Here is a 142,957-nt window from a genome sequence, read left to right as displayed (position 1 = left end):
CCCGCCGGAATAATGCAGTCATCTTTTATACCAGTGACAATTGTCTTGAAAGCAATGCGTCGACTGGATCGGATTGAGAAAATTAAGAGTCGAACGATATAGCACAGTTGTTCTATCTTTAGGCGGCGCCGAACTAACATAGTTGTCCGTGTCTCGGGTCTACCGGGCCGGTTCGCTGCGCAGGTTTGGAACGCGCGCCATTTTGTGAAAATTGACATAAAATCTTGTCCAAACTAAGGCTTTTATCTGACGGTAGTGTCATCATTTCTAATGTTTTTTGGATAGTGTGCGTCGCCGATTACACTTAATGACAAGTAGGAGTATTGTCTGGATTTAATTTTCTGTAAAACGAACAACCCGAATGTGTTTTACGAACGGTATAATAGACAGCTGGCTAGCTTGCTAGCTAGCAAGCTAGTTAGCCACGTTTGTTAGCTAAAGTCACCGAGCAAACTAGCAGGCTAGCTGAACTGGCTGGCTAGCTTGCATTCGGGTGATGGTAGCTACAGTTTAGAAGTTGGACCACTAACTAAGGATGACTGTCGCAGGGGCGATTTCGATATTTGCAGATTTAGCCTGGCAGGCCATTTTTTAGTTGATATTAGTGTAAGGAGAAAGTATTATCTCTTAATACCTAGCTAGCTAGCAGGTTCGAAATTTTGGGTGTCTCATTGGAAGTAACGATAGAGAAGCTGGATAAGTTCCTTCACCATATTGGTTCTGGCACTTTAAATGAAGATCGTACCATCAAAGGTGAGTGGTTGAAAAAAATGCTAATATTTTTTCACAAATTCGTTGGGTGGTTTACTGGTACATGTTTATGATCTGGGTCTTTAGTAACGTTTATGGTACGGGTTTGTCATCAGTGAATTCGCCAGCTAGCTGACAACTGAGCAGGCTATGATGGCTAGCAAGCTGCTGGCCAGATGATGTCGACAGATTTGTCACCAGCTTTGTGGCTGCCCAGGTAGCTCAGCGCAGGTCTAATATACAAATTTGGTTGTTTTTTCTCCAAATACCACTAATATAGTCTTGAAATAAGATGTTGTTAGTCAAGTCATGCCTGAATTAAACGCTGACCGTAATATTGGCAAGCGATGTTAAGCAAGCTCGCTAAAGATAGCAACCTTGCTAGCTTGCTAGCTAACGTTAGTTAACTTGCATCAGCTCGCGGACTCTAACGTTTGCCCACTAGCTAGCTCGCTTGCTAACTAGTTATTAGGCGATAGTGGCTATTATAATGGTTATGACCACTATTGTCATATCGCTGTTTTAAGAAGTCAGTGTAATAACGTTACTGTCTAATTAGGTCGAATTAATCCCAGCTAGTATAACTAACGGCAAGCGTTGGTTAGCAAAGAGTGATGTCATGACATCACCACGAATTAATCGCGGGTAAGGTTAGCCATCGCTAACTTAGCTGATGGTATCGTTGCCAATTGAAAGCAAAAAATAATAATGATTAGCTAAATATTGTGCGTTTAACCTTTCTGCAACGTTACAGTTGCACCTTCATAAATGTTTGCATATTGTTATTAATTGTGGAGATATTTTTTCTATGTAAACACTAAGTGAATTCAACACCTAGGTCATGGAATCGTATGATATGAATACCTAATTTTAAGTATACTATATAAGTTAGCTTGCCATTATTGCCCAGCATCATTAATGTAATTTAGCTTATCTGTGTGTTACATATGAACGAATACTTAACAAGACCGCAATCCATGCATTGAATGTCCGTTCAGTCACCCTAGCTGTCAGCTGGAACAGTATTTAAGGCAGTAACTCAGGCGTTTCTAAATGTATTGTAACGTCATAAGATTGGTAGGATGCAAGCATTCCGAATTTCTGTTGACTGACAACCTAGTTTATTCAATGTACTTGATATGGTTAGCTATTATCCCACAGTTGCCATTGTAGTTGTGTCGCATGGCTAGCATGACGGCTAGTTGGCGTTCTTTTATAAATGTCATATGTGATATGAAGCTAGTTAGGTAGCTAGCTAGTAAAACAGTTGGAAACAAAAGGTTAGTTGTCATTGGATCTATTTAAAATACCTCTACATGTGTTGTCACTCTTGTCAACAGTAACCTAACGTTACCTATTGTACCAGATACAGTGTCATGCTATGAGGCACCTCTGTTCTAAAAATATCATTGTCTTCTCATATCAGGTGAGTAGATATTAATTGATGTTGGCCAACTGGTGACTGAACTCGGGCAGTGGAGAATTGAATTGCACTATTTCAGATTTATTTGCTCCTTGGCTGTTGTGAGCTGTGAATATCCTAATGTTGTCAGGCAAGCAGCCCTATACAGTTGTCAGTGCTTGAATAACATGTTGTCCACATACATTGTTTACCATGTCAGCCACCTTATATTATTGTTTTGGTCATGACAACTACACAGAATACTGAGTGAGAGAAGGATGGCTTGTTCTCCCACTGAAATGCTTCAGAACCAACTTCCATGTATCTTCCATACATATGAAGTATGTCTGTTATTGGTTCTGTTTATTGATGAGATATCTTGTTAATGAAGTGTTAGGTTGAATTTATTGCTTATAACTCCTCTGAGACAATGTATACGCCACAGTGTTTTACAAACATAGTGGAAAGGTCTGAAGTGAACATGGACCTTTTACTAAAGCTTTTTATATAAGCTTATATCAGGAGGTAGCGGGTGAAATATGTGAAACCGTCATATGTGAAACATTTAACGATTTCTATGACTCAACTGACTCCATTTTGTTCATTGATGCCCTCTCTTGTGTCGAGAATGTCATTTCTTCTGCTGTGCTGTTTATTTTTGGTGTATTGAGCATTGTTTTTTTTTTTTCCCTGGAAACAGGGCTTATTGAATGTTCATGGGTGACCTTCATGGTTGAATGTTGGACCACAGGCTCGTGGTAGGAGGCTGTATCACTGCCATTAAGTCTGGCTCCAGCCTTTCCTGCGTGTCTCTAGTTTGCCCCACACATGACACACAGCATAGTGTACCGTCATGATTCAGCAGGCCTGTGGTCTTTAGACAGATGCTTTGCCCTGGCACCTGTGTGTGTGTGAAAAGAAGAGCACAGGCCCTGAACTCTGTCCTGCCCATACTCACTCATTCATTCACTCACTACTTTATTTCAGGTGCTGACACCCTCCCAGATGCTGTACAGTGACTGACTGTCTACATTCAGGGACTTGCGTTCAGTCTCGAACTTCAGGCCCAAATCACTCATGTGGGCATGAAGTGTCCACCATGGGAGATGGGTTGTTAGGAGCAGGGCCTCCACAAACTTTGTCCTAACTGTAGAGGGTAAGGTGAGCACTGAGCGTCCGGTCTTGGCTGTGTTAAGACCAGTTAAGTCTGATCTGACTGTGCTTGTCCTGGTGAACTGACATTAGGGTTCATATATGAAGAGTATGTTTCAATATGCTGAGCCTGTCTAGTTCTGTGAGGTGACTTTCACAATTAGGGCCAGTGCTGCTGCCCGCTCTCCACAGAAGTTTAGACCGACCACTAGGTCCAGCTCTCCGGTGTCTGTGAAAAGCCCAGTGGCACTGTGCTTCTTTGCTGTTGGTGTTTTGGTTAGCAGCTGGGCTCCTTCCAGAGTGACGAGGGGTCGGCCAGATAAAGGCCCCACCTCTGGCTGTGGCGAGGTAGGCTGGAACAGAGAGGTTTTCCTGTTCTGTCGGCTGCTGGAGACCAGAGAAGGATACAAGTGTCGTTTAAGCTTCTACCTGCTCGCTAGGTGTAACTGGCTAGCCCTGCCTGACTTAAACACTGCTTGTGTATGTCTGTGTTGGAGTTACCTGAAACATAAATACAGCTGATGTTAGCCTCTAGTTCAGGCCCACTTATTATATGACCTGGAATCGAAAGTCCTCCTTGCTGCATAGAGGATGACGGCACACTTTTTTTTTTTTTTGAAATCAAAGACCTTTCGTTACAGCACGAGCGTGTTTAATATTGAACAGTAGTTGTCCATCATAGTGTGGGTGGTCGGACTGTGCACTTTTTTTTCCCCTTCTTTTCTCTACCTTGTTATGCAACCAGCCCAACAGCTTGAACAGACTTGACTGGAGCAAAGTGTAAAAAGGAGGATTTTTCAATACCTCTGAGGCGCTCAAACATAAGCCATCTGTACGTCCAACTTTCTCTCTCTCTCTCCCGCTCTGAATGTAAAGTGAAGTGAAGTGACTGGTATTTAGCTGACACTTTTTGTTGTTTTTTTTATCCGAAGCGGCACAGACATGTAAGCGGCCGACCGATTATCAGTGTCTCTCTGTAGCTGGATGGATCGAAGTCAGTGATGCTCATGGCTGTAGCCCCTTTGCTCTAACTGGTGGTGGTCCTGTGGAGAGCTGCTGGTCCTTTACTGGTCCCCCTCCCTTTAGGCCTCGCAGGTAGCTAAGGCTGGGGGAGAAGATGCTCCCCGGCTGGAGGAGTAGCATGCAGGCCAGGCAGCTGGCAGTGCTCTGTGTGTGACGTGTGGAGGAGGTGAAGATGGGCTCCCACCTCACTGCTTCTGCTCCACCATGGAGGAATGTGGCAAGGCTAGCCATGCTCCTGATGTGTTGGAAAAGCCCTGGGTGCTGGAGTCTGTGTGTCTGTGTTGGCCCTGTCTATCTGTCTGTGTGACTATTGTATTGTGTCTGCATATTGTACATGTACTGTGTATGTGTGTTTGATGCATGTAGTTTGTGTACGTGTCTTTTGTTTGTGTGTGTGTGTGTGTGTGTGTGTGCGCTAGAAGGCTGATCTTAGCCCCGGCTCCACTGTAACTGGGGTACTGTAGCTTCCAGTCTGCCTGCACGAGGCGCACAACACCCTGCACACAGCAGGCTCCAGCAGAGCTGTGCCGCTGTAAGGGGCTAAACGCACCAGGCAACAGCCCTGCTTGGCTCTGCAGATCCAAGCACAAATAGCCTCACTGTTGCATTTTTACCCACATTTATTTCAGCTATCCATTTGGTTTGTTTTATGAAAACCACGACACACAACACAAAAAGGTTTTTTACTGTGCCTTTAAGGATAGCAAGGACACAGCCTCCTTTGTTGTATTATACTGTAAATATATATTTTCCCCCTATTTATTAATGTATTACATATTTTTTAAGCCAATGTCATAGCTTTTTTTTCCCTGCCCGTGCCCGGTATGGTGATGTTTTGAGAAGTGTTTTATTGTGGGTGATATGAATAGTTTGCCCCGCCTTGGCCAGGTCAGCTGAATCAGTCTCTAGCCGCTTCAGCAAGCCCAGCTTTTCAGCCAGCATTCTGCTGCTGGGCTCCTGTGTGCCGTAGCAGCCTCAAAGTGTGCCAAAGTTCAATTTTATTTCTTGTTTATTTCTTGTTTTCTTATTGGAAAATGGAAGCAGCTCTGCCCTGGCAACAAAAGTAGGTTATTTGCATACTCTTCTGTGATTGGCTTATACATTGATGGGCTTGCCAAATCACACTGTATCTTCTTGGTGATAGGCTATGCTAATTAGGTGCTGTTGCTGGGATTGTGAATAGTGCTGGGGCTTCTGTGTGGCTGCGCTGCATTGTGTTGCCTGGCGAGATGCTGAGAAATGAGGAGGCTCCTTAATAATTTTCAGAATTTGCACTTGCTCAGAGAGACATGCACTGAATAGAAATATTATATATCAATAATATTTTTTATTATGTGACTGTTTATTTTATTCAACATTTATAATATATTTTATGCAGTGTATGTTGTATTTTTTTGCTATGACATGTATTTTTTTTTTAAATACTGTTATGGTAAAATCACATTATTTTGTGCTCCTATTGACCAATTGGCCATGTTTCCTTCAGCTAACAATGAGGTTATTTAGTCAAACAGCAAGGATAACCCTAGGTTTAAAAAATGAACTTAAAAATAAGGATAACCTGCCATTTCAGTTTAAAATCCAACATATTTAAACACAGCCATGACAAACCATATTATTGTCAGCGTAGCAAGGCTGTGAGCAGAATTCTTGCAGGCTTGTGAGAGAGGTAATATGGCTGAATTTGAAGACATCTTGCAGGCTTGTGAGAGAGGTAATATGGCTGAATTTGAAGACTAATTTAGCATCTCTTGAGCTATTTAATATTAGTGAGTGCTAACCCTCAGTGAATCAAATGGCTGTGATTTTTCAGACAGCGATCTAAACAGTGCTGGAATTAAACCTTGAGTGTCAGTCGCCCCCTTCTGGCCGCTGAGTGGCACTGCATCCCGCGTCACCAGACTACATGTGAACATCAGTGGAGTTTTTAGACCTGTTGTGGTGCAGGGGCTGCACAGAAAACCATACAACTCTTCCGGCAATGAAAAAAAAACTGTGTAGCTCGATTAGCCTTTTCCCATTTAGGAGCCCCAGAGCCAACCTAAGGCTGAAGAACAGGTGAACAGCTTCAGTCTTCTGTTTTGTTAAGGAGCTGTAATATTTGGGACATTCGATAAGTCGTCATCTCCATTGCAACACAAACTGAGGCTGTCTGTCTGTTTTGATGACTCTTCCCTGACACAAAGATCCGACCCAATTGTGGAAATGTAGTGTATTAACCTATAATCGTGATTGAGCGTGCGTGGCGTCCATGTGTTTGTTTGTGTGTTGACGGTGTTCTTTTCCTCTTTTGGCTGGTGTTTTAGGAGGAGAGACCTCAGCATGCAAAACTTCATCTGTCCGGCTGGCACCCTCTTTTTCTTTCCATGCTGCTGGTCTTCAGATGGCTGCTCCCATGCCTCATTCCCACCAGCAGTACAGTGACCGCCTCCCGCAGAGCACAGAGCCGCCTGTCACTGTACTGCCTTACAGTGACCAGACACAGCCACATACTGCCAGCCAGGTATGTACTCTCACACACATGCACATGCACGCACGCACACACACTGTACTGTCCTAAAGTGACCAGACACAGCCACACACTGCCAGCCAGGTATGTACTCTCACACACACACTGTACTGCCTTACAGTGACCAGACACACACTGCCAGCCAGGTATGTACTCTCACACACACACACACACACACACACACACACACACACACACACACACACACACACACACACACATGCGCGCACGCACGCACACACACACTGTACTGCCCTACAGTGACCAGACACACACTTCCAACCATATATACACACACACACACACACACACACACACACACACACACAGTCCTGTAGTACCCTACCAGACAAAGCCACACACTGCCAACCAGATGAACACACACACACACACACACACACTGCCAGCCAGGTACCTACACATACACACACACTGCCAACCAGGTACACAGACATATACGTTCACACACACTGCCAACCAGGTACACACACACACACACACACATATGTACACACACACAGCCGTGGGCAGCCGTGGCCCACTGGTTAGCACAACCGGAGGGTTGCTGGTTCGAGCCCCGACCAGTGGGCCGCGACTGAAGTGCCCTTGAGCAAGGCACCTAACCCCTCACTGCTCCCCGAGAGCCGCCGTTGAAGCAGGCAGCTCACTGCGCCGGGATTAGTGTGTGCTTCACCTCACTGTGTGTTCACTGTGTGCTGTTTGTGTTTCACTAATTCACCGATTGGGTTAAATGCAGAGACCAAATTTCCCTCACGGGATCAAAAAAGTATATATACTTATACTTATACTTATACTTATACTTATACACACTGTACTGCCCTACAGTGACCAGACACAGCTGCACGGTGCCAACCAGGTTTGCACACACACACACAGAGAGGTCCCTGAATTGTCCTGCATTATCAAACATGGCTGACTGTAAACCGAGTACACATTGTCCCACATTTTTCAAACACCGCTATGCCTACTGCTAAGCAACTGCCTACTAGACTGCTTGAATTTTATACTGAAAATGACCCTCACTCTGGTTGGCAGTGGACTCAATCCTACACTTTACAGGGTTCTCACGGATCATGGAATTTCTGGAATATCATAGAAATTGTATAAAGTCTATTCCAGACATATAGAAAGTCAGGGAATGTTATCATTTTTAGGGCAAAGTCAGAATTTAAGTCTGATACTGCTCCATTGGGACGTTATTATGGGGCATGTTTCAACCAATACAGTGGGGGAAATGCCTCTGCACTCAATTGGATAGACCTAAACAATGGGAGCTACAAAATAGCTTGCCGTGAGGTGTAGGAAGAACTCCTGAACCATACATCTCCACAAATGCCTTAACATTGTTTACTGGTCGTTTTTTTTATTGCACTGTCAATATCTTGTACAACACCTGGTAGTGAAATCTAAGACCACAAAATACGTAGCAGGGTAGGCTATTCAGAAAAACGGATATTTGCCCTCCTTCGTTTTTGAACATTATTCCGCTCACACCGATGCTAGAAACAGCTGGGGAAGGCTATTGCAAACCCCTCGAGCAAACAGGTGGCCAATCAGAGATTTCAGACAAATGAGGAACAACACGTCGATGCAAAAACACTGTTTTCCCTTGATTACATGCAAAAGTGAAACCGGAGTTTTCCCACATATCCACTTTGGCTGGAGTTTTCAGAAATAATTATTTTCAGTGATAAAACCTTGTGTAAATGAAAGGCTAAACCGCGTGGAGAGAAAAAAAACAAAAACAAAAAAACAATATATATGCATGTATGCATGCATTTTCCCTATGTGTAAACAGGGTCTTAGAATCCATCTGTCTAGCTACAGCATTTTGTTGCAAACAAAATCAACCAAAGCCTGCTCGTACAAAGCCCAGTTTGATTGGTCTGAACAGCTCTGGCTCGGGCATAGTTGCTCCACAACAGAACAATTTCAGATCGAATTTCCGGACCTCAAATGTTGTGGGCGGGGCTAAGTTCGGCTGGTTTCCAGGCTAGCAAAGTCATGGATTATCAGGGAATTTTGTAGTAGCAGTTTAAAATGTACTTTAATATTAATACAAACAACACCAAAATTATTATTTAGAATTAAAGCCTAATAGCATAGGCCACATCCTGCCTGGGAGCTAAACTATTACACGTATCTGATGTCAATACATTGTAGGTGTATAGTCTAATTCAGTTCGGTATAATTGAGTGCCTGTCACTAAGACATTTGTGAGGGAGGAAGGCTTGCAGTTTTAACACGGTTAAAAGGCTACTGATATGTGTGGATGCAATTCATAATGTTTTATATGTAGTTAGATTAAAGGTTCGTACTTCTCCTTGGGACAAGCCCTTTTGAGTCTTGGAAAACATTTTTCCATTTACATTGGGATTTTGCAAACATTCAGTGTCGGAGTCAATAAAATTAATAGATAACTGCAAGGAGCTGTAACTGATAAGGCTAAACTCGACATCCAAACAGTATTATAATGTTACCTTAGATATACGGCTTGATTGCATAACTTAACTTACAACAATTTACTATGTTGTGATAAGACCTTAGCACAGCAGTTTTGAGCAAATTTGTGCAGCATGGTCACAATGCTAAGCGGATTTAATAGCAATTTAGCCAGTCGTCTTCTATGCAATGCATCTATGTGCCAACAACAATCCTGTTATATGTACATGCAGTTGAGGAGCGGTGGGTCCATTACTAGAGAGAGCAGGGCGGGGCAAGGAAAGGCTGTGTGTGTGAAAAGCGCAGCTCAATGAAAGGATTTTATCTAATTTATAGTAGGTCTACAACAAAGAACATTAATGTGTGGCAGCCAGTGTTGATTTTATAGCGGCCCGCCAAAGATTAGTCAGTGTATGGGAAACACTGCCGTGTATGTCAAAGTGATTCGTTTAACTCACTCACTCACTTACTCACTCATTTATCCTGGAGCCTCAAATTAGTGTTTAGGTGTTGCGATGGTGTAGTGGCTAAGGAGCTGGGCTAGCATGCGGTAGCTAGAAAAGTTGTGGGTTCAATTCCTACCTGCCACCGCTGTGCCCTTGAGCAAGGTACTTAACCCCAAGTGTCTCAGGGGAGACTAGCCCTTGTAATAATGGACATATGCAAGTAGCTTTGGATAAAAGTGTCAGCTAAATGAATAAATGAAATCTAAAGGAAGAAATAATTTGTGTGTGTACGTGCTTGTGCGCTATGGTCTCACCTATGTCCTTCTCTCTCCCATTGCAGAGGCACATGCCCCAGTGTTTCCGTGACCCAACTTTGGCCCCTCTGAGGAAGCTCTCTATTGACCTGATCAAAACCTACAAACACATCAATGAAGTAAGACTCCACTCTGCCGCCTCTGCTCTCCTGCCGAGGGCTGATTAAACTCCTCTCGTTTGTTGGCGTCCTCACCTACTCCTGTGGTTCTGGTCCTAGTGGGCTAATGTGCTCTCTGTGTCTGTCTCAGGTCTATTATGCAAAAAAGAAGCGCCGGCACCAACAGGGTCAGGGGGAGGACTCCAGCCACAAGAAGGAGAGGAAGGTCTTTAACGATGGCTACGACGACGACAACTATGACTACATCGTCAAGAATGGGGAGAAATGGATGGACCGCTATGAAATCGACTCCTTGATTGGGAAAGGGTCCTTTGGTCAGGTACGACTCTGTTCTGCTCTGTGTGGGAGAGGACCTTAGGGGTATCTGCTTGTTGGGATGAGTGTAGATCTAGTCCACTCCATACAGATAATATAGCACAGTGTAGCATTTCCTAGCATACTATAGCATGTATATAGGGTTCACTGTTTACTGTGCATGGGTATTGGACCGTGAGTTGAAATAAGCATCTTGTGACGTGAGTCCGCTCTGGCTGCCTGTGCTGCGGGGAGACAACTGGGCTGGTTCTCTCCTGATGTGTCGTGACTTAAAACTCTGTGCCAGTGTTGACTCCTGCGGGGGAGCGGTGTGTGTGGACTGGAGGCTGGCGCATAACTCGCTGTGATGTGACTCGTCTCCCCGCAGGTCGTAAAAGCTTATGACCGCCACGAACAGGAATGGGTAGCGATTAAGATCATCAAGAACAAAAAGGCCTTTCTAAATCAAGCCCAGATCGAGGTGCGGCTTCTGGAGCTGATGAACAAGCACGACACAGAGATGAAGTACTACATAGGTAACGCACCTGCCCTTTATATGCATGCATTTAAACAACTCTGTTCATCCTAAATAAGATGTTTCCTAATAATATGGCCGACAAGCATAGATTCTGTTCCTTTACGCTGTCGGCAGTGATTTTCCTTTGGGAGGGGCAAATACTGCTTCTTTATTTACAGCGTGTATCTTTGGTTAAAGGAGGCCCTAACCCCCCTATTCCCACCTCTTCTGCAGTCCACCTTAAGCGTCATTTCATGTTCCGGAATCACCTTTGCCTGGTGTTTGAGATGCTGTCGTACAACCTGTACGACCTGCTGCGCAACACCAACTTCCGTGGCGTGTCGCTGAACCTGACGCGGAAGTTCGCTCAGCAGCTGTGCACGGCGCTGCTCTTCCTGGCCACGCCTGAGCTCAGCATCATCCACTGTGACCTCAAGCCCGAGAACATCCTGCTGTGCAACCCCAAGCGCAGCGCCATCAAGATCGTCGACTTCGGCAGTTCCTGTCAGCTCGGGCAAAGGGTAATGCTCCCTCCTTAGCACCACTGCAGTAGTTAAACACACACCACACACCAACACAGGACGAGTTGCGAAGTCCATGCAATCACAAGTATCACACACACACACATCCACTAGGGGTGGGCGATATATATTTTCTGCGATAATATCGTGATTGCTGTTTTAACAATGTGCAAATTGACATTATCGAGTATTTAAATTACTTGGGGGGAAAACACTCGAAATCACGCATTGAACCCCCATACATTCACTAAGCCAGGAGGTAAATGCGAGAGAAGCCCCTGGCTGCAGCAGAGCAAGTCGCGTGATTGCTAGTGGTCCACGTTGTCACACGCAGCTTAATGTTTATTTTGTGCAGCTACTTCGTTCAAGTGGCATTGATGAGTTAAAGTCACGGTATTATATGTAAACATTAGGCTAGCCTTTGAGTATTTTTATAGTCAGTTGTAAACAAAGAAATCTTCTTATGTTACCTTTTTGTAAATGGACTACCCTGGGTTTTCCCATGTTGCCTTACGCGCGATTTTATTCACGCTGCTAGGCAGCCTGGATTCTATGGACTTCGTTTTCACCTCAACGAAGGAACCAATCACAGAACGGAGGGAGTTCAGCATGACGATGACGACACACCAAAGCCGTTATGAGCTATGTACAGACGCATTTGATAGACATTCGTAGCGTCCAATCAACGGCTCTGGGCATTCGTAAACCACGTTGCAAATACGAGAAAATGAATGTCTAGTTCCCAGACCCCATCTCAATGAGATGAGGTCTGACGTTAGCCAGGCTATAAATGGACCGAAGTTCGCTCTAAATATAAACTTTTATCGATTATGCTAACCGTTAGCATCTCTATGGGATTTCTCATATACATTAGCCATAAGCTAATGTATTAGTTTCATTGTTGTAAGGTCTGCTTAGTTTTACAGTGAAACCAGAGAATGTCTAATAAGTACATAGACGGGCTCTGGTGAAACCTAAGTAAAGGTTTGAAAGGAGCTTCAGACTTTCTCTTGGGAAACTGTCAGGCCTATCTATCCTCTGTAATGTAGCTGGCTAGACCACGTCATTGCCACACATACAAGTGGGGGCAGAATTGGAAATGTCATAGAGTGACAATGCATTGGTTTGGTTAAAAATTCATAGGTTAGGTTATTGGTAATTATTGTAATAATGCTATTCATAAATAATGAGCTGTAAAGTAACTCTGACTTTTAAAAACAGTTTTTTAAAGGATATTGACCAATTATCGTTATCGTCAAAATCACAAAAAATATTGAGATATTTTTTGTCCATATCGCCCACCCCTAACATCCACACATACAGCCATATCATGTATCATATCTACATAGAAAAAAAACTTTTGAAAAAATAAGAAAAAAACTAAAATACAGTGGTCTTATAACCAACCTTGTGTGATTACTGGTCTCTCAGAGTGCAAGTCCTCCTTGCCAATGTCATATCTACATAGCCCACATTTCACATCACATCACACACAGAGGCTGGGCTATGGGGTCCATGCAGTTACTAAACAAGGACCAGCACAGGAACTCTGGACTAGACTTACTACCGCCGTTGGCGTTGAAGTCAAATGCCATTTGGGTTAAGGCACCACTGACTTTGACTGGTTACAGTAACCGTTGACCAACTGAAAAGCCTGGCTCTTATTTCAACTTCCTGTGTGTGTGTGTGTGTGTGTGTGCGTGTGCGTGTGCGTGTGCGCGTGCGTGTGCGCGTGCGTGCGCTCGCTCTTTGTAGATCTACCAGTACATCCAGAGCCGCTTCTACCGCTCCCCTGAGGTGCTGCTGGGCATGCCGTACGACCTGGCCATCGACATGTGGTCCCTGGGCTGCATCCTGGTGGAGATGCACACCGGCGAGCCTCTCTTCAGCGGAGCCAATGAGGTAAGAGAGACTGACTACAATAGCCAGTGAGGTAAGAAATTCTGGCTAGTGTAGCCAATGAGGCAAGAGCCTCTATTCAGCGGAGCCAATGAGGTAAGGCATGCTGGCTAGTATATGGTAAGAGCTGATGGTTAGAGTAGCCAAGGACCTCTGAGATAAGGACCACTCTTTAGCATAATTAGTGAGGCAAGAGACTATTTTTAACTTGGCTAAAGGGGGGAGATGCACTTTCTAGCATAGCCATTGGGTAAGACTACCTCTGTAACATAGCTACTGGGATTACAGCATATCTTTTGTTGGTGAGGTAAGCCAGTGAGGTATTGTAAGATCCCTCTGTGATGAAATTTTGTTGGTATCTAACTCTGTTGTGTTCTATCTGGGAACTGACAGGTGGACCAAATGAATAAAATAGTGGAAGTTCTTGGTATTCCACCCAATCACATTATGGACCTAGCACCAAAAGCCCGGAAGTTCTTTGAGAAGTTATCGGATGGGACATGGAGCGTAAAGAAGACCAAAGATGGCAAACGGGTGAGTAATACACCTCAATTCTTGCTTTGTTGTGCATGTTGGACTGTGTAGCTGTGTTGGTACGTTTACAATGTAAGGCTGTATGGTGTATCTGTCAGTGTGTAAGGGCCCGAATGTAGTCCTGTGTCTGTGTCCCGCGTGATTAGAATTGTCATCAACGAGGCATGTGGGAGGTGTTGTGCCTTCCAAAATATGTGACCGCACATGTATATTGTAATTTTGTCATCAGTGTAATGCCACTTAATGCAACTCTACCCTCCACATCTCCCCAGTATAAGCCCCCAGCGTCGCGGAAGCTGCACACCATCCTGGGGGTGGAGGCGGGGGGCCCAGGAGGGCGTAGGGCGGGGGAGTCGGGCCACGCCGTAGCGGACTACTTGAAGTTCAAGGACCTCATCCTCAGAATGCTGGACTACGACCCCAAGACCCGCATCCAGCCCTACTACGCCCTGCAGCACAGCTTCTTCAAGAAGACCGCGGACGAGGGCACCAACACGAGCAGCAGCGTGTCCACCAGCCCCGCGCTCGAGCAGTCCCAGTCCTCAGGCACCACCTCCAGCACCTCCTCCAGTTCAGGTGGGCACGCCGGCATGGGTGGCACAAGTGGAGGGAAAGGGGGACCTTCACTTAAAGTGTGGTGCAGTTAAGGCCCATTCACACCAAGAACGATAACTATAAATAAATATCGTTCTCGTTAATATGAATGACTTAAGTTCACACATAAACTATAACGATAACGACATGAAGAACGATATCGTTGGGGATCACTTTCAGAGCGATTTTCACAACGATAAAATGCTAATAGCCAATCAGAACCCATCGAATTTTAGCCGTCACATTCATTAACACAAGGAGAGACTTTGTTTATCGTTGTTCAGTGTGAACGCTTTTATCGTTATGGATATAGTTATCGTTATCGTTCTTGGTGTGAATGGGCCTTTAGAGAGAGAAGGGGAACGCCACACAGATCAGTCCAGTCGAGTAAAGGCCAGGGTAAAGAATTGTTGTTTGGTCAGTGGAGGATGTCATTTACCGGATTCCAGGAAGATTAGTGTAAAAGGAAAATGTTCAAATATTATTTTCTGATTAATATTTTACTGTTTATATAGTATGTGCTTATTATGGTGATGTCAAGGCTACCAACTATTGTAAGAGCTCCAAAGAGTGGCTTGTACATCTATATCCTCTACAGAGACCATCGCTAGGAGGGGTGGGATGTATAGTATGGCTGGGTGTTAACGTGTATTGCAGGAGTGTGGGATGGTGTTCATTTGTATCGTGTGTGTGTGTCTCTGCTGCAGGAGGATCGTCTGGAACGAGCACGAGTGGCAGAGCGCGCTCTGACCCCACCCACCACCACAGACACAGCGGGGGGCACTTTGGCACCACCATGCCAGCCATAGACTGTGACAACCTGTGCCCACAGGTGAGCTCCTGCGCCCGGAAGCTAACGTTGAAGGGGCGCCAACCTCAGTCAGCTGGTGGCTTTCTGCCTTAGGAAGTTGGGGGGAGGTTCTCTGTAGGAAGTTGAGGTTCTCCTCTGTAGGAAGTTGAGGTTCTCCTCTGTAGGAAGTTGGGGTTCTCCTCTGTTGAAAGTTAAGGGTTCTCCTCTGTAAGAAGTTAGGGTTGTCCTCTGTTGAAAGTTAAGGTTCTCCTCTGTAGGAAGTTGGGGTTGTCCTCTGTTGAAAGTTAAGGTTCTCCTCTGTAGGAAGTTGGGGTTCTCCTCTGTTGGCTGTTGGGGGTTCTCCTTTGTAGGGAGCTGGGGCTTCCACTGTTGGAAGCAGTTGCAGACAAGCAGGTTGTCTTACTTGGGCAGCTGGGGTTTTCCTTATTAGGAAGGGTTGGTTCCTCTGTTGGAAGCTGAGTGGGTGCCTCTGTAGGAGGATGAGGAGACTGTTGGAGCTCCTCTGTAGCTGGAGAAGCAGGGGTGCTCAACTCCAGACAGAAACCCCCTGTGATCTATCTCTTCAGCTTCTAATGGTTTTACTTTAAATATTCCTGCACATGTTAAGCTAATTTATCTGTTGGGTTTCATCTCAAGCTTGTGTATGTTGACTATGTTAGTGTTCACTGTGGACGTCCAGGGACTCCATTGGCATATGTTGGACTTGTGTAAGATTCATAACTTTGACATAAATCTTTGGGAGTCCTCCAGATGCTTGTATGTAGATCCCAGTTTGCGTTCTCATGTTTGGCAATAGATATTTCATCCAAAAGTGTGTTTCTGATGAGAGAGGACAGTTTGGACTGGTTCTGGTTAATAAACCAGTCAGCTGCTCAGAGCAGTAAAATATTATTGTATTTACCACTCTAGCAGAGTGATGTCTGTCCACATCTGACTTTTGTGCTCTGTGTGTGTGTGTGTGCGTGCATTTTACCAGGCGAGACCGCCGTACCACGCCCCTGTAGTGTGGCCAGGCAGCGTTGGACCAGAACCAGTCACTGTAGAAACCCACCCAGTCCAGGAGACCACCTTTCACGTGCCTCCCCAGCACCCGAAGGCGCTGCATCCGCACCACCATCCGCACCACCACCACCACCACCACCACCACGGACAGGTGCTGGCCACGAGGCCTCGCCCGCGCCTCTACAACTCCCCTACCAACAGCGCCTCCACGCAGGATTCCATGGAGGTGGTGCACGGCCACCTGTCCATGACCTCGCTGTCTTCCTCCGCCTCCTCGTCCTCCACTTCCTCCTCTTCCACTGGGAACCACGGCAACCACGCCTACCAGCTGCGCCAGGTGCCCGCCGGCGCCTTGGACTTTGGCCAGAATGGAAGCATGGGCATGGGGCTGGGCGCCTTCTCCAACCCCCGCCAAGAGACTGGCATGGCGGGGCACCCCACGTACCCGCTGGGGGCGAGCGCGGCCGCCGGCCCTGCCCACTACATGAGCGAGGGCCTGGCCATGCGGCAGGGCCTGGATCGGGAGGAGTCGCCCATGACTGGAGTTTGTGTTCAGCAGAGCTCCATGGCCAGTTCGTGACTAAACTCAAACTAATGGGGTTTGTTTTTTCTCTGTGTGATTTTTAAAAGGTGGTGTTTTTTTTTTTCCTCCTCTTCTTTTTATTTTTTTTTTCCTTTTTTTAAAAAAAAAAGGTGCATAGAGATCAAAAGCTGCTCATATCAGGAGGGAGATATCACTGAACCGCTACAACAGAAGAGTCTATTTAAGAGAAAAAAGAAAATACAAAAAAAGTATATATGTAATTCCATGATTTTCCTTTTTAAATAGGCACATTAGTAATACTGCAAAATAACCATAGTGAAATTGAAACCATCTACCCGTTCATATGCTGCACATAGTACTTATTTGCCATCTGTTCTGTGGAAAATAGGGTCTGTATTAACGCTGAGCATTTGAGAGTGGAGAGCTGTTTTTTACAGGTAGCTATATGTAAAGAAATGCAAAAACATTCAAGTTTTTTCTTTCTGAACAGTGAAAACATTTGACCTTTTTTCCGTTCCACTGGTTGTTTAATTTATTTACCCTTTAAGTGAAACTTCACAAACGAACTATGTGTCACCTGTAGCGTGTGCAGGAGCAGTCCTTGCAGTGATATTTCGTGTTGTTGGTCTTGTGTAACTCTTTTGACAAGGGGGGGGCGGGGGGGGGGCGGGGGCACAGAAGCAGGTGGATGTTCCCTGGCGGCGCGGTGCGGGCCCGGGGAGCGAGCGGGGAGGGGAGGGGACTGAGTGTGTGGGCACTGAGCTCATGGGGGAGGGAGCTTAGGGAAGGGGGGGGTTGCGCGGGCCAGATGGCCTCCCCCAGGCCGGCTTCGCTAAGACCCTCTGCTGGACTCTGGGGGTTGGGGTGGGGGGGGTGCTGGACATGCACTGAGGAGCAGCAGGAGAGATTGCGGGAGATGAACCTGGGGCTGTTGACGACAGAAACCCTTTGGCCTTATGATCTATGGACTTTGAATGAAACGGAGCTGGACATTTATCATTTGAATAAAGATGGCTTTCCTCTATTTTTAACATTTAAACAGCCCTTAATTGATGAGGGAAAAGTTGAATAGAAAAAGGTAATGGAGAGGTAATCAAGAGGCCTTTCTTTCACCCAGATTTCTCACTCAAGGGGACTCTTAATCGCAGGGTCTTGTTCAAGTGTCCCAAACATGACTTCCTAAAAAAAAAAAAAAAAAATCTTGTTCACAGAAGTGGGATTTTTGCAATGAAGTTTTTATTTCTCTCCTTGTTTTTGTTGGGAGTCCCTTGCTTTTGATTTCTTGGGTCTAGTTTTGATTTCCTCGGTAGTGCTTCTCTCTGAGGCAAAGGGCCGGTGACTGCTGCCCGGCACGCAGTCAGCCTGTTCATCTGTCGCCTAGGAAACGAGAGAGAGCCCACCGTCACGGGACTGCCTTTCCTCCTCACAAATTATGCTGTGAATTTTACAAGGATTTCTTTTTCCCTTTTTCATTTATTTTCTACCAAAGCAGTTGTTTTATAGCACATAGGGTGTCTGTAACCAATAATGTAGCAGTTCACCACTTCAACGCAAAATTGATTTAGATTATTTATGTCAAGTACAAAAGGCTTTATCTGTTGCTTTTTTCAAACCTGAACTGTTGCCTAACAGAATTGGCTGTTGTGTAACCCAACATTTTTTTCTTATCCAAGCATTTTTGTTCTTTTTATTTCCTTTAAAAGTTAACAAACTATGACAGCATCGAAACACTGAATTACTCTGCAGGCTCCAGAGTAATCGAATGAATGCAAATATTTCTGAGGAGAGAACCGCATCGTTTTTTTTTTTTCTTTTTGATTTCCTCGTCTGTGAGCAGGCTATGCTGCCTTTCATCTTTTAATTTTTATTAACGTGCTAGTTGCTACCATACCACCTAACACAACGCGTGGCTACTCAGACCTAACTATCTGGACAGTGTACTGTAGCTACAGTCGAGTTTAACGCAAAGTCTTTCTATTAACTGTAATTTTTCTCCAAGTCATTTGGTTTAATCTGGCCATACTGCCCTTATTGATGGTGGACTACTTAAAGGGAAAGAATAGTTGGCACACCCATGGCCACACAGGGATGATTGGGCACACTTCTCGTGTGTGTGTGTGTGTGTGTGTGTGTGTGCGCGCGCGCGAGTATGTATGTATGTATGTATGTTTGTGTGCGTGTGTGTGTTCCAGCTGTATGTTCGGAGTCACCGCGGCGGCGTCATGCAGGACATCTGCGTCTTCATTTGATATCAGGGATTGTGAAGTGCTTTCTTTTCCAGTCTCACTACTCAAAGCAGACAGCTGCACCCACCCACCCACCCAGGCCCTGCCTCCACGGGGACCACTGGAGGGCGCTGTTCCCACCCACTGCACGCCTTCACTCAGCCATCCTCTCGCCTAGCTATCTCTCCTTCAAAGGCTCGATTATGTTTAAGAAACCAACAATTCCCATTCAAAGGCTAAGGGTAACAAGACTATGGGTTATCTGAATGTTAGGTTGATTGCAATTGTTTTATATATCTATATATCTTTAACCATTTGAAAGGAAAATTCTAGTAGTTTTGCTGGTGTTCACATAAAACATTCCAAAATAAAAAAATTAAAAAATACAGAGAGACTTTTAAGTGTGCACCTGTTTCAGCTGTTCCTGAATCTGATTTAGTGCAGTTTTCATGAAATGCAGCCCCTTTTTAATAGTGGAAATAGAATTTATGTATATATTTATATTTTTTTAATAAAGGAAGTATAGAACTCACTACATTTGCTCCTGCTGGTATGTTAATTACATTTGAGGATTTGGTTACCATTCAGTAGAGGAAATTCTGTGATTTTAGTCAATGGCTTAACTTTGCATCTGGGCAGAGGTACTTGACTTCACCAGGACAACACTAAAAGGTAGGGTTTGTACTGACGAGGAAAGGCCAGATCTACCTTACCATTATGCTCACAGGGTATATAGTTAATGCATGTATATCCACAAACCTTACTTTTTGGTTGTACGAGAAATTTATTGTTGAAGAGGTCTGTTTTCCATAAAGGCTGTTATTTGAATGCACATAAATAAGGTAAATTGTTGGTCATCAAATCATCTCTACAAATACTGAAGTTCTCTGAATTCCATCTTTTTTCCCTTTCTTTTCGTCTTTTTGATTCACTTGACTTTGTTTTTTTCCTGGCTTTTTTGACATGCAACATGCACTATATAATTGAACAGCATGAGGAAAAGGAAACGTACATGTGTCCACAGATTGTAAGATCTAGTCAAGACTTTGCTGTGTATATGATAATGCCCTTTGTATTATATTCAAACAGTCTTATGTATGATATATAAAAAGAACTTAATTCACTCGCTCTGAGCCTTTTTCTTCCTGTTTTGAATGTGTTGCGTTAACATTACGTCTGGGTGTGTTTGTTTATTTATACAGTTACACTGACCATGGTGTACCTACTTAAACAGATTAGTCGGTGCGGTATGAATAGATGTCTTAGGTTTCATGGCTTCTACTGGACAAACATGTTCACTTCCAAACAGCAAATTATAGTCTCAAACTACATCTTCGTAGTAGCGGTGGACGCGTTAATTTGGACAAAGGGAAAATAATAAAAAATGTAAGTATATATGGAGTAAGTCACTTGACATGATTCAACATTTAAAGCAGAATGTGGACTCATAGGAAGTTAATCGTGGCTCGTTGGTCTAGGGGTATGATTCTCGCTTCGGGTGCGAGAGGTCCCGGGTTCAAATCCCGGACGAGCCCATTCTTTTTCTAAAGCCTTTGTTCCATTTTTATGTACATAATCGGATATGTTCTTCAGTCGTTAACGTTATTAAAGTAGTACCTGACCATTTTTGTACAACCTTGATGACATTACCTACATTTGAGCAATTACTTTTCATTATTTATGCACTGGTCTTGCTGTATCGATCTCAAAAGACCCCTACCATTCCATTGTTGGATATTGTTGCAAAGGGCGCTTTTCTTTCACTTTATCCTACAAAAACAGGGCTCGTCCGGGATTTGAACCCGGGACCTCTCGCACCCTAAGCGAGAATCATACCCCTAGACCAACGAGCCCGACTCGAAACCGTTTGACAAAACATTCCAAATTAAATATCTCTTTTAAAAGACTTCAACTATCATATAACGTGCCCTAGTCTTTTATATTCCAATCTATTCGATATTGATTCATAACTAATGTTACATTGTGGCAAGCTAACATTACATTCTAGGCTAATGTTACTGTTCGTTATGTTATGTGACGTTTCGCTCTAGCTAGCAGCAATAACGATAACATGACGTTTCTGTACTAGCGTGGACCAGTTAATTTACCATTTTAAAATGATCATGAATTTAACGTTGTGCGTAAAATCTGAAGGTTGCACGTGATAATATTAACTGCTGTGATGAAAATAACGTGAAGTGACATCTGAAATACAAACACCTTCCTTGCTAACTTTGGCTAGCTAGTTCTAAAGCTGGCTACATCCATATAGGCTAAATCATAGATAACGTGCTTTGCGCCTTGACATTTTACCACTCACAAGTGAGTAATACCGGTTTTCCGGTAGTTAGTTAGTCGACTTTCGCTTTTTCAAAGTGCAGTATTTAGAAAAACTAACACTCAACACGTAGGAGGTTAAATATTCGCCATTCGTGCATCTTCCTCTGTTGATTCAACTGAATGTAGGACCGAGAATTTGAGAAATGCATTATGGGAAAAGAGACCAACGCTTGTCTGTTGTTGCTGGGTTAAACTCTCCTTTATTCATGCACTTTTTCGGTGGGATTAGTGATATGCTCACATAGGAATTGGCAAAATACTGTTTGAATTACAAACCTCATAGTTTGCCTGTTAGGTGCCCGACCCAAAACGGCAATTGTCACAAAAGTGGTTAATAAATCATAGCAACCTAGCTAGGTTCAACTAGCTGCTCGGCTAAATAAGCTATTCACAATGCCGAATTTTTGCGCGGCCCCGAACTGCACAAGAAAGAGCACCCAATCCAACTTGGCATTCTTCAGGTTTCCAAGAGATCCTGAGAGGTAGCTATTCCTGTGCTACATTTTCGTTGGTTTGACATAATTGTTGTGTAACTAGGCGTAATGGATACATGGTAGACACATTATAGTTTAGCCGAAACATGACATCAACTTAGCTAGGATATCCTTAAAGTGAAGTCATTGACGTTAGTTAATTTTACATTTTAGCTTGCCACAGTGCGCGGTGTCTTGACATCTTTGGAGCTGAAGTACTGAAGCTACTGTTTGCAAAATGTCAACTTCAGCTAAATTTGTTTACAGTATGACAGGCGCACACCTTACACTGTATCATATTAGCTAGCCATTCACAGTTTGGATATCCCTGGTCAAAATATGTTGTTCTGCATAATTAAATGAGTAGAAAATGAACTGATCTCCAAACGGCAGAAAGTTAAAGCGAGATTATTTGTTCACAGGAATTTTTACTAGGGGTGCCCAATATTCACATTCCTTGACAGGTCCTCTGGAACTTGTCATTTGATGACACTTCATGGCGGCATGTAATGTCAGTGCATTGCTGTGCAATGCATGATGTGCAGATATGTTGCTGTTCAGTGTCCGCCCTTAATCATTATTAGATCTATACAAACACTGATGAGAACGTCCTTCCCAAATCAGTACCATCTTAACATTTGCCATGTGAGTCAATATGTTGGGTTGGACTTGGGTCAGGGTTGATCACCCTCCACTTTCTCACAAGTAATGATTTTTAACGCTTATGTGTACAGTGTATCTGAAAACTCCCTGTCTTGTCCACTGCTTTCTGGTGCAGATGCCGACTGTGGGTGGAGAATTGTCGCCGTGCTGACCTGGAGACCAAAACATCCGACCAGTTGAACAAACATTATCGGCTGTGTGCAAAGCACTTTGAACCAGCGATGATATGCAAAACAGTAAGAGTTTAAATGCCTTATTGACTACTTTACACTCCACAGCGTTATTACCACTAAGAGATGTACTGACGACACTGAGTGCCTTAACCTCCAGTCTGGCTGTCTGTTTTAGAGCCCTTACAGGACGGTGTTGAGAGAGACTGCCATTCCAACCATATTCGACTTAACCAGCCACCTGAACAATCCACACAGCAGACATCGCAAACGCATCAAAGAGCTGGTACTTGAATTTCCAAACGCCACCCCACCACTGACTTATCCTTTCACATGTGAGCTCTGTAGAAATAACTATGACCTCTGTGCTTTGGTTCCAGACAGAAGAGGATATTCGAAAAATCAAAGAGAGAAGACGTGAGTGCGATGTCTGTCTGTATTACTGGTTGTACTATTTTACTACAGATGCATTTAAAATCCTCACTTTCTTCCCAGGAATCTAATACTAGGTCATGGCTGATCTACTTGGATATACTGAGTATCAAAATATGCATTCATAATGTCTTGTCCTTGGGTCATTACTCTGTCTTGTTCATATGAAATAATTTTGATGGTTTATAATTATAATACATGTCAATGTGTGCGCTGAAATCCGTGTGTTCTTCTCTCCCAGTGGAGTCCTCCATTGAACAACTGCACTCTAAGAAGGATAAAGCGGGTGTGGTGGAGGAGGTGGATGCCGGGGTGGAGGCCCCCCAGTTGACGCCAGAGCAGAGGGAGCAGCAGGAGTACATCAAGTCCCTGCTGGAGACAGTTCTGCTGATGGGGAGGCAGAATATCCCCCTGCGGACCTCCATCCGCCGCCAGGAGGAGGAAGGGGAGGAGGAGCGAAAGGAGGAGGAAGGGGAGGAGGAGGATGCGGCATTCGTCCCGAGTAACTTCCAGGCGCTGCTGGAGGCGCGGCTGAGTGCGGGTGACGAGGTGCTGCGGGGGCGTTTGGAGGGCGTGGCCGTGAACGAGGATTACTGTTCCACAGAGGAGCAGCAGCGGCTGCTGGAGTTCTGCGCACGCAGCGTGCAACAGAACCTCCTGCAGGAGGTGCGGGACGCCTCCTTCTTCTCCCTGGTGACGGACGACCTGGTGGAGTTCCCCGGCGGCGCGCGGCTGCCCGTCTTCTTGCGCTTCGTGGACCAGGCCAGCGCGCTGCGGGAGGAGCTGGTGGAACTGGTGCTGCTGGAGGCCGACGCAGAGCCGACCGCCATGGCCGAGCGCCTGGAGGCGCTGGTGACGGAACACTGGGGGCTCAGCATGGAACACTGCCGTGGTCAGGCACACGCCAGCTCCGGCACCTTCGCCGGACACATCAAAACCGTGGCCAGCAGACTCTCCGATAAGTACCCCATGGCCGTGCACACGCCACAGTCCTCCTGTGCCCTCAACGTTCACCTGGCCAACTGCGTTCCACTCGCTGCTGTCCAGACGGTCATGGCCACGCTTGGGAAGGTGCACGCCTTCCTGCGCTCCACGCCGACGCTGCAGGACGAGATGGACCGGGTCATTGGCATCCTGTTCCAGGGGAGCCCAGAGAAGGCAGAGAGCCTGCGGCAGGCGTGCCGGTGCTGCTGGAGCGATATGCACAACCTGTTTGAGGTGGCCGTGGAGCTGATGGAGCCACTGATGCTCTGCATGGACAGCCTCTATGACAACGAAGAGAGGATGTGCAGCGACAGGGTCACCAGCGACGCCTTCTTCATCTCCGAGGTGCTCTCCGACTTTGAGTTTGTGGTGGCGCTGGTGATCCTGAAGAACACCCTCTCGTTCACGAGAGCTTTCGGTAAAAACCTGCAAGGCGAGACACTGGACGTGTTCTTTGCTGCCAACAGCCTGACAGCGGTGTTGCACTCTCTCAACGAGGTGATGGACAACATTGAGGTGTACCATGAGTTCTGGTTTGAGGAGGCTGTGAATCTGGCCGCTACGATGGGCATCACGGTGTGTGTTCCCCGTGTCGTCCTGCTGAGGAAGCCGTCTGCTGACGTTGGTGAGATGCAGCCGGAGGCGTACTTCAAGGAGTACCTCACCCTTCCCATCATGCAGTTCATCACACAGGAAGTGAAGGATATCTTCTCAGAGAACCACCTCAAAGCGCTGAAGTGTCTGTCACTGGTGCCGGCCGTCATGGGCCAGATGAAGTTCAACACGTCAGAGGAGAGCCACGCGCACGGTTACCGTGGCGATTTGCCCAACCCGGACACGTTGCCCGCCGAGCTGCACTGCTGGAGAATCAAGTGGAAGCACCGCGGCAAAGAGGTCCGCCTCCCCGCCACCATCCACGAGACGCTGCAGCTGTCCGACGTCAAGTTCTTCCCCAACGTCAACGCCTTCCTCAAGGTTCTGTCCACTCTGCCTGTGCTGAGGCTGGAGCATGGCTCGCGCCAGACAGCCCAGCAGCGGCTGCAGGCACACCTGGAGCACACACCTGTGGACTGCAGGTGCCCAAGCATGGCCCTGCTTCACATAAACTACCACCTCGTCACCGATCTGGACCAGATGGTGGAACAGTACACAAAGCAGCTCTCGGAGGATGACCACAGTGAAAGTGACACACTCGCTGAATAACACAGCTTTTAACAACACACTGTGATCAGGACACGACAGAACCAAAGTATTTAAAGAGAATGTACAATGACAGATGCTTTTGTTTTGATTAAAAAAAACTTTGCTTATATAAAAACTTGTTTGTGTCAGTTGAAGTAATTGTAATTTAAGTTTTTTGGTAACAATGAATGACCCCTGTGACAATAAACTACTTGGAAATGTGCCACAATTGTAAACATGAGAGGTGCAGATTGTTTATTTGTTCAATGCATCTGTGGTAACAGGGGTATTCCAAGTATGTGATTGACCCTTATGTGATTATGTTATGTGACCCTTAGTCCCTAAACCTTCTGTAGTCTACTGTAATCTGCTGAGGTTTATTGACTGCTTTTAAAACAAAGGTTGGCATATGGATTGGCTGCCTTTAGCTTTCAATGAGGAAGCGACTGCTATTTTGATTGGCTGGCTTGAAAATGGGATGTTTTCACAGGTCAAGAAGCAAAGGTTGCATTTTGCTTTCAGAGAAAAAACAGACAGGCTGTCTTCTGTGTATTCTGATGTTTCACTATAAATTATATTCTAATTGCCATAAAATTACTGGTTTTCCTCTTGAAAGATTTGACATGGGATTAATTTCCATATGATTTAAATTAATTTAATCAGCACAATGAGATATTAAACAAAAGCAGAGCAGTCTGAGAGATACTTTATTTACAAAAGAAACATTTAAGCACTTCAGAAAAATTTAACCATGACACCAATAAACAATGTTTCTATATTACAATGATATGAACAGATGGAATGTCATTGTCCTGTTGAACAGGCTACAGTTAGCAGAACAATGGTGCAGAAGGGATAAAGGTTTAGTAACTATTGTGCTGTCCTCCCTTGTCGTACAGATGAAGGCTACTTAGAGGTAAATGGTCCCACTGGACACCAGTCTGGGGTCAAAGGTCGGTCTGAGCGGTGACGCTGGTCGGCAGATTGTTAATGTATGTGCAACGTGTCTCTCTTTTTCAGGCCGAAGCGGGTCTTCTCCTTCTCAAACAGGTGTTGCACAGCGGCCATGTAGAGCGCATGGTACCGGTCCACCTCCTCGGCACTGGGCTCGCTGACCTGCGGGACACTGATGGGCTCTCCCACTGGGTAAAAGGACACATCAGTGACATTATCAGTGACACTACGTAGCTCACAGTAATCAGCCATTCAGCCACTCTTTAACCCATCTGCTATACTCATGCTCTATATAGTCATATACAGCTCACAGTGATTATCCATTCCTCCTAAAAGTACATTATTGTTTTTTTTACATTAAAATAACAGCTTCAAACTAATTTTGATGACACTCTGAGGAGAGTCCCTGACATTGCCAATGCATGCCCGGAACATCTGATAACATCGCGGGTAGAAGCATGACCTTTTTTAATCAGTCTAAGATTAATTGAGTACCCCTTTACCGCTAAATGGGTATCCAGTAAAAAGGGGAATTCCTACATCATGTGACCTTAACCCATTCCCATACTATACTCATAACCTTTAGTAACTCATACTATAATCATACTCTATACTACTATACTACTGTGAGTTCAATCCCAGGAGCCACCACCACTGTGTCCTCTGACCAAAGCATTAAACCCTCGGTTGCTTCAGGTCCTGTCCCTCTACTTAGTTCACTGGAAGTGGCTCTAGATAAGAGTGTCTGCTAAATGGCTCTACTGTGTACTCATACCTAGATAGATAGATAAGGAGGGAGTCTTGTCTCACCCACGGAGGTGATGGCTTTGGGGAAGGGCATGAGTCCCCAGGGGTCTGCGGAGAGCAGCCTGCAGCCTCGGATCAGACAGAGCGCGAAGCCCAGGGCCTTCTGCAGACGCTTCTGGACACGCCGGCACACGGAGCCGTCCGCAAACATCACCTGCTGGTACGTCTCATTCTCGCCGAAGGAGAAGACTGGCACCAAGGCCGCCCTGCGCAGAAAGGCAACAAAGTTACACTCGAGTCGACACACTCTCAAGGTCACTGTCAGGGACACCTGCTTCAGCCGGTGGCCCGTGGGGACTCGGATGAGAGAGCCTCAGCAGCGTACCCGTGCTTCAGGGCCTTCCGCACAAAACCCTTACGGTTCCTCAGGGTGATGTGGTTCTCCCCTGGACTGCTGTTGAGGGACTCCGCGGCACCTCCCACAGCGATGATGACCGCGTTTCCTGTGCCGTTCCGAGAGAGGAGGAAGTCAATGGTGTCGTGGGTGACGGGACAAACACCTGCGATAGAGTGGGAATGACAGAGCAGTCATGTCCTCCGTTAAAGAGTGACATAAGAAATGAGCAGTCACATAAAAAACAGGTATATCCCCAAAACAACTAGAGATTACCTATTTTAAAATGTCACTTTGCAACCAAAACAAGTTGTGTCATCTAGGTTAGATTATTTACTTCTAACAAATAAAGCAGCTCACTGTGGTGGGAACAACTTGTAACGTTAAATGCGAGGTAATCTCACCAGCAGACATTAAGTACTCGCGGGCTACAGGCAGGAGGAAATTTCCAGACAGAGTGGCCACGTACGGGGTTATCCCGGGATACTTTTCGGAAAACATGTTGGCCTCAGTGGCAAAGTTGCAGAATGCTCCAAAACAAAAAATTCCATGTGGGTGGTAGCCAAAAATGTAATTCTTGTTTGGAGGTAAATCATGTGTTTTGATGAGCTGAAAAAGCAATGTTGAATATTATATTAATATATTAAATATATATATTAAAATAACTCACTTGATAACAGATATTGTAATTGAAATAATGTACATTAATAATTAACATACGAAAAACAGTTAAATGTGTTAATGTCTGTGTAGTGCGTGGATGGATATGGAGCCAGTCAGTGTGTGTGTGTGTGTGTGAGAGAGAGAGAGAGAGAGAGAGAGAGTTTCCCAATGCTCACTCGAATGGGGAAGTAGTCCTTGAAGTACGTCCACACGGGCCAGTTTCTTACCCACTCAGATCTCCTACCAGCTGACATGGCAATTCATAAGTAGATAGATAGATCGATAGATAGATAGATAGATAGATAGAGTGAGAGAGAGAGAGAGAGAGTTTAATAGCCACAAGACCAAGGCCGGCTAGTGGAATTTGTTTTCAGTACAATGTGTTAAACTGGAGAACAATGCATGCACACCAGTAGATATTATACATGGACATAGAATGGCTGACATATTCCATAAAACCATAACAGTTCCATAGGTGAGTGGTATGTATGACGGAAGTTAATGAGGAGAGGCCTAGAGTGAGGAGTCCTGATAACTATGGGGAAAAGCTGTTTAGGAAGCGTTCAGTTCTAGGTTTTTAGTGCCAGTCTGAGACATAACAGCATTTTTAGGCAGCAAGAGGAACTCATGTGAAGCCTTGACTACTAAGTGGTCAGCCAGTCCAGGGGCCTCATTTATAAAGCGTTCTTACACACAGATTTGATCTTAGGCCGTGCGTACGCTCAAATCCATGCCAACGCTGACATTTATAAAAAAATTCTTTGATGTGGAAAAGTGCTTATCTCCACGTCAGGTTCAAACGCGATGCATTTTCGCGATGCATCAGGTCCAAGTGCGATGCATTTTCAAAATTCCAAGACCAACGCATGTCTTTCTTCTGATCAGTATCAGCAGAAGACTTTTGAAGTCGTTTTTCAAGACTGGACACAGTTTAATGTTTCATGGTTTGACATAAAACTGCTAATGAGAACTAGCCCACTTAAAGCTGCAGATTTTTTGATCATATTCACTGAAACCGACACTGCTCCGACAGAACAACATAAGTTAGCCAGTTTTAGAAAACAACCCGCACTTCTACCTCCAGCTAGTGCCTGTTATTTGTTAATTCAAAAATCCACCGCTCCCAGTTCTTCTGGTCCAATCAGAGAAGGGCTGTGTGAGATCTGACTGTCAATCACAGTCTGGTGCAGTCAGTGCACACTGACAAGCACAAACTCGATGAGAGGGTGCTCGGTGGTAGTGGGGGAGGGGCATGAGAGTTGTAAACATTCAATATTTTGGCTAAGTCCCCTCAATCTGTCAGACTTGCCAACTGCAGCTTTAAGAAAGTGAAAAAAACGTATAGCTTACTTATTTCAGAATATCTAAAAAAACACAAAGACCTACGATAGAGTGATTGAAACGTATTCTTACAGGTGATCTAGTATATTTAGTGTCCTCATCAATCTAATATTGACTATAAAATGTCCAATTGCCCTCGTTTAGGAGAGGAAAAGTAAATTTTTCCGCTCATAGTAGGCCTATTCCCAGCTCCGTAACAGAAAGGTAATATTTGAATGTAAGCTATACAATTCCCGGGACCAACGGTTAGAATCATATACAGCGGGGAAAATAAGTATTGAACACGTCAACATTTTTTTCAGTAAGTATACTTCCAGTGAGGCTATTCACATGAAATTTTCACCGGACATTAGTATTAACTTAGGTAATCCACACATATATAAAAATCCAAACATTAATGTCTAAAAGTAGTGTTATGAGTAAAAAAGTGGAATGGCACAGGAAATAAGTATTGAACACGCTAAGATAAAGCAGTACACAAACGCAAGGAATGGCAAGGAACAAACTGGAATCTATAAGTAGTTAGAGAAATTATCCCTCCTATCTGTGCAAATTGATATAAGCTGGGTTAGTACATACTGGTGGGCTATAAAAAGGTTTTTTGTTAACAAGGTGTCACACAAGAAACATTTCATGATGGGTAAAAGCAAAGAGCTCTCCCAAGATCTTTGCAACCTTATTGTTGCCAAACATATTAATGGAACTGGTTACAGATGCACTTCAAAACTTCAGAATCATCCAGCAAGCAGTATTGGAGCCATTATCTGCAAGTGGAAGGAACATCACTACATCATCAACTGGCCATGCACAGGATCTCCTTGCATGATTTCTGACCAGGAAGTCAGAAGGATAGTCAGAAGAGTAGCCCAAGAGCCAAGGACCACTCTGAGAAAGCTCCAGAAAGATTTGGAGGCAGCAGGTACAATTGTTACAGAGAAAATCATAGGTGATGCACTCCACCGCCATGGCCTCTATGCGTGCTCACCCCGCATGATTCTATTGCTGAAAAAAAACATGTCGAAGCTCGTTGAAAGTTTGCTACACAACATTTGAACAATCCTATGAAAAACTGAGAGAATGTATTCTGGTTAAAAATGTAACTTTTCGGATGTCATACTACACACCATATTTGGAGGAGAAATGGCACTGTGCATCACCCTAAAAATACCCTACCAACAGTGAGGTTTGGAGGTGGTGGCATCATGGTGTGGGCTGTTTTTCATCTCATGGTACTAGCAGACTTCATACAGTTGAAGGAATGATGAATGGAGTCATTTTTTTCTGGGAGAATCTTTACATCCACCAGGATGATGAGGATGAGACATGGCTATACCTTCCAGCAGGACAATGATCCTAACCATTCAGCAAAGGAAACTCTCAATTGGTTTCAGAGAAAGGAAATCAAGGCCCTGACTTCAATTCAATTGAACAGTTTTGGAAGTTAACTAAAGATCAGGATTTACAAGAGGGACCCCTGAAATCTTCAATATTAAAGGACTATCTGTTTAAAAGAATGGGCCAAACTCACACCGGAATACTCTGACTGATTAGTTTCATCATACAGGAAATACCTTGAAGCTGTCATTACGAATAAAGGCTTTTCCACAAAGTATTTAAGAAATTTCAGCAGGCGTGTTCAATACTTTTTTCCTGTGTCATTCCACTTTATTGCACATAACTCTACCTATGGACTTTAATGTTTGGATTTTTTTATATGGGTGGATTATCTGAGTTAATACTAATGTCTGGTGAAAATTTCATGCAAATAGCCTCATTGGAAGTATACTTACAGAAAAAAATGTTGACGTGTTCAATACTTATTTTCCCCGCTGTATGCCTTTCACCTTTTGTTTTTAGCCAGTAGCCAGACCAGCAAATACCCTGACTTTGCTGAATTACTGAAGCTAAGCAGGCAGTTAGTACTTGGATAAGATACCTCCTTGGAAGAGTAGGTTCCTGCTGGAAGTGGTGTTGGTGGCTGGCCAGTAGGTAGCACTCTTCCCTGTGGCCAAAAGCCATCAAACAAATATCAATTCCAATGTCCTATTGCAGTGACAGGGACACTGTACTGCAGATGTTTTCCTTTGCATGAATGTTAAATTGAGGTCCTGACACACCATGGTTGTTAAAGATCCTATGCCACTTATCGCAAAGAGTAGGTGGTTCCCTGATTTGCTTTTATTTATGTACACATACATAAAGACACACACACATGCACACACACACACACACACACACACACACACACACATAAAAACACACACACACAAAGACACATAAACACACACACACTACACATGCACACACACATACATACAAACACGCACACAAACACATAAACACACATACACACACACATGCACCCACACACACACCTACATACACAAACACACGCACAAACACACACACACACACAAACACACACACAAAAAAACACATATACACAAAAACAACCACACACTCTGCAGACACTCAATTCAAACACACAAAAAAGGAACAAAGTAGGAAATGAACACAATTTGACAAGCGTGACTTATTTTTGTGGGAAAAAATGTACTGGACTGGGCGGCGGTCATATTTTGTACCGCTCTGCAGTACATCTAGTTTAGTCCTCTGTTTTGTAGGCTAAATCAGCATATTACCCTGGGTCATATTGGAAACGTATAGCCTACTGTACCATAACGTACAGGCAGGGATGGGCAGTATTTATAATACATGTATTTAAAATACGTATTCCAAATACAAAATACTAATCTGTAATTTGTATTTTATTGAGATGATGAAAATGCCTTCCTATTTTGTATCAAAATACTTCAGTGTTGTGTATTTTTGTATTTTGAAAATACTGTAAAATACTTTCTGTGAAACACTGTGATGACATCTATCTAACTATCTAAAGCACAACATCTCTGTCTCTGTCTGTCTGTGGCACCCTCATGGTCAAGCCCCTCTGCTCCAGCAGAGCGTTTATTTTCCTTTGCAGGACTGATTAACAGGCCCCATAGGTGTTGTCTGGATGCAATACTGTTTGAGAAGTTAGTTGTGCTTAAAGGCACCAACTGAGGAGACACTACTAGCTAAGGTTACACACACTCCTTTGCTCATACAAGGACAGTACAAGGACTTGAGTTCACAAGCTTAGATCGCAACACTCGAGTTTCCATTTTCCTTTCTTTTTTCTGTTTTATAGTTATGTTCTCTGACCTGTGAAATATTTCAGTGCTATGGTGACTTGACAAGATATGTTCATACCTCAAACAAGGACATTTCCAACCTCTTGCACATTTTAAATAAGAAATTATTGATAATGTCATAATTATTGGCTTCTAATTGGCTTAACTGATTGGATGGAATTAATGTGACAATCTGATTTTTTTTTTTTTTGTATTTAAATGGATAGAGGTTGTGCACATACAACAGAGGTTGGTTCGTCCTTCATAACCCTCGAACCCGCCAACTCAACATACACCAGCATGGAAGTCAAACGCTCTAACCACTGAGCTAAAAGCGTAAGTCCAACTCAACGGTCAGAAGCGTAGGGGTGTGAGGATTTACATGCGCAGCTAGCATGCTAGCTAAGTTCGGTTCGCCTCTGTTACACACACACACCAGTTTCAGGTGTATACAAAATTATCCAACTGTGATGAAACTCACCATAAGTGTGGTAGTGATGGTGTTAAATAACTTAAAAAAAATAAATAACTTAAGGTTAAAATGTTTTTCTACCGCTCTGCTATGAGGGGGAACACGAACTTTATCTTGATAAAATACATTTCATTCAGCATGGTAACTCATGGTATTCAGATGTGCTGGTTATCAATGGGTTTGTGATTAACGCTTTTCAGGTGAAAAATGGAGCAAATGAATGTGATTATTGTCTTTAAACCTGATATATATTAGCTTGCTAGATGGCGAGTTTTATGGCGTTATTGAACTGAACCGTGGGCTGAAGTAGGCTAGTGTCCACGACTCGTGAACGAGGGGATTTCAGTTATGAATATCAGGGGAAGCAGTAGGAGCAAAACCTAGACTATTATAAGTTATTGTTGTTGTTACTGGTGCGTGGCTCTTCCCTTGCCAGACAGTCCTGTGCCACTATCACTGTAACAAACGGGACAGTGCAGTGGCACAAGCGGTAGGTGAGTGTGGCACGAGCGTGGACAGTGGGGTCTGTAATAGTAGCCTACAGTAGGAGTTTTTGCTCCAACTGATAATCGATTTCAGGTTTCAGTTCATTTAGTTTTCAGTAATTTTACATTTCGTGTTGTTGGTGTAATAATTTTGATTGCTTTGTCTGCCAAGTAATTTGTTAAATACATAGCGAAGTTTGCATGGAAGAGACTGACGTGACAAAGAGGGCATTGCCTTTCATTAGTGATCTTTGTAAGTAGGACAAATGTCTTTCTTTGGATAACTGAAAAGTGTAGTCAGGTTAATAGGGCATAGGTCACTCTGAAAGTAATCCCCAACAAAATTATTCTTCATGTTGTTATTGTTGTTATAGTTTTTGTGTGGACTTGTGGCACCCCCAGGCCTTGCAAATGGTTGGCTGTGTATGGGTAGCCTATGTAAAACTCTTGCTGGAGATGGCCTCTTGCTTAGGTTTCTGCTAATTACTTAATGTGTTGTCCCAAGTATACACTGAGTGTTACCTGCTCTGTTCTCTCCCATTCTCCACTGGGCCTGTTCTGCTTATCCAGGACCAAGGAGGGTGTGCGATATATGAGTGGAATGGTCAGATAAGATAATTTCTTATGTTTGAGGTCCACACAATGGGGCCCTTACCCAAAGGGAGTTGTGTTGATCCACCATCTTCCACACCTCCCAAATGTGTTGCATCCTCTTTACCATGTCCCTCTTATAGGTGTACAGAGTATATGGAGAGCTATCCATTCCTTCCACATTGTGTCTTTTGTGTAGTTCACACACAATTGTTGTTCAAACTTTGGAAACGGAAATCTTTTTATTTTGTGGAAACCTAAATGAGTGTCAGACCTCCTTTTTATGTTGCAGTGTCACCATACCTTCCTTCCAGTCTTTTTTGCATTTGTTCCTGTTCTTGTTTTAAACACACATTGAAAACTTAATAAAAAATCAATTGAAAACCTAACATCAGTCATCCTTTTCATGCTGTAGTCTCACCAACCGGCTGAAATATAAGTTATACGTATTTTATTGAAACAGTTGATTGCTTATTGAGTTACAAGTGTGAAATTGAAACAGGGTGTCTTATCTTGCAGTATTGATCAAACCTTTCACATTTAAGTTGTTGTTGATTCTTATTTAGCCTGTGTGTTTTTGACATGTTTATGGCTAGTCTTAAATTGTTAGCAAGGCTGTGTGATGGCCACCTTTATGCTATTTCTCTAAAAGATCTGAACAGATTTAATGCATTGATCAAACTTTTAACATTTAAGCTGTTAGGCTACTGAATTCTATTCATATGCTATTCATATATTTATATATTTGATAGACGTTTATTGCTAGTCTTACAATGATCAAAGTTGTGTGGTAGATTTGGGGGGGGGCACCTCATCTTCATCTCACCAAACGAACTGAAAAGGACACTGGATATACTGTAATGTCCACACACAAAAAGCATACAAAATGCATAGCCTACGTTTTGACAAGTAAAGTATATGTAGCGTGATACAGGCAAATGTAGGAATCCAATAACAGCTTATGTCCAGCAAGGAAACAAACGTTCAATGTTAGAACTACCAAAGAACATGTTTTAGATCGATGTTGCAGACCAATTCGCAATATGGAACTGTTGAAGCGTACGTGAACCACGTGACCGTGTGTCGGCGACTTCAAAGAGTGTCGCAACCAGAGAATAGGGGAGTTCGACTTGCGACTTGATGTGATGCATGCTGGGTTGAACCAGAGCCCTTCTAAGGAGAGCCTCCCCACTCTCTATTAATCCCATACAAACCGAATTTGGCTGCAGTTCACCTAGATGGCGATCGCGGGCGAGTCCAAAATACATGGGGTCCTATGGAGCTACATGGCTACATTTGTTGTTTTCACCTATTTAACAACTGAAACCCTCAGATTTTATTTTATTTTTCGCAAAATGGATATGGATTTTCAATCAAAAGTGAAATAATCCGGGAGTCATGTCCTTTCGTTTTCTTACAGGTTGGGTCGTTGTTGCCCATAACACGCTAGCATTGATGCTATGCTATGCTATGATCATGCTAATGAATGATGTCATTGGCACGTTTGAAAGGCTTTTTAGAACAATTAAGTGACTTTAAAAAATATAATACTCAACCAAGTGTATTGTCTTTGCCTCCCCTTTCGAATACAATATTCAAATTACTTGAAAAAAAATTATATCCCGAGAAAAGTGGATTTTGAGGGGTACAGCTCCATAGACCTCCATTCATTCTGGACTCGCCCGTGAGCGCCCCTAGATGCAGTACCACACCGGAAGAGTTCCGAGAGTGAAGGTTCTCTCCTTATTAGACATTCTCTGGTTGAACACAATGCATACTGGGATGGACGCAATGCATACTGGTTAGAAATTCTGTCCGACTTCTGTCAGCCGGGGAGGGACTTACCACCGTGACACCATGTCACATGGCCTTAAAATATCGCGGGAGTCTTACCTAGCGTTCATGAGCTTCGGAAAAACCTTTCTCCGAGTGAAAACATCATCATTCCGCGTCATTCACGTCACGTAATGTGTGAGTCAGAGGTCGGAAACTGGGGCTAGATTTTGCTAACAGAGTTGCCCAGTTAGGGGCTCGTCATCACTTTTGTCGTCACGTAGTCCATGTGGCCTTTCATGTCCAACAGTTTTAATGTGAACTTGGTAATTTGCCGTTTTTGTCACTTGAAAGCTGCATATCTTTCTTTCACGAGCGTCTTACACTATATTTTAAGCAAATACAGTTGTTTGTTTAGGATTAGTGAGTGTATGTTTTAACCTTTGTTGTGGCATCCGTGTTTGTCACACACTTAGCCTGCAGACAGATCTTGCAGTTGCCTTCCACGAGCTGCACGAGCTGAAACACGCCCTCATGACGTCAGTTCAAAGACGTGATAGGGCCATTTGGGAGGAATGTCCTCATGACGATTATGACTAGAGGCTCATGGTGCATTCAGAGCACCTCGGAATGACAAGGACCGCCCCCATGGCTACTTTGTTTTTCCGACAGCAAGTGTTCAAGTGCTTTGCCATCGAATGTGTGACAAACACGGATGCCACAACAAAGGTTAAAACATATACTCACTAATCCTAAACAAACAACTGTATTTGCTTAAAATGTAGTGTAAGATGCTCGTGAAAGAAAGATATGCAGCTTTTCAAGTGATAAAAAGGGCAAATTCCCAAGTTTACATTAAAACTGTTGGACATGAAAGGCCACATGGACTACAAACGAACTACAACGTGACGACAAAAGTGATGACGAGCCCCTAACTGGGCAACTCTGTTAGCAAAATCTAGCCCCAGTTTCCGACCTCTGACTCACACATTAAGTGACGTAAATGACGCGGAATGATGATGTTTTCACTCGGAGAAAGGTTTTTACGAAGCCCATGAACGCTAGGTCATGCTGCTTCCTTATGTTGGAATATGCGAAAATAAACAGAAATCGAAGGGATACCTTCTTATACGTGATTTCTGCAACAATGGTAGGCTAGCCTACTGAAAACGTTTGGATATTCTGTTATTTTCTGCTGTTGGCTAAATAGATAGACACACATATAGGGGAAACACTTGATATTGAATGTATGTGCTACAATGCAGGCCTGTTAATTGTATGACAACAGTGGTTTATTTAAACTACATCATAAGAATTTATTTCGTCAGTCATCATGCTCATTTTAATGAGTAAGAATGAAAGTTCTGCTGTGTTTATTGCAAACAACATTCCGCGATATCTCCCGCGAGTCACGTCAGGCAGACTGTAGCCTTTCTGTCCGGGATGAGCTGCCCTCTGTTGTAGCTCCTCCCGGCTAGCCTTTTGAAGATCACGTTTACGTAGAAAGCCAGACGAAAGTCAGACTCAGACAAGACGAACAAGCCTAATGTCTAATAGAGTGTGCAAGTGACGCCACTTCCACTTGCCTCCATGGGACCTATCTTTCAAAAAATTTTGAACGCCAGTCTATGGCGAAAAAGAAATTATTTTCTGGTCCCGGTTGACTTGTGCCTTGAATTACCCATATGATGTTTGTCAATTTTAAAGACAATTTTTCATGTAAAGACATTTGCAGTTTGTTTCATAACTATTGAATTACAACATTGTGAAAGATTCCGTAATTCCAACGACTACAAACCCATCAGTCGCGCTAGTGACGTTAGCTCATTCATAGCCACACTAGATTGTACATGCATACCAGCAACAGGTCTTAATTGGGCTTTCCTTGCCGATGAAAATACCATGAGTCAGAGGATTAAACACATCAGGTAAGTTGTATTCGTCCATAGACTGTACATTAGATACTGTTAAGTGACATAGCAGGCAGCAAGATGCAACCGTTAACTAGCATAACAGCTATCAGCTAGCTTCTAATCTTATCGTTTCGTTGGTGACGTACATCGTTCGAGACGAGAGATGTAGTCCACTGAGCGGATTCGTACAAAACCAACATAACTTTTGAAGTCTATCGAACAACAGTACTTTCTTGACGTGAAAAATTCTCTTTTAAATTCACACACATCATATGTGAAATTCGTGGCACAATTCAAACTGGACCAAAAAATAATTGTTATCTCTCCATTAACTCCCGTTCATATTTTTTTGAAAGACAGGTCCCTTGTAGCGGAAGTAAAACGGAAGTCACTGGCACACTCTATAAGGGGAGAACTGCCACTCTCGGAAAACTTCCGGTTTCTGAACTGGTTGCAGTTCCTTCTGTGGTTCCACATGAGGGCGCTCGTCCACGAGTGCAGAATGCATGGAGGTCAATGGAGCTGTACCCCTCAAAATCCACTTTTCTTGGGATATAATTTTTTTTCAAGTAATTTGAGTATTGCATTCAAAAGGGGAGGTAAAGAAAATACACTTGGTTGAGTATTATATTTTTTAAAGTCACTTAATTGTTCTAAAAAGCCTTTCAGATGTGTCAATGACGTCATTCATTAGCACAATGCTAGCGTGTTATGTGCAACAACGACCCAACCTGTAAGAAATCAAAAGGACATAAGTACTCGTTCATTGAACTTTTGACCTATAACCCATGTTGAAGTTATACAAACTACAATCAAATCTGAGATTTGTCAACAACAATCAGGTGAAAGAGACCAACTTAGCTGTCTAGCTCCATTGACTCCCATTCATTCTGCACTCATGGCGATCGCCCCCAGTGGAACTCTGGTGGAACTGCATCCAAAATTCGGTACAATGGGACTTTACGGAGTGGCAAGGCTCTCCGTAGACGGGCTCTGGTCGCAACTCTCTTTTTCTATAGAGTGTGCAAGTGACGCCACTTCCACTTGCCTCCATGGGACCTATCTTTCAAAAAAATTTGAACGCCAGTCTATGGCGAAAAAGAAATTATTTTCTGGTCCCGGTTGACTTGTGCCTTGAATTACCCATATGATGTTTGTCAATTTTAAAGACAATTTTTCATGTAAAGACATTTGCAGTTTGTTTCGTAACTATTGAATTACAACATTGTGAAAGATCGTAATTCCAACGACTACAAACCCATCAGTCGCGCTAGTGACGTTAGCTCATTCACAGCCACACTATATTGTACAAGCATACCAGCAACAGGTCTTAATTGGGCTTTCCTTGCCGATGAAAATACCATGAGTCAGAGGATTAAACACATCAGGTAAGTTGTATTCGTCCATAGACTGTACATTAGATACTGTTAAGTGACATAGCAGCAAGATGCAACCGTTAACTAGCATAACAGCTATCAGCTAGCTTCTAATCTTATCGTTTCGTTGGTGACGTACATCGTTCGAGACGAGAGATGTAGTCCACTAAGCGGATTCGTACAAATCCAACATAACTTTTGAAGTCTATCGAACAACAGTACTTTCTTGACGTGAAAAATTATCTTTTAAATTCACACACATCATATGTGAAATTCGTGGCACAATTCAAACTGGACCAAAAAATAATTGTTATCTCTCCATTAACTCCTGTTCATATTTTTTTGAAAGACAGGTCCCTTGTAGCGGAAGTAAAACGGAAGTCACTGGCACACTCTATGGCTCTGGGTTAGGGGTGTGAGGATTTACATGCGCAGCTAGCATGCTAGCTAAGTTTGGTTTGTTACACACACACCAGTTTCAGGTGTATACAAAATTATTCAACTGTGATGAAACTCACCATAAGTGTGGTAGTGATGGTGTTAAATAACTTAAAAAAATAAATAACTTAAGGTTAAAATGCTACCTAGTTTAAATTTCTAAATAAATCATCCATTTGGATTGTTTGTCTTTGAATTATTGTCACATCTGAAATGTGAGTGGTGTACGTGTAACGGATGCCAGCTAGCTTAGCTGTGCTTAAAGGCACCAACTGAGGAGACACTACTAGCTAAGGTTACACACACTCCTTTGCTCATACAAGGACAGTACAAGGACTTGAGTTCACAAGCTTAGATCGCAACACTTGAGTTTCCATTTTCCTTTCTTTTTTCTGTTTTATAGTTGGGTGATTCTCCAACTATGGTACTTTTTGGACCTGAACATTTTCAGAAAATGAAACATTTTTAATTAAAATATTACTGGCATAATTTGTTTCCCCAGTATGCCTAGATACCTGCCCTGAAGTTGGCTGTGCTGATTTTTATGGAATAATATGTATTTTTTGACATTTTTCCAGACAATGGCAAAAGCAATGGTCATTTCCACAACCGAACAAAAACAAGCCAACCTGTCTACCTATCACTACCATGGAGACAGATGTGGAAAAGACGGTCGTGGAAATGAAATTTTCCCACTTTTCCTCTAATATCTCATGTTTGACTAGCCTGTTAGTGTTAGTTTTAGAGTTAGCATTAAATAATCTCAAATTACACCTAATGAAATGGTAAAAATCCAGATTTTTTCCCATCGGAATGAATTATGAGCGGTTCAGAAATGACGTACAATAAACATACTCGCGGTATTTCTCATATTTACCTTAATATATCTCCTATGTATTAACCTCTGCTGGGATCATTCTTTCATTCAGCCATGTGGATCCCTCTGGAGTGTCAGTTGCTATGGTTAATGAGTATACAAATCTAGAATACTGAGCCTGGGATTGCATTTTATGCAGAGGTGTGGAAATGACGGTGAACCCAAGGGACAAGTGTTTAACATGTTTAAAATATGCCAAATCGAAAAGAAATATAAAAACAAATAGTAGATTTGAATGAATTGGGTTATAATGCATCCTTTCTGTTTGAATTTAAAATTATATCAGTATTAGATTTTAAGTGAGATAAGGTCGAAGACCCAAAGTCTGGCCTAGGGACAGAGGCAAAATAGTAAAAAACGCATATAAAATGTCTTATATTTTATAAAAAACAACATAATTGAACAATGATTTTTTATATATAGGTTCCCCTAAATATGTAGTAAGTGTGAAAAAAAAAAAAAAGTAGAAATGTTTTTTATTTTTTTAAATATATGTCAAGGACAGAAAAAGTACCATAGTTGGAGAATCACCCAGTTATGTTCTCTGACCTGTGAAATATTTCAGTGCTATGGTGACTTGACAAGATATGTTCATACCTCAAACAAGGACATTTCCAACCTCTTGCACATTTTAAATAAGAAATTATTGATAATGTCATAATTATTGGCTTCTAATTGGCTTAACTGATTGGATGGAATTAATGTGACAATCTGATTTTTTTTTTTTTTGTATTTAAATGGATAGAGGTTGTGCACATACAACAGAGGTTGGTTCGTCCTTCATAACCCTCGAACCCGCCAACTCAACATACACCAGCATGGAAGTCAAACGCTCTAACCACTGAGCTAAAAGCGTAAGTCCAACTCAACGGTCAGAAGCGTAGGGGTGTGAGGATTTACATGCGCAGCTAGCATGCTAGCTAAGTTTGGTTTGTTACACACACACCAGTTTCAGGTGTATACAAAATTATTCAACTGTGATGAAACTCACCATAAGTGTGGTAGTGATGGTGTTAAATAACTTAAAAAAATAAATAACTTAAGGTTAAAATGCTACCTAGTTTAAATTTCTAAATAAATCATCCATTTGGATTGTTTGTCTTTGAATTATTGTCACATCTGAAATGTGAGTGGTGTACGTGTAACGGATGCCAGCTAGCTTAGCTGTGCTTGTGGAACGTTGGTAAACCTCACTCCCTGACGCCTCAAGAGTGCTGCTGGCATGCGAGCCAGTAGCCTGGGCTATTGGCTCAATTGTTTTTTTTGTTGTTTTTTTTTTCCTTTTTTTGGCCTTTTTATGCCTTTAATGATAGTGAAAGTGGAGAGTGACAGGAAGCGAATAGGAGAGAGAGCAGGGATGGGATCCGGAAAGGACCACGGGGCTGGAATCGAACCCGGGTCGCAAGCGTACGGTGCAGGTGCCCCAGCCAGTTGTGCCACAGCTGGGGCCTATTGGCTCAATTGTTAGCGCGCTCGCCTCCCAATCCGAGGTGCTGCTGTTCGCGGGTTCGAGTCCGGGCGGGTGCAGGGCTGAATCGCGCAGGTTCAACACAACGCAGGTTACATTGGTGCCGTGACCCGGATCGGGAGTGAGGTTTAGGGGGGTGAGTGTAACGGATGCCAGCTAGCTTAGCTGTGCTTGTGGAACGTTGGTAAACCTTACTCCCCGACGCCTCAAGAGTGCTGCTGGCATGCGAGCCAGTAGCCTCCGATCTGAGGTAGTGCTGTTCGCGGGTTCGAGTCCGGGCGTGTGCAGGGCTAAATCGCGCAGGTTCAACACAACGCAGGTTACATACGCACGTTTTTTTTGTTTGTGCGGACGTTCGTTTTCTCTGAATCACGCGTACGATCATTTCAGAAATGATCTAAGATCAAATGAAGGATGGTTTCTACGCAACACTTTTATAAATGAGGCCCCTGAACTAGTATGAGCTATGAGCTTGTGTGTGTGTTGTGTGTGTGTGTGTGTGTGTGCGCGTGTGTGTGTGTGTGTGTGTGTGTGTGTGTGTGTTTCTATGAGCTTGCCTTGTTTATGTGTGTTCCAGTCGTGTGCCAACCACAGACAGTACAGAGCTGTGACCCACCAACAGGATGTGTAGAGCAGGTACATCAGCAGAATTATACACGCAGGACCTACATTCACACACACAAACACACACACACACACACACACACACAGAGAGAGAGAGAGATACTGGGATTCTGTTTATAACAGCATACATCATTAAAAAAGTGTATGTCTGGATTATAGCTATGACCATATGCTCCAAGTACAAAAGCCTTTAAGTTTAGATGATCATTTAATTTAAACCACAAAGAACGAGAATAAAAAACTAAGAATGTGTTCCCTGGATTAGTCTCGTGAACAGACCGTATAGATGACTTTTAGCTTTGATCCTTGACTCACCCATGAAGAGGAAAGATAGGATGTACTGTACAACTGCCAGCCTCTGGAGGAGCTTGGCTTCCATGGCGCTGGACAGCCATCGGACGGAGGGCAGGTGTCTGACGGCAGCGAGGACACTGGACCCAACACTGGTCCCCACACCTGCAGCAGCACAGAAAGAGAGAGAGAGGTGAGCCCGAACAGCAGACTTCACATGCTTCAATTCTGCAAACTCATCTCACTGAGCGAATTAAAACAGCAGACAGGAAATATCCAGTCAGGTGACACACAGACAGTGGAGACACACAGAGACAAGACAGACACACACACACACACAGATAGACAGACACAAAGGCAGGCAGAGAGAGAGAGACAGACAGACAGACACACAGACAGACACACAGACAGCCAGACTCCACCAGGACTGGACTGGTCAGACTTACGACCCCATCTCTGAGTGTGCATCCTTGCATCCCCAGCACCAATCAGGCCCTCGGGACGTCTGTCTGTACCACAGCACAGTGTGCATTCCCTGCGTTCACCATGATTTAGTTCATAGTCTGGTTTTATAAGCAGTGTGCATCTAAGCCCTGCTGGGTTTGGGATTTCCTCGAGTTACGCCCAAGTGACCTTCAAAATGATCCAATGAAAACTGCATCTACTGAATAAATGTTATAAATCCATTCTAAGTTTCTTAGCAGAAATCGGATATTAAGCTCCTAAACAGTTCAAAGTACACTGTACTCCCATCTCGACATATTTACAAGCTAGGTTCTTATTGTTTCACACCAATGAAGAATTAAATGACTAGAAGAATAAAGAAGAGGACTAGAGGAATAAGATTCCTTAGCACATGCTGATTGACCAAAACCTCACTGAGTAAGTATGTTCTGTCCAATCAAGCAACAGCTAAACAAATATAAATAAACATATTACCAGTACACCATATAAAAATATGTGTTCCAATACAACATACACACAATTCACTTAAATTGAACCCCTGAAAAGTCAAATATGATAAAGTTCTCATTAGCACTTTTAGGATTCCTGAGAGAGGTTTATGAGAAGATTCTACCTTGCAGCGTGCTGAAGTACTCAGAGCTTTTGGCCTCCATCCCTCCGATATGAGCTGCATATGTGCACCATCAAAGCAGACGCAACTCACAGGGACAGGAGGTTTGTCTAGCCCCGATGGCCCGAGGTCCAGGCACATGCCACAAGCACACGTTCCCCTCCCACACCTCACCTCCAGAACGTATAGATCCACCAGTGCAGGGGGTTGCTCTGAACTTTGCTCGCGTGTCGTTATCTCTGTAGTTACATTACGCCATACCTCTGATCATGGTCTCCTCACTATCCCAAACCAGACTCCGTTCCATGGGTGACAGAGCCTTCTCCCCCTCGATCTGCTGCTAGTGTCGACCACTTCAAGTATGTCCTCAAAACCCACTTGTTTAGGAAAGCTTTTAATCTTTAACCCTATTCTGACCCTTTTTTTATTTTCTATTTAATTGCTTTTTACTTACTTTTGAATTAAATTGGCATATGTCTGTTATTTCCACACTTGCAATTGCCTGTATTCTTTTATGTTTCCCTAATTTTTATTTAATTTTACTTTTTCTTACCTTTTACCTTTAATCTTGTCTTGCCTCCCTATTTTACTCTACAATGTTCAGTGCTTTAAGTATATGATAAAGCGCTCTACAAACAAAATGTATTATTTATTATTATTATTATTATTATTATTATTATTATTATTATTATTGTTATTACTATTACCTTTCTGGGACTGCCTGTACACATATGATTGTGTACAGTAGAGCAGGCAGTCATACAGTCAACAGGGCAGAAGCATTTGTTAGCAAAGCCTATATATACTACCGCAACAACTTGCTGCCTTAGCCTGAAAATGTATTATTATTATTATTAATATACAGAGAGGGTCTGTTCATGATGCTTGTCCAACACTCACCTACATAGGCACAGTACACACACTTCTGTGACATTAAGGTGCTCGGAATCTCTGAATTAAAGTGTGATAGTATTAGTGTGATGCTCAGAATCTCTATAAACTGTGTTAAATAAAGTATTAGTATTATTGTGGTGCTAAAAGAATGAATCTACCTCTCCAGTCCAGAACCTTTGACCAGGAGGAATCCATAGCAGGGACCGAATCCTAGATAGCGGAATCCTGTTAGTGAGCGAGTTGGAGGTCTGATTCATAGTGTAGGAAGGACAAACCGCACTACATATTTCACTACACAGATGCTGACCTTGGTTTCTCACTGCCAGAAACATGAGTTTCTAGTATCAATCTTATCTATGGTCAAATGACTGTTTGAAGGTTCCTCGTATCCACACTGAGTTGGGAAAGTCGGCCTTTTGTTATGGTGCCCTACTTCCTGGAATAATCTCCAATGTAACATAAAAATGAACTCTCTACTTTCCTAAAATCAATTCAAATCTGTAATCACAAACCTTCATATGTCAAATTGTACCTGTTTTATGTAAATGTTATTTTATTATTGATATTATTTTATTAATAATATTTTCTGTATTTTTATTTCCCTTCCTCCTTTATAATGGCATGTAGGTTATCTTATTATTTGTTTTATTTTGTTTTATTTTCCACAATTATTATACTATATCTCTTGTTATTCCATTATTACTGTGTAATCTCGGCTTCACTGAAAATGAGGACTACCCTCAATGAACCTCCGAGAATAAATAAAGATTGAATGAATGAATGAATGTATCTTATGACGGAAGGTCAACAAACTTTATAAGCTGGCATAATATAAAAACACTACAAAGTGGTTAAGATAATTTTATTTTATTTCATGGTCAGCGTGTGAATAGATAAGCCACATTACAGTACGGAAGGCCTACAAGCTAGGCCTGACTACACACTCTTGATTATATTAAACAACTTAAACAACTATTATTCAAATGTAGGGCCTGTTTACATTGGTCATTAATTTTTTTCATTTTAAAAACAAATACGAGAAAGCAAAGTATGTTACTTTTTTCCGAGTTTACTGGAATGGTGAGGCCATGTGTCAATATTGCCTGTAAGGGAGGGAGTCTGAGGGAACTGCCTGTCTTAATTGAAGATGTACAGATGGTCAGTGGTTTGGATCGCATTGTGCAGACTTGTACTCTATTGTTTGGTCTCATATTCTGTTTGAGCCTTTGAACTAGAGCCCAAATCTCCAAACAAGGTTAAAAGATCTTCATCACATATCGCACAATGATGAATATCTTCATTACATATAAAGGCTAACATCAGAGACGGTTAAAGAGGAACATCAAGGATCTTTGCTAACATGGCTGATTAAGCACTCAAAGTTGTCGGGTCAAAGGTCAAGGTCACATGTAATATAGTGTTTGTGCTATATCACCCAAGTGGCTTCATCAAACTATCCACAGTTAATCACCTTGTAGGCTACAAGGACTGGTTGGGTATCCAAGTTCACAAGGTCAAAGGTCAATTTCAGAATGGGTTCTAAGATCAAAGACATCGCCAAACATATCAAAACACTGAAAAAACTCGGTTGCAGCGCCAAAGACTACTTACACACTTAATAATCTGTGGTCAGGGCAGGGTCCAGGCCTACTTTGCTCAAGGGTGTACAAGGTTATAATGGATGGATGAATATTAAAGACTTTGCGTTGAGTTCATTGTCATTTGATTGCTATTTGATTGTGACATTTTATCATTTGTGTATTCAGTTTTCATAATTACAAACAAAAAAGGATTTTTTTAAATGATCCTATTTGTTTTGAAAACAAACAAAAAACGAATGGCCTAATGTACATAGACTGTGTAGCCTACCTCACTTATTGATATCTTATTAAAGGTGCCATGTGTAAGAATTGAGGTAAAAATATCCAAAAAATGAGCTACACGCATCAAAAGAATGAGAAGAAATAAGGGCGATGATGTAATTAAAAAACGACAATGCTGCAGAGATATCAACCTGAATTAGCATGCTAAATTACTAGCCACAGCCCGACAGGTGTCATAATACCAGTTTCGGCCATGGAAGGCGGTATGCGGGCAACATAACCACCAGCCAAACTGCAAGACACGTTTCCCGGTTGTTACTCTAGGGTAGACCATCTCACTTTCTGGAGGTATACTGCCCCCATCTTATGGAATGTGGAGTATGAATTGATTTTTTGGTAGACATTACACATGGCACCTTTAAGGCACCAGAAACAAAACTGACACTGCACTTTTTAGTTTTCATTGATTTCTTTCATGAGTGACTCACTGATCTTGGAATATTAAGTATAAGTATATATACTATTTTTTCTCCATCCTGAGAGACGTTGCTGTGTTCCTGTTCAATAATAAGCAGAGATCCACATATCATACATTGTGTCTGTTAGCACAACCTTCACTGCATAGTGAACATGCTGAGAGATTCACCCCACCCATTGATTACACCTTCACACAGTACATCTCCTCTTTCACCATGTTTATGTTTTTTAGCTTACTTATTGTAGCTACAAGATAACAGCCTTGAGTGGATTCATCATAGTTGATCTTACCTGGTCTCTTGCAGTGAAGTGACTAGACTATTTCAGCAAGGGCCGCTAGGTGGAACTCAAGACTGCTGGTCAATTAGTGGCGTTGAGCAGACCTATACCTATTACTTCTTAACAGCCTGAAAAACATACTGTACGTGTTGTCCATACATCTCCTGCAGCATCGAATACAACGTTCGCCTTTTGTCAGACGTAAAGCGTCAATAAGGGCGCAGCTTTGAGAAGAGATTTGACGCACCGCTGATAAGTAGCCTATCCACCACCACAAAGGGTTAAGTGAGGGGCGTCGCCTCCGCTGCTCTGCTCTGGCGGATGCTGGCCGGATGCAGGTGATGCCCGATGTGCCAAGCAGTCTCAGCATCATCCGAGTCCGACCAAACGGGGTGCGGTCACGCCACACCAGTCTCCAAATCGGAGAAATTGCAAAATCGGTGAGTCAATTCAGAGCTACGATACAACCAGGAGCCCGGTAATTTATTCAGACTCAACGCACACAACGCGGGCATTGTTATATCTTGTAGAAATGAGATCGAGTCTTTGAGGCAAAGAACACAATACCAGAGACGAACCAGAAGAGTGCTGGGCAAGCAATATTCATTTATAACGTGAGATCTACCAGAGGGATTGCGCTATTCAATAGCCTAGTGCGGTCGTAGCAAAGTCTGCTAAGTGATTCTCCCATTGCTCTAAGCAATCATGGCATGGCCCTGTATCACAAGGGCTTGCTGCATTAACCGCTTCTGGAGTGAGTTAGATAAAGCAGACATTGCGGTGCCTTTGGTCTTTACGAAATACTCCGATGTGGCCGAAGTGCAGCATGTGCACCCGCAGCGGCAGCCTCGAGACCGGTCAGTCGCCATAGAGACGCAGGCTCCCGTTGGCGAACAGGAGTCAGCACCGAAGAGTGCCGCATTGGGTGATGAAGGCTCGAGCTCGTCTGTGATGCGTCAGGACTTTAAGGCTTGGAAGGTGGTGCGCCCGGAGCGAAGCTGCAAGCCCCGCAACCAGTACCACCCTTCAGAGGCCCCTTTCAACAACGAATCTCAGTACCAAAAGGATTACAAGCCATGGCCCATCCCCAAGAAGGGCGACCACCCCTGGATCCCCAAAGCTAGCCCTACGAAGTCCGCCTCAGACAGCGCAGTGCCCTCTGCTAAAGAGAAGGCTGTCGTGGAGGTGGACACAGGCGTGGAGAAATGCGAGATTGAGGAGAAACAGCAGGAGAAGGAGAAGCCCAAGGAGAAGGAGAAGAAAGTGGTGAAGAAGGAGACAGAGGCAGAGAAGAGTAGTAAGCAGGAGCCAGAGGAAAAGGCTCCAGAGGGGAAAGCACCTGAGGGGAAAGGCAGGGCTGCTGCAGATGCACTCAACAGACAGATCAAACAGGACGGAAGCTCCTACAGGTGATTGAGTATGTGTGTGTGTGTGTGTATGTGTTTGTGTTTGTGCACACACATGTGTGTGTGTGTGTGTGTGTGTGTGTGTGTGTGTGTGTGTGTATGTGTACGTTTGTGTGTGTGTGTGTGTGTGCTCGCAATTATGTGTGTGTGTGTGTGTGTGTGTGTATTTGTATGTTTCTTCATAAAGAACCTCACTCAAACATTGGCGTGTATCTGTGAATATGGCTCATTCATCTAATATCACCTTATCCCAGTCTGGTCTCACTAACCCAGATGCACATGCATCTCAGCTGCAGGCCTGGTTAGCGTCTGGACACGGCTGATCCTCCTCTCCTCCCTCCACACTGATATGACCAGAGATACACAGCTGCAGCAGGATCGATTCCCCACCCACCCACAAAAACACACACACACACACACATATACAGTATATACACACACACACACACACACACACACACACACACTCCCACCCCCGCTTTGTCCTCCCTTATCATGTTACAGAATCAAATACCCATCAGGCAGGCGGTGGGATGGGGGCTGAGGAGGGGGTCGGGAGAGAAACAAGTGTATGCATCCAGCGTCGGAGACATCCCTCCTCTCCTCTCTTCTCTTCTCTTCTCTTCTCTTCTCTTCTCTTCTCTTCTCTCCTGTCCTCTCCTCTCCTCTCTTCTGCTCTGCTCTGCATTGCTCTCTTCTTCTCTTCTCTTCTCTTCTCTTCTCTTCTCCTCCATTCTCCTCTCCTCTGTCATCACAAGGGCCTCTGGGGTCAGGACAAGGTCAGGGGGGTTAGTGGAGCTCTGCTGAGCTGCCAGGTGTGTGTGTGTGTGTGACCACCTCAGCCTCAGGCCTCATACACACACTCACTCACACGCACACACGCACGCACGCACACTAAATCTTTGCTAGTCAGCTGGGTGCTTGCCTAACATGTACAGGGATATAGATAGATAGATAGATAGATAGATAGATACTTTATTGATCCCCAAGGGGAAATTCAAGGATATGTGTCTGTGTGTGTGATCATACGATAGTGAGATGTGCATGCTTGCGTGTGTGTGCGTGTGTGTATGTGTGCTGAGACTGGGCTCTGAATAGGCACAGTGTTTGTTAGCTCTCAGGGCTCCTGTGCAAAATCTGATGAGTCACGTCTGAGCTGTGGTCCTCCTCTATCCCAGAGTTCCCCTCAGCAGAGGACAGATGGACTGAAGCACATAGACATATAAATGTCTATGGTGGTGAAGCCCACACTGATTTGGACACACTAGAGCACACACCCCTATTTCAGCTCAGCATTAAGACCACAGCACAATTTTTCTGGACTGCTTTTTCCAAAAGCGCTATCGAGCAACTGCCATGGTAACCAACGAGATAGAGAGAGAGAGAGAGAGAGAGAGAGAGAGAGGGAATGTGTTCAAAACGTTCACTATGTCTCTTATTATTTAACAGTGGGGGTTGTGCAGCAATGCACCCTAGAACAGCAGGGTGGGGTGTGTGTGACCCAACCCAGTAGTGTAATACATGAGTGTGTGATTATGAGGCCAGATGGACACACACACAGAAACTCTGCTCCTGGTGGTACCACGCCTCCTGGCTTTAGTTTCTCTCGGTGCAAGTCATCCAGGAATGGCGTGACCACCTGAGTGAGATGGACGTGATTAGAGCTCTAATCGCTTATCAGGAAGCGCAGCTGATGTCAGGCAGGAGTGAGAGGAGGAGGAGCAGCAGTTAGAGGAGGAGGAGGAGCAGGAGTGAGAGGAGGAGGAGGAGGAGGAAGAAATGAGGAGGGAAGAGGAGGCGGAGGAGGAGGACGATCAGGAGGAAGAACAGGCCTCAGCAGGAGCAGTGCTGTGTAGGCTTCAGTGATGGTGTGTGATCTCTGTAATGTTTAAGGCTACACTGTGGTCAATGATGTATGTCTGTGTAACCTCTGTGGTATTTCAGGATTGAGTTTAAGGCTATACTGTGGCCAGTGGGGGTGTGTTTGGGTTGGTGTGTGATCTCTTTGGTGTCTTGAGATTACACTGTGTGTGTGTGCGTGTGTGTGTGTGTGTGTGTGTGTGTGATCTTTGTGACCTGTGTGGTGTTTCAGGACGGAGTTCAAGGCCTACACTGACGTGAAGCCGGTGAGGCCCATCCGAGCCAAGTCCCAGTACAAGATGGCCACCACGGAGAAGGCCAGCCTGGAGACCAGCTACAGCGCCACCTTCAGGGGGGAGCAGGGAGTGCCGCAGGACAACAAGCAGCTGGACCGCCGCCGGATACGCAGCCTCTACAATGAGCCCAGGAAGGACTCCGCCAAGGTAAAGCACCCCTGCAGCCAACACTGACTCCTGCTGCATGGAGGCCAAACTGCATCCCTCAGCAGACACAGGGACCACATAGATTATTAATCTGAGATTTTAAGATAGATCTGGTTTCTCCCCTCTAATGGTTTTGAATTGTATTATTATTAATCTGAGATATTAAACTTAAACTTTAAATAAGTTTCAGTCTTCTACTAGTTTAAACAGGCACAGGTATTTTGCAGACTTGCTATTTGCTCTGTGTAATGTATTGACCCTAACAGTAATGTATGGCATCCAGCTGCAAGTTGAAAGATGCACCATGAAGCAAAGTAGTTAAGAGGCAGCCGTGTAATATCAGCACATCCGTATGCCTGTAGAGTAGATGTCCAGTTCATAAGGACATAATGCAGAGTGCTTAACTGCCCCAAGTCCAGTTCATAAAGGACGTAATGCAGAGTGGTTAACTGCCCCAAGCCCCCAAAGGCATGGAACCATTGAGGTGTAGAAACTCTCATTCTGCCCTTTTCATAAAGCTTTTTTAACAAGAGCAAAAGAGCAGTAGAGAATCTAATGAGTCATATTGGGCATGTAGCACTAGCTCTATGGTGCTATACTGCTAATGGACCAGTAGATGGCTCTTGACTCTTCCTCCAGAGGAAGAGAGCTGGATGCTTGTGTGTGTTCTGTGTTGATGGAGCCCCTCCCTCTCTCACTCTTATAGGACGGTTCTGACAGTGACAGCAGCTCTGTTCTAGACCTGCTCTAGTCAGGTGTGTGTTGTGTGTGTGTGTGTGTGTGTGCGTGTGTGTGGAGCATGGAGAAGGGCTGGGCCTTGTTCACGCTAACCGCACACTCAGTCAGCAGGATGGGACCTCACCACCAGGAGCACACACACACACTCACACAAGACCGCAGTCAATCCTTCCGCAAGACTCTGAGGTCCACATACACCCCGCATAGCACCCTCTCCAAAGCCACATGCTTGACACCCCACCCATGCACATCTTTGGATGATTATTTTGGGTGTTTTAGAATGTGCATTTACATTTTAGTATATTAGATCATGCTTTCATCACTTGATTACTTTGGACTCTTGCTCTGGTGAGATGGCCACCACCACCGGTCACTCTGGCATCCTTACATCCTTATTTCGACCTGAAGTTGAGTACAGGTGTGCCGTTTTTTGTTTGTCCATCTTGAACATGACATCACATGAGCCGAGATGCACGCTGCCCCTGTCCACCCCACACATACACCCTGCTGGTCTCATGAAGAGGCACACACACACACACACACACACACACACACACGCTGGGAAGGAAGGATTGAAGTCTGAGCGAAAGGTCTTGTTGTATAGTCACTCCCTGGAGGTCTATATACTCCATTGTCTCACACAGACGAATGCGATGCATTGTTCTGCATGCAGCCTTATAACCTAAAGGGCCCTGTGGTCACTCTGCAGCAAAACAGCACAAATGACAGATAAAAAGTGTCCTCTAGAGCTCAAGGACAAAAGACTGTTAGAACTATGTGCCACGGTCGCATATAAAAATAAAAACAACATGTATATTAAGTGTGCGATAGTAATGACAAAGAAGAGCTTTTAGAGTTAAACTAGGTCACTTGTGCTTGTGAATATAGGACTTCTGACCTTTTAACGTTGGAAGTGTGATGTTTATCATCTCACAACTTAGCATGTGTCCTGTCAGGCACGATGGATTTCAGTTGTTTAACTGAAGTAATCTGCTGCTGTTGGTGATGTGGTCCAAGTTTGTGTGGTGTCATTTGTGTTGCGTTTGCTGAAATAGAGCCTGGGATTGGCACTATGTATAGGACTCCAAAGCTCACCCTTTCTCTGTTAACCTTTCCAGACTACTAACAGAAAATCCACTTTTGTATTGAAAGAAATTTCATATACAAGGAGGGATACTGCATCTCTATATTTATCTTCCCCATCCCATGTAGCAAGTGTAATGAAGGGTGTCTTACCGCCTCTAGAGGCCTGGCTACCTGGACTTCAGACAAGCAGTTTGACCACCAATCATTTGCCCCGCTGATGGTGGGACAGCTTGCCTGAAGCCCAGCGGGGACCTGAGCTTGAGTGCGGGCCTCTTCTGACTGACCCACACTGGGCTTTACCTCCCGGCCAGGTGGAGAAGTCCGGCACCCAGCAGTCCAAACCCAAAAAGAGCACCACATCCACCAGCCACAGCAAACAGGTGAGAAAGGCCAAAGACAAGCAGAAGGACAAGGATAAAGACAAGGAGAAGGAGAAGGAGAAGGGCAAGGATGGGATCCAGACAACCAAGAAGAAGAGCTCTGTGACCAGCATCCAGTCCGACCCCGTCGCTGCCCCCACCACCACCACCCCCACCACCACCACCACCCCCACCGCTGCCACGGTCAGCAAACAGAGCAAAGAGATGATCAACAGACTGGCCAACGAGGGCAAGGAGTGATGCCACCGCACTTTTCACACACTGACTGTGTGGGGGGTCAGGTGATGCTGTGGTGGGACAGAGGGAGTTCTTCTGCCCCCCACCTCTGAGCTCTCCTGCCCTCGTCTGCCAGTTAACCCCCTCCCCCCCTCTCCTCTTCTCTCCTCTCCTCTCTACTCTCCTTTCCCCTCCTCTTAGCTCTTCTCCTCTCCTCTCATTTCCTCTCCTCTCTCTTCCCCTCTCCTCTCTTTTCTCCTCTCCTCTCCTTACCTCTCTCTCCTCTCTTCCCCTCTCCTCTCTCTTCTCCTCTCCTCTCCTTACCTCTCTCTCCTCTCATTTCTTCTCCTCTCTCTTCCCCTCTCCTCTCTCTTCTCCTCTCCTCTCTCTTCTCCTCTCCTCTCATTTCCTCTCCTCTCTCTTCCCCTCTCCTCTCTCTTCTCCTCTCCTCTCTCTTCTCCTCTCCTCTCTCTTCCCCTCTCCTCTCTCCTCTCCTCTCTCTTCCCCTCTCCCCTCTCCTCTCCTCTCTCTTCTCCTCTCCTCTCTCTTCTCCTCTCCTCTCTCTTCTCCTCTCCTCTCTCCTCTCCTCTCCTTATCTCTCTCTCCTCTCCTTATCTCTCTCTCCTCTCCTCTCCTCTCTCCTCTCCTCTCCTTACCTCTCTCTCTCTCCTCTAGCATCTGGGCAGAGCCAGTCCTGCCGTCTGTCACTCTGATTGTTCTCTTCAGGCCCCCATACCAGTGCATTAGCCATACCAAGTGTGTGCGTATGTCTCTGTGCATCTCTGCCACTGCTCTGCTCATTCTCTTCCTGTCTGTCCATATCTCTCTGCGTCCCTGGATCACTGTCTGCCTCTGAGCTCGTGCTCGGAGAGCTCCTTCCCTATTGGAGACGTTCTGTAGAGATTTAAAAAGACCCAGGGCGCGTCAGGACTGGAGAGTTAGTCCGGTCTCGCAGGAGACCGAGTCCACACTCGTCCCCCACATTAGAGAGGATAGGGTAGCTCTGCGTCTGGATTTCTCACACTACAAATTCACTTCGGTCACTCTAACAGAATTGGCTACTGTTTGGTACCACCTTAGCATATCACTGAAACAGTCACCAGATAAGTCACATTGACATGAGTCACACACCACAGAAACAGTCAGACCACTAAGGCCTCTTTAAGGTCCACTCTTTACTAGACTTACCACCAAAACAACAGTTAGGGCTCCTTAGGTATGCCAGTTCTCACCATTCCGCCAGTAGACCCTGCTGTAAGTATTTATATAATAATCTAGTTAATCTTTTTAACTGCATGCTTACTTGATATATTATATTATGATAGGAAAAGCAGCCTCACTTCAGCAAACTCGATTTCGCCTTGTCCATCCCAGGCTGGTCCTGACTCTGAATCATAGCTGGCCCTGGATCATAAGAACCACACCGGCCCCTTCCTGAACCTGGGCCAGCAGCATTTCAAAGTCGGCTGCCATCTTGGATGTTTGAGCTTTCAAAGTGGTTAGTGCTCAATAGAAAACACTCCAAATTTATGCCACTGTCACATAGATGAGCATTTCAGTGCTAAAGCGATCCAAATCCATTTAAAATCATGTTAGTCTTGAGTGAGAGCCAAACCGAGGCATTGACTCTCTTTAAAATGTGTTGTATCTTGAGCTGTATGGATATCTATGTTTCTATACTTTGGATAAATCTGCTTCCAGACATCCCATAATACCTCGAGATCACTTAGCTCATCTCTGCATGGGTGTAGCCATCTGGTGAAATCTGATTTGAGGAGGAAATTAGGAAATGAATCACAATACCTCCCAACTTCACCCCCCTCCCCCAACCCTACCCATATGAATGTCAGAGTGTGTCTGTTTGAGGTGAGAGAGTGGATGTGGATGCTCTATCTCCATGGCAACATGTGTTCTTTCTCTGTCAGCTTGCTTAGCTCCGCCCCCTAGTCCTTGGTGCTGTTTCCTGGTGGGTCACACACAGGACCACTTCACGATAGCAGCTGGATCGGAACCGCCCCAGTCCAGTTCTGGTCAGAACCTGCTGCTATTAGAGATGACCCACCACCGACTGCCTTCTCTGACCCCCGCCCACCCCCTCTGTCTCCACCTTCCCACCATGCTTTGCAGGGTCAGAGTCTTGTGCTGTCGTCATACAGCTTAAGGCCATCATGCCAGAGAGCAGCTGACCCGGCTGTGTTCCGGCCCTAACCTGGGCCACACCTGGTGTCCCAGCTGCTCCGTGCCTCTCTGCTTTCCTCATGATGTGCTGACCAACCCCCCTCCCCTCCACTGGTGCTACCACACATGTGCTGTTTGAGTGGTGAGGCGTAAGAAACAGGAAGTACGTGGAGAGTTAAAGGCCTGGGAAGCTTCAATACTCACTGGTTTGCTGTACCTTGCTTGTGTTTTCAGCTTGCTATGGATGAAACGATTAAAACATTGTGAAAGCTGTGCATATGGTATCCTTTGCATTCATTCCTTTGTCGCTCACTTTTATTGAACGTAAAAGGTCTTGTGGTAGGCTACTTTACAAATAATATACATATTAAAGTCGTTAACAAATGTTATTTCTTAGCGTCACCCTGAATCTGAAATATGTTTGGTGTTGGGCACGTAAAGCAGCAGAACTGTACTGTGTTGAATTTTTAACTCTTTATCAAATATGTAGACATATTACATATGCTCTGATGGATTGTCTGATTTTTAATCCTAGTCTGGCCTCTGTCTCCACCAATAAGACTCCCCTCTTTGTTCATCTAAAAGCCCTGGGTGTCTCATTGGATGTCTAGACAGTGTTATGCTCACTCATTTTCATAGGGGAATGATGTGAGCTGTGAACATTTGATTTGCTGATCTTGTTAGAATGTTGGCTCCTTGTGTGTATATTGTTTAAAATCTGGGCCAAATAATGTAATTCGAGGTTCAAATAACGTATTCAAGGTTTTTAAAATGAAATACATTGATTCTTTGCATAATCTTTTTGCGGGTTTTAAGTCCAGGCAAAATCAAATTATTAAAAAATAGAATTATGCCTTTGTCAAAACCAGGAGTTTGCATTAGAACTCTGAGAACCCTGAGTGTGGAGTGGGGCCCGTACCTTAAGAGATGGTATCGGGAGCTCATTCATCCTTGCCAAATGGAGTGAATTATTCATGCCTCTCTGGTCCTTGTGTTTAGTGTGCTGCATGAAATATTAAATGGCCCATAAAGAGGTGGGCCTGCTGGATGTTACGCTGACAGAGGATTGAGCTAGATACTGGGGCTCAGAACCAGGGATGGAACCCAAGTCCACAGGTTCATGTAAGGTATGAGGGAAACTTGCACTGCATGGGATGGGAAATATTGTTTCTTTTAGTGTTTCAAAACCATAAAATAAAAACAACAAAACACTTAAACATGACAGTTGTGATGGAGATACTGATGATATGGCTCGTAAAACTGGATGGCCTGTCACCCTCTGGATCTTCCGTTCAGTCCGACTGGACCCACTGGGGATTGGAGAGGATGGGGAGGATGGAACACCACCACTAACAACATGGAGGTTACAGTGTCGAGGATGTTTAGGTGTTAAAGGTGGTGAGTATTTCCAGATAGACGAAGTGGAGTCTAAGCTGCCTGTAGGCTTTGGCATCTGGGGCGGGGGCCAGCGTCACATGCTGGTCCTCTATCAGTCTGGTGAGATAAGAAAAGGAAGGATAAGCCATCCTGTGGGAACTGTGATTGAAGGTGCAGTTTTACTGTCAAAAGATGGAATCAGATTTACAGTATTGATGTAAGTAAATGTATTATAAAAAGTAAAATGATGCCATTGGACTTCAGTTTTCAGTTTTTTCAGTTTTGGACCTAGTAGCCTACATAGCCTTGTATTCGTCTGGCTTTCAGGCGAATAAATCTGCTTAATAATAACACTGGACATGTGAAACTTAAAATAAATGAATGGAAACACTTGATGTAAAGAGGCAAAAATGTGTCATTGTCCAGTGTCCAAATACTTATGGACCTACATCATAGTGGTGGAACATAGCCTGAAAATTGTGATGATCCTTGCACTACAGTCTGTCAGCTCACATGGGGGCAGTAGAGACAGTTTTTCAAGTCCCGCCAAATGACGTCTGCTGAAGAAGAAGAACTCAACTGTTATGGTACGAGAGAGTAAGTGCTCCTTAAAATTAGTAAATAGATTAAAACATATGCATTTTTATGTAGTATACATAACATACCAGTGAGGATATTGAATTATTCTGTAGAAATGTGTCGTTGAATAAATTGTTGAGATGAATAGTGTAAAACAACAATGAATCTATGATGTAAGACTGGACTTGACGGTACCATTTGTCAACAGCTCAGGTTGCTAATGTTTGCTAACAAGCTATTGCAAGCTAACATATCTATAAGATTACACCACCAGTCATAGCTCAACTATTTGTCTGAGAGATGAGTCAGAGAGCTATTCGACAGTTTAGGTTCGTTATGAAGGCATGTAGGATACTCCATCACAGTTGTTACTGGTATAGTCAGTTTTCTGACGACTGTTTTTATTTGCAGTACTTAAGTTGTGTCACATCGTTTGCGTGGTTTTGTGTGGTTTAGGTCACCATGGGCAAGCGTAAAGATCAGCTCAGGCGAAAAGATCTGTCTAAGATGGTGGTGGCGTGTGAGTGGGGGTCCTGCTCCTTTAAAGGCACCAGGATGGAGGACCTGAGCGAACACATGTCTCAGCACCTGAAGGACCATGTAAGCGAGGGAGACACCCTAGACGAACTCGGTAAGAAGACGCCACACTCTACAGCTGGTGGTCTAGTTGTATGTGATCTCATGTGAGACCCGTGGTCAGCATGTCCACTTTGGCTGGCTGGCTACTGTGATGGGAAGGACAATCCTGAGCAATCCTGAACAATGTGATACAAAGTAGCAAAAACGCCCTGCTGGCTGCTGTACCAAACCAGTCAAGACTTGCTGCTTTCAGATATACCTGCTTTGTGGACTCACCTACCAGGGTGTTTTAAGTAAGTGTGTGTGTGTGTGTGTGTGTGTGTGTGTGTGTGCGCCCATGTGCAGATGACTACCCGTGCCTGTGGCGTGGCTGTGAGTTTGTGGCTATGGGCAATGCCAAGGAGTTGGCGGTGCACGCGCACTTCCACGTGTTTCACGCCAAGCTGATGTTCGTGGGCCGGCAGCAGCTGCAGGCACATCCAGAGCTGCCCACCTGCACCCAGGAGCTCAACAGCAGCAACCTCATCACCGAGCTGGGAGACGCCTTTGTGTGCGAGTGGGAGCACTGTGATGTAAGTATCTCACACACAGAGACAAACAGACACACACACACACACACACAGACCAATCATTGTAATGTACAACCGTGCACAGGCACTGCCATGTTTGTGGTGGTGCCTTTAAACGTTTTCTTTTTGTGCTGTTATGCTTAGATATGTTTTTCATCTGTTTTGTTGTTGTTGTTGTTGACAGAGCACGTTCAACAACGCTGAGTGGTTCTATCGACATGTGGATATGCATGCCCACTGCACTGAGCTGCGTGCCTTACCTGATCGCCAGCAGGTGCTCTTCTGCAGTTGGAAAGGTGTGCTTTCCTCTCCTCCTTTCCTTTCCTGTCTTCTCTCATCTCCTCTGCTCACCTCTCCTATCTCTTCTCATCTTCTTTCTCCTCTCATCTCTTCCCCTCTACTCCTCTAGTCTTGTCTCCACTCCTTTCACCTTTTAACTTCTCCACTCCTCTTCTCTCACATCTCTCCTCTGTGCTCCTCTCCCCCCACCTCCTCCTCCCCATTACTGTCCCTCCTTTACGACCGGGGTTGGCCTCAAAGGGCACTTCTGCTTCTTCCATGTTGCTAGGCTGGCCGCACTCTCAGAGATGAATTTGCACAGATGTGTGTTACCCTACAGTCACATTAGCTACAAGAACCATTGGCAAGTCCAGCAAATTGCCGCTGAATGGGTGTTACTAATTTGCTTTATACAGAAATACTGCCATCTATAAATTAGTACCGCCATATTGGATTAGTTTCAAGCAATATACTGTAAGTCACGCTGCCTTCACTTGGATTGGCACTCACTGTGTCACATGACTTTGCCTAAAATTGAATCCTTGTCTATTTTGGGTTTTGCTGGTGGCATAACAACCACTTGTCTCTTGTCACTTGTACAACGTCCACTGTTGTTAAAAAAAAAAAAAAGGCAGCCGGTCGCTTTGCCGCTGTCTCTTGTAGCTAATGTGATTGTTGGGTTAGTGGTCAGACGAGCCCAAACATTGACGGTGTGATGGCTGCTGTTTGAGTTGAGCTCTGCTCTCCTTCCCATTGGCTGTTGCCAGGCTGCGAGGCCTTCTTTAAGATCAAATATCGGCTGCGGGAACACCTGCGCAGCCACACACAGGAACGGATCGTCGCCTGCCCCACCTGTGGAGGAATGTTCTCCAGCAACACCAAGTTCTTCGACCACATCCAGCGCCAGGCCCAGCCCGACGGTAAGTCCCTCACACACGCACACACACACGCACACACACACGCACACACACACACACACACGCACACGCACACACACACACGCACGCACACACACGGCAGACACACACATGCGCACACACACGCACATGCACGCGCAAACGCACACACACACACACACACGTCAGGCCCAATTTAATTACCAAACACACACACAGCCTCCCACACACTCTCGTATCTACCATGAGGTTCAATCCAATGGTAAAACACTATATACACGCACACTCGCACACACACCCTCCCACATCCAGCTGTGGTGTATTGTAAAGGCTTGTGATCATGGTATGTAATGGTGTGTGGGTGTGGGTGTTTCCTCTCAGAGACGCTGATATGTGGTCACTGTGATAAACGCTTCGCTAATGAGAGGCTACTGAGAGACCACGTACGCCAGCATGGTAAGTGTGTAAGTGTGTGTGTGTGTGTGTGTTTATGTTTATGTGCATGTGTGCGTTTATGTGCATGTGTGTGCACCTGTGAAATGGGCCTCAACACCTACTTGTGTTTTTCATGCAACAAACTTCATAAAACGTGTGTGTCTCTCTCTCTCTCACAGTGAACCATATAAAGTGCCCTCTGTGTGATATGACCTGTACATCTCTGGCAACGCTGAAGATCCACATCAAGTTTCGTCACTGTGATGAGCGGCCATTCCCGTGTGACTTCTGCGAGAGCTGGTACCTGTCTCGCAACACACACACACACACACACACACACACACACACACACACACACACACACACACACACACACACACACTTCTATTTACCTAAAAAAAAAATACACCACCAGAACTACTACATTTACTACCTGACTAACCAGACAATCCTGTCCATCTGATTGAATTGCCTGTCCCATCTGATTGTACTTCCTGTTTATGTGATTGTGCTTACTGTCCTCTGTGCATGCAGCTTTAAGAACCAGCACGACCTCAGGAAACACATGGAGACGCATAACGAGGGCGAGTACCAGTGCCAAGTGGATGGATGCTCCTACACCTCACGGATGTCCCACACTATGCGTCAGCACTACAGGAGATTCCACGAGGTCTGTCTCACACACACACACATACTCACACACACACACACACACACACACACACACATACTCACACACACACACACACACACACACACATACTCACACACACACACACACACACACACACACACACACATATTCACACACTCACATTACACACATATATACACACTTGCATGAACCAACACTTGCCTAGATGCTTAGAACCTAGATGCTTCCTTCTGTCAATCATGACATCCTGATTTCTGTAGTATTTATGTTTATGAATTGTTGGATGCGTGTGTGTGATGCTGTTTGTGTGTGTGTGACAGGGTGCGACAGTGTCGCGGTATAAGTGCCACCTGTGTGATAAGACCTTTTCCTGGTGCTACACCTTGACGCTCCACCTGCGGAACAAACACCAGCTCAAGTGGCCCTCCGGACACGCACGTTTCAGGTGGGTCTGCCGACGCCCACCCCTCCATCAGCCAATCACAGAGGCTGTGTAGTTTACCTGAGTAGTTTACCTTCACAGCTCCTCTGTAAATTACGGGGTTTAGGGGTGTAACGGTACACAAACATCACCGTCGGTGTGTACCTCGGTTTTGAAGTCACGGTTCGGTTAATTTTTGGTACAGTAAGCCTGTAGGTACTGCTAACCTAAAATTCACCAACAATAATTTTGATGTGCAATGGGAATAGTCTTTTGAAAATGTGTCACATGTTTTTTGATGTTAATGGACTAAACTGACATAAGGCCAACTACTTAATATGTATGTGTGGGAACTAGTATTTGAAACATGGTATGCAAGCCTGTACCTAAACGGTTCGATCTGCTGGCGATTTGTTTTTCGCCCTGCAGCTCAAAAGATTGAGTTTGGTCTGGTGAAAGCCAGACTAGTTCGGTACGAATATGTGGACCTTTACATCCATAATGGGGTTTGTGTTTGAGATTTCTGAAAGCACAATCTGAGTCTCATACCCCATAGGATACCTCCATCTAAAGTTCAGTTGACCCAAAGACTGTAAATAGTCCATCTAGAGTACAAATGTATATAGTCCCATCTATACAATCATTGATTTGACCATTAATTTCTCCAGTGGCATTTTCATTTACTAGACCCTGTAAACCTACGGCTTAAACTGGGCAGCTTATTCTGAAACATCTCTTTGAATAAATGACAATGAGATGCAGCAGCTTGAATTCAAGAGATGGCCTGGTGTGAAGCAGAACTCTTTGTTGTGTCTTGTTCAGGTATAAGCCAGAGAGCAACGGGTGGGGGGGGCTATGAGCACTGACGGGGGGCACCTCACCTCACTTTTATTCGTTATTTTTCCAAAAATTGCCATATAATAAAGAGCATCCTTTGAGCCTTTTGGATAACAAACAATATGATCATGGGGGAAAATAGTACAAGAACATAGCGGTCATAGCCTATAGCGTTGAATAGAGCACACAACGTTTAGAATAATAGAATTTTAATAGAATAGCGTTGCATAGGCTACAATACAAGTAAATAGGCTATAACAGACTCACCACTAGCAAGCTACACTAGGCTTCACTGTGTCTTTCCATTCATTTCGAAATGTTCTTGTAAGATCCTGTTCAAAAGCAAATTGCACATAGAGCCTACTGATAATATCACAACATTGCACGTAGGCAATGTGCTCAAAATGTTCTTAAAAGTACAGAACAAATTCTAACACATTTACGAAGTGGCTAGGTAAATGCACCAACTGTGATGCAAAGTTTAAGAGCGGACAGGACACTCGGCATGGCTTTTAATTTTGTCCTGCTCTGACAGTCCACTTTTATTGACTGTTCGCAATTTCCCAGCCAGGTCCATGATAGGCTTTTTGTCACTGCATCCAATAATGTCTCCCTCTGGATAAAGCAGGTTAAGACCCGTGCTGTGTTGCGCTCACTAAAGGGCGATTCCATCTCCCCTTAAAGTAGCCTACATGATCCAAAGCCCTATACATCTCCATTGCTCTAGTTTATCATTAGCTCATGCATTCAGCTTGGGTCATCCTGCGGTCAGAAATGCGAAAAAAATTGTATTTTCCATTATCTTCCCAGATCTTGAGACCTTTTACTGTGTGTCTTAAAACCCTACTGGTCGAGATTTAAGCCCATTTGGCGTTGCAGGAGTCATGGTAAATGTATCGGTGCCACTCACTGCAACGGTGTCCGAGTGTGCAGAATCCCTCTTCATCGCGCAGTTTGCATCGCGCAGTTTGCGCACACTATCAACACTAACATAGTTGACACACGTGTCATGTTTCATTTTGAGGAGGCTAAGTGTTCAACATCAGTGTTCAATATGGTTTTAATTTCAATCATAGGCATAATAATATTTCGATTTTTTTCATGTGAGGGAGAGAACTCAGTTGGGGGGAGGGTCACACTGGCCTGTTTGGGCAGGCCTGGCCCCCTAAGGCTCGCCCTTGACGCCGACGCTGGGTATAAGGAGGATTGAGCTTGGTGTATGTGTGTATACTGTAGTAATAACTTGTGTCTTCTGCAGGTATAAGAAACATTAGGATGGTTTCATGTGTATAATAAGTTGTTTTCTTGTTCAGGTATAAGAAAGATGAGGATGGTTTCATGCGTCTGAACATGGTGCGTTACGAGACGGTAGAGGTGACGCAGGAGATCATGAAGAACATGGCAAAGAAGCGCACGCCACGCAAGTCCCCTGTGGCCGGCCCTCTGCCCAAACGCCCCGCCCTCGAGTCATCCACAGATGACTCCTCTGACCCTGATCCCTCCGCGCCATCCTCCCCTGACCCGCCTGAGCTGTTGGAAGGCCATGCCTCCTCGCCCCGCCCACATGAGGAGGCGGGGCCTGTGTACTGTGTCCTGAAGACTCTGTCGCACGTAGGGGCGGAGCAAGAGGAAGACGAGCAGGCGGAGTCAAGCGGCAGCCAATCAGGAGCAGAGAGGGCGCTGGCGGCCGTGGCGAGGGGGCTGGGCATGGATGTGGTGTGAAATGTCAGGGGTCAGGCTGAGGAGGAGGATGAAAAGGACTTCCTTCACGTATTCTTTATAGCTCATCTGAGTGTGTGTGTGTGTGTGTGTGTGTGTGTGTGTGTGTCTGTGCGTCTGTGCTCCCTTCCCTTATTCTTTATAGCTCACCTGAGTGTGTGTGTGTGTGTGTGCGCGTGTGCGCGTGTGTGCATACATGCGTGCGTGCGTGCGTTTGCTAGGAATGATGTGGTTGTCAGCCAGTCTGAAGGAACCTGCCATAAGATCACCTGCACACAGGCTTAGATGTGGCCCATTGTTTAAGATTAGTCTGGAAGATACTTCCTGAAATGTGAATATGTTCTAATGAGCCAGATTTTAGAGATTTTATCTGTTTTATAATGTTTGCTGTTTTTGGTCAGGAATGGAATGGTGTGGAGACACTACCATGGTTGTGTAGGAACCAGTTATTGTGGGAGGGGTCTGATCACCTGGACCAATAGATTGTGAGAATGGCCTGATGAGCGAATAAAGGCTGTTAGGAATCCGGTTTCCTGACCAGATCATGAGACCTCACTCGGACATCTGCTTCACATCAGATCTCTCATTCACAGACCTGCTCCAACACTTCTGTTCATTTGCACATGGCCTCAGTGTCCACATAGAGAGAGCACTGATATATTAACTTTTTTTATTTAATTTAATTTTTTAACAGGTTTTCTCCATTGTATTTTTATAGAGCGCTGTTGGTATGTTTTATATTTGGCAGATGGCTGGTGTGGCTAGCTGAGACTCAGGAGCAGAGTGCTGCTTTGCTACAGGACGTTTTCTGGCTCATAGGACAGCTGGGGGGGGTGGGGGGTTAATCCAGAGAAAGTGGTAAACTTGTTAATAGTGGAGCCCTATAGCTTTATTCACCTAGCAAAGCAAAGCCAAAATGCTCCTCTTTTAGGAGGTTAACGGCTTACTGTGAGTTGACTCACCCAGGCCACCATGCTCTGCTCTGTCCTGGCTGGAGGGAACTTTGAACACTGACCTGGTTAAATAAAATGATGTTCAAAACAAAACCCTTGTTTGAATTATTTTATATAAAGTATAATACAATAGTTGACCAGAGGCTAAACCTTGTTTCTGTTATTTTAACATATAACATTCCACTGAGTTCCTTGAAGGCCAGATCTGGCTGAGTTCCTGCCCTTTCTCCTCACAGACTGCAGTCCTCCCTGCATCCCCAACGCTCCTCTAGTCCAGTCGTTTTATGACACAAGGAGCTTTGGGGAGGCTTGTGTCAACTCTTGACATCACATTTTCAAAACAAGTAACACACAGGTCTAAACAGAAGCACTCTGGCCAAAATGACACATTATGCTTGCAAGACTAACATTTAAAACGTGCAGAAAACAAAAGTCAATTTTGCATGTTGTCAAATCACTGTGTGCTTTCAATCAATCATTACACAACGGACAACAAAATGCAAAACACATTTTTTTTTATTTTTTGCTGTCTGTCATTGCATTCTCATTTTTCCTGAAATAAAATAAAACTGAAAAAAGACAAAATGAATAAAAAATGAATTGTATTCATTCCTCCCAAGATGCAGCTGTCATTGACTTGACACCTACAGTAAGCACCTAGACAAGACAAATTTCATGGAACTACAACTTGTCATTTTTCATTAAAATAGTAAATAATACATTTCATTGACAAAAACCTGGACTAAATAGGTGAAACAGTACTTTCTCTAAATGTGCCTTTAATCCATGTTTTCAAATAGCAACAGAACAGGCTGTATCTCTTATGGATAGTGAATGATTGCTGATTGAAGAATTGTGCAAAAGAAATTCACACATTGACATTTCAAGCAATATCTATTAGCTGTGAATATTTTTTTCAATTTGTTCAACACAGGTAATCCAATGGAGTTTGGTGTCTGTATGAGAACTGTTAAATGTTTTAAAAAAGATATACAAACTGTGTTAAACCAATGAACACATTTGGAAGAGATGACTTCTGCTGTGCTAGGAGGGTGAAGCTCAAGGTCATGTGGATCGATCCCAGTTTCATTAAGCGCATCAAAGCAATCAAGAGAAACTGTACAGAATTTAATCTAACAATTATGGCGCAATATTGAGGCTCTTAACGAAAATAAAAATGTTTGGTATTTATGGCTCTCCCAGCTAAAAAGGTTCCCGACCTCTGCGTTAGGTGCATCTGAGCTGAACTTGTTAGGGGTCTCTTGGCTGAGCTCATGAGAGGCATTGGGCTTGAGCCTATCAGGTGTCTCTGGACTGAGCTACGCATGTGTTGCTGAGCCTCAATGCCCAGCCCCTGGGGGGCGGTGGGAAAAGGTGATGGGGGATGCTGAAGTTGGCTCCAGGATTCTGTCGTTCGGCTCAAATCTGAGGTTGATATTCTCCTGTCTTGATGCACTGGACAGGGATGGAAGGAAATTCAGACTGGTTACGTTCCAGTAATCAACACCTGCAGCTAGGGATGTAACGATTACTGGTATAATGGTAAACCGCGATAAAAATGTTGACGATAACAATTACCGTTTTCTTTTGAAATATCATGATTATCACGGTTGATTACCACTGTGTGGAAACCGTGTTTAATCCTTCCCTGCTTCATCCGAGCCTGCTTTTGACATACAGTAGGCCTGGTACAATGAAATAAAACTGGTACCCTACTGATTCTGTTGTCTAATTGATGGTTTTAACTGTGATTCGGATTAGGCTACACATGATTTTAAAAGGCGGAACATTTTCACCGCAAAACGTGCACTGTATCATGTAGCCTCTGCGTCTTTTTATGTTTACGTCCACATTAAATCCATTCCACTCACGTTATCAGGAGAATACAGTAGCCTGAAGTTTTATTTCGAACACTTACTTTGGTCTCACTCATTGGATCCAAATAACAGAAATAGCAAACTCCAAGTCATGGTAGGGTAAATTAAACTATAAGCACATAGCCAATTAAACATGAAAAAGTGAACGGGACATTTTTTAAAACTATTTCAGCTTGTGTAGGCCTATCAGTGCTTTCGGAACATATTGAACACACTTTTAAAAATACCGTGATAATACCGAAAACACTGGTAATTTTGGTCACTATAACCGTGAGGTTAAATTTTCATACCGTTACATCCCTACCTGCAGCTAAAAGTACATAAACATCCAACATCTATAGCATCACACCGCAGGAAGATGCTTCTGTGCTGAAGCAGGATGACTGGTCACCTGGTGCAGAGTCACTCTCCCAGACTGCTGATTGGTTAAGATTAAAAGCTACAGTGTGTAAGTTTAAAATGGTAGACCACGCATGCGGCATGGAGGTGCGTAGTTTGAGGGTGTACTAGTGGGTGGCCCTGCTCCTTACCCATCTGAGGAGGGAGGAAGGAGCCCAGGGGAGGACCAGCAGGAGGTCCAGACACAGGGACTAAGAGGTGTGTGGAACCTGGTGGAGACCAAACAAGACTCCTCAAAAACACACACACACACACACACACACACACAAGTTCTTGAGGGGCTTATAGGACACGAGTAGCCTTCTACTCTTAAAAGAAAGCAAGTAGAAGGAAGCTACCTGCTGATGTGTTACCTGTGCTGGTGTGTTACCTGTGATAGTGTGTTACCTGTGCTGGCGAGGAGCAAGGAGGGGTGGGGCAGGTCATGAGGCTGCAGGGGTCCCTTAAGAGCAAAAGGTCTGAGGGGGTGTGGATTCTGGCCCTGCTGTAGCCCACAGTCCAGTTCATGTGACTCAGGCGACATCTGCTGCTGTGGAAAACGAAGCTCACAGGTTTTAATAAGTTTCAGTGAGCACAGGCTTTTACATATATCATCAACACAAGCTGGGTAAACACTCACACACAGGAATAACAGCAATGTATCCTCAAGAAATACCACCCGGTGCTATAAAGCATTTCTGCAGCTATTAACTGAAGTAGTGTTAGTATATTAGTTTTTGTAAAACATTTAGAATTGTACACATTAAAGAACCTTGCAACAATTTTGTGTTGAAGCCTCCTCCAAATCAGTGAGGTATAAAATTACAAATATAGCCGCAAACAGCGATAGAGGGCCCGAGCATCTACGGCTCTGACTATTAGACCGACTTATAACAATGCTGTGCGTCACTTTGAATACAAAAAATTAATAAATGGGTGGTATTCAGAATACAATTACAATTGTTCTAAGCGATGTTGGGTGATGTCACTTCTGTTGACGTTCAAACAAAACAGAGAGCTATCTCGCTACTTCCTCCCCCTCCCTCCCGTGCAATTGAAACTCTCCATCTCCACGCATCTTGTCAGTGATTGGTGGAACAGTTATGTTTTTATGGTCCAGGCTGGACCAAGTTGTTTTTGTTGCCGTTTTTGGATCCTGGGGTGACCATAGAGACCACGTTTTTTTTGCAGTGTATTCAGGGCACAGGCAGCTAGCGGATGGTGAGGTGATGTTTGCAGTACTGTATGTGATAAAAATTGTTTTAGCTTAGAAACCACATAACATTGCTTAGAGCACCTTTAATATAGTTAAGAGTTTTGAGTGATTTTGCAGTTTATCTTTATTAACATGTATTATATTTTATTAGCAGTGGATGAAACAGTTATGTGAGATGATTTAAAGTTGTAATACCCAGGATACCGCCAACTCTAATAATAATAATAATAATAATAATAATAATAATAATAATAATAATAATAACAATTCTTACAGAAACAATAGGGCTTTCGCACCATTCGGTGCTCGGGCCCTAATAAAGTGACTCCTTTGAAGACCAGTAGGCCTTACGTGTTTGGGGTGTTACATATGTGACCAATAAGTGGTGCTAATTTAATGAAATGCAGATGCCTATTGCAGACCTTTACTTTCTGCTGGTGGCTGTAGACCTTCCAGGCGATGGTCACATGCATGGAACCCCATTTCTCTGGTTTCTACACAGACAAGAACAGAAAACATATTCTTTCAGTAGGAAGCATCTTCAGCTCCACTCTGTGATTAACAATTGTTTGGCTGCCTGTTCCCTGTCTGCTGGCCTGCCTGCCTGTCTGTCTGTCTGTCTGTCTGTCTCCCTGCATGCTTTGCTGTCTCTCTGTCTGTCTGCCTGTATGCCCATCACTTCATCTCTGTCCCTCATCCAACCTAAGAGATCACACAGGTGTGGTGAGGATCTACCAATCTGTTTTTTAGCAGGACTGGGAGTGGTCTGCTCACAATGTCTAGCTGGCTGGCAGCCTTAGATAGAGAGAGATAAACAAACAGACAAACTACAGGTGGATAGACAGGTAGAGAGACACAGGACATGACAGGATGTGACAGCTTATTATGACCATGTCCTAAAGAGCATTAGTTTTATATTGTGTGTGTGTGTGTGTACTCTCTGGTGTTGTGTATTAGTAGTGTATGTGTATGTGTGTGTGTGTGTGTGTGTGTGTGTTTGTGAGTGTGGTTCTCATGACAGGCTGACTCACCATAGGCAGGGTGGTGGGGGGCAGCATTGCTGGGGTGAAAAAAACGAAGGTGTGTCGGTGTTTGTGTTGGTGCTGATGCTGGTGTTGGTTTGTGTGACGGAAGATTTCAGTGTGTTGGTAGATGGGTGGAGCCATGGAGTGTGTATCCAGGAAGGACGTAGCAAGGGCGTGGCCTTCTCGCTTTGCACTCTGCGATGCCAGGAAGTGAGAGTTGAGTTTCTGTTGCAGTAGGCCTTGCTCTACATGCATGCACGAATACACAGACACACACACACACACCACATAAACATTTAGTTCACGCCACCACACACACACACACACACACACACACACACACACACACACACACACTCGCCGACACATTCCTATAGACTGATCAACATTGCACAGATATCCTAATTTACTGCTGTATGTGCAATGTAAAGTGCATTTCCCACGCCAGGTGCAAACTTCAGATGAACCCATTTGAACCCTCTTCAAATATACTCATATATTGGTACCACAATGTATTTGCTTTGGACAAAAGCATCTGCTTAGAAACATAATCATAACCATAAATGTCATAAACATAAATGGGTCATTCCGTGTGAAATCACCCAATTTCAGCACAATTTGGCAGGTGACCCTCTCCGAAAAAATCTGAAAAAAATCACAGGTGTTTGTAGACCAAATCCATGCATAGATCTTAAATAGTATATCTGGATAACTAATCGTTGCAAAACTACAGCCCTTTGAAACTTCAAGTCATTTTAAGCATTGTGGTGAACAATCCTTTTTGTTCAACTTCCAGCATTATTGGCTCTTTTGGTATTTCACACACATTAGTGAAACTATGTGAATAGAAGTACATTTTCCTGTTGAATTAAAAAATCCAATCGGATCAGACGTATCTTGTGTACTTTCCCCTCTGCAAAGCTCTGAAAATGGCTATAAATTCATAATGTGAAAAGACATCATCACTTTTGAGGGCTTCTCATTCAGAAAGTATGTGACACAAATTCATCAGATTTTTTTCCTACACATATATGTATTATAAGGTCCTGTCCATGCATTAACTTTGGTTGTTATCATTTTCATATTTTCAGAGCATTTTTAAAAAATTGGGCCTGATTTTCAAAAAGCCTGTTTTCATCTTCTCATTTCACCACGTGGACAGTTAACAGGATTTTTTTTTAAATTTACCATATATCATTCTGTATGTGAGGATCATCTGCCCAAAATGTGGGCTTGTTGCTGAGTTTCTTCATTGAGATAAGATTTTTTTAAAATATTGTCTATAAATCCACTGAATTTGTACTGGATCTGCAGTACCACTTTGCACCACATGTGGTGCTCTTTTAATACAATGGAAGTCAATGGAAGAGTAAGAGAGTCACTTGTTTGCTGCACATATCCAATCTAAACACACAGTTTATGGTTCATAGTTGAATTGGTCCAAATAATTATTGCAACATGAACAACATACTACTCATACATAAATCTTATTTAAAGAAAATAAACTGATCAAGTAAATTATACACACATAAGACTGACTGGTCATCATACATGCAGCAAGAGGATTTAATTACCATCTTTGTAATGAGTTTTCTACACCAGCTTTAACCTATCAGTGCCTATGTGAGTACTTTAATAATTACTAGCCAACTGGTTAGGCAAAGTCTATATCCATCGTCATATGCATGGGATGCAGTCCTCTGTGATACATAGACAAAGAGTATCAAGATGGAGATCAGTGCTTTGTCTCCATGTGATCTGGGAAAGAAGTTGGAAAATGAATGTCATAAAGGAACATATTCAAGAAACAATGGGTTTCTAAAATTCAGTTCATCAAGGTATTTCACTTGATGAAGATGACCATGTGTGTTTTCATCACAAGTATTCATAACAAGGTTTGAGGACTCGTGGATCCAAGAGGCATTTGTAAAAAGATGATAAATCGTTAGTATAGATTTTTAATGCATCTGACAATGCACTGAATTTTAGAAACCCCTTTTTTCTTGAACCATATGAACCATAAACTGTGTGTTTAGATTGGATATGTGCAGCAAACAAGTGACTCTCTTACTCTTCCATTGACTTCCATTGTATTAAAAGAGCACCACATGTGGTGCAAAGTGGTACTGCAGATAAAGTACAAATTCAGTGGATTTATAGACAATATTTGTAAAAAATCTTATCTCAATGAAGAAACTGAGCAACAAGCCCACATTTTGGGCAGATGATCCTCACATACAGAATGATATATGGTAAAATTAAAAAAAATCCTGTTAACTGTCCACGTGGTGAAATGAGAAGATGAAAACGGGCTTTTTGAAAATCAAGCCCAATTTAATAAAAATGCTCTGACAATGTGATAATGTTAACAACCAAAGTTAATGCATGGACATGACCTTATAATCCATACATGAGTGGGGAAAAAATCTGATGAATTTGTGTCACATACTTTTTGAATGAGAAGCCCTCAAAGGTGGTGATGTTTTTTCACATTATGAATTTATAGCCATTTTCAGAGCTTTGCAGAGGGGGAATTACACAAGATACACCTGATTTGATTGGATTGTTAAATTCAACAGGGAAATGTACTTCTATTCACATAGTTTCACTAATGTGTGTGAAATACCAAAAGAGCCAATAATGTTGGAAGTTGAACAAAAAGGATTGTTCACCACGATGCTTAAAATGACTTGAAACTTCAAAGGGCTGTAGTTTTGGAACCATTAGTGATACAGATATACTATTTAAGATTTATGCATAGGTTTGGTCTACAAACACCTGTGAGTTTTTTCAGATTTTTTGGGAGAGGGTGACCTGCCAGCCACTGGGTGATTTGACACGGAATGACCCAAATATAAACGTCATCCAGCATGGCTTACCCTATATTTAAAGGGGTGGCAATGATGAGGTGAGGTACGCACCTAAGTAGCCCCCTCCAGCAGGGCTGGTCAGGGGCAGAGGGGCCATGGTGAGGGGTAGGGCCGCCGGAGGGGCAAACATTCTTCACACCTTCAGACAGCTGGTGAACACACACCGAGCAATGTAGTGAAAGGGGTAGTTAAGTGGAGTGATGGTTATGGTGAGGATTCCAAAGAGTGATGGTTGCCAGGGGCGATGGTTGCTGGAGGTGCTTGGTGGGTCAACCCTGCCACACCAAAGAGAAAAACAGAACCACTTTAGAGAGACAGTCCATCAGAGTCACTCACCTCAACTGTGATGCTAAAAAACAAATCTGTTATAGTATAACACGGGCTTGCCAGTTATTCCGCATAACACCATGGGAGTTGGCCTTCCATATTCCATAGTGCTAAAACCCCTGCCTGTCTGGTCCAGTGAACAGCAATAGCACCAGTCCTTGTGTTTAATCAGGGCGGCTGCGTAGCAGAATAAGCCAATTTAGCAACAGGCCTCCAATAAGCCAATCATTCAATTTAGAATCAACTTGTGTTAGAGTGATTAGCATAATGCTGTTAGCGAGAAGCTTAGCACAGGAACTACAGCACATGGGGACCTTGGAGGACTGAACACGCTAAGAAATGGAACCAGGAAAAACTGATTTGGATTTTAAAAGCATGAATGATATCTCACATTGACATTAAAAGCAGAGAGGGTTGAAGCGGAGGATCTTTGCCAAAAGTGTTTCTGTTTGCTACAGGTTAATAAATCAGAATTTTTAAAAATAATAATATGTATGTGTCTGTGTCAGAGTTTTAGACAAATTACTTGGACACCCTGTAAAGCCCCACACAGCCCTGCACCCTGAAATATGTGTGAGCCTTCAGGATGGAGAACAAGTCTGACAGTAAGATTGGTCTGAGCATCAAGCAGCATGGAGCTAATGAAGTGTCTGTGGTCCAAGTCACACATGTAAATGTCAATGTAAATCAGGTTTCTCGGCCAAGTACACTTGCGTATACAAGGAATTTGGCCTCTGCATTTATCCCATCGGTGAACACACAGTGAGTTGAAGCACACACTAACCCGTAGCAATGAGCTGCCTTGCTAACGCGGCGCTCGGGGTTAGGTGCCTTGCTCAAGGGCACTTCAGCTGTTCCTACTGGTCAGGGATCGAACCGGCAACCCTTCGGTTACAAGCCCTAAGCCCTAACCAGTCGGCCACGACTGCCCCTCAGATGTGATCTGCAGTCTGACACTGTAGTTTAATGGCTGTCTCAGCGTTCGAGACCTAGAGAGACATTCAGCGTACAGAGCATATGTGTGAACCCCCTTCATAGGAGCACTGAAGCTAACAGAATCAAAGAGAAGCTGTATGACAGGGAGGAAAACAGGAGGATGAGAAGGAAGAAGTGGAGGAGAAGGAGGAAGAGGAGAAGGGATGAGAAGGAAGAAGTGGAGAAGGAGGAAGAGGAGAAGGAAGAAGTGGAGGAGAAGGAGGAAGAGGAGAAGGAAGAAGTGGAGGAGAAGGAGGAAGAGGAGAAGTGATCAGAAGGAAGAAGTGGAGGAGGAAGAGAAGGAAGAAGTGGAGAAGGAGGAAGAGGAGAAGGGAGGAGAAGGAAGAAGTGGAAGAGGACAGAGGGGAAAGAGGAAGAGGAGAAGTGATGTCTGAGGAAGAGGAGGAGGACAGGAGGAAGAGAAGGAGGGGTTCTCCAGTCACTTCAAACAGGAGCTTTGGTAGTGTGGGATCATTTGTAAATGTTTCTCATTGAATGAAATGTGTAGTGAAATCTGGTTACCATCCTTTGACTTAGGAATGTTAAGATAACCCCTGTGTCATCTGAGACCCCCTCTGTAGGAATGTAAAGTATCTGATGATGACATCATAGGGGATACTAACACAAACATAGCTTAGGTTGACTTAGATTATTATCTCTGTTAAATACCAGTTAGATGATCACTGGTAGCTGCATCTTGTGAATTTCCATGGGCGTGTGTTAAGGGTATAAGAACTGGCTTCACCCACAGATGTGTGGGCTTGTTACTTTGACATTTCATGTGGGTAACATGCTCCCGGTATCATGAATAAAGCTGCAGTCTCACACCAGTTGTAGTTGGAGTTATTTTGACCACAGTAGCACAGAGGGGAGGTGTAATTTGATTGGCTGGTTAGCTCAAATGTTAACAACCTTTCAGCAGTCATGGACTACTCCATTAATTCCCTGGCTGTTGTGAGAGGACTTTGTGGCCAACCTATTTCCCCTTTGCTCTGTGTCGGGAGTAGGTATAGATTAACACACCACAGGCATCCACACACACACACACACACACACACACACACACACACACACACGCACACACACAAACACAGATGAGCACTCATTTTTGTAAGGTTCTCCTTACAGACATGGGCAGTATTTTAATTAGATGCATTTAAAATATGTATTTTATTTCTTTAGCGTATTTTGTAGGATTGTAAAAACAAATGTAGGTTGTAACAAAATACTTTGAGGGTTTGTATTTAGAGTATTTCAAATGCTTAAATACTAATGAAAAATCTGTCATTTCAACTAAGCCAAATTTCATCCCTCAGATGAAAGGGATACTACTTATGACCATGACAATAGGCTATGCTTATCATAATCGCTTGATGGTCTTTTGGGCCCCACCATCGACTTCAGGCACCCAATCCTAACCCTTACCTTAACCATAACCCTTGACTAACCCTAGCGCCTTCCAGGCAGAGCTGCCTTCAAGTCAATGGTGGGGGCCCAAAAAAACATAGATCATCATAGTAGGGATCATAGGGGGAACATTAGGACACGGACCCCATGACCTTGAGTGCCTAACAGCTGATGTTCATTTTCACTACAGTATTAAATCCACAGCAGTTTAAAGAAGCACTATGCAACAATTTTAGGAAAAAATACCTTAATTATGTAGGTTGAGACACGTTCTGATGGCTCTACAACACTTTCTGGGTCGTTTGGTGGGTGCTTCGTCTCGCCCTATTGCTTCTCCGCGGAAAAAACGAATATGCAACTTTCTGTTCCCGGTCTGAAAACCGGAATGCGACTTAGCAAAAGTATTCAATCGCGCCTCGAAAATGTAGTCAGATTGTAGTTTCAAAGAAGACTGCAAAACGGACACCGACTTGGCTTTGTTGCTGTTGAAATTGTAAGTAGCCTACCCTTGGGTGAACTTCGTTTTTGTAATGTAGTTTGATAGTCTCTTGATCAATGTGTTTGCTCGACCGTTTTATTGTGAGCCCTGTATGTGTTTAGCTTGGTTTCTTGATGGCTAGCTCGCTAGCTAGTGGGGGTTTAGCATAGCAGTCACTTGCTACTGAAGCTGCAGAAGGGAGCTGTGAGCCCAAATCAGGCGAAAACCCAGAAACAGCGAAGGAATAACCAGACCTGCATAGTTCTTCTTTAAATCCACTTAATGGATTTGACATGAGGATTCATGGAGTGCAGTTTTTTCCACCAAGTTAATTAATTCCGTATATGGGGACACCTTACATGATGTTAGTGGGCTTGATCAAGCAAGCCCACAGCATGGCGAAGTGTAAGCCCACTATTGTTCTTCTTTAAGGGGAAATCCGGTGTAAAATGGATCTCTGAATGGTGTCTGGCTACTTTGAGCCTCGTTAATGGTTTACAATTAGCGATCTTTTTACCATAAGAAATGCCCTATCGCTAGTGTCAGCATTTTGGAAGCATCGGCTAAAAACAGGTTCTCAAACTCGTTATCATGCTAAGCATATCCAAAATTCATTTTACACTGGATTTCCCCTTTAAGTTTACTTTCTTATTAGTGGGGTTGTTCTTCGTACAGGACCAGTATGTAGGAAATATGTGGAAAATAAATTGTAACCATTCCAAAAATTATCAACATATGTCGTCAGAGTAAGGAAACACGATGAATTGAAGTAATGGCTTATTTGACAACATTACTATTCACCTTATTCCGCGGGCAAACATAGGGGGCGCTAGCTTTGTCCACATTCCCGAACTTCCGATTGAGCAGTAGGCTACATCTGGCAACCCAGAAAAGCATCGCATCTCTTGAGAACGATCACCAGTGTTTTGATTTTGGCCTACAAAACGTTCGGTAACAATCCTACAAACCGCTCCTTTAAGTGTATTTTTTTATTATTCCCGTTCACCCACTTTTTGACTACACCTCCAGAGTGTTTGAGCTATTGACATGGCTCCAACTCTGAAAATTCAGGCCCGAACTGGTGTATGTGACTAATTGGTGACTGCCCATTGTAGTTTTTGCGTTACTCCTGTTTTTCGTCTGAGTTTTTTTTTGCGATTGAAATGAATGGCGGAATCTTGGGCCATTATGACATCATAGCTCTAACTGCCAGACTAAACACCTAGCAGAGTTCTAAGCCACTGGACTGAGCTGGGCTGTCTGTGTCTGTGAAGGTGTATGTGTGCATGTAACTTTTGACCTGTATGATGAAGCCGGGTTCCATTCACACTTAATGTTGTGAAAACTATTTTAAACCAGATTTTCAGCACCAGGTATGTAAAAAAATCTTTGTAGATCCACAGTAGACCATGTACACATGTGTATACACATTGATTGGCTTGGATTGGCTTGATGTGATGTGATAGATTTTAGATTTTTGTCAGTCCCATGACTCTCAGAGTGCTCCTTCCCTCACCCGACACAGGCTGGATCTAATGGCATTATCTTTTCTTTCTCTCCAAAACAAGATTAGCTGGAGGTTAAATACTCGTTGTCTAAATTTCGTCCTTGCCAGTTTGCAGGGGAAAGCCTTTAATTGGGTTGAGCGGCTTTGAGAAGAACCTCTTTCTGTAAAAACACAGCTGAAGACTGAGAGCCAGGCTTCACTACTGTGAGCACCCTGTTCCTCTCCCTGCCAGTGGGGTAAAGGATTTGTCTCCACTCCCCTTCTCCTCCTCTACTCCCCCTACAGCTCCCCATCAGTGTTGGTACACCCCCCACACTAAAGGCAGTGGACAAGGACCTCACACCATCCCCAGACATGGACCTCCTGCCATCCCCAGACACAAGTAGCAACAGACTACAGACACAGGTAGCAGCAGGTCGGAGGACACCCAGGTAGCTGCGAGTGCGGGATCCTCACATGATTCACGGGACCCATACCTGAATTAAGGCTTTATTCACTTCTGAATTAGTTGCTGTCAGTGAGACAGTCTTTTTTCTATTCCTACCTCAGCAGTGAGACATCATATGGAGGGCGTGAATCAGATGAAGGTTACTGGTACAGACCACGTTATTATAGTCAAGTGATCAGCCCTGAGGCTTGACACAAGACTCATACAACGCTCACACAACGCTCACACCTCACCATCACTACTATTATACCAATTACAGGCAAACACTATTATACTGGCCCCACCCTAATATCTCTGTTTATTTCCATTTCACTCAGATACTGGTCTGACTCCTGTCAATGCGTTTACATTTTCCTCAGCCACCAGGATGGTGGGCCGATCAGCGACGAGGGGGAATGATGCTAGTCTGGCTGTGGTGAACGGTAGCAATGCCTGTTGACATAAAAAAGTTGGGGAAAAATACGGAATTCTCAGATCATGAAGGTAGTACTCATGCAAGGTGATCTTGAATGACTGGATTGTATATAGATATAGTCACATACACTGTACACACCCCAGTCATTCAGGTTTTCTTCACAAACCACTCCCCTAGTTTTTATAAATTGCAATTAGAATAATGTGTACATTTATACAGCAAAGGTAAATACATTGTTTCCTGACTGCGGATGCGGTTTATTATCAGTTTTTAAAGGTTAGACGAAGTAGGTCTAGGAAGTAACTTTAGGAATCCCTGATCAATGTAATTGGACCAATGATTTCAAAGTCTAAGGCATGCTAGGGTTGGAAACAGTTCCCAATTGTGAGTACCCAGACTCTCTTCTATGAAGTAGTGAGTCTGGTGAAACTAGGCTAAAACATTATACCTGTTACATAACACACCAACAATAAACCAGTCCCACACATGCCCCTTCCTCTAACTTCAAGCTTAAACATCAGCATGGGATAATCATGATCATTTCACACATGATCATTTCAACTTTCAAATTACAAACCTTTCAACAACAACATTTCAAATAGTCAATTTAGAATTAACAAGGCCTATCTGACATGTTGATGCAATCTCTGCATCAAATTATAGCACATATTATAATTTAAAATATTATATAAATATGATATACATATAAATAAATGTATGTAATATTACATATTATAAGAATAATATAAAATTAAATGATATGAGAGTCCTTTTAATTGAATGGTGGTAATGGATTTAGAGCTGGATTTATCACAAAAGCATTTGCAAAATGCATTGGGACCTTGTTTATTCTTAACGTAACAACGTAACTTCATGATCATGAGATGCTATGGATTAGATAACTTGTGATATACATGACCAGGTTAAAGCTACACTCTCCAGACTGCTGGAAAAAGACTAAAAGTTCATACCCAGTGCGCCCCTCTGGCTTCACGTGTGTCCTCTCTGGGAGTCAGTCTGAGTCCTGCTATCCAAAATCCCAAACACCTCCACGGCTACTTCTGCCACCTTGTTTCTGAAACTCGGCAAAGTTTCTGTTATAAGAGAAGGAGTGATCTATGCAGTATCCTCTCTATATCAAGGTGTGTGTGTGTGTGTGTGTCTCCTAATGTTTGTCTGAGGTGCCAGGTGACGTGTAGCCTAAGCAAAGGCTTCCTCACTCATCTACGTATTACACACACACACACACCTCTCCTCTTTTTCCTGTCCTTCCTCTCTTCCCTCCTCCTTCTCTTAATGTTGTGTTTGTGTCTGTCTGATGCTATTAGCATAAGCCTGCTCTGCACCTGCTTGTGCAGAGGAGGCTATTGACACCAGGCCTGTAAATCTGCCTCTTTAAGTATAAGCTTCCATAACTTTACATACCCTGGCAGAATTTGTGAATGTCATTTGTAAAAAAAAAACACATCATTTTTATTTTAATAGGATTGAAATAATACCATAAGGCATCACAGAATAGTGCAATTATTAAACAAAACGTAGCAGTAAAGAAAATAATGGGATAATTTTTTCCTTTTTACCCCTTTTCTACCCTTTGTGGCTTTATTCAGATAGGACAGAGATGAGTGACAGGAAACGAGTGGGAGAGAGAGATGGGGCAGCAGGAAATGACTGCGGATTAGATTCAAACTTGGCTGTCAGTGATCCCGATTCGTACTGCCTGCCCGATTTGTTCTGCACACACACATATCTGTTTAGTAGGAAACCTATACGCAGAACAAGCAGTTGATGTATGACATTCACTGCGAAGCTGTTTAATGATTGATCTCCATACAGAATTATTGTGTGTCATAAGGACCACATTTTCTAGCAGCTCCCCTCTGCCTAGACTACTTCTCCTTCTTCCTGCTTCTTCTTCACCACCTTTTGGCGACTTCTTCCAACGACTCCACCTGAATGTGCTTTGCGGTCTCCTCTCCTCCTCCAGCTGTCTCTGGTCTCCTCATCCAGCGGTCCCTGAATCTCCTACTGCAGATAACTCTGTTGACCTCCTGCTGGCAGCCCAAGTCTAACATGCGTTAAGTGCTGCTGGTGACTTAGTAGCACTAATCTTCTAAGACCTCAAGAGCCCATGATGTGATAATAACTTACTTACACAACACCGTTCCCATAGAAATGTATGGGGTTAGTTTGTAATGCAAACATGGCAGTCTACACATATTCTGACCCTTCAATGTGCTTTAAGAAATGAAACCAAATAGTAATAGCAGATAAAAGCAAAGAAGGGCAAGAGTCAATAGTTTATAAAAAAGAAAAGATCATAAAACATAAAAAGAAAACATAAAAGGTGGAATAATTAAAAGACAGTCACAGAACTCAGTGCAGTTAGCAGAAGGCCTCTGAAAACAGTTTGGTCCTAAGTCTAGATTTAAAACTGGCTACAGCTGGGGCCATTTTAATGTCATCCGAATGTTGGTTCCAGAGCTGAACCGCATTGCAGCTATAAGCTGCTTCTCCATGTTTAGTTCTGACAGCAAGTTTTACTAACAGATTTTTCTTCCGAGACCTGAGAGGTCTAGAGTGTGTGTACTGCTGAAGCATCTAATAAGTATTTAGGTCCTGCTCCATTTACTGATTTATAAACAAGCAGTGGGGCTTTAAAGTTAATTCTGTGACTTACTGGAAGCCAGTGCAGGGACTTAACAATTGGAGTAATGTGGTCAGTTCTTTTAGTTTTTGTGAGATACCTAGTTGCTGCATGTTTTATTATCTGAAGCTGTTGATAGTCTGTTTAGCAAGGCCTGTGAAAAGCCCATTTCAGTAATCAACACTGCTGGAGATAAATGCATGAATGAGTTTTTCTTAATCATGTTTTGGCATCAGCCCTTTAAGTTTGGCAATATTTTTGAGGTGGTAAAAAGCTGATTTAGTTATTACTTTGATGTGGCTATTGAAATATAGATCACTGTCAATCAATACAACAAGATTTGTAACAGTATCCTTTGCTTTCAACCCTTTTTGTCAAGGAGAGTGGCGACCCTAAGTCTTTCCTCCTTTTAACCAAATATAATTACTTCAGTTTTTTCTTTGTTCAGTTGTCCAATTGTTGATTTTTTCAATACACTGACAAAGAGATTCAAGGGGACCATAGTCGTTTGGTGACAGAGCGTAGTCAATTTGTGTCATCTGATAGCTATGATATGAAATCAAATTATTTTTGATGATTTGTCCAAGTGGGAGCATATAGAGGTTGAATAATAGTGGCCCGAAGATCAACCCCTGGGGAACACCTCAGGTCAAGGACGTTGGTGTTGAGGTACAGTTGCCGAGGGCAACAAAGAAGCTCCCTTCTTGTATGATTTGAGCTGGTTGATAACTATGCCTGTAAATCCAAACCAGTCTTCTAGTCTGTGTAATAAAATGTTGTAATCAACAATGTCAAATGCTGCACTAAGGTCCAGTAAGACTGATGTTTTGCCTGAATCTGTATTGAGGTGTGTGTCACTGAAAACCTTAATAAGAGCTGTTTCAGTGCTGTGTTTTGCTTGAAAACCAGACCGAAAGTAATCAAAATACCCATTTTATGTTAGGAAGGTGTTTATTAAAGACTACTTTTTCAATCATTTTGCCAATAAAAGGTAGATTAGATATAGGCCTGTAGTTGTTTAGCATGGAGGCATCCAGGTTATTCTTCTTGCGAAGTGGCTTTACAACAGCTGCCGCTGTAAGGTGAAAAACAGTTTTGAAAAAATTGGTAGGCAGTGTCTAAGCCACATGTGGAAGAGCTGAGATTCTGTAATGTTTTTTCCAAGTGTTATGTAGTCTATCAATCTGAACTCTGACATCAAGTTAAGTTTCCCTCCATTTGTAGCTGGAAGTTGTGGATGTTGAATTAGTAGTTGAGCAGATATGTTGAGTCTGATTTTGTCAATTTTACCTTTGAAAAAAGATGCAAACTCATTGCATATATTAGTTGAGAGAAATTCAGATGCTAATTGTGAGGGGGGATTTGTTAACTTCTTAGCGGTTGAAAATAGTACAGAAGTGTTACTTTAACTTTTTAACTGATGATGTTAGAGAAGAAAGACTATCTTCCGTTGCATATTTGATTTTCTTGAATTTTAATGGTGCAATAGCCTGGAAAATCCAGACCCTGGTAATCTAGAAAGATTAAGGGTCTGGCCACGAACAGTGTAATGGCCCAACTCGGGGGGCGGCAACAAGCATGCATTTAAAAATCTCACTGCACTAGATCTGTTGAGTGTATGGGGAGACAGACACATCAAAGAACACACAGAAATGATCGAATGAGGCCAGGTCTTTAACAGAGAAATTGAGAACCTTTGTGATAACAAGGTCGAGGGTATGGCCAAGAGAGTGTGTTGGCCCAGGTACATGCACTGCATTGCATCATGGTTTAAGCCACATGGGTTTAAGACCAAACCAGAGGGGTCAAGTGTGTTTTGTCTAAACCTTTGGGCCAAATCACATACACTGTTGTAGTCTTTCCTCTTTGGAGGTGGGTGGCATAGGCCAGTGTTTCTCAAAGTGTGGTCCGCAAGCTATCCCAAGTGGTCCGCGAGCAGACGTGGTAAAATATAGTATAGATGCTATATTGAACCAACTTGTATGTAAATCCAAACAGTTCTGCAACACTGCCTTTGTAAACTATGCCAGTTTAAATCATATTAATCCTCTGACACAATAAGCAAAGTGGTTCAGTGAGTAAGCCTTGTGTAATATACTGTTGAAGTAAGTACTACTTTTTATTTTAGATAGGTGGTCCGTGAATTTTTTTTTTATTGGTTAAGTGGTCCTTGGTATGAAAAAGTTTGAGAAACACTGGCATAGGCTACAGGGGCAAAATGAAATGGGTTACGCCATCTGCTCTGCCCTTGCAGAGACAGAAAAAGAAATATAAAAAAGGGAGAGAGAGGACCAGTTAGGTTAGTTCAAAATCATCTGCCGTCTGATCCCGATTTGACAGCCATTGCCATTTGCTGCATTTCCTCTTTCTGCCACTAGGCGACACTGCTGCACTGCAGTGAGTCTCAGAGGAGCCAGTGTTGAACAGAAGTCATTTTTGGTGACAGAAGATAGATCTCTGCACCTGAGCTGGCTGAGAGCTGATCAAACAGCAGATGTGGAGAGTGAGATAAGCAGTGAAAGTACAGTGGGTCAGATCGATCTGATTGCTAGAGGTGACCATACAGAAAGACACACATCTCACACAGAGGAGCACACATACAAGGCACACAGAAGACATACGTCATACAGAAAACACACAAATACACCACTCAGGTCTGATTAATGCACTTTATTTCTAAAACATGACCTGCACCAGCCATAGTGCCACACTTCTGTATGTACATATATATACACACACACACACACACACGCACGCACACACGCAGACATGCGCGCACACACACACTCACTCTCATGCGCACACACACACTTTCTTCTAAATCTGTCATATAAAATATATAATCAGACACTCTGGCTGTTGTCCTGTTATTTGCACTCTGAGCAGCTGTACATGGTGTTGGCTTGCTTCGCTGTGCACCTGCACAGCCATAGAAACATCACACCTGTACAGCCATAGAAACATCTCACCTGTACAGCCATAGAAACATTTCATCTCTGGAAAAATAATTCTCTAAAAGCAGCCCTCAGGGACAACAAGGGCTCATAATTAAGACAATTATTACATACACTTTAAAATCCTTTAAGCCAGAGGGCAACACACACCCTCAGGGCTTGATATATATATATATATATATATATATACCTTTTATGTATATATAAAAGATTAAGAAATTACACACTTAGAAACTTACAATAAATAATGTATATGCAGGCCTTTCAAGAGATAAAATTCTACCCCCAAATATTAAAACTCTGGGAAACTGTAAAAGCCTCATGAGAATGGTGACACTGAAGTAAATCTCACGTCATTTGCATTTTTCCAGTCATTTCAAAAGGACAGCGTGCCCACATGCCCCTAACGGGGGCAGTTCCACCCAACCTGTGGGGAGGAGGGGCAGCACCTTGCGCAGTGACATCAGGTTAGCGCCCCCTTCTGGTGAGGCTGGTGCGTGCACTTCTAAAAGCCCATTAAAACCCAGAAGACAACCTGGCTGAGGACCCTGTGGTGGCGGAGTGGCCTGCTGAGAAGGTCCGATGTCACAGTGCAGAAGGGATCCACAGAGACTAAGACACAGAACCGGTTCCGCAGAGTAGGTTCTGTGCGAAAGGTGAGATTCGACAGCAGGTTCTGCCTGAGGCCATGTGTGTGTGGGCCTACAGCATGTTCATGATGAAGTTGTACATCTGGTTGAGCACAACAAAGTGCACTGGCAGGCAGGAGCGGCGGTCCTGCGTCGCAGGGTTGCATGTTAGCCAGGAGAGGGCGTTGTACTGTTCCAACACAAACCTGCACACACACAAGGAACACAGTACACATCAGTATGGGCCACGTTGGACTGTGGTTGGATTAGTGTGTGTGTGTGTGTGTGTGTGTGTGCTTTACCTTAGCACGTCTGACGTGTGGTTGGAGTCCAGCGGGTGGGAGTGTTTGCTGTGGAGGAACTCGTCTGACTGCACAGAAGAGACATGCACATGCAGAGAGGCCTGGGGAAGGAACACACACACACAGCACAATGAAGTCAAATTCACATTTCCCTTTTAGTAAGGACCTAGACAAGAGGTGTGTGTGTGTGTTAAACTTCTTTGACTTGACAAAATGTCTTAGTAATCCAGCATACCAGACATTAGGGCTGAACGTTTTTGTAAAATAATCTAATTGCGATTTTATCCCCCCAATACTGGGATTGCGATTTAATATGCGATTATTGCATACCTGTTCTTTTCTGGATGAATTGATATTAATGAAATATTTTTTTATTTAACGACTTCAAGAAATATAGACCTACTAATGTTATTGAATTTCCAGCCTTGTAAACATGCATTAATTATTATAGTTTTCTATTTCATGTAAATATGATCTTCTTTCGTTTGTGACATGCAGTATCAGACCCGCTCCTCTCCTCTGTGCTTGCACGCAAATCAGAACAAACTAGAGTGTTGCAGCACAAAATGCAGCTGAATGACAGTTCAGCTCAGTGTTCACTAAAGGTTAGCGTCATTAACACCGCAGCGCAAATTAAGTTCAATCCGCATGCATGAAAATGAACTACTTTGTTCTGATCACAACAAAGTCAATCGCAGAGACAAAAGTCTTTAAACAGGGAAAGTTATGTAAGGGTAAGGGATAACGGCCGCCGAGGTGTCCTGTTCGACGGAGGTAATGGACGAGGGCGAGAGGCAGTGAACTCCCTGACGCGCAGCCCAAGTCCATTAATTCCAAATAACAAGACACCTTGAAGGCCGTTATCCCGCTTATCACACGCTTACCACTATAGGCAAGCCATTCCTTGAATTTCCCCTCGGGATTAATAAAGTATCTATCGATCTATCTATCTATCTATCTATCTATCTATCTATCTATCTATCTATGCCTTCATAGCACGCAAAGGAAACAAGCAGTTCTGTTTAAAAAGAAGCCGACTGGTTCAGTTTGTTGTACAACTTTCTTTGGCCCTATAACAGCGATACAATTGGCAGTTACCGGTATCTTGTTTCATTTGATTCCATTGTTGCTAAGCCCGCTTCCAGGCTCAACCGTCATCCTACCAGATCTACTTCATAGGTGTCCCGTTATTCAGAATTAATAGCCACCCCACCAGCCAATCAGAAAAGATTATTTCTTCTCTCTGGGTGATAACATCAGTTAGCAGCATGCATGTAGCCTAAGAGCCTTAGCTGGTAAGCTAATGTTAGAACAGCTGTATCAAAGATCCTTGATTACTAACAAGATAGAGCAACGTAATTCGTTACTATGGGAGCAAAACCCTCTCTGGTTGTGTTTTTGGTTTCACGGATAACATTAGGCATTAATTCATTAACTGACGCCGCCAACCCCGTTGGATATCACAAATGCCCCCTCTGTCACTGTACTCTAGTAAAAAAAAGTTACCAGCACAGGTGAATGGCTGCTATGTAGGCCTAAACAGTAGTGAGAAGTTTTAATCGTTTTAATTGTCAGCTGGAGAAGTTAAGAAAGTTACCAGCGAAAGTTGTAGCACAGGGGAATTAAGAGAAAGGGAGCTAGAACCAAGGCTTTGGCAGGTTCCAGCAAAAGGTAATGAAGAAGTTTATTTTCAACCAAAGTAGCTCCACTGCTCAGACCTTTGAGGCATATATGAGCTTAAAAACAGGCATGATATTGTTGTTTGTATTAGTTCATTATTGTGAGATCACAGCCCATCACTCTCACTTCTAGCAGCCTCTCCCCACAGACCTGTTGGCCTAATAACAACAGCTGTGATTAGCTGCCATGCAGGTTCATATGAGAGTGGGTACAGAGCCTTACTGAAACGTTTAGTTGCCCTGTGTTCCTCCATAAAATAGGAACAGCTTATAAATGCTTAATAAATTAGTGTTGCGGCAACACAACTGCAACTCCAAGAATTCCTGCTTACTTGCTGCTCGACTTCATAGAGTGAAAGTAGCCAACTCTGCTGCTTGTGCAAACTTGAAATCGAAAATAAACTTCTCAGGGCTATATTTAAGTTGTTGTGGTAACATATTGTATATGTTGTGCAATATGTAAGGAAACTAGGATTTTATATTTTATTAATTAGGCATATTTTCCACCGGACATTCTGCCCATTAATATTTTTTTTCTGCCAGGAAACTACACGCAAGACCAGACGATTTCCGGCTGTAGCCAGCTAAAGTAAACCTTGGTGTGTGCACGTATGTGTTTTAGGGCTGTGCCATTAATAAAAATGTCAACTTCAATTATGACTTTTAACAATTATGAAAACATCATAATCGAAATATAACAATTACTTTGCTGTATTCTATTTTGCAATGTTGCTCTAAGTCACATGTATCAAACTCGAGGCCTGCAGGCCGAATTTGGCTCGCCACGTATTTTTTTCTGGCCCGCTAAGACCATTTACAAATATGAACCCCTTTGATGTGTGTTTCTAAAATCATTGAGTAATCATTTCAAATAATCAAGATGTCAATATTCACCAAAATACTTATAATAACTTGTGCCATAATCAAGTAGCCCTAATCAACACACAGGCCCTGTGTGTGTGTGTGTGTGTGTGTGTGTGTGTGTGTACCTTGAGGAAGAGGGGGCACTGGTTCTGTGCCTGTGGACAGGCGGCCCAGAACCAGTCCGGTAACGGTTCAGCTTTGGCAGTGGACACAAAGTAGCCCAGAGCCAGCGGCTGCTGCAGGATGTTGGGCGTCTCCTCGCGAGGGTCCATCCTGTCAGAACTCTGGCCCTGAGTGAGGGGGAGAGGACATTAGCACAAAGATACACATTACACACACATCTTCATTTGGGCAACAATCATATTTTGGACTTGTCCTCAGGGGAGGCGAGTGAGTTAGCAACTTTGTGTGTGTGTGTATATAAGTATATACTTTTTTGATCCCGTGAGGGAAATTTGGTCTCTCACGGGAAATTTGGTGTGTGTGTGTGTGTGTGTATGCCTTGTTGCCATCTCCTCTATGATGATAGTGTGACTCCGGGGAGTGAATAGGGTCGAGTGAATGGGGTTGTGTGTGTGTGTGTGTGTGCACGTACCTTGCTGCCGTCTCCTCCATGGTGATAGTGTGAGCCCGGGGAGTGTACGGGGGAGGTGGTCGGGGAGTTGGGCAGGATGTTTATGAGGTCCGGATCCACCAGATCATTGTCATTCAGCAGGTCCAAAATCCCGTCCATCCCATCCATACCGCCCGCTCCATCTACACACACAGACAGACAGACAGACAGAGAGAGACAGAGACAGAGAGACAGACAGAGACAGAGACAGAGAGAGAGAGAGTTGGAACAAAGATAAATAACTTCATGGATGAGTACTATCTGAGTTCAAGTTTGAGCATGTAGTTGGACCTGTGTGCGTGTGTGTGTACCATTGGCGTTGAAGCCCAGATCTGTGTCTGCTGTGTATTTGGAGGCAGTGACCCGTGTGTGTGTGTGTGTGTGTGTGTGTGTGTGTGTGTGTGTGTGTGTGTGTGTGTGTGTGTACCATTGGCGTTGAAGCCCAGGTCTGTGTCTGTGGTATAGCTGGAGGCGGTGGCAAAGGCGGAGGTGGGGAAGACGAGGATGTGTGTGCAGGACGTGTCCTGCGGTGTGCTCAGCTGGGACGTCTGCATGTTCAGAGTCGTGCTGCGCCCAAACACACTGCCCGTCGACACGGAGTCTGCACAGGGGACAGAGACAACACACAAAACATAAGAGTTAGACATACACACACGGAGAACGTAGGCAGTTGGCAGAAGGGTAACGCACACAGACGTTATCCACAATTGCACACAGACAGACAGACAGACAGACAGACAGACAGCCCACCCCACAGATGCGGAGTCCGCCTACGGGACACACACAGAATCAGCTACCAGACACACACTTTCTTAAAAAAAAATAAAAAAAAAAAATTAAAAAAAAGACACATGCACTGTACATAGAGCAGAGTTCACAGATGGTTGCGTCTCACACACACACACACACACACACACACACACACCTGGCATGACGAAGAAGGAGGCCTGTGGCTCGAGTGCGACGAGGCAGGCACTGAGGATGCTGGGAGTGTCAGAGACGGAGATGCCGCACATGCGACACATGTCCCTTAGACGCCGCGTTTCTGACTGCAGACGCCGTCGACTCAGCAGGATGCTCCAGTCTGGGGGGGGGGGGGGACACATATGTCTGTTACGATGTTTGTGACTGCTACTCTGCCCAGACATTGTCCATATGCATGTTATGATCCTAGATGATCCATCGGAGCTCGTGTCTGGTTAGTGCTTATTACCTCGCAGCTCTCCATGTCCGATCCGGCCCAACCGGCCAATCACGATCCGCCACGGCACTGATGTCATCTGGACAAGCCCCAAACACCACTCCCACAGCTTCTCCAGTCCCATACGTCGCGCTGAACCCTTTCTTCTGCGAGCCCTGACACACACACACACATATAACCACAGTATTTAACCCTTAAAGGAGTACCGTCACACCGGTGTGACGGGAATGTTGAGAAATGAACGTTCTAAAGAACATCTGGGTTCACTGAATTCAACATAGAATTTTAGAACCTTCAATTGTTGCGGAACTTAGAACGTTCAAAAACCTACACCTTTAAGGGTTAAACAGGTCATACTACAAGCCATGCATTATTGAGGAATTACACTGGCAGACTACTCTGCCAGTGTATTATAATCACACACACACACATTCTTTAAGCTTGGAAAGAATTTATATAGTGGACTGGTAGTGGATAATGTTTTACACAATCAGAAATAGCGACACGTGTGGAGACAACGGGAGAGATGGATTAGATGACCAACATAAGTCTCCAGCATCAGACACACAGTACACCAGGGTATCTGCACATTTTCCAAGTGCAAATTTAAAGACTTTTAAGACCTTTTCAAGACATCTAAACGAAAAAATTAAGACTATACCACGGCAAAAAGATATATACGACTGTTTGCTTTTGAAGCTGGCTGTACATATTTGGTTGTGCTTACTGGCTGAGGCTGACTGTTCTTCACCTGTGTCTGTAGTAGCCTAGGCTACTTGCCAAAGACATGTGCACTGGACTGGATTCCCTTCAATATTTAAATATTTTAATAGGCCTACTTTATATAATTTACTATGTGCATCTATTGTCCCATATGCAGCACAGCAAATTGAAGTTAATCCACTACTTTACATTTTGCATACCAGTTGTATCTAAACCAACCAAAGCTTGACTGAAACATTGTAAAACCATTGACTTGTTTTAAATTAATTAAGAGACAGGTCCTCCCCGCATGATCCTGCTGAAAACTGCTGGTTTCATCTCAAGCACGCACATATTATGAACGCACGTTTTTTATTTATGTAGCCAGTCGCCGACATTCAAAAAATATGCGGTTATATTTCACAACTTTTGCAAAGTAGGCCTACTGGGAAACGCTGGCAAGCAAGCTGCTGGCAGATATTACAGGTATTATAACTTAGACAGATATTTTCTTCCCTAGGCTAGGCCAGCAACACACGCTGGAAAGATGCAAACAGATCAACTTAACATGTACAGTATTTCCTCCTGATTGCGAAAACGCTTGTTTTCTTTTTCTGTCAGTCCGTGGTTCCTTCATAAATTGCGCAGCAAAATATCAGACGAGTGACAGAATTTCAGAATTCAATAATTTGACCAGCAGTCTTCACGTCCATAGTTTGTGAAACGATGCTGCGTCCGAACAAAGATTCTAGATGCCAAGTGCAACTCCAAAAAGGAGGACAAATGAGCGTCTGGCTTGAAGCTGAGCCGGACGCCGGACAGGGCTTTTAAAATCCATATGTCCGGCCTAAATTCGAACGTATGGCCAACCTATCGCTGGTTTAACTGGTTTACCAACTCTTTCTCCCGCTCATTCTACTGCTCACGTAGGCTACCTGCCTATCTCTCAGGCCTCGGCTACACCACGAAAACGTCAGGCATATTTGTACATACTGTATTATTACCGTTTTCACACCTTTATACACACGTGAAAAACATCTTCACTCTCCACTACACTTCCTCCCGTAGTCACTTATACAATTGCGTTTTAAATTCACGAAACCGGATGGAGACATCACTCGCTCTCTTGCACTCGTTGGCGGCCCCATACGCAAATTTAATACCTCCCTTTCGAAAATTCAAGATATCCCAGACAATTTAAGACTTTTTTTAGGCCTTAAAAAACTAAAGTTATATTTAAGACTTTTTAAGGATCCGCGGGAACCCTGTACACCAGTCGGGGACATGGATGATGACACAGGTCTCGAGCATTACCGTGTCAACACACACACACACACAGCTCACCGGTTGGGGACGTGTATGTTGATGACGCAGGTGTCGAGCATCTCTCCGTGCTGGTCGGTGCAGGAGCCGAGGAGCCAGCGCTGGTCATGTGACAGGCAGTAGGCCAGGAAGAGCACGTTGTACTTCTGCGCTGCCTCGCCGAACGTCTCGCCCAGCTCCGTCTGCTTGTCCTTCACCGGGGCCAGGATGAACGGCGGCGTGTACAGATGCACACACTCCGGACGCTGCAGGAGGTCAAAAGTCAAAGGTGAGCGGTCAGGGAGAGGGTCAGCTGCACAGGTGTGCAGAGAGAAAGGAATGTCCCTTTTTAGATCCTATCTTGAGGTGAAAAAGTGTGATTGCTACCTAGCTTTAGCTTGGTCCAGGTGCATTCCATATAATTACATTCAAATAGAGCAGCTCTCTGGTGGGGTCAAGGGGGACCCAAAACTGGTTTGTTTGAATGGAATCCTGTGGGGTACATGTGACCCAAGCTAAAGCTAGTTAGCCAGATATTTTTTTAAAAAATGGGAAAACGGTCATCTCCATCTACTGGAATATCTCTGGTGCAGAGAGACCCTCAACACAGCAACACAAATACACATCTAACCTCAAATTATCTTTAAGAGGATAAAATTGAAGCTGAACACTTTTCTAGTCTGTAAGTAAGTATAAGTATATATACTCTTTTGATCCCGTGAGGGAAATTTGGTCTCTGCATTTATCCCAATCCATGAATTAGTGAAACACACTCAGCACACAGTGAGGTGAAGCACACACTAATCCCGGCGCAGTGAGCTGCCTGCTACAACAGTGGCACTCGGGGATCAGTGAGGGGTTAGGTGCCTTGCTCAAGGGCACTTCCTACTGGTCGGGGTTCGAACCGGCAACCCTCCGGTTACAAGTCAGAAGCACTAACCAGTACCACGGGCTGCCCCCAAAGACTGTAAGACTATACAGACTCGCATTTCTAAGAGAGCTGATCTCTACACCTTCTATCTGACTGACCAGAGGCTCCATTTGTAATGAAAATGCACCATTTTGCGGAGTTCTTTGCTTCTAGCCTCCGAGTGTGCTCATTCCTGCTGGGGTCTCACCTGCGGGTCCCTAAGGGCGTTGTGAAGCGCGAGCCCGGGGCCGAAGCCGGTCAGGGCCTTGATGTTGGAGGTGGCGGGGAGCGGGCGGCGGCACTGGGTGTAGACGGAGAAGGCCAGGGACTTCAGGTGCTGCGAGTACTGATGCAGCTCCTTAGTGTGCACAGGCTGCAGCAGGTACCGGCACGGCACGATCTGATTGCACACACACGGAAAACACAGAAGCAGATGCAAGATTACCGACAGCATATGAGCATATCCAGCTTCATTTAGGCGTGCGTGCATATTTATGTTTCTTATACACTATTAGGATTTCCTGATATGCAAGGACAGCTGCTGATATGCAAGTGTGTGTGTGTGTGTGTGTGTGTGTGTTACCTGTATGCTGACGGCACTCCTGATGTGCAGTGGCAGCTCCTGCAGCATGTCTGCGTAGCAGCGTAGCAGGCCCAGGGTCCAGAAGCTGTTGGGTGCGTTTCCGCTCCCCTCTTCGTAGCTGAAAGGGTCCAGAATGTACACGACGATGGCAGGGGGGTAACTGGGAGCGTGCGAGTCCCCGTCTGTTGGTATACCCACCTTCTCCCGATCCATAGTGCTGATGGACACAGACACACACACACACAGTATGAGTATGCATTCATTGAGTGAGTCCTAGTGCCTATGTACATGTCTCATGTATTCACAGCAGACATATCACTAATGAATGTAGTGGTCTTATACGTGCTGCGAGAGCATGAGAGAGAAAGTGTGTGTGTGTGAGTATGTGTGTGTGTTTTCTGACCTCGGGATCGGCTCAGTGGGGGTTGGGGTCTGGTTCTGTGTGTCTGCGGGCTGGGTGCTGCTCTGCTGGCTGGGGGCTCCGACGGAGGGCATGCTGCTGGGCTGGGAGCTGGAGCTCTGGGGACCCGCAGGGGTGGAGGAGGAGGAAGAAGAGGAGGAGGAAGAGGAGGAGGAAAAGGAACCCTGAGAGGAGTGTGACGATCCTGAGGAACTCTGGGAGAGCAGCGACACGTCCAGTGACTGGGAGGCCAGGTAAGGAGCTGCCGCACGGAGACAGAGTGGGATCATCGTCAACATCATCATCAATCAACCACATCATTATCTTTTACATCCTCAGCACTCAATCATTCTCAAATCTCGTAATCATTATCCATCAATCAATCAATCAATAAATCAATCAACCACAATGTTGTTGTAGACTTATTATCAAGTCCATTACACTGTTAATTAAACTCTTTTCCTGAGGCAGTCTCCTTACTGATGCAAGAGAAAAGTAGTAAACGCTGTATATTTATGATAAACCTCCAGTACAACTTAAGGCCACATTTCTTAAAGATGAACTCAAACAGTTTATTGCAACACTAAAACTCTTTGCTGTTCTTTGGAAGTATACACTTTGAAGCTGTTTTCACGAAGAAAAAAAAAAAAACTTAAAGCAACCTTGAAATGGCTTCAGCGTAACTTCACACAGTCTTCCTCGTTTTAGGAACTGGGATCTACCTGGCCTTGCACCCCCGCCACCTGCTACTGGTTGCTGCACCTGACATGTTAGCTAGCTACTGTGTCTCTTTATGAAAAATTGTCCCACCCCTTTAGCACTCAGGATTGGGTCTCTACCGTTTTGACGCACTAATGGACTAATGTCTGAATTGGCCCTCTTGGGCTGTGATTGGTCTAAAGCAGAAATCCTCGGCCAAGACACTGACTGCTTTTTTTGCTCATGATATGTTTTGTAAAACGTAGTGGACAACATATACACATGTTGCGGACAGGGTCAATACTTGATTTTCTCCCGAGGTTGTCTTTAAAAATGAACAGGCAAAGTGTTAATGTTGAGGGGGCGCATATGAGTGTGTGTATACCGAGCTCGTGACGACACGTGTGGGCGAAGAGCTTGAGTCGGGCCAGGGCTTCGCTGCTGCTGGAGGTGGAGCTTTTCAGGAACCAATCGCTGAGGGTCTGCTCGGGAGGAGGCGTGGCAGGGCTGGTGTCGCCCACCCGCACGATTCCGTCTGAGTACGAGGAGCAGATGGGCCGGTGCCGGCCCAGTCGACATGCCTGCAGAGCACACAGTGTCAATCAATCAACCAATCAATCAATCAATCAACCAACCAACCAACCAATCATCAGCCAAGTCCATCATAAATCCATCTCCAAAAAGTGATCCGTATAAATGCATGCATATATGAGTATATACATGTATGTAAATGTTACCTACATAATTACAGAAAATTGTGTACGAAAGTGTACAAGTGATCTCCCAAGGAGTGGGCAGGCCCTGGTGTGTGAATCTGAGTGTGGGCCCTGTTGAGGGTGAGTATGTGTGCATGTGTCCTTGATAAGAGCCAGGCCCTGGCGATGAGTGCCAGGTTTGTGTGTGTGTATGTGTGTGTGTCTAACCTCGTAGACGGTGGAGAGGTCCTTGAAGAAGAGCCGTGCCCTGGCGATGAGTGCGGGGTTGTCGGGGCAGAGCACCAGGTAGGCCAGGTCCCTGTGGGAGCCATAGGGCTCCAGCAGCAGCTTCTCCCAGTAGGGCAGCCCGAACGGAGACAGCACCACGTAGTCATGCTCATAGCCCACCAGGAACGTGGGGATGGGAAGGGGCTCTGGAGACTCATCCGTACCTGTGGAGGGAGAGGGAGAGGGAGAGGGAGAGAGAGAAAGAAAGAAAAGAAAGAGCAAGCTTAATGAGGACCCCTACTGGACATCATGACATACATGTGTATATATAGAAGTGTGTCGGTGTGTGTGCGTGTGTACCATAGGAGCCGCGTCCGGCCATCTTGTGGAACTGCTGCCAGGTGAGCGGTCCCTGCACACCCCACGAACGCATGGTGCGCTTCTTCTGCACGGCATCCTGTAACACCGGCTGCAGGAACAGCAGCATACGCAACACATCCTGAGAGAACAGCTGGCTGGCGTCCACTGCTGCAAGAGGAGAGAGCAGTCAGTCCAGAGGGTTCACTATACAATACATGCTGTATGAAGTATATAGCATCGCACGCTACATGGAGTCAGTCATGTTCAATCTGTACAAAGTGGTGGCAGTAATATTAAGTATACAGTGTAGTGGTAACAGTAACTACAATATTCAGAAACCAGTAGTAGTTGTAGTAGTAGTAGAAATTGCAATAGTCGTAGTAATGTTCAGTATGCAGTTCAGTATGTAAAGTTTCTTCATGAAGCAGTAAGTGTTACACAGTATACTGTCTGTCCTTTTCAGTGGGTAGTGTCCTGTGCGTAAATGTGAGTCTTGTTCAGTATATACCCTGTTCAGTGGGAAGTGTTCTGTGTGTACTAGGAAGTTGTGTTCAGTATGCAGTATGCTCTATTTGCAGTTCTGTATGTACGGTTCTGTGAGTAGTGTTCAGTGTGTAGCATGAGTATGCATGCTCATTGCTCACCGTTGCTCTTGGGCCAGTGGTGCAGGCAGGAGCTCCTGACCAGCGCCTCGTCCACCTTCCCTCCGGACATGTTGTCCATGAACTGCCGGCCATGCTCCAGCGCCAGGTAACAGTCGCCACGGTGATCCCGCTCTTCCAGACGTTGTGGGGGGCGTGGCTGTGGGGGCGTGTCCAGTTTGGTCAGCGAGGAAAATGGATTGGTGCACTGGTCCTGCAGGAGGAGGAGCAAGTCGGCAGGGAGACGTTCGCGATTGGCCGACGCTGTCGCCGCCCGTACTGTCTCCAGATGCCGTTCCGCATCCCTCGCCGCATCCGAGCCCCGGCCCATGATGTCCAGCTCGTCCTCCAGAAAGAGGCCGGAGCCGTTGCCGTAGCGGCGGTTGGCCACGGCGCTGAAGCCGCAGGAGCAGGCCTCGGAAGGCGGCTCGAAGGGGGCGGCGCCGGCGGTGCCCGCGGCCTCGCTGAGATACACGCCGACGTCGGCGCCACGCAGGTTCATGTTGCACACGCACAGGCAGCAGCTGTCGAAGCTACAGTCCTTAAAGAGGTTGAGCAGCGACTCGGACAGGATGAGCGTCACGTAGAGGCTGTGCGCCTCCGGCAGCATCGGCACGGTGGGGGGCCGGCAGGTGGACGGGGTGGAGGCTGGCGAGTACAGGTCCGAGTGCTCGTACTTGACCGAACCCTGGGCACTGGCAGGACCGCGCGGTGTGCGGGGAGTGCGCGGCGTTCGAGGGGTGGGGGCAGAGAAGCGGGGCGTGGCGGGGGACGGCGAGGGCAGGATGCCAGGGGTGGCACTGTTGCTAGGCGGCGCGCTGTTGGACATGAGGGGCGTGTGCGTCTGAGGAGTGTAGGACTGGTAATCTGTGTCCAGGCCACTGGTATCACTGGGCAGGTTACTGCAAACACAGACACACAGAGTTATTGCTTGTGACACGTGAAAAAGGTGCGTGTGTGTGTTGCATGTTATAAGTGTGAGTGTGTTTGTATGTGTGAGTTGGCATATAATGAGTGTGTAATACATGTAATAACATGTGTTTTGTGTCTGTGTGTAATATGTATATAATAAGCATATTTCTGTGTGTGTGTTTGTGTGTGTGTGTTTTTGTGTGAGTGTGGGTGTATGTGTACCTGATGGTGGGCATAGGCTGCATCAGCTCCAGTTTGCCCAGCGTCCAGCTAGGTCGGTACACACACTCGTTGGGCACCTTCATGGGCACCATACACTGGCTGGGCAGAACCTTCAGGGGAGCGAAAAGTGAGCAGCCTGCGAACGCCTGGCACGCTTCCGCTCTAAACACAAATGAGAAATCCTGCAAACACACACACACACACACACACACACACACACATTAATAAACCACATCAAAAGCACATGGGCTTGAATCATGAGGCCAGAGCCATGTAGAAAAGCCCATTCATTCACGTGGTCAGAGTTCTGATTGTAGAGTGGTTTGAGTAGGGAGTGTTCTGGATACAGATGGGCCTTTTCCACTAAGGGGTAAAACCCCGGTGTCTGGGGTAAAGCTTCTGACTTTCTATTTCCATGATTGGGGCCGGCCTGGGGCTGCGGCCCAGACGGCCTCAGGTCCTTAATGGAAAAAGCCGGGAGTGTTCAGAGGGGGGAGTGTTCAGAGGGGGGGAGTGTGTTCGAGTGGGGAGTGTGTTCGAGTGGGGAGTGTGTTCGAGTGGGGAGTGTGTTCGAGTGGGGAGTGTTCTGGGTAGGGAGTGTTCCGAGGGTGCGTGGTTCTAAATATACCGAATGTACCACCTAAGACTCCATGTGGCCCGGTCAAGGCTCAAACAAAAAGGTGACCGAGCCTTTGCAGTTACAGCACCACGGCTGTGAAACCAATTGTCCAGTTGAATCACCATTCCATATCAATGCTTATGAATGGTAACTATAACAACCATAGTAGGACGATGGTTGAGCCTGAAAGCAGGCTTAGCAACAATGAAATCAACTGTAAACAAGCTAACGGCCCATGCGATCGCTGTTATAGGGCCAAAGAAAGTTGTACAAGTCGGCTTCTTTTTAAACGGAACTGCTTGTTTCCTTTGCGTGTTGAAGGCATATCTATTGCAACCGGGTGATAAGCGGGATAGCGGCCTTCGAGGTGTCCTGTTCTACGGAATTAATGGACTTGCGTGTCGGGGAGTTCTTTGCCTCTTGCTCTCGTCCATTAATTCCGTACACCAGGACACCTCGGCGGCTGTTATCCCTTACGTATATGACAAATAAATCTATCTGAATCGGAATCTGGAGTTTTCCGAGTGGGGAGTGTTCCGAGTGGGGAGTGTTCCGAGTGGGGAGTGTTCCGAGTGGGGAGTGTTCCGAGTGGGGAGTGTTCCGAGTGGGTACCTTAATCTCTGATGGCTTGGGGCTGCAGAATCCCTCCTCCACCTCCACCTTGAAGCTGCCTCCGAGGCCTGCCCCGTCCAGCAGCGTGATGCCTCCTGGACCCTCCAGACCTCCGTACTCCTTACTGCCCACATTCATGGGAGAGTAGCCAATGATGTGCTGCTCCAGAGATGGAGGGGTGGGGAACATCTGGTGCAGCAGGTCTGCTGAGCCTGGGAGGGAGAAGGAGAAGGAGAGACAGGGAGCAGTGAGAAACGACACGGTTTTCCAAAAAACAATCAACCAAATTATGAAGCATTGTAGAGGAGCCTATTAAGAACATTGGAAAGAAGAAACTAAAGTCCAAAGTACCGGTAGCAGATTGTCTGGCCCTAAACTGAGAACATAAATTGGCAGAATATCTCTCTACGGTCAGAGATAGAAAACAGAACCTGAGCCTAACCATCATGGTAACCAAAAGAACACATTATGTGGTCACTGCATGACAGGTGAGGTCGAGACAGAGATGCACTTCCTCCTACAATGTACATCCTTCAATCACACAAGAAGCCTTTTCTTCAACAAATTCAATTCAGAATTTCCTTAATTTTCCAAATTCCTTCCAGAACTTAATGACGTATCAAAATTAAAGAGACTATTAGGAGAAGGAGACAGGTCATATCTTGCTGCCCAATATTTATCAACATGCCACAACCTGAGGGACAATGAGTGACACTGACACAAAAAAAGCATACACAATCATATATGTGCGCACACACACACACACACACACTTTTATTTCACTTTCTTTCTTTTTTTCATTTTCTCATGGAAATCTATTGATATGTATGGGTGTGCCTAAATTTATTGTATAATGACTGCTTTGGCAATATGAGTGACCTTTTCATGCTAATAAAGCATTTTTAATTCAACTGAATTGAATTGAGCAGTTGAAGAGTTGAACTATCTGCAACCGCTAAAGTGATCTCTAGCAGAGACTGCAACTGCTCCTTATTCAGATGGACACTTACTGACACACGACAGGGGGTCTGGGGCGGCAGGTTTGGACTCTCGGCTGCTGAAACGCTCCTCAGCTCCATGTGCCGCTCTCCTGGACCTAGGCTGAAGGACACACACACACACACACAAAACCAGATAACTAATCAATAAATTAACCCGTGTGAGGTTGAGGGTTAGGGGGATTGGGGTGTGAGGTTAGGGTTAGAGGTGGTTCGGGGTGTGAGGTTAGGGTTAGGGGTGGGAGGTTAGGGTTAGGGGTGGTTCGGGGTGTGAGGTTAGGGTTAGAGGTTAGGTTTGGGGTGGTTGGTGTTGAGGTCCTCACCGTGTGCTCGTCTTCGTCAGAGTTGAACAGGTGCTCCAGGTCGTTGATGGACACGGTCAGATCTGAATCATGGATCAGACTGGTGGAGGGAGCAGTTTTACTGCCTGCCGCTTCCTGGCCATCTGTCACATACAAACAAAGAAACAAAGAAACAAAGAAAGAAAGATATATTAGATAATTAGTACATACAGAAACTTTAGGCATCTCTAAAAATGCAACACACAAAAATGACATCTTTAAGGAGCACGCACACAAACAAACACTCTTAGAATTGACACAAATCAAGCACCAGATATTTCTGTATGTTTGTTTTGTACAGTATTTGAGGCCATTAAAGTCTCATTATTAAAATCTCACTCACCATCTGCTGCTGTTGTACTGTTGTCCTCCTTCTGCAACACACACACACACACACGTCAATGGAAACACAGATTTGATCAGCCTCACAAGTTCAAAATCAAAACTGTAGGAAAAACAGAAGTGGTTGCACAGAAGGATCTTTGCTTCTAATAATTAATTTCAACTGTACAACCCTAAAAGACCATTTCACAAAACTACAGAAGAGTGTCTTGGCATGGGGAAGATTGGTAGCTTTTTAAGGTGTTTTTGATCCATATAATGGTTCAATAAAAGGACTTTAAAAGTCAAAGCCTCTCTTCGCCCCCTCTCTCTTCTAAGGGCCTCTCCTCTTTCCTCACCTTGTTCCTCTTGCTCTCCCTCTCTGTGGCCATCTTGTCCTTCTTCTCGGTGAAGCTGAACTCCTCATCCCCTTCCAGGAAGGCGTACGGGTCGGCCTCGGCCTCCCCCTCCCCATCCGAGAGCGCCCCTGCCAGATGTGAAGTCTGCTGCTGCACATACATCTTCACCCGCTCCTCACACACCTTCAGAGGACGACCTGACGATGCCATGGCCCTGTGGGACACAACAGCCAATCAGCACAACGCAGGAAGAGATAGCAGCCAATGACAACACAGTAGGAAGAGGCCACAACCGATCCAAGAAAAGATGGCACGCAGAAAAAGCTACAGCCCTTGCATGACTGTCATTAGTGTTCAGAGCACTCCATAAACACCACACAATGGATTCACGTCATGCAAACCGCATGGCTACTGCAGGTTAGCTTGAGTGATAAGGGAACACTGTTAGTCTTGGATGGATGAATAGGAGTTAGATAGAACCCTAAGTAATGCTGTAACTAATCCCAGGTACCCCTAGACATGCACAATGATCATGATTTGTATCTGTTCAGTCAACAAAGTCATCTGCATTTGGATCGGCCCCTGGAAATGAACGTGATGTATAGTGAAAGTTAAGTTAAATCGGAGAGATATTGTATTTGGTCACCAAATGTCATTGGTAATGCAAGTGTTGTCACCATCACCACTCCTAAATTAAGTTAACAACAATAACTAGTCAGTGTCATCCAGGAATAAGACACTTTTTAAATCAAAAACACTCTTGCAAACATTTCCTCTTCTGTAAGGCTACCTCTCCCTAACAAGGATCAATGAAAAACAGTTTGGACTGGGAAACAAAATGGCTTTACAATAGCTTTACAGCTTTACAAATCAAAACAATGCTTCCACATTGGAAATGGAAAACAAGAAATGAATACAGTCACCAAAAACTGTTTTCAGAATAATAACTCGTAAATTCGGGAAGATTCAGTATCTGTTTATGTTGCATTATTCCGGTTTTTCCCCAATACCATATTTGGATTCGGCTGTATCCCTAGTACCTCCTCCAGAGCGTGCAGTGTGCTGTAGTGTGTGTGCTAGTACTCTTACTCTGTAACCGAGATGGTGGAGTCTGCTGTAGTGTGTGTGTTCGTGCTAGTACTCTTCAGGCTGTTTTATGCTTCTGCGTCGACTCCACGCAATGACTACGCCTTTGCCTCAACGCCGGCATTAGTTAGGTAACGTAACTAACGTTAACGTTTTTAAACTTACCATTTGTATGTGACATAAACCTCATCAATGACAATCCTCACCAAGTTTTCACGATACACTTCTGAAGAAAGCATATTCCTCCATTTCTCATTAAGTAGGCCTAACCAAGATTCAGGGCTACCGAACACAGACTGGAATCGGCCGTGAGGATGTCTGTGTCGTTCATTCCTCCCAGCTGCATTCACAGCTTCCCCAGGAATACTTTCTAATTCGGATAAAACTTGCGCAATAGCTACGCTCATCTCATCTGTGGATGCCGTCATGTTGTTTGTTGCGTCGCACCTAAACCCGCCTCAAAACCAAGGCACGCTGATTGGCCGTTCGTTGATCGCTGATTGGCAGAAAGATGCCAGACTGATCTGCGAGTGGAAAGACGGATAGATATTTTACAAACGGATAACTCGGTCATTGTAACCGAAATCTGTCAGTTTATTTGCAAAGCATGTTTCTATTCCCTACAGTAGGCTGTTTGAAGCAGACGGCTATCAACACACAGGGCAAGTTGACCAATCACAGTCCTTGCGGTCTGCGTCGCCTCAACACAAAGTTAGAATTTTTGGTAAGTGCGCATCAGACAACGGCGGACGGTTTGGAGGGGGTACACAGGGCTCTGGAAGGCTACGCTGTCGATTCGATGCAGAAGCATAAAACAGCCTTTACTCTGTAACTGAGATGGTGGAGTCTGCTATAGTGTGTGTGTGTGTGTGTGTGTGTGTGTGTGTGTGTGTGTGTGTGTGTCAGTGTTGCGGGTTTGGTCACAAGCAGCCCGATATTTGAATTAACCCGACCGCAACTCGGACTGCGAATATTAATTAGGACAAAATTATACCTGACCGGCCTTGGCTGAATGAAGCACAAAGCTTTACTGAAGCACATACACTGTTTAAAGTCACAGACACAACGAACCAAAGTAATTTTAATGCATGCGTGAACCTACAAGGCCTATACATAGCCTGTGTACCATAACATTTATTCCTCTAGGCGCCTGCTCACTAGCCTAGAAATCTAGATGCACCCTAGCGGCAGCAATGTTGGTCTGGCTCGTCAGACTACCTGCTCGCGGCTGTAGGCTAACATGGGCAGGTGGCAAAGTATCAGCATTATTTTACTGAGCGACTCAGGTCTTGTACCTAGTCTAAAAAAGCTGTTCCAGGTCAGCATATAAAGCTATCTATTGCTTGCTTGAGGTCTAGGAATTGCACTTACTTGGTTTGGCTGGGAGGGCTTAGTCTACCAGTGCCTCGTTTGTGACGAGTTACTGTATGTTGGTCGTGCCTGTTTTGTGGCTGTCATACTTTTAAATGGCTTTGCAAGAAGTACATAGAACATAACTTGCACTACTGTCATCTTCTATAAGAACCTTTGCAAATATTTCCCATATATCGCTTTTCCTGGAGGTGTGTCTATTATTTCAATTTCTCCTGTCTTCAGCTTCTTTACCATCTCCATCTCTACCGTCTCCACGTATGTGGCAAGTAGGTCTACTATATGCTTCAACCAATGATATCTTTGAAAAGCAATTATGAGTTAAATATTGATGCTAGCCTTAAGTATTTAAAAAAAAATATATATATTTAATTAATTTTACCTGACCACCCGCAAATGACCCGAATATCATTCAAATATTTTTTTTATGACTCATAACCGCTTAATTTCAGGCGGACCGCGCAACACTGGTGTGTGTGTGTGTGTGTGTGTGTGTGTGTGTGTGTTCTTATTCTGTACGTGAGATGGTGGAGTCTGCTGTAGTAGTGTGTGTGCTAGTACTCTTACTCTGTAACTGAGATTGGTGCATCTGCTGTAGTGTGCATTTCCCCCTTTAGCCGGTCAGCAGGAAGTTGAGGAGCGGAAAAGTCCTGATGCCGTCGCCCTGGCAACTTGTAGTAGCGCCAGGGGTTGGGGGCGGAGTCCTGCTGGGGGTCGACGGCAGAGCCCACAAACACTGTTGGCTCAAGGGATTGTGGGTAGCCGTGCGGGAGCGGAGGATGCATGATGTCCAGGGCACAATCCTCCGCCTTCTGGGGGGGCGGACATGAGTCAAAGGTGGATGAGGAGGAGGATGAGGGCGCAGGGTACAGGTGCAATGCATTATGGGATGCTCTCTGGGCGTGACCGTCCTCCAGGTGGCAGGGGTGAGGGCTTAGGGGGGGTGGCAGGGGGGAGGGGCTGAGGTCGGCAGACCCGGGGTCGGCACTGGAGTGGAGCGCGGGCGGTTTGGAAGAGGGAGTGGACGCAGCGGATGAGGTTGAGGCGGTGGCGCTGGGGTGGGGGTGCGGGGGGTACAGCCTCTGGGAGGACGAGGTGGGCGGCCCCTCCAGGTTGGGGTCCTCGCACAGGGAGCCGCGATGGTGGAACGGCATCTGCGACCGCTTGGGCTGCTTCTCTGCCTTCTCCGGCTTCTCCACCCCCAGCTTGTGCTTGAGGGGCTGGGGGGTCGGCTGGCCCAGGGAGGGGGGGGCAGGGGGACCTGTGGGGGGACCGGAGCGCTGCTTCTGGCTCTTGTGCCTTTGGATAGAGGAGAACAAACACACACACACACAGGAGATCGCATCACACACTGAAAAACTGCACTCCTACACACATCACACAGAAATGGCAGAAATGCTGCACTCCACACACACAGCTTTGATGCATACTTGAAGTACGTGTCTTCAGTGTCCCCACATACAGCACTGTGGCAGACTACAACAGGTGGATTATCTGTTCTCACTGAGAGCAGACTTGAGTTCAGTTGTGTTTCATGCCCTGGACTACAAAAAGGGTGTTTTGTGTGCTGACAGTGGTGTGAAGCGCTCTATCGTCTTGACCAGCGTTATGTGCGGAGGAAGTGTGTATAGGTGTGTGAAGCACTCTATCGTCTTTACTAGCATTATGTGCGGAGGAAGTGTGTAGAGGTGTGTGAAGCACTCTATCGTCTTGACCAGCGTTATGTGCGGAGGAGGTGTGTACTGTACAGGTGTGTGTGCTCACCTGGAGCAGTTGCATTTGGTCCTGTGTGTTGTGTCCACAAAGTCCCAGTTGCTGGTTTTCTGCGGCTCCTCCTCCGATGTTGCACCAGTGACAGACGACAACTTCCTCCTGACAGACAAACACATCAACATCTTTTCAGTGTGCATGCGTGTGAGTGGAACTTCCTCTAGACAAAAAAACTAAACACACACAACATCTTTCATACAGCATGCATGTGTGTATGCGTGTGTAGTGTGTGAAGGGGTGTTAGTCTGTGCACGTACTTCTGTGCCCGGTTGAGGTTGCATTCCTGCCACACGCACTCGATCAGCTGATTGGCCAGGCTGCGTGGGATCTTGCCACCATGGTGACCGCTGCTGTCCGATCTCAGGCCATCCGACGCCGCGGAACACTTAACCCACTTCTGTGGAGGCTGGGAGTCTGCAGGGGACAGAGACAACACAGTGTCTTCATATTGCTCGCTCAAACAGACAAACACACACACACGGTCTGTATCTGTGTGTGGGAGGCATGTCATGGTGTCTGATATGCAGTATGTAGTACCTGACCTCGCCTAAGCTCCCAAACAATTGCCACCCCGCCCCCCCCCAAACATATCAATCAACTGAATTAGATTCGAAACCAGGGGTCGGCAACCGGCATGCGGCCCTTTAGCCACTCTCTGTTGGCTCCCTGGCTTTGTTTTAAAATAGAAAATAATAAAATATTTTTTACAATGTTAACATTTATATTATAAGATGCAAATATTTTTACAAGGGTATTAAGCTTTAATACATCCTTATGTTATTAACATGTGAAAATATGTAGCCTCTAAAATGTGTAAGAAAACACATGTTTATTTGAACGCGTCATAGTGTCACATCCTTGCGTCCCTTTAACTTGAGTTAGGCTTGAGTGGACAAGCAAGCGATGGTGTCAAACTCCCTAAAAAGTCGTGGAGTAAAACAGATCAATTTAATAAATCAATTAAATGCTTGGACGAATGTTTGCCTTCACCACCACTGCGGCTGAATTATCGGCTTAAAGACGCAGCAGTCTATTTTGGACCACTCAACTGATTGCTTATCCTAAGTTCTGGCTTGTCATTGAATTTCTTTGTTTATTATTATATGTATTTGCTAACCCTTGATTCAGGTGATGTTGATAAGCTAATTCAGACCAATAGGCAAAAGGCTTTAAATGGCTTAAATATTGATGCGGCCCCAGAAAGTAATTTTTTTAATTTTTGGTACAAAAAAAGTAAAGGTTGCAAGCCCCTGTTCTAAACAGACTCATCAGCCAAATTGATCCAAACCCACCAAAGCCACTACTCCATGCATACACGTAAGTATGACACTGAAATATGTTTAGAAACACATAAATATGCATTAAAAAAGAAATATTATTTCTTGAGGTATATTTTGTGCTAATTTTTTTTTTAATGTCTCTACATTTTTAAGAGGCGCGCAGGTAAACATCCATCTACTTTTTACATAATTATAGCTGTTGCCTTTTTCTTCTTCATTTGCAGATATCGTGATGCATCATAGATGAATCAAGATGAGACAATAAAGAGTGTGTGGAGTATGGAATATTGCACTATCTGTGTATGTGTTATGCCTTAAAGTAAGCCTTTTTGGTGTCTTGGCATGCATGCTGGACGTGACATTGGGGGTGTGGCTGCATCGTCGATTCTACATTTGATTTTGAAGTTCAAGATTGAGATGTAATTTCAATCAATTTTCGACTTAAGACCAAAATTGTGACAGCCCTTGTGAATATGGTATGTGTGTCTGCTGTTATGTTCTGAGCATGCATGTGTGTGGGTCTACTTACATATTATGAGCGTGTGTGTATGTCCTATTGTGTATGTCCTATTGTGTGTGTGTGTGTGTATATATATATATTACCTGTCTGAGCCTCCTCTGGTGATGTTGGGGGTGTGAGGGTAACAGAGCAGAGGGCGTGGTCTCTGTTGGAGATGGCAGAGGACTGGCCAATCGTGTAGAGGCTGCTGGAAATGGGGGTGGGGCCTGAAGGAGCGATGACTGGGATGTCGGACTGGGCCGCAAGGACCAGACACGCCGGGTAGACCATCCGCACACCCGCTGCAACACACACACACATACATGGAACAGGTTAATGGGTTCCTTCAGTATCTATCAGTATACACACACACACACATATATATATACAAATATGAGAGCATATGTGTGTATATATATATATATATATGTGTGTATGTACGTATGTATACATGTATATGTGTGTGTGTATGTATATATGTATATGTGTGTATGTTCCAGCTCACCGACTAGCACTTCCACAGCTGCCAGAGAGTCATCCTCCCAGTCCAGATCCTCGGGGTGGTCATCAGGCGCAGGCTTGGTGCTGGGGCTGATGGGATAGAACTGTTTCCACTCTTCCAGCAGCTTTTGAGTGGGTGGGTCCGAAAGCTTAAAGGACTGGCCGGTGAGAGTGCCACTCAGGCCGTATGGACTCAGAATCACTACGCACACAAACACACACAAAACACAGAGTTAATACTGTAACCTAAAGTACTTGCCATTCAGTGTCGTATGGACTCAACACACAAACAAACAAACACACACACAAACAAACAAACAAACAAACAAACAAACAAACAAACAAACACACAAACAAACAAACAAACACAGAGGTATTGATGGCCTGTGGTGGGTCCCCAGTCTTGCTTATGGACCCAGAGTGTTACCTTGGAAGGGGGTGGAGCTGTGCTGCGTGAGTGCCAGGTGATCCTCCGTCAGCAGGTAGACGGGTTGGTGCTGGTTCACCTCCACGCTGGTGCACACGTTACTGTCACCGTGCAGGAGGAAGGTGAAAGAGCAGGACAGGTGTTCGCTGCAGACAGGAGGAGAGGTCAGGGGTCAGCACCATGAGGATGTGAGGCCACTGAGGTCATCTCTGTACTCAGAGTCATTTCAGCAGCATGATGGGGCAGTCTGCAAAGGGCTATCTCTGTGCAGCTGTACATCTACACTATGTCAGATACAAATGTATCCGACGCCCTTTTGTTATGATTCACCCTCCCTTCCACATTAGACCATCAGATCAGCGGATCCTCCGCAGCCGTATCAGATGAAAGTGGACTGTGTGGCTGTAGTGTGTTGCGGAACCATCTGAAAACAGATGACGTACAAGCCCATGTTCCCTTCCCTGATTCGTTGTGCTCGTTTCAAGTGATGATGGCCATGCTGCTTTGTTTTCGTGAGAAGTAGCCTACATTTATTCATTTGACATCCATACAGTGAATGGCAACGGATGCAATTTAAAGACGCTAGGCTATTATATAGCCTAACTGTGTAAGCTGTGACAAAAAAATCCCTCTTGATCATTAGAAGCACTGTGTAGGCTATATTCTATATCTATGTCCATTACACAAGGTAGGCTATTTTTATTTGTTTGTCGTTAGTCGACAAAGCTACCTGGCATTCTGTATAAACTATGCCTATTCCACTGCAATAGCAACCAATAGGCCCATGTAAAGAAGCAACGAAAAACGTATCTAAATGTCTAAGTTGATTTCGTTGTTGTTCTTTATACGATGACTGAAAAAAACTCATGTACCCTGCTGGAAACTGTGGCTGTTGACATGCAAACAAGCACCTACGACGGAGTGGGAGCAATAACTTCTGACAGTAGGCTAATAAGTTTGTGCGGCGCGTTCACATGAAATTCGCAATCAACCCAATTATACAGATTAGCCTATAATACTATGCAATAGCCTAGCTGACTGGGGTACTTTGTATACTGCCAAGTCGCAGCATGCTCACCGAGAAGCTAACTTTAAACATAGCCTAATTATTAGTGTTTGTTTGTTGTTCTTCGACAAATACCTGCCATTATAATATGAATTCTATAAAGTATACTATAGCATGCTGTCTTTTGCACCCAGGCAGTAGCCTACTTGGCAAACATCCCATTTCCCCCCAGTTTTCAGATTGTATCTGATGGTTATTTTTTCCCTTGTATCCATACTTATTGACTATGCGTTTGTTATGATTTTCAAGGCTTCCCAAACTGATAGGCTACAGTGTTTGTGGACACAACCTGTCACTCAACTGACACTCAAGAGTGGGAGTGTGTGTCTCTACCAACATGTAGGAGTGTTTGTATATATGTGTAGACTCACTTGGTGATGGGGGTTGGATTGGTCATTTCCGTGTGCATGTGATTAGGTGTATATATCGTGTGTGTGTGTGTGTGTGTGTTTGTATGTATGTATGTATGTGGCTTATGTACACGTGTGTGTGCGTAGCCTCACCTCTTGTTGATGGGCTTCTCGTCCTTCTCGTAGGGCTTGACGAACCAGCGTCCAATGCGCACAAAGCCGCGATTGAGCAGGCAGCGCTCCAGCAAGTTGTGGATGGCTTTGAAGAGCAATGTCCGCGCCTCGTACGACAGCCCGCTCTCCCACACACCCTCCTCATTACCTACGAACAGAATACTCAGATTACTCACACACACACATGCCGACGCATCTGCGTCTTGTAGGCCAGCCCACTCTCATCATTCCCTACGGAGCCCTGTGAGTAGGCAGGCGATGACATAAGTTACCAAAACATGGCTTCGACAAGCAGGGTGTTGCTTCCGCCATCAATTCCAGAAAGTTGTTACATTTTCACTTATAACATTCCAACATAAACTGGGAAGTGGGAACAGACCCCCCCCCCCCCCCAATTTCTAAGGAAGAAACATCCATGACAATCATGGAAAAACTGGGTCAAAGGCAGTGTTCGGTCGCAGCAGGAATAGTTATGTATGTTTAGGTGACAGATCTGAATCCTTTCTATTGTTGACGATGTTTCATGATGACTATGTTGACATGTTTCATGTTATCTTGACTGGTCCGTCCTATTGTTGCCATGGCTGTAATGACATCAAACAGCCAACAGCGTAAACATTATGTAGGTTACACGCTCATAACTCCCAATCGATCAGACCAACCCAACCGCCAAGAGCAGCTAGTCTAGCACGCCAATGGACATGCACAGCCTTCAGCACATTCACAAATTCTCACACAGACATTAACACACACACACACACAGTAAGTGGGCAGGTAAGACAGGTGGCCAGGAGCAGGGAGCGAGACGGGAGTGGAGGAGAGCACTTACTGGAGAGCTCGTGGTGGATGAGCTCGGCGAAGTTGGGGTCGTCTCCCCACCAGAAGAGCCAGAGCTCGCGGCGGCCGGGACTCTGGTGGCGACGCCACACACTAAGCACGTCCGCCCGAAGGCACCGGCTAAAGCTGCACAAGATGGGGTCCTCCTCCGTCACCGGGAACACGATGGGCGACGATGACGGGCCCTGCCACACAAAGCAGCGCCATTTGATGCCCGTCAGGTCCGCCTGTGGAGGGACACACAAACAAAAAGCCTCAGTCTCAGAGCCACAAAACAGACATCTGCTTAAGCAACAGTTCCCTACACAATATCACTGCAGTAGAACACTACAACATGTCAGGGTGGCTAACACTGGTTGTTGGCATGACATCACTACTAATTTCACCTTCCACCAATGTTACCATTCTCTGTGTCTGGTTCCACTCTTCTCTTATTACTTTGGTGGACATAATAAATGTTCTTTATTCAAAATAAATGGCATATTGAAACTTAGTTTGCTGACACCGACTCCTTATAACTTGTAAAAGTGGTGAGTCCATGATACTCCTGTCATATATATATATATATATATATATATATATATATATATATATATATATATATATATATATATATATATATATATATATATAATATGTGTGTGTGTGTGTGTGTAAAAGAAGGAGCTTGTTTTGGATGATAGTACTACTGCAACCACAAAGTACCTAGATGTTTTCACTATCGGTTTCAAATAAACTGAAACCAAACTTCACACAGCAACCAGAAAATATAGGAAAACAAATTAAACAGTTTTGCCACTATTTAAATGTTGACAGATAACGTTTAAAGCTATTCTGTCTGTGCAACAGGTCTGCGAGCAAGCGAGCAAGCAATCACGCCTCATCTAATAAATGATTTGGGGGAATATGTCGGTAAATGCAAATACGCAACATAAACAAGTATGGGTCACGAATTGTTGTCACAATGACGCAAACTACAAGTCCTGTTCTGGAGCACTTCCTTAACGGTTAGCCTCTCTACCACAAGTGTCTTCTGTTACAATCTGTTAGTGTAATAAAATACAAATAAACGTGACATCACGTCGTACATAACCGCACGAAGCAAATTGATTCTTGGTAACGTCATTACTGGCAAACGTATTTCTTCAACTCGCATGTCCGAGCTTTCGTTCTGCTTTCCAGATGACCGTTTTTGGCATACGTAATGATTTGTAGGTTACCCAAAACTTAATATCAATAAACAAATGCCAACAAAAGTTCCCGAATAAGCTGTGTAGTAATTAATGAGGATGTGGCTTGCTAAGTGCGCGGACAAGTTCATGTTAACGTTGCTTAACTTCAACCGCAGGCTTCCCACATTCGATTCAGCTAGCAAGCTAAAGACACTCATGCAAACCAATGACGTAGCTAACTAGGTAAGTTTGCAAACGTTAGCTATTTAGCTACCAACCGCTCTTAAGGGAAACAAGACTTCTCTTAGTATTTGCCAGTTTAATGTTAACCACCACCAGTGTATTATGCCTTGAAGTTTGTCCACAATGAAACTCTTACGTGTTAACAGAATCTTTCACGACGTGCCAGTGCCACCAATTAAGCATTAGAGTAACTATGCCAAACTCGTAAACAAGCTCTAATTGTTGGCCCCGATGTGCCTGCAAGTTAGCTAGCCAGCTGCATACTGGCTAACTGGCTAACTTGCAAAGTTGTTAGCTAACGCCTGGTTGTCTCAAGTTAGTTTCAAAGCAAATTACAAATACATTTTTCTCAAGACATGTCAGACACCGTTATGCAATTCACTCCACATATTATGAAAAGTCATGCTATTCTCCAACATAAATGCAACAGTATTTAAGGACGTTTCTACAATTGATCACGCCTGCAATTAATGGACAGGTCGGCATGTAAACGTTAGCAATTTAGAGGCTCAACAGGCCTTTGCTAACGTTAGCTACTATGCAACAGCTAATAAGCAAGCTAGAGTTAGCTATTAGTGGGCTAGCTGAAGATGGCCTCTGGCCTCATAGTTTTTTAAATCTCTTACCAGACAAAATAGATTGGAATGACAGTCCTCCAGGCTCGCCCCGTTTGGTACAAAACAAGAACTCATCTTCAAAAGGTGGTAGTCAAATAATCCATTATTTCAGACCACAAGAAGAGTGATGTGGAAAATGATCAAATACTTGATTTCAAATATTTGATCACACACCGGCTTTGAAACAAGTCGTTGTAAAGTGCTATTAGCTGGCTTGCTACAGCTCTCGCCAATTCATCAAAACCTCGACTGTTTTGTCTGACTGCTTGTTCTAAAAGAAATGAAAAGCAAGCGAACGCAGTGCTTGTTTAACTACCTGAATTAAAATCACCACCATCTCTACATGGTCAATAGTCCAATGCATTCATAAATTAAAGTCTACGAAGGAATAAATATTACTAAAAGCACCAGAGGTGTGCAGACAACTCTCCCCTCCCCCTTTGCTTGGCACCTAAGCTAGCCAGCTAGCTAGCCTGCTCGCTAACTACCGTTAGCATACAAAAGAGCTAACGCTATCTGGTTGTATCTCAGTGAAGCAAAGGTGACCAACCACAAATTCACCCTGAGTGGTATCTACAATCTCCCGACTTCGTGTCCTAAAACAACATATCATAAAATCAACCTAAGTTCTAACGCCAGTAAAACTAATTAAAAAGTCCGGCTACTCATGATTGTGATTTCAAGTCCTGCAGGTTTCCATTTGAATTCATATGCACTGCTCTCTTTAATGGCGGCCAAAGGAGGAGCTCCGCCTTCTTGTGCCGATTGGTCAAACGCAGTGAAGAGTTCGGAATATCTGACGTTGACATACAGTACCTCTCCGGCACAGTCTAATGTATATGGCCACAATACGTACAAGTATCAAGTTTGGATGATGGACATAACTTTGAATCTTCGCTTTGAACTAACGTAATTATACTACTACGTACGGAAAATAAACATGTCTGAATCTTCATAGACCTCTTTCAGTTATAATTTTAGATGTGTGTTGTGAGCTCTTTCCATTCCAACTGCATGTTGTAAACGGTATAAGGTTGGGCTGCTGAAGATGAATGGGCCAAATGGTTGGAGGCGCTGTTCTTGAGACGCCCCACTAGATGGCAGAAGATATTCCCCAGTGTTTTTCATAATAGTGCAACGTGAGACTGCTTTTTCAGATGGCAGCGACCCTGCTGTACAGCTGCTTAGATGCAAGGCATGGGAAACTATACACTACCTCCACAAAAAAGTCCCCCCCCCCCCAAAGGAGATAGATCTATATGTAAGTTCTCTATTAGTCAGACCAAGGACCACTTAATAAAAAAAAGCCTCAAGGACCACCTAGCTAAAAAAAAGGACCTACAACAGTATATTACACAATACGTAGACCTACTCAGTGAACAACCTTGCTTATTGTCTTTGCACCTTGCTTATTGTGTCAGAGAAGTCATATGATTTAAACTGACACAGCTTACATAGGCAGTGTTGTAGAACCTTTTGGATATAAGTTGATTCAATATTGCAAATAATGAATCTATATTATATTTTACGTCTGCTCACGGACCACTTGGGATAGCTTGCGGACCACCAGCGGTCCCCAGACCACACTTTGATTAACACTGGTCTAGGACTAGGCTTCATCCATCTATACAAAACCGACCCATTGTCCAGTGAGTGGGGCACTTCGATGGAAGAACATCCTTGAATAGTTGGCTGCCTCAAAGTATCTGTGTTTGGACTGTCTTCTGCTGTCAACTTCAGCTTGAGTCATATTTACCATTTCACCTGGTGTCAAAAACCTAATGCTCTCCAGTCTACAAGGATCAAAGTCACAGATCATACAGACTGACTGAATGTACAGTTGTGTGTAGTAGTATATCAACTTTTACAGTTAGGCAGGCGGAGGAGCAGTGGGTATCAGTATGAATGTATGTGTGTGTGTAACAGTAATTTATACTGGCGATCCTGCACACACACACACACAGGAGTCTTCATGTTGGTTGTGTGAGCGGTCAGGCCCAGGAAGAATGACCATGGCTTTGTGTTTTCAGTCACAGTGCTTGCTATGACCTGATCACACATTGCCAAGTTGACCGAGTAATGGTATTATTATGGAAACAACTTCCTACTTTGACCAACAGTGCAAGTCTTCTGGACCATTTACAATACATTGTGAAATTCTTGTGTCTTTACTGGTCGATATACTGCCTATGCCAGCAACTGCCAACATGCATCCTAAAACTACAGCACTGATAAAACCCCTACTCATAACACCTACTTTCTTGGCCAGGGCCCACTTGAAAAAGAGATTACAATCTCAATGTGTTCTTTTCCATGGTTAAATAAAAGGTAAAAAAAATACATTAATTAAAAAGTACTTTTTACTTGCACTGGCAGGAGTAAAAGTTGAGGTGCATAACGTACCTTTCAGCAAGATGACTTACACTGACCTGCACAAGTACTGTTGCTAGAGCTGCAGCTCTTGCTGCCAGTGAGCACATCAACTCATTCTAAGTGCAGTCACATATCATAGAACAAAGCAGCAATGTCTGATTAAAAGCAGCAATTGGATTACCATAATACGGAATATTCCAGTTTACATGCTAGGCAAACGAGTAAAAATCCTGTTCCTTGACACATGATGCAGATAAGACGCCGTTAAAAAGTAAACATATTTGCTTTATTGAGGTTCTTGTGTGTAGATCCATCATTCCTTTGAGCTGTGTAGTAAGAATTCGTTTAGTCAAATTTTTAAGACGTTAACCATACAACGAACCTCCGCTTAATGCAAATTAAGTCTCTCTTCCTCCTTGTTTTTTAAATCACAATGATTTACACAATTCATACTGACTAGGAAAGCTATATTGCATCCCAAGCAACACCGTGAAAATCCAGATCATCCCACGGCAGCAACTCCTCGACAGCACTTGATCATCCTGCATTGAGCACCAGGTCATTAGTTTGCACATAGAAAACAGTGCAAAGAAAGTCATTTGTGATTCCACCCCATCCTCTTCTTTGATGGTATACTTGAGTTCAAAAGTCTCTTTGTATTTCCACACACAAAGTCTCCAGCCCCAATGCTGATACGCACACTGCACAGAGGCAGCAGAACGTGACCTGAAGGCAGGGACACACACACACACACACACACACACACAACGTAGAGATACATCAACATTCACACTCACTCAGACTATAACACGCACACACTTACTGCATTGACACACACACACACACACACACACACACACACACACACACACACACACACACACACACACACACACACACACACACACACACACACACACACACACACACACACACACACACACACACACACACACAGATATATACATACATACATACATACATACATACATAAAACACGCACACATGCGCGCACACACACGCGCGCACACACACGCGCGCACACACACGCGCGCACACACACACACACACGCACACGAGAGGACACCCAAAAGCAGGCAGGGTGGAGCTGGTACTTTTTGCCCCTCACCCTTCTCCCTGGCATCCAATCAGACGCAGAGACACCCCCGGCCCAGAGGAGGTGCTGTAGGTCATAGGTTCATGCGCAGGTGCTCGGGCCGCTTGGCCATGACTGGGTACGCCTGCTGCTTGAACTGGCCCATGGGGGCGCCAGCGGGGGGGCGGATGGGCAGGGGTGCCGAGGCCTCGCTGCTAGCGGTCACGTCCATCTGCTCCAGGCTGGACTCCTCCATGGCCTGCTCCCGGGGCGCCAGGGACGCACCTACGGGCAGGGGGGGCCCCGCGTGCCAGCAGTCCCCAGCAAACCTCACTGGGCTGGAGGGAGTGGGGGGTGGGCAGGAAGCAGAATCACACTTACAGACAGCAAGACATTTTTTGATGGTTTTAACACTTATGGACATTGAGTTGAAGACCTTGGATTTGATGATAATATCAAGGTAAAAAAAAAAAAAAAACTAATTAGTTATAAAAAGGCATGTAGTAACATGATAAGAGGCTTAACAGTGTCAGAATGTGAGAATGGCGACCAACCTGATAGGTGTTCTTGGGCTTCCTAGGAAGCGTCGGGGGGAGCGTATTTTTGGCTCAAATGAGAACTTCTCCTTCACATTCTCCAGCACAGATGGAGCTACATACGTAAAACCCTGCAGTGAGAAAGAACACAGAGGAGAGGTTTGTGAGAGGAGTCTGTGTAAGGGAGGAGTCTGTGTGAAGGAGAGAAAGGAGTCTTTGAGAGAGAGGAGTCTGTGTGAAGGAGAGAGGAGTCTGCGATTGCATAAATATTCATCCCCTTCAAGTCAGCATTTAGTAGATGCACTTCTGGCATATTCGCGTCAACATTGAGTATACCTGCCTATTAATCTTCTCCCAAGTCATAGTTCCCTTGCAGACTGAATGAGATTGTCCTCCAGGATTTCCATATATTTTGCTGAATTGATTTTACTTTTACCTTTACAGTCCTTCCAAGAAGTATCCCCACAGCATGATGCTACCACCACCATTCTTCAAATTAGGGATGGTGCGTTTTTGGTAATGTCCTGTGCTTGATGTCCGCCAAACATAGCATCTAGTCTGATGTCTGAAAAGCTCAATTTGGCCCGAGACCAAAGAACCTTCTTCCATTTGAGCTTGGAGTCTCCCACATGTCTTTGGGCGAACTTTAGTCAAGATTTAATAAGAGCCTTGCCACTCACCCATAGAGCTTCGACTGGTGAAGAACTGGGGAAGAAGTTGTTGTATGCATACATAGTTTCTCCTATCTCAGCTGCTGAAGCTTTTAACTACTTCAGAGTAGTCATAGGTGCCTTCAGGGCTCAAAATGAACTTTTTTCCTCAGTGTCCCGCAGCTGTCCCCAATTCTACTTAACCACCAGTGTCCCAAATTCAAGTTCTTGTTTTTTCTATTCTACATAATAAACATAGATTAATAATCAGCAACTTGTATCACTTAATTGACTCATTCTGGGCCACTATGTAAGTTCTGAAGACTTTTAAACACCATTTTATGAACATTAATCATCTGCTGTCTCTCCTACACAAACTCATCTCCAGAGGTTGCGCTATAGACTCTTTGTCCGTAATATTTTTTGAGGTTGCGATAGCCTTTGTCATTGATCTTCCTTTCATTAGCAAAATCCTGGAAAGAGCAGTGGCTGCCCAGCTTCAAAACCACATGTCCCACTATTAGCTCTTCGAACCCATCCAATCTGGTTTCAGAACCCACCACATGCCCCAGGGCTCTGTGCTTGGTCCTCTGCTGTTCACCATTTACGTGCTACCCCTAGGTCATATTATCCGTAAACATGGACTCAGCTTAGACTGCTACGCCGATGACACTCAATTTTATATTAGCACTGGACCTTCCAGATGCAGGTGTCTTTATATTTCTATAAAATACACATTTACTGCACACAGGCAATCCCATTTCTCTAATTGTGAGACTATTAGCACCAATTGGCAGGACCGCTGTTGATTTAGGTCAGGACTTTAAGGGGGATGAATATTTATGCAATTGCTTATTTTGCATTATATTTCTAATTAACATTACTTTGTTGAAATTTGCTTTCACTTTGAGATTAAAGAAGGGATGTTTTTCCATTTAATTTGGCCTTTTTATACAATAATACAACAAATATTCCATTTATCAAAGGGGGACTTGGCCACTATTTCAACTTAATAAACCCGTTTAGAAATCCTCTGGATGGTTAAATGACTTGTTCCAGCGAAAGTGACTTTCCCTGCTCCCCCCTAGCGTCCCAAGGCGGAAAACCAACCTTGGAACATTGGGACTACCGTCCCGGTAAGAGAAGTGAGATACAAGAAACTCGTTTTAAATAGCGTTTCATACCTTGTAACTAGGGCTGGGATAAACGATTATTTTTTAAACGATTAATCTAGCGATTATTTTTTCGATGCATCGATTAATCTAACGATTCATTTTTTCAGTCCGATTCGATTTCGATTCGATTCGATTATCGATTATCTCCCCATTAATTCACTAATAGCATCTTATACATGTTTATTTACATATCTGAATGAAAAAACATGAATTCTTTAACATTGCAATATATGTTTATTGCTCTTAAGATTCCAAAATAAAAGACTGAAGTGCAAGTAACTACAAGTGCAAAGTAATGTATTCTTAGTCAGAGGTAGCATTCAATAAAGTTCAGTAGGCTAGTGTATGTCTAATTGAGTGCCTGTCATTTTAAGACGTTCGTGTGGGAATGTGTGGATGCAATTCATAACGTAGTTCAAATAACAGTTCGTACTTCTCCTTTGGACAAGCACTTTTGAGTCTTGAAAACACTTTTCCATTTGGATGTCAAGTTTAGCATGCTTACTTGCAGCTGCTTGTATTACTCATGCAGGGCTCATTTTATTGACTCTGTTTTGCAAACAGAGTCAATAAAATGAGCCCTGCATGAGTAATACAAGCAGCTGCAAGTAAGCATGCTAAACTTGACATCCAAACAGTATTAGGCTTTGATATAGGGCTACTGCTTGATTGCATAGGCCTACTGTAACTTAACTTCGTTTAGTCTCCTCAATGTACTATGTTGTGATAAGACCTTAGCAGAGTTTACTTGAACTTTAATGCAGCGGTTTTGAAAAAATTTGCGCAGCATGGTCACGATGCTAAGCGGATTTAATAGCAATGTAGCCCACTGTGTTCTATGCAGTGCTTCTATGTGGCAACAACAATCCTTCAACAATCGTGAATATTTTGTTAAATGCACATGCAGAGGAGGAGCAGCGGGCTCGTTACGAGAGAGAGCGGGCGGGGCGAGGAAAGGCTGTGTGAGTAAAAAGTGCAGCTCAATGAAATTATTTTATCTTATCTTTAATTTAAATAGCAGGCCTACAACATAGAACATCAATGTGTGGTGGCCGGTTTTGATTTCGTGGTGCCCAGCCACAGATTAGTCAACGTATGGAAAACACTGAAGGTGTAAAATTAAAAATATTTAGCAGCACACATTATGCTTGACGAATCGACGCTCATATTTTGCGTCGACGTATTTTTTGCGTCGACGTCATCGATTACGTCGACGCGTTGTCCCAGCCCTACTTGTAACATCCACATTGTTCTGCCGAACTTATGCTAATTGCTTCACTAGCTTGTAAACAAATCCATGTGTTTATCATTACTTTCTTCCACAGTTTGAAATAGCATAACGCACAACTTCTCCAGTAGAGGGGGAAATATAGCTAATCCTACCAAGGGGGGCTTTAAAGCAATAAAATGGGAAATATCCAAGGGGGATGAATACTTTTGCAAGCCACTGTAGGTGCTAATCCATTTGGTAGTTTAACGGCATTCTGCATTAAGCAGGGCTTAAAATTCATTTTTCAAAATGGGGGGGAATTCCCCCCTTAGGTTATTCATGTAGGGGGGATTTACACAATTTTGGGGGGAGGTCGATTCTGATACCAAGTCAAGAATTACGATTTCGATACTTCTTCGATACTTTTTTAAAAAAGTGTTTGATTTTGGTGCCCCCACCACCCTGACGTCATCAGTAATATATACTGCAGTGGGATCATTCACAACAGTGGACATCCTAGATTCTGCTTTACTCTCTCCACACACACACAAACACACTGAAAATGATGGCTTATGTTTCTATTTCATATATTTTTTAATTCATATAGAGTGTATTTAGTTAATAATGTATTTTTTAATGTATAGCATTTTACTAGTTAATTACTAGTAGCTTAACATATTTAGTCATTTGAATGCTTCATTTTGACGTTTAACCTATAACACTTAGGCATATCTTTAATGTGGTGTGTAGGTCTAATTGAGTGCACATTGGTGATGAGTAGGTGTAATTGAGTTTCACTTTAAGAAAATACGTGAGAGTAATTAGCCTCCCTTCAGCCTGACGGTTTTAGGCTAGTCGCTAGTGAATAAAAGTTGTGCTTAGTGCATAAGGATATGTGGATGCAAATCATTATGTTTTCTATGTCATTAGATACAATAAATGTTCAAAAAACGAACAACTCGAAGACAATCTTTCTGGGATCAAGTGTTGACGTGACCTGAGCTAGCAGGATAGTTACCAAGGAGCTCTTTCCAGATGTAAAAGTTTGCTCTCTCTCTCTCTCTCTCTCTCTCTCTCTCTCTCTCTCTCTCTCTCTCTCTCTCTCTCTCTCTCTCTCTCTCTCTCTCTCTCTCTCGTCTGCATGAGGCTATGTTCAATTGTGTGTGCGTCTGCATGAGGCTATGTTCAATTCAACTTGGTAGTTGATCCGTCCGGTCAATAGCACCGCATTCACGCCACTTCATGATTATATTAACGTCATCAGACAGGCTGTAAAAGTGTATGTGGGAATTTCTCGCATTATGATGGCTAGAGTTGCGGGACTTGAACAAATTATGCACAATACCCGCAATGAAATTTAAGCCCTGATTAAGTCTCATAAGTAGTATTACTGTTGTGTTCTATGACAGCTAGACAGTCTGTGGAGGTAGTACGGGAAAAGCATCAGCTTTAGTTGGGCTGTAACCGAGTGGAGGGTGGGCCTCACCAGGAAGACTTGGTTGGCGCTCTCGCTGAGGGTGGAGTCGTCGGGGCTGTCCACAGGTGTCTGGCTGGTGAACTTCGAGTCGAACTGGCTCACGTCTTCAGCCGATTGCTGCACAGACAGAGGGAGAACATGTGACGTGAGGCCCACTGGTCAAGGGACAATCACACTCTCTCTCCAACACACACACGCACGGGCACACGCACACGCACACGCACACGCACACGCACACGCACACGCACACGCACACACACGCACACACACACACACACACACACACACACACAGGGCACTCACTACTAGTGTTGCACACATTTTACAAACCAAAATCGTATTTTCCTTATTACAGGCGTCAATGAGAGAACAACTCTAAGTCATAGTCATAACATTTACTAATAGTAAGTGTTTGTGACAACACGTCATGATAAATTTGCTAATGTTTGATTGCTGTTTTGGTATGAAGCATCTTTCACATAATGAATGTGCACTCTAGAAAGGGAAAGTAGGCCTACTATGCGCTCCATGTCTGTGTACATCCGCAATCGATTACGTTCCTCAAATGGAGAACACATCCATGTCCCCTCGCGTCTCATTGCCACTCTATGTAGTCCTTGTGTGTTTCCAAAATTCCTGGCACTTCCTGATCGCTTAAATTTAGTTTTTCTTTCCTGTCGGTTAGCAGTTGATGTAGAAGCATACTTTGACTTCAGCGGTGACAAGTTCTGCTGTGAGAGAGCTTGCTCGCTTGCACCTGCAAAGTAGTTCTGTGCACGTGTGTGTGTCTGCATGGGGTTACGTTCGATTCAAGTCAGAAGTTGGTCTGTCCGGTCCCGCATTCACGGCGCTCCATTATTAGAGTAACGTTATCAGATAGCGCTGTAAAATGTGTGCAGGATTTTCTCGCATTATGATGGCTAGAGTTGCACGACTTAAATAAATTATGCACTATACCCTCAATCCTGCGCTGAAATTTAGGCCCTGCTTATATTAGCAGCCATGTCTCGCTGTACTTATCAAATGACAGCTGCAGGTTGAAAGCTGTGTGTGTGTGTGTGTGTGTGTGTGTGTGTGTGTGTGTGTGTGTGTGTGTGTGTAAAAAACACAAAGCTACGGGAGGCAATAGAAGCATGCCTTGTGCACACTAACCTGAAATACGTAGGCCATCTTACTGCAAAACAACACTTTAATTCTTAAAAGTATTGATACTAATAAAATTAGGTATTGTGACGTTTTAAATTTCAGGTACTGCGATACTTTTGTAGTATCGGTGCACCGTGCAACACTACTCCCTACCAGCCAAGGGGCTCTCATTCTCTCTCCAACACACACACACACACACACACACACACACACACACACACACACACACACACACACACACTCACCAAGAAGGGCTTGAAGGGCGGCTCCACCTTCCTGGCCAGCAGATCCTCCCAGTTGATGTGTCTGAAGAAGGGGTGTGCCTGCGGAGGAGAGAACCAATGGGATCTTAGCAGACTGTGAGATTGACAACCACAACAGTGACACAAGCTAAAGCTGGACGGGCATTCCTTGTGAGTATTTACTTAATGCAACAGCCTAGAGTGTTGCCTAGGTTACATACAATATAGGGCTGAATGATTTTGGAAAATAATCTAATTGCCATTCCCCCCCTCCAATGTTGCAATTATTTTCAAGCTCTTTATCTTCCATATTATTCAACAAAGCAGTGTTAATTTTGACAGCAAATTCTGATTCTTTTGAATAACACACCATTTAGTTTTAGTCATATTTTAGTCATCTGAAATCTTTTAGTCTTAGTTTAGTTTTAGTCGACTAAATATCATAAGAGTTTTAGTCTTAGTCTAGTCTTAAGTCTTTAAGTCTTAGTCTAGTTTTAGTAGACCAAATATTAGCAGATTTTAGTCGACTAAATCTACAGTGGACTTAGTTGACTAAATATTTCTCCAGAATTTCCGGTAATTAGAAGTATCCATCAGTCTGTTATGGCATTAAGGTTTGAATATGCAATACAGACACAGATTTAACGGTTGTAATACAAAATATGTATTTTATTTTATTCTTAATGTCAAAAACACTGACCGTACATACTCTGTGATTAATTAATCCAAATGAATCACATGCATCCATTTTTGCTATGAACATCTTAAAAACAAGTTTGGCAGATAAGTGAATCAATGAAGAGCCAACCCAACATTATAGACTAAAGTTCAACATCTCTCTCTTTTATTATAATTTTCTCTTTGGCTCAGGCATCAGCGTAGTGCCTGGTATCAGATTTTTAGCATGATAAATGCAAATGACTGAAGTTACCACTCACTGTCTATGACATGTGCAGCGTAGACTACCCTAACACCAAAGTAATGTTCGGAATACCCCCTATGATTTTTCCTTTTTTTGCCATTCAAACATGTTGTAGATTTTAATTCACATAATTACTAGGTTGTTGCCTTTTCTATCCAATAGGTGGCAGTCCAGGATAAGAAATAGAGAAGTTCAAAACAGTACAGTAGGAAAACGAGAGAAAGAGCCTACAAGTGCAAATGGAAATGTAGTTTGAAGTTACTGGAATGGAAATAACTGTAACCACCTTCAACATACTTTTGAAGACATTTTGTGTCAAGTGTGCAACACATGTAGTCAATTTATTAAGGGAGTTTGTCTGTTAGGTAAGGTTAGCTAAGTTACCTTTGACAAGGCTGGTGGCTAGCATTATCATCAAGACGTGTGCTAACTCGTAGGACTACCTCCAGATTGTTTTGCATTGAGGTGCTACTTCAGACGTGAGAACTGCTACGGTAGGCAATGGAAATTCCTAACTGCAGATTCAGAAATAGTAGATTGATGCTCCTGATAGCCAGACTGCACTGGGTCAACTGTCACTATGAAATGCGATTAATGAGCGAAGACAGCTGAAATCAGTCACAGCTGTGTAACTAAGTCTGTGCATATAATGTAAACAACCTAACTGTTGTGAAAACGTTCTCCTCTTTGTTCTCCTCTTATGCAACTACTGCTGCGTTTGTTTAGCTATTACGCCTGCATTTGCAGCAGCTTTTTAAATGGCTCTGCTGCTTCGTCATAGATCAACCTACCCTCAAAGATTCGCTCTGATTAGATTTCTTCCCAACTTGTCCGACAAAAAGAGTAATTATGACCGCCACTAGCGAAGCGGTCATATAGGGATTGTCAAAGTTTTTTTTTTTTTTTTTTTTCCCCGTCATCTACTTCCTGAAATTTTGGTCAACGATACCTGGGGCACCGAAACACCGGGGCACATGAAATTTGGTGGGTATGTAGCCCCACTAGACTTTTACGGAAAAATTTAGTTTGGTCCCCGGGGACCACTCCCCCTCCGCGCTGGGCCCCCCGAAACCCAAAAAATGCAGTTTTTCCTAAATAACTACCTGAACCGTGGCACCGAGGATGAAGAAATGTTTATGGTATGTTGATCTCAAGGGCCCACATCAACCTAGCCCATAATCACTCATTTGTGATTTGCACCCCCCCGGTAAAAAATGAAAATGCAATATCATTCTGCTTTAATCACCCTTCTCTTCAGTTGAGACGTTCAGAACTGCACCAAATTTTATGTGTATGATTAACCTGACATTCTCTGGGGGTATGCCAAGTTTCGTAGAATTTCATCCATGGGGGGGTCTAAAAAATTAAGTTATGTGTACATTTAGTGACTGTACACTCATTGGCCTGTAGATGGTGGTGCACACATATACACACACACACACACACACAGGCACGTATACCATCAGTATCAAATTCTGTAGGATTAAAGGAAACCCAAATATTCATCATAATAATAATTTGGCTGCATTTCCAGTATTGGCGTTACGTAGTCGTTTGTCCACTAGATGGCGCATCGTTGCAGTGAGACGTAATTTTGTTGGAAGTTAATCTAAAGTGGGTTGGAAAGACACTATGCTTCCTACAAGGACAAGACAGTAGGCTACAGTAGTTTACCGCAGAGAACGTCTAAGGGTAGGATGATTTCTGCATGACATGTAATTCCCATTTCCTCTTGAAGCCGAAATAAATCTGAGAATGTTTATCGGACATTCTTGTTTTTTACTGCAGGTAGGCTACGTTAATCCTATCAATAGCAGAATGTAGGTAAAATAATGTTACCATTAGCATGGTTGAGTGATGGATAAACCATAAATGCGTTTATAGGCTACCAAGCAAATTGATAACAGCAGTAATTGTATCTTTCGACTGTCATCTCATTTGCTTATGACCATAGCCTAGGCTACTAACAGGAGCTACGTGAGTTAGCCACAATACGTTCGCTACGTGATGGTTTTTTTAATGGAAAATATATAGGCTACCTGAAAGATAACCTGTCTATGATGCATCCTAAACACCGGGCTGGGACATTTCTGACATTTTATTGGTCTCAAAAAGCATCTGAGTCAACGTTCATTCCCAAACACCCATATAGGCTACTTCAATCCTCTATTTTCAAAGGTGATTCAAGTAAGGAAGAGCATGGCTCAAAGTAAAGTAACTGAAACTACATAAATTCGTCAAAGAGAATAATTTGTGTCAACTCGCCGCAATGTAGATTTATTAACGCACCCGTGATGATCTACATCTCCATTTAAACCAGATGTTTTAGAGCGCACGTTGAGATGTATTCAGGGCAGGGCTGTACCTACACATATTTGTTGCACGTGCTACAAAAATCATTCTTTGCGATGAATGATTTAGTACCAACGTTACACCGGTCAGATACAGTTTTGCTTATGGCTATATCGTGAGACTGAGGCGCTTTTTGTTTGTTCGAAGTGCGTGTTTAGGGTGTGAGAGGGGAGTCGATGTGCTTTGATTCCAGCTTGGTAGTTGTAGTCTATGCGATTAAAAAACACGTGTGTGTGAAGTATCCAAACAATGATAACGCTTTCATTATGGCTGCTTTAGCCACAGACCTTGAGCTACTGTACAGTGGGTTGGGTTCCATTTAGAAGTGTCCACTTCATTCGCCCTTTCGGTGATTCAGCTACTTGAAATGTATTACTACTGATATGCAAAACTATTAACTTTTCGCAAAGAGGTGGCAGCTTGATACTGTAAGGTGTAAGCCATTGGTTCCAAAGGAGATTTTATTTGGGTCGCCAGCATAGCCTAGTGACAATTTGTGTTGTGTAATAGGCCTAGCATAGGGCCTACCTTATATAGCTTATAGTTTGTTAACAGTCACGGTTTTGTCATAACTCCCTCTATGCATTTTTGCATTTACAATAGCTCTGAAACCGGGCGCCAGTGCGTGGATATCTCAATCGCAAAATTAAACAATATTTCTATCGGGTGCCTACCATGGACTAGGCTGGGTGAAAATCAAAAGATTGCGTCAAAAGATTGAGCTTGGTCTGGCGAAAGCCAGACTAACCATGGACCTCATAGTTGCAAAATGCAAGGGAACATGAATCAGCATATTATTTGCACAAACAATAACGGACAGTAGCTCTTCAACTTTGCCCGTTAAAATGTGTATGAACAGTCTCGCAACGCATTTCATGAAGGCCCTTTTGGACATGTCAGTTATTTGCACCATTGGGTAAAACGGCATTTTGTTTTAGACTACTGGTATTTAATTTGTGCATTGACAATAAAGCTGAATATCATATGAACTAGATGACTAAACTTATGCATATGTAGAAGAAGAAACATTCACAAAAATCCGTGACATGACCTCTCTTCTTGATAGCTGTTGAAAACTGCATGGAACTGACAGGGATTGTTTTGTTTAATAATAAATAAATAAATACATTATGCTGTTACCTTCTGCTTTTCCCAAATACAATGTAGCCTACAGGTGTACCTTTCATCAGTCTAGTTGCAATGGATGGACTGTGATGAACTGCCCTACTTGTGATTGTTAAGGGTTTTATAACAATGTTGCAAATTTTTTGGCCCAGAAACAAATCTATTCACCTTTGCAGCGCCAGTAGGCTACTTTGTGTGCGGAATGTGTGCACACACACATTCCAAACAAGTATACACAAAATTTCAAGAGTGGGGGATGGAGTAGAAGATGGAGACAAATTCATTAATATGATTTATTTTCGCGGAATGGATGTACAGGACTGAGCGGCGGTCATATTTTGTACCGCTATGCGGTACATCTAGTTTTGATTGGATCTCTTCTCCATTCGTCCCTCCTAACATTTGTCTCGTTTTTATTCGTTGACTAAAGTGTCAGTTATATTTTTTCATAGTCTTCGTCATCATGTCTGACTTTTTATTTCGTTTTCATCTGTGAAAAAGGTTCGTTGAGGAATATTTTTCGTCATAGTCTTAGTCAACTAAATTAACACTGCACAAAGACAAACAATAAATCATTCTATAGTATGACCAAAACAATATCATATAAATTAAACATAAACTGTTCTTTCCTGGAGCCCAAGCATATGTTATGATGACATTAGGTGATGCATGGATTGATATGAATTAAATATTTATTTAACTACTCAATTCAATCACATTAGTAGGTCTATTTCTATTTGTTGAATTATTTCTATTTGCCCAACCTTATACTGTACATATGTAATAATTCTGATACGTTTCTACTTCATGTAGATATGATCTTCTTTTGTTAGTTACGCAATGGCACGGACACTGCTTCTCCTTCTCCCACTCTCGCTCTCTTACACGCACACACAGACCCGCTCTTCTCCTCTGTAGCAGCGCGTGAATCGTAACAAACTAGATTGTTGCGGCCAAATAACATCGGCATCATCAACATTAACTAGTTTGTTCTTATCACAGCAAAGTCAAGTTGCGGAGACAGAACTCTTTAAACAGGCAAAGTTAGCCGGAGTTAGCAGCATGCATATAGCCTAAGAGCCTTAGCTCAGTGTTTCTCAAACTTTTTTTCTGGGGACCCACTTTTTAAAAATGACACACTATCGCGACCCAACTCGTGACTGTGGTAGTTAACAAACTAGATCAGTGGTTCTCAAACTTTTTCTTTCATTCCCCACTTTGATCAAGGGGGCATTCTCGAGCCCCACCTGTCCCTCATCGCTCTAAGAAAGTGGTAGGTCAAGCTTAAAGTTGTCAAATTTATTGAAATAATGAGTTCTAAATATATCCTCTTCAACAGAGTTAAAATCAGCTGGTGCTGCAGATATAATAATAAATAAATACATAACACACATATTTCTGTTTTCCAGCAACATATTAGAAAGCATAGGCCATTTTACAGCATTATACAATATATTCAATGAAATACCAACATGCTGCATTAAATGGATCCATAATCCAGTCATACTGAGCACTGCTGGTTGGGAAATATTTTTGAAATAAACTTTGCAGGGATGTGATGTAGGCCTACTGTTTAATACATGGGATCACAAGAGTGCCTCCCAGTGCCTTCGTTTAGAAATCTCAAAGGCATAATACTGTCGCGATCGAGGCGCCTGTCCCATATTCAAGTTTTTTTGGTGAATGCAGTAATCTTATTTGCTAGGTGAGGTAGGTGCTTGTCTTTGCCTTGTAACTGGACAATGTTAACTCAAATGTATCGCTAAGATATATCAAATATATCGCTAAGATAGGCCAGCTTCGTCAAGAAATGTTCATTAGTGAACGTGCTTGCAGATTCAAACATGCGCTCTTCCTCCAAGAAGAGGCGACTCGGAGCTCAAACACGCGCGACAGCACTTTACCTCGGGAAAGCCACCTTGCCTCGCTGTGAAACAGTACAGCCTTTTGGTCAGCTACCATCTCTTCGCAAAGTGCGGAGAATAGGCGCCCTTTCAAGGGCCGGATTTTGATGAAATTCACCACTCTCACAACAACGTTCAAAATCTCATGTAGGTCGGGACTAACTAAGCTGTCTTGACACGAGCGCTTTTCTGTGAATAACACAGTGCGTCCATTGTGCATCGGGTGCTACCTGGGCCCAGGCTACAGATAAAAAAAACTCCTGTTTTTCACCTCAGTTCGCGCCCCACCTGGCATGTCTCCGCGACCCAGTAGTGGGTCGCGACCCACAGTTTGAGAAACGCTGCCTTAGCTGGTAAGCTAATGTTAGAACAGCTGGGTTTTTGGTGGTTAGCCGTGTCAACTACTTGCAGATAACATTAGGCATTAATTCATTAACTATGACATGAAATGTTTGTACCACCAACCCCCTTGGATATCGCAAATGCCCCTTCTGTCACTGTACTCTAGTAAACAAAGTTACCAGCACAGGTGAATGGCGGCTGTGTAAACTAAACAGTCGTGAAGTTTTAATAGTCAGCTGGAGAAGTTAACGAAGTTACTGTGCAAGCGAAGTAGCAGCATAGGGAAATTAAGAGAAAGGAACCAGAACCAGGGCATGGCAGGTTCCAGCAAAAGGTAATGAAGACGTTTATTTTCAACCAAAGTATTCTACTGCTCAGAGCTTTCTTGACACTGTTAGCTGGTCCTCCTGTTTACGTCTTTTGCTTCTTCGACGGTGTGCAGTGTCGGTGGCACGTCGACAAGCGCAAGTATAAATGTGCTTTGGTGACGTCAATATATTGTGCAGTGTAATCACAGCCTTTTAGGTTAGAAAATCGTGTTTCATCATACCACAATTGCAATTAATCATTCAGCCCTAATCAACTTTAAATCAGTGTGTAAGTTATGTTGTGGCAGACTGACCTGCACCTCTCCAGCATCACCAGCGTTAGCTCCGAGACGAGAGGAGGCACTTCTTTTCAACAACTGCAGAAAGAAAGGCTTTAATTTATAACACAGATTATCTCAATTAGTCAACCAATAAATCAGTCAGTCAATCAGTCCATCCATCCATCAGGCATCCACACCTTTTTGAGGAGGTCCCTGGCTTCTTGGGTGAGGTAGGGTGGCAGGTTTAGCTTGCACTTCAGGATTTTGTCGATGGTTTTCTTACGGTTTTCTCCCGTGAATGGTGGCTAGGAAAGCAATTTACATACAGGTCAGTCATTTGACCAATGGTGGCTCTTAACAGAAGCAACTACACAGAAAAAAACTACTACAAATGCCTGGGGCAAGACTGTAACTAGTCTGGGTGAGCCAATGTAGTGTAAATGTAAGTAAGAGCCACGAGCCATTGAGGGGGTAAGACTCAATCAGTGGTGAGAGTGATACAGTGATGAAGTAGAAAGAATGACGCAGTGGTGACAGAGATGCAGTGATGAGAATGATGAGTGAGAGTGTTGCAATGGTGACAGTGATGCGATTGGGGAGTGTGATGCAGTGATGCAATAGAGAGAGTGAAGCAGTGACGACACTGATGCAGTGATGCGAGTGATGTTGTGGTGCAGTTGAGAGAGTGATGTTGTGATGCAGTGGAGAGAGTGATGTGGTGGTGCAGTGGAGAGTGATGTGGTGGTGCAGTTGAGAGTGATTAGGTGGTGCAGTGGAGAGAGTGATGTGGTGCAGTGGAGAGAGTGATGTGGTGGTGCAGTTGAGAGAGTGATGTGGTGCAGTGGAGAGAGTGATGTGGTGCAGTGGAGAGTGATGTGATGGTGCAGTTGAGAGAGTGATGTGATGGTGCAATGGAGAGAGTGATGCAGTGAATACAGTGATACAGTGGTGCAGTGATGAGCAAGATGCGATGGTGAGACTGATGAGTGAAAAGGGAGGTAATGGAGAGAGTGGTGCAGTGATGCAGTGAAGACAGTGATGCAGTGAAGAGCATGATGCAGTGAAGAGCATGATGCAGTGAAGAGCATGATGCAGTGGTGCAGTGAAGAGCATGATGCAGTGAAGAGCATGATGCAGTGGTGCAGTGAAGAGCATGATGCAGTGAAGAGCATGATGCAGTGAAGAGCATGATGCAGTGAAGAGCATGATGCAGTGGTGCAGTGAAGAGCATGATGCAGTGAAGAGCATGATGCAGTGGTGCAGTGAAGAGCCTGATGCAGTGAAGAGCATGATGCAGTGAAAAGCATGATGCAGTGAAGAGCATGATGCAGTGGTGATGTAAAGAGCATGATGCAGTGGTGCAGTGAAGAGCATGATGCAGTGAAGAGCGTGATGCAGTGGTGCAGTGAAGAGCATGATGCAGTGGTGCAGTGAAGAGCATGATGCAGTGAAGAGCATGATGCAGTGGTGCAGTGAAGAGCATGATGCAGTGAGGGGCATGATGCAGTGGAGAGAGTGTTGCAGTATGGCACAGTGGTTAATAGTGTGAGCTCCAGTGGGCCAGAGATGGGTAGGTAAGGGTTAAGATGACACTGCTGTGTGTGTGTTAACTTACTGCTCCCGTCAGCATGTCGTACATGAGAGCACCAAGGCTCCACCAATCCACAGCCCTGTTGTGACCACTTCTCATCAGGATCTCTGGGGCCCTGCAAGAACACCCAATAATCACATCATATCAATCACATCCATAACGAATCAGAACACCTGACCTAAATGTGGAAGGAACATTCGCACACCACATCAACTACACCGACAGCTAATGAGAATATTAGAAATACTGTACGTCCTTCAGGGTCACTGTAGCAAAGGTGTGTCTTACATGTATTCTATGGTACCACAGAAGAAGTGGCAATGGAATGTTGAATAGCATTGGAGTGTCTTACATGTATTCTATGGTACCACAGAAGGTGTGCGTGACCGTCCCATCATGGATAGACTCTTTACACAGACCAAAGTCTGTTAGCTTCACATGGCCTAGAAAAAAAACACACATCCAGTCAAATTCCAACTGAATAAAGACAAGAGAAGTAGGCATTTAGAGTAGGCAGCTACAGCACATGAACATGCCCCAAGAGTGAAGCACCCTAGCTGCTTAACAGCTCTATCCGTTGGTTGCAGCAACTCGAGCTAGGTAGAACTGATTGTTTTTGTTTTTTCGTACCGACAGAACTCAGCGATCTCGAGAAACAGATCTGTGTGGGGAAAAAACGCTGGAATTCTCCTTTAACAAATGTTGCTGACTCCTTCATTGCATTGGTATACCAGTGTCACACTCTATATGCTTTCACACATGTACCCTTGAATACATTTACCACCTCACCTTTGGGAGCTTTATCTTGGTTTGTTTGCTTGCTAGAATTTAAAAACCTTACCTTCATGGGCTTGCTTATTTGCAAACATTTGGGAGGGCTTTGTCAATGTGTTTGTTTATTTAGCTTGCTAGCTAGTGTTTTGGTGCGTTACCATGGTTGTTAAGCATGATGTTCTCTGGCTTGAGGTCTCGATAGATGATGCCCTTCTGGTGCAGGTGGCCGAGAGCCATAGAGATTTCTGCCAAATAAAAGCTGACAGTAAAAAGCCTTTAGCTTTTGCCCAAACAAACATCTGAAAAGTCATGTGACAAGGTGGAGAGGGTGTGTGTGTGAGATGGAAAGGGTGTGTGTATAAGAGCTGAGGGTCTCCTCTCACCAGGCTGTGTCCTCCATGAAGATGCCCTCCCTCTCCAGCTGCATGAAGAGCTCGCCACCTGTCAACATACACACACGGAACATTTAACACCAACACTAACAAATATTACACACACTAGGGTTGAACATGATTATTTTTAAGCTCTTTATCTTCTGTACTATTCAACAAAGACAAGCAATACATCATTCTATAGTATGACCAACACAATATTATATAAATTAAACATAAACTGTTCTTTCCTGGAGCCCAGGCCTATGTTATGATGACATTAGGTGATGCATGAATTGATATTAATGAAATATTTTTTATTTAAACTACTTCAATCACAGTAGTAGGCCTGTATGTGTTGAAATTCCAGCCTTGTAAACATGTAATAATTCTTATACGTTTCTATTTCGGGTATATATGGTATTCTTTCGTTAGTTACGTGCAGTGGCAGAAAACTGACACTGTTTTCCCTTGTCCCGCTCTCTTTCTCAAATGCACACACACACTCACCCACCTCTCCTCTGTACTTGCATGTGAATCGGAACAAACTAGATTGTTGCGGCACAAAATGCGGCTGAATGACAGTTTAGCTCTGTGTTTACTAAAGGTTAGCATCATCAACAGCAAATTAAGTTCAACACTTAAAATGAGCTAGTTTGTTCTTTTCACAACAAAGTCAATCGCGGAGACAGAACTCTTTAAACAGGCAAAGTTATCAGCAGTTAGCAGCATGCATGTAGCCTAAGAGGCTTAGCTGGTAAGCTAATGTTAAAACAGCTGGGTTTTTGGTGGTTAGCTGTGTCAACTACTCACGGATAACATTAGGCATTAATTCATTAACTGTGATATGAAATGTTTGCGTCGCCAACCCCTTTATATCGCAAATGCTCCCTCTGTCACTGTATTCTAGTAAACAGAGCTACCAGCGCAGGTTGCTGTGTAGGCCTAAACAGTCCTGAAGTTTTACAACTGATAAGTTAACAACTGATAAGTTAACGGAGTTACCAGCAAGAGTTGCAGCAGAGTAATTAAGTGAAAGTAACTAGAACTAGGGCCATGGAAGGTTCCAGCAAAAAGTGATGAAGAGGTTTATTTGCAACCAAAGTAGCTCTAATGCTCAGAGCTTTCTTAACACGGTTAGCTGGTGGTCTTGTTTACATTTTTTGCTTCTTCAACGGTGTGCAGAGTTGGTGACGCGTCGGCAAGCGCAATCGCAGTCTTTGCGGTTAGAAAATCAAAATCGTGTTTGATCATGTCGTATATTATTGCAAATGCAATTAATCGTACAGCCCCAACACACACACACACACACAGAACATTTAATACCAACACTCACAAATATCACACACACGACCTTAGACATAAACCCCATGGATATAATCACATACAAAATCAGACACATACACAAACGTACATGCAGTATGAGAACACAACATTGATGGGCAGTGTGTTTCTGTAACTTGTAGAGTTCTTCTAACTTAGTGTCAAAGAGCAGAGATTTGTGTTTTAAGGTCGGTGCAGCATACTAATGATCACAAGCAGTGCCCCAGCAACAGGCTGAGCAGAGAGAGAATGGGGGTACTTTTTCTGTGGGGCAGTTTCTCTGCTGGGTAAGAGAGTGTGGGACAGTTTTTGTGTTTGCTGGAGCCTATATGGGCGCTGTACTGACCGCTCAGGTACTCCAGGATCAGGTAGAGCTTGCCCCCCGTCTGGAAGGCGTAAATCAGGTCCACGATGAAGGGGTGCTTCACCTCCTCTAGGATGTTCCTCTCCGCCTTGGTGTGGGCAGTGTCTTTAGCGTTGCGCACAATCATAGCCTGACCCCCCAGAGCACAGGAAAGGCATTACACGGTGTACTATTTTATACTGTATATTGTAAACTGTCTCTTTAGTCTTTTTGTATTCGGTTATTATTAAGTGATGATGCAATAACAGGCTAATACATATTTTTCCGTTCCGCGGGTTAAAGAGCCGCTCGGTTTTCTCCAAAGACAGTAAATTAAATTAGTTTTCCCCCGCTATTCAGTGTAGTCTCTAAGGAAATTGTCATCCTACTACTCACTTGTTGCCTCAACCTAATAAAATCCTTTTTTTCGTGGAACCCTGCACGTAACCCTTGATTGTATCTTCTGCCTGCACAGTTACAGTAATTACTCTGTTAAAGTTGACCAACTTTGTTTTACCCCTCCATAAAACAGAGGTGATGGTGACCAGGTTTACAAGTTGCAAAAACCGGCTGGCTGTGCCAGTAAACGTTTTTTGACCAAAAAGCTGTTGTGCCCGTGACGTCGGACTTTACAACTAACTTGCATACCGAGTATATTTTCAGTACTACTACCGCTCTAAAAGGTTCCAAATTAATACAGCCTCAGCATGATGAGAACTACATCCACTCTCCCTCACAACCAGCTCTGTCCAAATCACTTTTCCAACCTCCAAATATTTGGGGTGAAGCTAATATAGGAGCAGGTCTTTCTCCTAAGTCTGCTACATGCTTTGGTTGTAGTCTGTGTGAGAGGCAGGGCCAGTGAAAAGAGTGTTTGTGGGAAAAAACACATCTTTTTGGTCCAAGGCCATTAATGTCACCATATGTTATCTTCAAAGGCCAAACATTTTTCTGCTGCCTTTCATCCCTGGAAGACATCCTTTGATTTGTTTACCACAAAAGACGTGTCTGGATTTAACAATTTACCACAACTACAAAACAGCAGATAAAACATGCCTCACAAACATTCTCTGACCAGAGTATGTGGATTGAACAGTACATCTATTATGTACCATCAACAGCACAGATTTTAAATGTGAGGCTACAACTAGTCCAGGCTTAGTCGATTTTACATTCATATATTACAGTTATCTACTGCCACTTTAAATGGGCAAATTCTGCTGATAACCAGCAACTACGTAGAGAGGATAAAACTTCAGATATTCAGATGAGTGATCAGTAACTTTCCATAGGGGACAACTGCACAACCAAGCTCCATGGCAAAAAAACTATGCTGTGAATTCAAAGAAAGCTACAGCGCTGTGAAACATAACCTCCCACAATCACAACACAGGAAAGCACTCATCACCTCCATCACAAACCCCTAATATCACCTCCCCCACAACAGACCATATGCCTTGTCTAATGTTTGCACAAAAAATATAGTTAATCATAAGAAAAAATTACCTTCTTTAAAACCTTCATGGCAAATATTTTTCCTGATGCTGCTCCGGCTACTTTTCGGACTTGGAAAACCTATAGGGGGAAAAAAGGTTTCACAACCATTTTAGTAGATACATTCTGATGTCTCAAGTGAAATAAGCTTCAATACAGCAGTTACTATATTTAAAAAAAAGTTCTTTCATGTCCTTACCTTACCATACCCTCCTTTGCCCAACACACGCAGAAGCTCGAAACACTCAGGCTTGATGTTTTCCGAGCCCTGGTTCACGCTGTCCTCAGATATTTCAATCTTCTCACAATCATCCATGTTACTGAGGCACAAAGACATACAGTTCACTCAGGATCTCGGCCAGAGATTTTTTTTTAAACCTCAGCACTTGTTGCTTTCTCTTTACATCCCCCTACACTCTTCTAGTTTCAGCTGAGGTATAACAAATTACACAGTCTACAAGATTAATCGATGTCTAACGCTAAGCCCAAAATAGAAATGGGGGGGGGGGTGTCAATTAGTCACTACGGTATAGTTTCAGTCACATTTGAAGTGTGTCTAGTTACTTACAACTCAAATCCACTGCATTGATCCATGAAGTCAGTGATCTGCGTCTAAAATGACATGAGAACAGAATACATGAAAATTACAAAATGCAATGAGTTTAGGCCATACTGTTTAATATTCTGCAAAAAGGTCGCACAAGTTAGTCAACATAAACCGTTCCACGGCAATTAAACGCCCCAGGCTTTACGCTTATGTTATTGAAGTCACCTGTACCTGCTGTCAGTTAAGGATCATAAAGTTAGCTGTTCTTCAACTCGTAGTTGTGTGATTAATACAAGATCGACAAGCTAGCTAACGATTACATGATGCATGGAACACCGTAATCGAATTGCTGAAGTTGACATAGGTTTAAAGCATAGACTGTTCTATACAGTCTATGGTTTAAAGCACAGCACGCTTGTGCAATGTTGGCAACATTGACGTTAACTTTGACAAGCGAGTTAGCTTCACGATCAATGCCCAAAGTCTAGCTGTTCAGCACGCAGTCGTGAATTCTTAAAGTATTGCCGAGCACAACCAAATCAACTTAGACTTGAAAGCAATAAAGTATATAACGTAATATAACGTTAACGTTACTATGCGTGCATGGCTTTGAGCTAGCGTTCCGTTATTCAGCTTTAATGTAACGTTAGTCATTTAAGGTAACAGTGCGTTATGGGTATTGTCAACACTTCGAAAACGCCATGAGGTGTCAGCTGGTGTTCAAGATGACAGTTAAGTGTGGAAGCCGAAAATGCTAGCGCAGTTGCAGGGGGCAAGCAAACGCTAACGTTAGCTAGCAGGATATCGGACTATCGTTGGCGTTGTCAAAACTGGGCCTTCCCTCGTCTGTCACCAGACCGGGCCTGTGTTAGCACAACGTTAACGTTAGCTCAATACAACATGCTATCACACGTGTCAGCGCAATTACCTCCTCCAGCTCCTCGTCGGAAACATTTTCCTCCGGCTGGTCCAAATCTATGTCGAATACTCCAGCCATAATCGTTCACTTTGGTGTTGCTCGTGTTAATCCGAAATAATAGGTCTCCCTTCCCGCCTCATGGACAAACATACATCGCCGCCATGGCCGACTGTCACACATGCGCACACAAACCACAAACAGAGTGAAGAGTGCCCTCCTGCGCCTCGATGGTGTACAGCCACCACAGCCCTAGTTGGAGTCACTGTTGTAGGCTAGGCTAGTACCTAGGATTTTTTTTCGCCAATCTGCAAAAAAATGTCTAACACGTTCCAATTTATCCACGACCAAATCCTCGGGGAAACGCCTGGAGAGCCTATCAAGGGGTGCCATTTTTTGTGCCGTTGACATTTTATTTTACCAATATCAGCTTTTGAGATGTCTAACTAGGGGTTTTTAGGGGTGCCGAATCTTTCTTTGAGTAAAAATGACTCCAAGTCCATAAAAAATCCATAAGAAGTGGTTTTATTAATTTAAAATGTAACTCCCTCTCTCCTGTTATAATCTGGTTGATGTTCTGGCAAGAGTTAATATGGCTTGACTCCTTGTTTTTTACAGCATCACCTGAGTGTCACATAACAGTTGCCTGCACAGTTGCAGCTGACAAATCGTCCCCCGAATTATAGGGTTCTATCTAAGTTCTGAGTAGTTCTGAGATATTGAGCTTCAAAGTTTTAGAATTCCATAGAGTTATACTGATAAGTGGAACAAACCTCTTCAGATATAATGTCCAAAAATGCATACAACTCCAAGAAACACCTCACCTCATCTTCTTAAGATGTCACAGAATAAGAATATGTCAATAACTCAATTTTGACAAAAATGTCACATAGAACCGTATAATTCTAAGGGGACGAAGAAGGTAGTCCGGTGCAATGAGATCTGCAGAGAGTAAGGACTGGTGAATAACCATGTTCTCCTTGTTTCTATCCACACTCAAGGACATCTAGTGATGTAGTAGCCAATCTGGTGTGGAGATATGCCCGCAGAGAGCGCTGTGCAGCTCCAGTAGTCGGAAGGCTTGATAGTTTTGTTGTCCTCATGAGTTTTACATTTTGTTGCTCACTGTCCACCCTCCACGTTGGATACTCTTTCTCTCTCTCTCTCTCTCTCTCTCACACACAAACGTTTTGTTGTCCTCGTGAGTTTTACATTTTGTTGCTCACTGTCCACCTTCCACGTTGGACTTTCTTTTCTCTCTCTGCACATTGACTCTCACAAACACATTCACAACCACACACACACACACATCTATGCACATCGACTCTCTCGCACCCACATAAACACATATGCACACACTTAAATAGGCTAAAGTTCACACCTTCACTGATACTCTCTCTCCCTCTCTCACACACACATGCAAAATGTCCTTTCTCACACACATCAGTGTGTGTTACATGCAAACAAAACTTGGCAAGCTGAGTTCTTTTACTGCCTTTCTTTGTGTTAGACAAGTGCTATTTCAAGAAAAAAAGTCCTTGTAGCCTATATGGGTCTAGAGGCATTTCTTAGTAAAAGTTGGGAACAGGACTTTTTATCATAATTAACATGTGCTGAATCCAACTAGCCCTGTTCCCAAGCAGAATTTTGAGTTTTTGACCATCTAATTAGCATAAACAAAATGGCTGCCAAAATGGTGATTTTGGGCACTTTCTTCAGACGGACATCATTATACCATGTAAATAAATTAATATTGTTCACATCTGTGCATCTAAGAAATCTCCTGTGGGCAATAAATGAAAAGTAAAGGCTATGAAAAATATAAAAATGCAAAAACTATTATTATGCTAATTAGCCTTATTATCAAAAAAACTAGTATTATGCGAATTAGCCTTATTATCACCTTATTATACTCTTGACTTACGGTCCTCTTTGGCAAAGAGTCTGGCCTGACTTCATTGGTAAACATCTTCGTGGTGGGTGGACACATGTTTGGAGTTTAAAATCATTGGAGTTCCTTTGAACTAATCACGAACAACCGTTAACTAACAAGCTAGCATCATATCCTTGATTCCAAATGGGAAAGATGGCCAGCAGTCACATGTTTCATTTGATTAGAGTATCTTAGATTCAACTTCATTGTCATTGTGCAGAGTAGGCCTACTGAAAATATATAAGTGTATGTGTATGAACAGTATAAATATCAGTAGAATATCGCTATGTTTAAGTGTGTACATTTATAAATATAAATAGAATACTATGGGTGGGATAGTGGGATAGGGGCAAAATGTTCGCCTCCTTGTTGTCCCTGTGAAGATTGCCATCGACATGGACACAGTTTTCACCATCCTCTGCCGTGCTCGGAGGCAGAGCAGTTGCCATACCATACTGTGACACAGTTGGTGAGGATGCTCTCAATGGTGCAGCGGTAGAGGTTTAGAAGTTCAACAGGATCTGAGGAGAGAGGTTGTGTTCTTTAGTCTCCTCAGGAAGAAGAAATGCTGGTGAGCCTTCTTGATCAAGGTAGAGGTGTTGATGGTCCAAGAGAGGTCCCCAGAGATGTGGATACCCAGAAACATGAACTGGTGACATGCTCCACCTCAGTCCTGTTGATGAGGATGGGGCTTTGTGTGCTAGCTTTTGACTTCCTGAAGTTCACAATGAGGTCTTTGGTCCTCTTGGTGTTGAGAGCCTGGTTGTTGTCGGTGCTCCGCGATGTTAGGTGCTGGACCTCCTCCCTGCAGGCTGTCTCATTATTGTTGCTGATGAGAGCAATCACCGTAGTGTTGTCTGCAAACTTGGCAATGGTGTTAGAGCCATGTACAGGTATGCAGTCGTAGGTAAAGAGGGAGTAAAGGAGGGCTCAGCACACGCCGGTGTTCAGGGTGAGGGTTGAGTTGGTGAGGTTATCTAATGTAACAGACTGCGGTCTGTTGGTTAGGAAGTCCAGAGTCTAGTTTCAGAGGGAGGTATTGATGTCCAGTTCACTGAGTTTGGTGATCAGTTTGGAGGGGATAATGGTGTTGAATGGTGAACTGAAGTCAATGAACAGCATTCTCACATAGGTGTTATTGTCAAGGTGGGACAGGGCAGAGTGAATTGCCGTAAAGATGGCATCCTCTGTGCTCCTGTTCTGGCAAATTCTCTTGAAGCACTCTATACTTCAACAAAATTTTTTGCAAACAAAATGTACCTTTGGGTACAAATAAAGTAACTTGAACTTGAACTTTCACTAGTTATAAAGTTATTCATCTAGCTATTAATTCACAGACATTCAATCATTTTACTAACACAAAGGTTATGAAGAAATATGGGTAACACTTTATGGTAAAGGTACATGAATTTTCATGCATGAATTAATTCATGATTTATGCATTACTTCATTCCTTTATATCCTATGAATCATCAGGAATTGACATGAATTTATATACTCTCATTCATGATGACCTCATGTATGAACAACACATCAACTAAAGCATTAGGTGTGATGGGTATATCATTATGATTTATGATTTCTTAAAGGAACACGCCACCCAATGTCAGTAGTAATATATGTTCTTACCTTGACTTTCACGAGTTGAGTCATACCTCTCCCGTGTCGGTACGTGCACTCAAACGCTCTGGTGCGCGGCGCGAATGTGTTGGCATGTTGCTATGCTAGCGGGCTCAGATGTAGCCATAGAGGGAGGTAGATAGCAGTAATCAAAAACATCCACGTTTTCCCTACTTAAACTCCAAAGTTATGTTCAAATCAGAATTTGAGAAAAATAAAGTCATGATCATGGTTACATCATAATTCATAATGATGTGCCCACCGTACCTAATACTTTAGTAATGTGTTCATGTATGAGGTCACAAAAGACAAACTATGAACTCAGTAAATTCCTGATGATTAATTAGATATTAATGAATGAAGCAATACATAAATCATGAATTAATTCATGCATGAATTCATGATAATTCATGTACCCTTACCGTAAAGTGTTACTGAAATGGGTAAAGGCCTGTGTAACTTACTCCGAGACTACATACATTACCAATTCGCTTCAATTATGTAAAATGTAATGTAAATCAGGTTTTATGGCCAAGTATACTTGGGTATACAAGGAATTTGGTCTCTGCATGTATCCCATCTGTGAATTAGTGAACACACAGGTCACACATTGAAGCACACATTAACCTGGAGCAGTGACCTGCCTTGCTACAGTGATGCTCGGGGAGCAGTGAGGGGTTAGGTGCCTTGCTCAAGGGCACTTCAGCCGTGGATGTGGGCATAGGAGACTAGTGCCTAGTACCTTTCCACCACCCACATTTTTCCTACTGGTCGGGGATCGAACCTGCAACCCTTTGGTTTCAAGCCCGTAGACCTAACCAGTAGGCCGTAATTTTAAACTTTACATTTCATCACTACACATCTTTTATGACCCTCAAAAAACATAAGTCTCATTCGTCAAATACCGTGTGCCTGCTCAGTTATAACATTTTAACAAATACATTTTTCAAAGGTTTTTTCAGGTAATTAACATAGGCATAATACTAGATTTTTTTCACAGCCTGTATCCTTGATCTATTGGCCAAGGGAGATTTCTGTGAACAACATGAATTAATCAGCTTGGGAACAGGGCTAGTTGGATTCAGCACACCTTAATTATGTTAAAAAGTCCTGTTCCCAATTTTTACTAAAAAATGCCTTTAGGAAGCACATATCTCAAAAATATCACCTGTCTATGTGTGTGGCGTGTGTATGAGAAAGATAGAGTCCAATGCGGAGGGTGGACGGTGAGAAACAAAATGTAAAACTCATGAGGATGAAAACTGAGTTAATATCATATCTTTTCACTGAATAAATTACACTTTACTACAATGTAAAGTAGTTACCCTCAGCTTCTTTAACAAGGCAGTGGTCGTCTTGGAGGTGTGTTTGGGGTCGTTATCATGTTGGAATACTGCCCTATACGGCCCAGTTTCCGAAGAGGGGGGATCATGCTCTGCTTCAGTATGTCACAGTACATGTTGCCATTCATGGTTTCCTCAATGAACTGTAGCTCCCCAGTGCAGCACTCATGCAGCCCCAGACCATGATACTCCAACCATGCTTGACACATGCAAGACAAGACACATGCAAGACACATTTGTCTTTGTACTCCTCACCTGGTTCCCGCAATACACGCTTGACACCATCTGAACCAAATAAGTTTATCTTGGTCTCATCACAGGACATGGTTCCAGTTATCCATGTCCTTAGTCTGCTTGTCTTCAGCAAGCTGTTTGCAGGCTTTCTTGTGCGTCATTTTTAGAAGAGGCTTCCTTCTGGGATGACAGCCATGCAGACCAATTTGATGCAGCGTGCGGCGTATGGTCTGAGCACTGACAGGCTGACCCCCCACCCCTTCAACCTCTGCAGCAATGCTGGCAGCATTCATACTGCCGGCAGCAGTCTATTTTCCAAAGATAACATCTGGATATGACGCTGAGCGTGTGCACTCAACTTATTTGGTCGACCATAGCTAGGCCTTTTCTGAGTGGAACCTGTCCTGTTAAACCGCTGTATGGTCTTGGCCACCATGCTGCAGCTAAGTTTCAGGGTGTTTGCAATCTTCTTATAGCTTAGCCATCCTCATGTAACAATTATATTATTTTTTTCAGAACCTCAGAGAGTTCTTTGCCATGAGGTGCCATGTTGGATTTCCAGTGACCATGCAGAATGAGAGTGTGAGAGCGATAACACCACATTAAACACACCTGCTCCCCATTCACACCTGAGACCTTGTAACACTAACGAGTCACATGACACCGGGGAGGGAAAAGGACAACACGGTTATGCACCAGTCCCTACAACAGATCCCGGACTACCTTCTGAAGTTTGTCAGCTGCAACTGTGCAGAGGACTGTAACACTCTCAGGTGCTGCTGTAAAAAGCAAGGAGTCTCTGTATTTCTGCTTGTTGGAACTGTCATGGTAACTCTTGCCAGAACATCAACCAGCCAGATGATAACAGGAGTGAGGGAATGCAGGGGAGTTTGATGACATTTTAAACCGATTAAGCAAGTATTGTCTTGTAATTGTTCAATAAAACCACTTGTTATGGTTTTACTCAAACCTAATGGCTGGGATAGATTCAGCTCCCCTAAAAACCCCTAGTTAGACATCTCAAAAGCTAATATTGTTTTTTTTTTTTTTTTTTGTGAGAAAAAAAAAAATATATTTTTGTCGAGACCTAGCCTGACGAGCCAGACCCACATCAAGATGTAGGGTCTGGGAGCTTACCATTGGCAGTGCTCAATCCGAGGGGCAGGATAAATGGTTGTCTTTTAAATTTCCTCTGCACGCAATAGTATAACGCTACAACTCATGAATCCCATGCATTTTCCCACCAGCGGAGCTAGTTGATTATTGATCAAACTTTTGCCAATTTTGAAAAGAAAATCGCCAGCAGCAGCATCCATCTTCTTTGTTTCCAAGTAGCAGGAAATTTGCGTGGAACCGTCGCCCACTAAACGCGATGTGATTGGCCTGATAGAAGTTTCATTTTTGTAGCTTGCAAGCAAAAGGAGAGTTGCTAGACTACCCTGGCTGCAAATTACATTTCCAGCCGCTAGGGTGTGTCTAGATTCCTAGGCTAGTCTAGACCCTCTGGGCACCTCAAACTTGATGGGCTCTCCAGGCTTTTCCCAGATGATTTGGCCGTGGATAAATTGGGAGGTGTTACTAGACACCTATGAACACATTGTATAAAAAGCTATTGATACCGGTTATATTTTTTTTGCAGATTTTTTCCCTAACTATAGCCTAGGCTAACCCTAGAATGCATTTTTATGGCTGAAACTATCTCCAAGATAATCTTATCAGAACCATGTGAAGCTGAACTGTGCGGAAACCTGATAATTTTGTCTGACGATGGGGTCCTCATTTGAGGTCATATTTTAGTCTTGACTGATCTGTCACCTGTTAAGATGTGTCTTGCTGATTTGAACATTTATTTTCAGACAAAGGGAGAAAAGCGGCATGGGACTATTTTATGATTTACTGGCGCTTGAATTCAATTTCATAATGTTGAAATCAGATAATGGCATCATAACAGTGACAATCCTCTTTTGTAGCATCCTGGCCCATACTCTTCAGACATCTCCTGAAACAATACAAACAAAAATGGACCTGCAATTGACTAAAAAAGTTCTACATAAACTCTGGAAAATTATTTACCAGGGTACAAAATCATTTAGAGGTGTTTTACTTGCATAATGGCTCCCACA

At 43.8% G+C, this 142,957-nt stretch overlaps 7 protein-coding genes and 2 non-coding genes across 13 annotated transcripts in view; 5 read left to right on the top strand and 4 right to left on the bottom strand.

Moving 5' to 3' along the window:
• The window catches only part of dyrk1ab (dual-specificity tyrosine-(Y)-phosphorylation regulated kinase 1A, b), a 17,797-nt gene extending 255 nt beyond the window's left edge, over window positions 1-17,542 (top strand). The window contains exons 1-11 of one of the 3 annotated variants that reach the window (XM_076290339.1): window positions 1-753; window positions 6,634-6,830; window positions 10,086-10,178; window positions 10,309-10,497; window positions 10,861-11,008; window positions 11,224-11,510; window positions 13,266-13,412; window positions 13,803-13,943; window positions 14,216-14,519; window positions 15,245-15,369; window positions 16,325-17,542. The exon at window positions 1-753 is cut by the window's left edge and continues 255 nt beyond it. In XM_076290339.1, coding sequence (XP_076146454.1) covers window positions 6,711-6,830; window positions 10,086-10,178; window positions 10,309-10,497; window positions 10,861-11,008; window positions 11,224-11,510; window positions 13,266-13,412; window positions 13,803-13,943; window positions 14,216-14,519; window positions 15,245-15,369; window positions 16,325-16,930 — 2,160 coding nt within the window. In that variant the 5' untranslated portion in view covers window positions 1-753; window positions 6,634-6,710 and the 3' untranslated portion in view covers window positions 16,931-17,542. Of the gene's footprint in view, window positions 754-6,633; window positions 6,831-6,890; window positions 6,921-7,236; window positions 7,248-10,085; window positions 10,179-10,308; window positions 10,498-10,860; window positions 11,009-11,223; window positions 11,511-13,265; window positions 13,413-13,802; window positions 13,944-14,215; window positions 14,520-15,244; window positions 15,370-16,324 lie in introns of those variants that run through there. The other 2 variants (XM_076290340.1, XM_076290341.1) reach the window with 2 other exon arrangements.
• Window positions 17,543-20,582: 3,040 nt separating this feature from the next.
• trnap-cgg (transfer RNA proline (anticodon CGG)) lies at window positions 20,583-20,654 on the top strand. The gene has a single exon. It is a non-coding gene; the product is annotated as a tRNA-Pro (tRNA).
• Window positions 20,655-20,900: 246 nt separating this feature from the next.
• trnap-agg (transfer RNA proline (anticodon AGG)) lies at window positions 20,901-20,972 on the bottom strand. Its single transcript has one exon. It is a non-coding gene; the product is annotated as a tRNA-Pro (tRNA).
• A 660-nt stretch (window positions 20,973-21,632) lies between these two features.
• On the top strand, window positions 21,633-25,604 carry thap12b (THAP domain containing 12b). 2 transcript variants are annotated; one of them, XM_076290337.1, is made up of 5 exons: window positions 21,633-21,941; window positions 22,711-22,831; window positions 22,944-23,051; window positions 23,146-23,182; window positions 23,439-25,604. In XM_076290337.1, the coding sequence occupies exons 1-5, from the start codon at window positions 21,853-21,855 to the stop codon at window positions 25,382-25,384; spliced, it is 2,301 nt and encodes a 766-aa protein (XP_076146452.1). In that variant the 5' UTR covers window positions 21,633-21,852; the 3' UTR covers window positions 25,385-25,604. The 2 variants fall into 2 exon arrangements, with proteins under 2 accessions (XP_076146452.1, XP_076146453.1); XM_076290338.1 differs by lacking the exon at window positions 21,633-21,941 and adding an exon at window positions 22,424-22,577.
• A 746-nt stretch (window positions 25,605-26,350) lies between these two features.
• Window positions 26,351-44,061, bottom strand: LOC143131457 (diacylglycerol O-acyltransferase 2-like). Its single transcript, XM_076291111.1, has 8 exons — window positions 44,022-44,061; window positions 42,968-43,108; window positions 42,586-42,693; window positions 28,298-28,368; window positions 27,863-28,067; window positions 27,450-27,624; window positions 27,128-27,330; window positions 26,351-26,505 (listed from the first exon to the last, which is right to left on the bottom strand). The coding sequence occupies exons 1-8, from the start codon at window positions 44,059-44,061 to the stop codon at window positions 26,351-26,353; spliced, it is 1,098 nt and encodes a 365-aa protein (XP_076147226.1).
• A 4,135-nt stretch (window positions 44,062-48,196) lies between these two features.
• Window positions 48,197-53,644, top strand: map6b (microtubule-associated protein 6b). The gene is made up of 3 exons (XM_076291110.1): window positions 48,197-48,900; window positions 50,990-51,200; window positions 53,336-53,644. The coding sequence occupies exons 1-3, from the start codon at window positions 48,197-48,199 to the stop codon at window positions 53,642-53,644; spliced, it is 1,224 nt and encodes a 407-aa protein (XP_076147225.1).
• A 4,095-nt stretch (window positions 53,645-57,739) lies between these two features.
• LOC143131644 (histone H4 transcription factor) lies at window positions 57,740-65,184 on the top strand. Of its 2 annotated transcripts, none has more exons than XM_076291266.1 (10): window positions 57,740-57,762; window positions 58,211-58,385; window positions 58,679-58,905; window positions 59,087-59,198; window positions 59,949-60,101; window positions 60,459-60,533; window positions 60,692-60,812; window positions 61,047-61,182; window positions 61,488-61,612; window positions 63,739-65,184. In XM_076291266.1, the coding sequence occupies exons 1-10, from the start codon at window positions 57,760-57,762 to the stop codon at window positions 64,145-64,147; spliced, it is 1,536 nt and encodes a 511-aa protein (XP_076147381.1). In that variant the 5' UTR covers window positions 57,740-57,759; the 3' UTR covers window positions 64,148-65,184. The 2 variants fall into 2 exon arrangements, with proteins under 2 accessions (XP_076147381.1, XP_076147382.1); XM_076291267.1 differs by having other exon boundaries at window positions 57,749-57,772.
• Window positions 65,185-83,322: 18,138 nt separating this feature from the next.
• LOC143131000 (mediator of RNA polymerase II transcription subunit 13-like) lies at window positions 83,323-111,911 on the bottom strand. Its single transcript, XM_076290336.1, has 30 exons — window positions 111,216-111,911; window positions 109,167-109,401; window positions 108,317-108,485; window positions 106,748-106,893; window positions 106,325-106,522; window positions 105,924-106,121; window positions 104,298-104,454; window positions 104,035-104,142; window positions 102,838-103,569; window positions 99,814-100,027; window positions 99,477-99,507; window positions 99,116-99,237; window positions 98,805-98,895; window positions 97,795-98,006; window positions 96,564-96,745; window positions 95,433-96,331; window positions 94,789-94,956; window positions 94,429-94,652; window positions 93,891-94,086; window positions 92,810-93,068; window positions 92,407-92,623; window positions 92,032-92,223; window positions 90,956-91,179; window positions 88,922-89,064; window positions 88,634-88,792; window positions 88,136-88,309; window positions 87,691-87,851; window positions 87,221-87,385; window positions 84,553-84,653; window positions 83,323-84,456 (listed from the first exon to the last, which is right to left on the bottom strand). The coding sequence occupies exons 1-30, from the start codon at window positions 111,279-111,281 to the stop codon at window positions 84,324-84,326; spliced, it is 6,276 nt and encodes a 2,091-aa protein (XP_076146451.1). The 5' UTR covers window positions 111,282-111,911; the 3' UTR covers window positions 83,323-84,323.
• A 1,932-nt stretch (window positions 111,912-113,843) lies between these two features.
• LOC143130999 (ribosomal protein S6 kinase beta-1-like) lies at window positions 113,844-135,876 on the bottom strand. The gene is made up of 15 exons (XM_076290335.1): window positions 135,717-135,876; window positions 134,810-134,853; window positions 134,441-134,561; window positions 134,254-134,322; window positions 132,751-132,898; window positions 131,094-131,151; window positions 130,869-130,969; window positions 130,289-130,379; window positions 129,961-130,051; window positions 128,543-128,650; window positions 128,379-128,441; window positions 121,115-121,192; window positions 119,733-119,840; window positions 115,230-115,342; window positions 113,844-115,013 (listed from the first exon to the last, which is right to left on the bottom strand). Exons 1-15 carry the CDS (start codon window positions 135,783-135,785, stop codon window positions 114,770-114,772), a joined length of 1,506 nt encoding a protein of 501 aa, XP_076146450.1. The 5' UTR covers window positions 135,786-135,876; the 3' UTR covers window positions 113,844-114,769.
• Window positions 135,877-142,957: the final 7,081 nt, after the last annotated feature.

Source organism: Alosa pseudoharengus, unplaced genomic scaffold (genome assembly GCF_046254945.1).
Source record: "Alosa pseudoharengus isolate Yale_2024_CS ecotype anadromous, Long Island Sound unplaced genomic scaffold, YU_APseudo_1.1 YU_APseudo_1.1_scf_18, whole genome shotgun sequence".
Lineage (NCBI taxonomy): Eukaryota > Metazoa > Chordata > Actinopteri > Clupeiformes > Clupeidae > Alosa > Alosa pseudoharengus.
The sequence above is the reverse complement of the archived record's forward strand: the minus strand, read 5'-3'. Positions and strand labels throughout refer to the sequence as shown.

Excerpts from the sequence above, each read along its gene's own strand:
- map6b (XM_076291110.1), top strand. The coding sequence starts at position 48,197 with ATGGCATGGCCCTGTATCACAAGGGCTTGCTGCATTAACCGCTTCTGG. Across the intron at positions 48,901-50,989 it reads CAGGACGGAAGCTCCTACAG|GACGGAGTTCAAGGCCTACA; the intron begins GTGATTGAGTAT and ends GTGGTGTTTCAG. Across the intron at positions 51,201-53,335 it reads CCAGGAAGGACTCCGCCAAG|GTGGAGAAGTCCGGCACCCA; the intron begins GTAAAGCACCCC and ends CCTCCCGGCCAG.
- LOC143130999 (XM_076290335.1), bottom strand. The coding sequence starts at position 135,785 with ATGGCTGGAGTATTCGACATAGATTTGGACCAGCCGGAGGAAAATGTT. Across the intron at positions 130,380-130,868 it reads CATCATGCTTAACAACCATG|GCCATGTGAAGCTAACAGAC; the intron begins GTAACGCACCAA and ends TTTTTTTTCTAG. Across the intron at positions 128,442-128,542 it reads CCAGGGACCTCCTCAAAAAG|TTGTTGAAAAGAAGTGCCTC; the intron begins GTGTGGATGCCT and ends TTCTTTCTGCAG.
- thap12b (XM_076290337.1), top strand. The coding sequence starts at position 21,853 with ATGCCGAATTTTTGCGCGGCCCCGAACTGCACAAGAAAGAGCACCCAA. Across the intron at positions 21,942-22,710 it reads TTTCCAAGAGATCCTGAGAG|ATGCCGACTGTGGGTGGAGA; the intron begins GTAGCTATTCCT and ends TTTCTGGTGCAG. Across the intron at positions 22,832-22,943 it reads CAGCGATGATATGCAAAACA|AGCCCTTACAGGACGGTGTT; the intron begins GTAAGAGTTTAA and ends TGTCTGTTTTAG.
- LOC143131644 (XM_076291266.1), top strand. Across the intron at positions 59,199-59,948 it reads GCTCTTCTGCAGTTGGAAAG|GCTGCGAGGCCTTCTTTAAG; the intron begins GTGTGCTTTCCT and ends GGCTGTTGCCAG. Across the intron at positions 60,534-60,691 it reads AGACCACGTACGCCAGCATG|TGAACCATATAAAGTGCCCT; the intron begins GTAAGTGTGTAA and ends TCTCTCTCACAG.
- LOC143131457 (XM_076291111.1), bottom strand. The coding sequence starts at position 44,061 with ATGGAGGCCAAAAGCTCTGAGTACTTCAGCACGCTGCAAG. Across the intron at positions 28,068-28,297 it reads AGGACTACTTCCCCATTCGA|CTCATCAAAACACATGATTT; the intron begins GTGAGCATTGGG and ends TTGCTTTTTCAG. Across the intron at positions 27,331-27,449 it reads CGGAAGGCCCTGAAGCACGG|GGCGGCCTTGGTGCCAGTCT; the intron begins GTACGCTGCTGA and ends CTTTCTGCGCAG.
- LOC143131000 (XM_076290336.1), bottom strand. The coding sequence starts at position 111,281 with ATGAGTTCTTGTTTTGTACCAAACGGGGCGAGCCTGGAGGACTGTCAT. Across the intron at positions 99,508-99,813 it reads GGGAGAGCAAGAGGAACAAG|AAGGAGGACAACAGTACAAC; the intron begins GTGAGGAAAGAG and ends TGTGTGTTGCAG. Across the intron at positions 94,087-94,428 it reads ACCTCTCCACCGTCTACGAG|GCATGTCGACTGGGCCGGCA; the intron begins GTTAGACACACA and ends TGTGCTCTGCAG.